Raw genomic sequence first — 137,623 nt, 5'->3', positions numbered from 1 at the left:
GTCTCGTCAGAGAAGAGAATGGATCAAATATGACAAAACGAAAATTGGTTAATCGGTCTGATTCGGTTTGTTAAAATTTTCACCGAATTAGATCGATTTGGTTTGGTTTATAGAGAACAAATTTCGGTTAGATTCAAGATGGTGCCGAATTGGAACCAAAAACCAAATTCGGTTTGGTTTATTATCAACTTTTTCAATAATTTCTCTTAAATTTTGTACTCTTCTTCGGTTCATTTCAGTACATTTTGGTAATTCCCAATAAATTCAGATAGACTTAAGTTAAAATTTTGGTTATCTCGATTTAATTTTGGATATAAAAATTTAGTAATTTCGGTTTGTTTGTTCCTAACCAAACCGGTTACCGAATTTCATCCAATCATTTGTATTATACATCACACAGTAATGTTTACAAAATGCAATTCACACGAATATTGTTTGCTTTGTTTACTATACACATCACAAAGCAGAAGAGGAATTTGAATCTTCCTTCTTTCTTTTGGGTTTTGCAGAATCTCTCCTATACAACAAAACTCAATCTTCTCAGCAAACGTTTTCAGATCTTTCTGCGTCTTATAAACCGACTAAGACCTGCAACAAAATCACTACCTAAACCTCATCATCTAAAACACACGGGTTTGTTATATATCACTCTTATTTTCCGCAACCGAGGAAAGACAGCGACGGGATCTTCCTGATAAGAGTTTGGACTACTTGAGAAGCAGAGGGTCTCAGCGATGGAGGGCTGCGAAGACAGAAAGCAGCCACACCTAGCATTGTCTTAACCTCTTCTATATCAAGACTACTGTCCCTGGACAACCTTGGATCCAAGAACTGTCTCGCTTTCTCTTCTGCGATATCTCCATTCGAATCAAGAATATCGTGGATCAATGGAGCTGTTGTATGCACCAGCATCTCGCCTCTCTCACCGCTAACTGCTTCTTTACCCGAAACCAACTCAAGAACCACCACTCCAAACCCATACATATCCATCTTCTTGGAAGCAATACCTGTTCTCAAGTAATGAGGATCAGTGTACCCTGGAGAACCAATCATCATCACTTGCTTAGATCGTGGTGACATAGTTGACGTCGTCTTAGAAGGCTGAACCATAGACGAGAACCCGACCTTAGCTGATCCAAAATCACAAAGCTTGGAGTTGAAATGTTTGTCAAGAAGTATGTTGGAAGATTTGATGTCACCGTGCACAATCTGAGGACTACATTTCTCATGAATATGTTCAATCGCTTGCGCAACCTGAAACGCTATAGCGGTACGGTTTCTCCATGGTAACACTTGTTTGCTATTGCGGTTAAGCTTCTCTTGGAGATTACCTTGAGGAAGGTATTCTAGTAATAGTGCACCACTTTCCTCTGAAAGATAGACAACAACAACAACAACATTAGATTCACACTAACAATCCACTCAAAAGACACATAATTTACAACAATGAAAAGCTAATCAATTAAGGTAAAAGTGAAAACCCCTAAATTGGATAAAGAAACGAATCTACAAAAAGAATTGTGATGAGTACAAGACAAGAATAAAGCTTAAAGCTTTGTTCTTTAAAGTATTTGACTTTCATGGATGGTAACAATTCCTAGGACCAGTTCTTGATTATTAAGGAATTTCAAGAATCTATAGTTGAATTTAAAACGGATAAAGAGAGAAAGGAACCTGAATCGTCAAAGTAACCAAGAAGCTTAACAATGTGAGGATGTTGAAGACGAAGCAAAATCTCAAGCTCAGACCTAAACACTTGATAAAGACGATGACTACTGACATGAACCTTGAGAGCAGCGTTGTTAGAGCCAGACAAACGAGCCAAGTAGATACTACTGTAGCCACCAGTACCAATAAGTCTAGAGAAATTGGAAGTGAGAGACTCAACATCATCCCAAGTATAACAAGTAACACCGGAGACAGAACCAGATTCTGTAATCGTGGGTTTGTTGTTGTCGGTGGTATCAAAACGGACACAGCTTAAGAAACAAGACATTTTGAGAAAGTGTGAGAATTTTGAGTGAGGATGATTGTGATTAAGAAGGAGATAGATAAGTGGGTTTCTGGGAAAATGAAGAGGGTTTTTGTAACAACAGACAAAGAAGGAACAAGAGAATCGGACAATGAAGATCTGGTTTTAGGAATGTGTGTGTTTGGTGGGTTTATGAATAAAGAAGAAGAAGATGAGAAAAATGTTTTTTTTTTTTTTTTTTGGGTTAAGCGAAGAGAGAGGCAGAGTTTGACCAGTTTGTGATTAAGAGGAAGAGGAAGAAGCTGCACTGACGTTATAACCACTACGATTCAGTCTCTTAATAACACATTTTTTTTTGTTTGGCCGTTTTGTTTTTTTATATTATCAAATTTATTAATAATACACATTATTTATTTATGGGTGTTCTGTGGTTACGTATATTAATTTTGTTTTGTATTGTTTTTCTAGAAAGGTGATTGAAAGTGTACGAATTTTTGAAGAGAATAGTGAGATTTATTATATGGTAGTGACTAGTGAATGCACTAGGTCTTCTTATGGTTAGTATTTCGAAGTTGTCACGCCACCGTCAAATGCGAAATTTAATTTTGGGAAGTTTCAAGTTGGGGACCATAATATATGTTGGATTGTTTTGTAAATCATCTCTCACGTGTTAGGAAATTTCTCTATTCGATTTGTTTGTTTGACAAATATGCATTTTATTTATCAATTAAGAAAAATACTTGGTTCCGTAAATAAAAAGAAAAAAAAAATTATCTAGTATTTCTTGCTAATAAATCAATTTTAACGTCGTTGTATTTGAGAACAAAATATATGACGTAAATATATGGAAGACTTCTAAATTTGAAACCATGTTGATTAGTCAGTAAAATTTATCACAAGTAACATATCATGGTTTAAAGAGAACCCTCCGTTTTATATTAAGTGTAGTTTTGGATTTATTTTGTTTTAAAATAAGTGTCATTTCAATGTATATGTTTGTTAAAAATTTTAGTTTTATCCCTACTAATTTAATATATTGACCAATAAAAAATAATATAATATATAAATAAAGGGTAAAATAGATAATGTAATTGTTTTCTTAATACGTGTGTAAAAACTTTAAACAACATTTATTATGAAACTGATGGAGTAGTAAGTAAATAGAGTTAGTGGGGATGATGAATTATCCCTTCAAAACAAAAACATATATGCTGTTGACCAGAAACCACTCTCTAATTCTCTCAAAGTGATAGCAAGAATATCTATTGGTGATTTTAACAAAAAAAAAAAAAAGAATATCTATTGGTGATCGCTTGATTATGTAGAAAATTTTGTTCTTCCTTATTTTTTCATATGATGTTTTGCTAATTTGACATAAAAATTATAATTGTGTACTCTAAATTCTAATTGGAATGGTGAGATAAAACATCAAATATTTTTAAAGATAAAAGAACTCTATTGTTAAAAAAATTAGATTGTTTTAAAAGATAATAGTAAAAAATGATATATACATATATAATTTGTAAAAAATTTGTCCCATTTTATTGTAAAAAATAGAATAAATGTTTTTGTCCCGCATTATCTTACCGTTTTGTCAACTGTTCACAATAAAACGGTATATCTCTTTCTGCATCGATAAAAAGTTATCAATCACACTAAATAATTTTTTTTTTTTTAACATCTGCATTTTATTAGATTAAATGAACAGAGTCATTCTGAAGTAATGTGGCAATTACAAAAGGAACAAACGAATAAAAATGGTAATAAGAATCCAAAGGAACTCGCTCCTTGGCTAATGTATCCGCAGCCTTGTTACACTCTCTGTTCGTCCATACAAAGCAGCAAACTTCAAACCTGTTCTTCCAAGCTCGGATTTCTCGTATGTAGTTAAAAGCTGCAAAGTTAGCTTTCTTGCCATTGAGAATATCTGCAACTTCTTTATTATCCCCCTCAAAATACATTCTCTTAAAGCCTTTACTCCAACAACATTGCATTGCTATAATGAGGGCTTGAAGTTCGCTTTCAAGTGAGTTGTTTGTTAGTTTTCCTATTGCTTGTCCCGCTCCAAGAAAAGTCCCTTGATCGTTCCGAAAAACCCATCCAGCATGTGAGGCTTGATCTCTGATAAAAGTGCCATCGTAGTTGCATTTAATTATTCCCGGAGGCGGTTTGGTCCATCGCTGAACATGTGATCTGGTGCCTTGCGAAAGCAGAGAAGATTGTTGGTGATGGCCTATTGCAGAGTGAGCATAGTTGTCAGCCTCATGCCATTCTTTGGCATCTCTTTGAGCGTAACTTAAATTAGTTCTCCAGTGTATATGCTTCTGTTGAAAAACAAGAGAGTTGCGACTTTTCCAAATTCGCCAAAGAATCCAGAAGGGTAATTGACTCAGGTGAGGTGTTTGTGTTGAGGTATTGAGTTGAAAAATGGCTCGGATCTTATTCTCCTAGGATGCCGATGAGTCGGTAAGGACTGGATTTGGAATACCCGAACCTCTCCAAATCGCTTGCGCATACTCGCAACCAAAAAATAGATGATTGGTAGTCTCGTCCTCCCTGCAACATCTCCTGCATTTAGCATAGTTCGAAATGTGTCTGTACCTTAGATTTTCACCAGTCGGAAGAGCATTGGATATAAGTCTCCAACAGAAATGTTGAAGTTTTGGAGCAGTTTTGGTTTTCCAGAGCAATTGTTTCAGCTCTACGTTCCCTGGCGGCGGATAGACCCTTTGATTATCAATAGGATGAGTAGCAAACCAATAGGCGGATTTGACGGTGTAGAGACCGTCCTTTGTATAATGCCATCCTAACATATCTTGATCAGCATTTGAACAGATTTTTATTTTCTGAATCAATGGTATATCCTCCGGAGCAACCCAATCATTTAGCTTTACGACATCCTAATCTGTTCTAGTCTCATTCATCATGTCTTTGACAAAAATCTGTTGTGAAACTCCTTCCCTCTTACTTGGTGGACGAGGTGGGTGAGTAGGTAACAATGGGTCTAGCCAAGCATGAACCATGCTTCCATTTCCAATACAGAATCTAAGACCTTTTTTCAGAAGATCCCGACCTTGTAAAATTGATTTCCAGATGAAAGAGGCTTTTTTACCTTGAACTGCATTTAGGATATTTGTCTCATGAAAATAACGCCCTTTTAGCATCTTGGCCATGAGACAGTTCGGGTGATGCAGGATGCGCCAAGTTTGTTTACCAAGCAGAGCCAAATTGAAACTTTCAAGCTCCCTAAATCCAAGCCCTCCTTCCTTCTTAGGTAGACTTATACGATTCCATGCAAACCAATGTATCCCACTTCTCTCATTCCCCGAGCCCCACCAGAATTTAGCTAAAATGCGATCAATCTCTTCACAGATTTCTTTTGTTAATTTGAACACATTCATAGAGTAAACTGGCATTGCTAGAGCCACTCCCTTAAGCAAGACTTCTTTACCTCCCTGTGAAAGATATTTTTTGCTCCATCCTTGAGTTTTCTCCTTAACCTTTTCTACTATGTATCGGAACAATTCTGATTTCTTTTTGTCGAATTGTCGAATTATAATTTTTTTTATTCCAAATACATTTATTCCACCATCAATATATTAGCTGTCAAATTGTAAAAACAAAACTTTCATCCATAATCTACCATAAAAATTTCTGATATCCAAAAAAGGAAATTTCTTTTATTCATCACAAGCTAACAATTAAATTCTATAGTGAACTACTAGCAAGCAAGAAATATCATAACCATGGCTATATATTAGCAACGAAATCTGGTCAACCAATTCGGTAAAGTTTACACAAGATTTGCTAATAGATTTTAACAGCAAATTATGACAGTGTTTCAATCTGTCGGTAATTACTAATTAATTGCTTTCGAAAAAACATTGTTTGCTTTTTTCTTTTTAACAAAAAGACGTAAATTTCTCTTGACTTAAATCCAATCATAACTAAAGCAACTTTTTGTCATGATTTTCAAAGAGAACAAAACACATGCTCTTTTGTGTCGAACCGCATCATATCACTTATGTAAACAACATTCCCCAAAAATGACTCTTTTGAGCATCTATTTTATTTAAGCTGTTGACAAAAAAAAAAAAAAAAAAAAAAAACATGCTCTCGCCAAAAATGTAAATAGGCACCACCACCAACCAGACTGACAGAAGATTGCACGAGTACATGCATACGAGTATCTTATTCTTCACTCTCCAACCTAAAATTTAAACAATTCAAACTGTGTAATAATAAATGATGTATATACATAAATTCAACGGCAAAGGAACGGTGGGAGAATCATTGTCCCAAGTATTAAAATACTCTTAAGTTTTCTAAGTTTTAATTAATTTTGAATCCAAAGATGTCGTCAAGTAAAGATGTTAGATGTAATGTCGTTTTCTTTCATTTTCTATATACAAAAAAACGTGTAAGGTGGTCTTGTTCTATGCCTTGAGTATTGTACATTTGTGTACATACACAAATTTCTCTTGAAATTGACCCCAATAGACCCAACCACTCACCGACACATTTTTCATGCTTCTTTTAATTTAATGTGATCTTAACTATCCAGTGATATGATTTTCCATTTATCATTGTTTACATACATTGTATTTCTCTTCGTGATTGGTGCTGGTCGATCTTTTTTATGAGTTGCGAGAAATAAATCATGAAGACAGCAACGAGTAGGTGAGCAGAGTTATTTCTTCGGAAATACCGATGTATTGTTTATTGCGGGGAATTAACTCATTGAATTCTAAATCAAGAAGTAGACAAATCTATTTTTTATCTGAAAAAACATCCGTCACTAGGGTTTTTTTTCGAAGTCAGCCAAGAGCATAAGTAACATAAACTAAGGATTCAACCCCAAAATTTTATATGTTGTTGAAAGTTAGAATTTTTTTTTTTGTTTTTAGTTCTGATATTTTTTTTTTTGACTAAAAAGGATGAGACTATTTGGACCTAAAAGTTTACTTTAATTGTTTGGTGTTGACGATTAATATTTTTCTTTGTCGTTACCATTAAAGTTCTCTTGTTTTTCTTGTTTATAAATTTATAACGTTCAAAAATAATAACAAATTTTTTTTATTCTGAATAGATCCCTCGATATTGTTAGACCGACTTTGGTTTTATATATCATAGGTTAATAGATATATCATGTTACATTATGTTGTTCGATAAATTTACTACCCCTAGTGATATAAACTTGATGAATAGTCCGATTTATAGAGCTCAACCAACTTTGATATAATTTTATATTGGGCTAAAAACCATCCATTGAATGGTGGCGACTGATTTGTGGCAAACGAACCTCTATATCGGGGTTACATGATAGAGGGGGAGGAGGATGGGTAAACAAACAGTAAATGGTGGCGACTGATTTGTAGTACTATGTGTACAAATGAGCATTACAATTCACGAAAAAATGTTCACGAACGCGAGTTAAAAACATTTTGTTTATGTATACTTGTTTTCAATTTCCTATAACTTTCTAAACGTTTTGTTTTCGTGTATCCGCTCAAAATTATATGTTAACCTAAATTCAAATAGTTATAACACAAATTTGATAGATTCGAATCAGTGCCGGTCCAATGTTTGGGAAGACCCTAAGCAAGATAAATCTTTTTTTTCCTTTTTAAAATGCTCCTTAAATTCATACGTAATACAATATTTTTTTTCAACTTTAAACGAACGAATCAGAAGTCAAAACATAAAGCATCAAAACCAAGCCAAAATATAAACCAAGAGATAGAAGAGATGATACATAAGTCTCAACCAGAAACTAAACAAAATTTAAATAAAATTTTACTTATTAGTAAATATGATCCTTCTTGAATTTTTTCCTGCAAAATCATCCATCAAAGTCGCATAGTCTATCTTTTCAAGCATTGCTCTCTTGATTGATAATATAGCTAATTCATTCAATCTATTTTGTGACATCGTAGACCTCAAATAATTCTTGATCAACTTCAGTTTAGAAAAACTTCTTTCGGCTGAAGCAACAGACACTTGAATGGTCAATAATATCCAAAAAAAAATCCAAGTGTTTGGATAACAATCCCTCATTCATAAAGTCGAGAAGATCAATAGTTTTTAAGTTGATTTATTTAGTAATTAAAACAAAAATTAATCTCCATGGGCTATAGAAAATTTGGGCCGTAAGCGATGGCTTCTTACGTCGTAGGCCGGCGCTGATTCGAATACTCTGAAATTGTAGGTTTTTTAAAATGTGTTCATCAAAATGAAAAATGTTACAATTTAGAAATAAAAAAGAGTCTTGAAAGAAAAGTAGATCTTTTAAAATTAAATAAAACACAAAAAGGATAATAAAGATGAAAAGAAGAAGATGGGATAACGAATCTGATTTCTGACATGACAGTGACGGTTGTTGGGCTTTCCGATTGTACAACCAAAATGGGGTCACCGGACTGTGACGTTATCGATAATCTTTTCTACCATAATGGGCCCATATTAGGCCCATATAAGCCCATTTTAAATTAAACCAGACGAAAACTTTTCTTACCAAAATCCGCCCTTAATTTTTGAAAATCAAAATCCAACCCCCAAAAGTCGAAGCGACGACGGCCAAAGGAAGAAGAGAGAGAAAAAACGAGAAGACGGTGGCGATCGAAACCCTGTGCCCTAATTTAAACGGGAACTTGGTTCGCCGCCGTTCTGCGTCGCCCGGCGGCGGAAATGTGCGCTTGGGGCGATGCGTTTAATCCTCACCGTAATGTTCTCATTCATTCCTTACCTTTATTCTTCTTCTCCTCACCGTCCTTGCTCTTCCCCAATCTCTCGTCCTCCTCGAATCCGTCGTTGCCGTCTCAGTCGTTTCGCCACCGCATTAGTCGCTACCTCCGCTCTTCTTCTCGCTTCCGTCGCTTGGCTCTCTCTCGTCTTCTCTCCAACCACTTCTCGTTGCTGGCATCTCCTTAAAGATTGGGAAGACAATCATCTCTGGAACAAACGGTACCATCATCCAATTGAAACTCCTCCTCCGCCACCGCCGTCGTCGCCGTCTCTTCCAGCTCTTCCTTTATTCGATCATGAATTTAGAAACCGTAGTCTCTCGGAGATTGATAGACTTGATCTGTTGTCTCTGAATCACTTGATGTTTGGTATTGCTGGATCTTCACAGCTTTGGGAACGTCGTAAAGAACTTGTGAGGCTATGGTGGAAACCTTCTCAGATGCGTGGTCACGTTTGGCTTGAAGAGCAAGTTTCTCCTGAGGAAGGTGATGATTCACTTCCTCCAATCATTGTCTCTGAAGACAGCTCTCGTTTTCGTTATACTAATCCCACTGGTCATCCTTCTGGACTTCGAATCTCCCGCATTGCTATGGAGTCTTTTCGTCTCTCTCTCCCTAATGTTCGGTGGTTTGTTCTTGGAGATGATGATACTATCTTCAATGTTCACAATCTACTTGCCGTCTTGAGCAAGTACGATCCTTTGGAGATGGTTTATGTAGGAAACCCCTCGGAGAGTCACTCTGCTAACTCTTACTTCAGTCATAATATGGCTTTTGGAGGCGGTGGCATTGCCATTAGCTACCCTTTAGCTGAAGCTCTCTCTCGGATTCATGACGATTGTCTCGATAGATACCCGAAGCTATACGGTAGTGATGATCGCCTCCACGCCTGCATCACTGAACTCGGAGTTCCTTTGTCTAGAGAGCCTGGCTTTCACCAGGTATGTCTTATCATTTCCATGATCTCTTGGATCTTCAATATTATAATGCTAATGTCTTGATTTTGTGACAGTGGGATATTAAGGGAAATGCTCATGGTCTCTTGTCCTCTCATCCCATTGCACCTTTTGTCTCAATTCATCATGTTGAAGCTGTTAATCCTCTCTATCCGGGATTATCGACATTAGATAGTTTGAAACTCTTGACAAGAGCTATGAGTTTGGACCCCAGGAGTGTTTTGCAGCGATCGATCTGCTACGATCATACTCATAGACTAACATTTGCGATATCTCTTGGTTATGTTGTACAAGTTTTCCCGAGTATTCTCCTACCACGGGATCTTGAGCGAGCAGAACTTTCCTTCTCTGCTTGGAACGGGATAAGTCATCCGGCTGAGTTTGATCTTGACATAAAGCTTCCAATTTCATCTCTCTGTAAGAAGCCTATCTTCTTCTTCTTGAAAGAGGTAGGACAAGAAGGCAACGCTACACTCGGAACGTACTCGAGATCCTTAGTAAAGGATGATTTGAAGACGAAGCTTCTATGTTTTCCACGCTCTCTTCCTCTGCACAAGGTGGAAAAGATCCAAGTCTCAGGGTTTCCTCTGAGTAAAAATTGGCATTTGGTGAGGTTTTATTGTTTATCTTTTGATCACCTAATGTTTCTGTCTTTTTCTGTATGATTTTGCCAATTGATGATTCTTCCACTCTTTTTACGTATAGGCGCCGAGACGGTTGTGTTGCAGAGCAACCCCAACTACTACTAATGAGCCTCTCAGATTAACAGTTGGGCAGTGTGGTAAGATAATTTTGGGTTCCACGATTAGTTCTCAATGAACACTTATGGTGAATACTGGATCTCTCTAAGCATGTTGTTTCAGCTCTATCCTGTGCTTGTACATAGGTAAGATCCATGACCTTAAACTGTTGTCTGACCTAGAATGCTAATATGCCCAAAATTGAATTTGTCACACTCTTTTGTTTATTCCATTTCCACTTTCATTTTTTGTACATCTGAGATTCCAAGACTTCAACCTTTCCTGTCGAGAAACGAGTGTAATGTGTACAACGACAAATCTTTACCACTGAACCATATCCATCTCTGTGTTAAGAACGGTTTTGTTTTGTTTTTTCCCTATCTACTACATTGCCAATCTTGATAGAGCCACATAAATATTTGTGGGTTTACTATGTTTAATATTATTAAAGAAGAATATATCCACTAGTAAGGGTGAGGTAAGTGGTCCATAGGTTTATGGATTTAGTGCGGATTTAAGGAAAGGTCTTTGGTTGGATAGATTTTTAAGATGTGTGTGTGTGTTCTAAAACTATGGGTTTAAATCAAGAGTGTTGGTGTAAGTTGACTTGTCATGAACTCTCTGACACACTGGCAAAGTGAGCCCAGGTTTTGCTAGTTGTTTTGTCGTAAACCTTGAAATTGACATTATGACGAGAGAGCAGTTGCATCATGGCTTCTATTTAAAGGGGTCGTATAGTTAATGCAATGATCAAAATAGCCCAAAGTTAGATTTTGGTGAGTTAGTGTAAGTAAATTCTTTGGCTTTTGACTTTGTGAGGTACTTATTTATTGGAATAATTGGGGAACTAGTACGTTTATGAAAGATAATAGGGAAACTAGTACGGGTACTGTTTATAATTGGAACAAACACCCAGTTTGCACTGTAGCGACTTTTGCCCTGACCCATATACCATCCAAATATCATCTATTTACCATCTAATGCCATTACAGTCTTTGTTGAAAAGATTAAAAAAAAAAATTGTTCTCTCTCTTCTTCTCTTCGTCTTCTCCGACGACTCCACAGCCATGAATTGTTCTCTATCTTCTTCTCTTCGTCTTCTTCGTCTCTCTCTTTGTTCCCTTGTTTCTACTCTCCGATGGCTCCAACTTGTCGACAGATCAGCGAAAGATCTCCGTTGGTGAACCAGCAGCGTCAAATCACCTCCTTCTTTGGGAAATATGCTTCCTTTTCTTCTCCATCTCCATCACCTTCACCACCTCTGTCCAATAAGAAAACCCCCAAATCTATCAACCCTAACCCTAATTCTCCGTTTCCGTCACCATCTCGTGCAGCGGAGGCTCTAGTCGGTAAGTTTTGTGTGTGGCTTAGATAGGTTACAGAACAAGTTTGGATTTTTACCTGGTTTTGCTTTGGTTTCTCTGTTTAGGGTTTAAGGGTTCTGCTTAGTCTCTCTGGTAATTACTGATTAAGTGGTTAGATAGGAAATTGGATATGAAAGTTGTGAACTTTATGCTATTCGATGGCAAATGGGTGACTGAGAAGAAGAGCAAGGAAAGAGGATGTTAGACTTTTTGTTAATTGCATTTTACAATTTTGCAGGAACTTAGAGTTGGATGTGAAGTCAAGTGAAGGTGCAAGGAGGTCTACAAGACTGAGACTTCAGCCTTTGCGAAAGCCAAAGTCAAGCCCGAAGAAGAAGAAACCCGTTAAACTCCATTCAAAGATGCCCAAGAAACCTCCCACTGCTTTCTTCTTTTTCTTGTAGGTACTCTCCCTCATATGAATCCAAATTGTTATCTATATATTTAAGCTTAGCTGGACTTCCTTGCAGTCCTCTCTTAAGGAAAATTTTGTGTGGATTTTGCCATTGGACTTTAGGATGAAATTATTTATGTTGTTATGTGTTCTGGTTACTTTAGAAAACATACAACGAAACACCTGTTGTATATGCATTTTCCTCTTGCCTCATATTGCCTTATCTTTTTGGTTCCAAAGGGAGGATTTCCGGAAACAATATCAAGAGGAGAATCCGGAGGTCAAGTCCATGCGTGAGGTTGTAGAGAATTAGTTTGTGGTATATGAATTTAAAACATGATGGCTAATTGGAGGCAACGGTATACCAGTTTCGCCGGAAGTGGCTAACGGTTTGAAGAATGATGAAGCTTACGGTGTCGTTTTGATGAGAGTGGTGATTTTAGGGAGGCTCCGATGGAAAGCTGGTGCGATTAAGACTGGACGGTATGGATTTTATGCAAGGTGTGATGTGTGGTTGAGATTTAATCCATCTCCTAATGGACAAGTTCCTCTTCTCGCTCCGTCAACTTGTAAAGTTGATGTCTAGTCTTTTTTTTTTTTTCTTCTTTTCTTTTTATTGATGTCTAGTCTTAATTTTGTTTTGTAATGTTTTTTTTTTTTTAAATCTTTGTGTTTTTAAAAAGTTTGAAAATGGAAATTAGAATTGTAATTTTTTTTTTGTAATCATGTTAGTGTTGAGTTTCGTCGAGTCTAGTGTAATAAATGATTAAGAGCATAAGCCAAAAATTATAAGTACAAGTATTTCTAATTTACATTCTACTTATGATATTTATTTTATTTTTCGGTTGTTGGATCTGTGGATGTTAGTTAATGAAATTTGACTATACAAATATGTTGTCTGTAATAGCGAATATTGGCATATGGTGAGTTCATCGACACAACATCTCATTGTGTTGGTCTGACATATGGCATCTTCATGCAAATCTCATTTGGTTTGATCATATCGTTTTTTTTCCATAATTACGGAACTATTTTCTTATGATAATAATGATAGACTTAGAATTCGTATTATGCTTTGCAGTTTTCCGATTTAGTGACTTTTCTTGTAAATTTGTTTCGGTTGTTCCGATTCTTCTGAAAATTTGTTACATTTTTAGTAGTTGTGCTTCACAAGTCAATGTTTTGAATGAAGCGTTCTTTTTAAATAAGTGGATAGTATTTTATTTCTTCGAATCTTTTTTAAGTTATCGTGAGTCATAGTCATCACGTTAAATGGAAAGTGTAAAATCGAAATCATATTTTTAGTCCGATTTTAGAGATGAACGAAGGAGTATGGTTTTGATATCACAACATTCTCTTTTTAAAATGTTCATATAGAATTCTCTGTGTTTTCTAATTTATTTAGCCTTTTAACTTTTCTCTACAATTGATCGGATCCTCTAACAAAAATGGTGTTGCCACCAATTTTGTACAGTACAAACTGATTAATTCTCCAATTTTGAATAGTAAATTAGAGCAGTCGTTCAAGATTTATGACCGATTTAGTGCACACATATCAATATGACGTAGACGCATCCGAAATTAGAAACCTCTAGCTTTATTTCAGATTCAGTTCTCTAATTTTTCTTGGCTATGTTTGTGTTTACGACAAAGCTCTTTTTTTTTTTAGAAGAATGATTTTTAGAGAAAGAGAAGAGAAGAAGAAAGGAAAACAAATGAGGAGAAAGAGGAAGATGTACAGTTTCGAAGGAGAAGAGAGAAGGAAAAGATATATGCTGCAAAGAGAAGGTAGGGAAAAACTATTCGGACATGGGTTCTCCAGCAAATTAGTTCATATGTGAATGGCTTCTGTACAGATTACATATCGTACATCCAGGTTGATGTACAAATAGTATTCTGTTCACATCTATGGTGGCTGTACAGTTGTCCTCTGCTGTACAGTTGTCCTCTGCTGTACAGTTGTCCTCTGCTGTACAGTGGTCTACATCTGTACATGCATTCTGCTGTACAGTTGTCTTCTGCTGTACAGTTGTCCTCTGCTGTACAGTGGTCTAAATCTGTACAGGCATTCTGCTGTACAGTTGTCTTCAGCAGAATGACTGTACAGTTGTCTTCTGCTGTACAGTCATTCTGCTGTACAGTCATTCTGCTGTACAGTCATTCTGCTGTACAGTTGTCTTCTGCTGTACAGTGGTCTACATCTGTACAGTCATTCTGCTGTACAGTTGTTTTATGTACAGTGGTCTACATCTGTACAATGATATATCTTTTTATATATTATTTGTACAGTGTTTGTTAATATAAAATTTAAAATTTATAAAACAAAATGCATATCAAATGATAGAGAAAAAAACATAGATTTTTATGTATATAATCAATTTTAGAAAAATAAAATTTACAAATGAGCATTTTAGTTATTAAACTATGAGGGAATGAAATATAATAAAGAAAAAAAAAGAAATTTAAAAAAATAAAATTCTGACCACACTCTCTCACACTCTCGCACACACTTTTTTTTCAAGAAAAAAGAAATTAAAAAAAAAAATTACACTCTCACTGACACTTTCTCTCTCACACTCTATCTCTCACACTCACACCATCTCTCACACTCTTTCTCTCTCACACTCTTTCTCTCACGAACAATTGTAAATAGTACCCGTATTAGTTTGCCTATTATGTTTCTAAAACGTACTATATTCCCTAGAAACCCTTATTTATTTGGCTGCCACTAAAATTGTAGATATGTTGTGAGAGGAGGAATATGGATTTTCGTGGGTGTGAAAATTCATGGAATTACAAAAATATCGCCGGACCATTTTTAACTAAAATTAGTTTTTATGACCCGTCAAAATGATGTTGACTCGTTATCTTTTGGTAAGTCCTCGTATGACACAAGTTGGGAAAGTAATGAGTTTGACAACTTGTGTCCTAATGAGATCAGATTTATTGGTAGAGAGAGACGTTTTTTCTGGGGTTTAATCAAAGAGTCTCTCTTAATCAAATACCCTAAGATCTAGATCTCTTATGTAAAAAGAGAGATTCATTTAGAAATCAAGGAAGGAAACTCCGTGAGCATGTTCTTACCACCTCGTCTGATTATTATTTTTCTTATACTTTGTACTTATATTAAAGTTTTATAATTAGGTGTTATACAAAATGAAGAAAAATAAAATTGTAAAAAGGAACATATCACATGTAATAAGTAATAAATAAGTGAAAAAGGAGAGGCATGTGAAAGTGGGGGAAGAAGAAGAGAATACAGCTGTGTTTCCGCCGCTCTCTCTCTTTCTTTCTCCTTCAAGAAAGTTCTCCACTTCCACCGCCCACCTTCTTCTTCTTCTTCTCCACCTTCTTCTCTAACCATTATAATTAATTAGCATCTTCTTCTTTAATTTTTTAGATTCATTTTGTTATAAGAAATAGTTTGTTATCCTTTTTTGTATATAACTAGAAATGAGCGGTGTGTTTTTGTGTAGTGTGTGATTTGGTAATGAAAATGAAATGTGGAAGAAAAAAAATTGTGTGTAGGTGAGAGGTATTAAAGAGTTGTATAATGTGATAGTGTGAGTGTCTGCATCCATGTCTTGAGTTTGCAACTAATTTTAGATATGAGGCTATTCAATTTCTGATAGATCATTCATGTCTATCTTCACCACAGCTTTACTATCTCAAAATGTACTTATTTCACCTAATTGTTATAAGGTTTCTTTATTAGATTGTTATCTCTTGTACTTTTTTTTTGTCGAAAAATTCTGGTTACCGATACATAAATCATCGTCAAGACTTTTCTTTTGATTTACTAGTTAGCGATACATATGTAGACGCTGAATTAGACCCCAACATTTAACTAAACGAATGTCTTTTATTTTTCGGAGAACAAAAGAAATATCAAAGATCACTTGACGTTGCGTTTGTTTATATTTGGGATTGTGTAGACCATGCATGTTCTTGATTCCAAAATATGCCAACATCTAAGAATCACTTGTAAAATTGTGGCGTCAAGATGAGTCTAGCAACTTTCTTATCGTGACCAAGCCATCATATCAATTCATGTATGATAAATCCGCTGCAAAATCAGAATTAGTTTAAAATGACATAATAAACGAAAACTGTGGTAGTGTTGGTAGTTGGTTTGGCTTCACCATTGGCTTTTATCAATTTTTTTTTTTTCATGTTTCAACAAGTCGTAAGAATCTCTGTTTTTAGGTATAACCGGAAGAAACTAATGCATGGATCCAAGATAGTTCGGATTTTAAATTACACGGGTATATATGCACTATTTATAATTCATAAAATAAATTTACTGGCTTTGATTGGATTAACTATTTTTTTTGTTTTCTTGACATCACTACAATACTATTGTTTGATATGTTTCTATAAATGTATATTACACAATAAAAAATAGATTAAAAAAAAAAAAAAAGAGAGAAAGAAACTGTTGAATTGGAGAGGAAAGAGAGTGGGGGAAAGATGTCAAGGCTGGTCCAGCTCAAATCGGGTAAAAACTATTAACAAATTCCAATTCTGTCCCTCCCTTTCCCCAAAAATCTGATTGTCACATACCCTACCAATTAGACAACGCCACGTGGACACCTTAGACATGATGGTGGGAGAGGACAACAACATGGGAGGCACATGATTTTGTGTTTATTATATTTCTCCAAAAAAAAAAATTTACCAAAAAAGAAAAAAAATTAATCGGATCACTGAGCAATGAGATGTTTGCGGATCCAAATTTAACTTTTAAAGCCTTCTTTCCTCTTTGCTTTATAATAACAATAATAATACACATAAAATTGGATTTAATTAAATAGATGTGGACCTTTTTTTTCTAATAATAATATAAAAGAAAAAATAAATAAATAAAGAAAAAGAGAGAGTGAAGAAAAGTGGGTTTAACAATAATTTGCTGCAAAGTTAGAAGAGGCTTCAGCTTTATTAACTTCTTCTTTGCTTTCATTCTCTTTCTCTCTATCTATCATCATCATCCTCGTAATCCTCATCATCTCTCCCCTTTCTCCTTCATATCCCTAGTTGCAGTTAAACAAAACAAAAGGCTGCTTCTCTTTCTTATTTCTCATCAATGGTTTTATGAGATTATCAAAAACATTGAGCTAGAGAGAAAGAGAGAGAGAGTGTGTGTGTGTTGAAAAAGATTGAAAATCATCAAGATTGATGGAGCAAGGAGGTGGAGGTGGTGGTGGTAATGAAGTGGTGGAGGAAGCTTCACCTATTAGTTCAAGACCTCCTGCTAACAACTTAGAAGAGCTTATGAGATTCTCAGCCGCCGCGGATGACGGTGGAGGTGGAGGTGGAGGAGGAGGAGGAAGTGCGTCTTCTTCATCGGGAAATCGATGGCCGAGAGAAGAAACACTAGCTCTTCTTCGGATCCGATCCGATATGGATTCGACTTTTCGTGATGCTACTCTCAAAGCTCCTCTTTGGGAACATGTTTCCAGGTCTCTCTCTCTTTCTCTCTTCCATTACATTTCTTCTTCTTCACCAATGGTGTTTCTTGATAGAGATCCATTTGCATGTGTTTTTTTTTTTTTTTTTTTGTGTTTGGTATATAAAAATAGTAATATATTCGAGATCAAAGCATCTTCACCATCCCCAAGAAAATTAAAAGAACTGTTTGTTTATTACAGAGTTGGTTCATGAGTTTCTGGGACGTTTTCGATTTTGTAAATCCCAAGATTCCTTAAAAAAAAAAAAATCGATCAAACAGTAACCATAAATTTTTCCAGCTAATAACGACAATAAAAAAAAATATTACAGAACTGAATTTTTTCATGTTTTGGAACAGGAAGCTATTGGAGTTAGGTTACAAACGAAGTTCAAAGAAATGCAAAGAGAAATTCGAAAACGTTCAGAAATATTACAAACGCACTAAAGAAACTCGTGGTGGTCGTCATGATGGTAAAGCTTACAAGTTCTTCTCTCAGCTTGAAGCTCTCAACACTACTCCTCCTTCATCTTCCCTCGACGTCACTCCTCTCTCCGTCGCTAATCCCATTCTCATGCCTACTTCTTCTTCTTCTCCATTTCCCGTCTTCTCTCAACCGCAACCGCAACCGCAACCGCTTCAAACGCATAATGTCTCTTTTACTCCTACTCCACCACCTCCTCCACTTCCTTCAATGGTTCCGACCTTTCCTGGTGTTACCTTCTCGTCTCATAGCTCATCGACGGCTTCAGGAATGGGTTCTGATGATGACGACGACGAGATGGACGTGGATCAAGCTAACATTGCGGGTTCCAGTAGCCGAAAACGCAAACGTGGAAACCGCGGTGGAGGTGGTAAAATGATGAAATTATTTGAAGGTTTGGTTAGACAAGTAATGCAAAAGCAAGCGGCGATGCAAAGGAGTTTCTTGGAGGCGCTTGAGAAGAGAGAGCAAGAACGTCTTGATCGAGAAGAAGCTTGGAAACGTCAAGAAATGGCTCGGTTAGCTCGAGAACACGAGGTCATGTCTCAAGAACGAGCCGCCTCTGCTTCTCGTGACGCCGCAATCATTTCATTGATTCAAAAAATTACTGGCCACACCATTCAGTTACCTCCTTCTTTATCATCACAACCGCCTCAACCGCCTCCTCCACCGTATCAACCGCCACCCGCGGTTGCTAAACGTGTGGCGGAACCACCATTATCAACAGCTCAATCTCAATTACAACAACCAATAATGGCGATTCCACAACAACAAATTCTTCCTCCTCCTCCTCCTCCTCCTCCTCATCTTCCTCATCAACCAGAACAGAAACAACAACAACAACAACAACCGCAACAACAAGAGATGGTCATGAGCTCGGAACAATCATCATTACCATCATCATCAAGATGGCCAAAGGCGGAGATTCTAGCGCTTATAAACCTTAGAAGCGGAATGGAACCAAGATACCAAGATAATGTCCCTAAAGGACTTCTATGGGAAGAGATCTCAACGTCAATGAAGAGAATGGGATACAACAGAAACGCTAAGAGATGTAAAGAGAAATGGGAAAACATAAACAAGTACTACAAGAAAGTTAAAGAAAGCAACAAGAAACGTCCTCAAGATGCTAAGACTTGTCCTTACTTTCACCGTCTTGATCTTCTTTACCGCAACAAAGTACTTGGTAGTGGTGGCGGTTCTAGCACTTCTGGTCTACCTCAAGACCAAAAGCAGAGTCCAGTCCCTGCGATGAAACTGCCACAAGAAGGACTTGTTAATGTTCAACAACCTCATGGGTCAGCTTCAAGTGAGGAAGAGGAGCCTATAGAGGAAAGTCCACAAGGAACCGAAAAGGTACAAACTTTGCTTTTCGTTCTCAAAATGTGATTGGTTTATGTTCTTTGATAACTGAAATATGATTTGTTGGAATTGAAGCCAGAAGACCTTGTGATGAGAGAGCTGATGCAACAACAACAAGAATCAATGATCGGTGAGTATGAAAAGATTGAAGAGTCTCACAATTATAATAACATGGAGGAAGAGGAAGAGGAGATGGATGAAGAAGAACTAGACGAGGATGAGAAATCCGCGGCTTTCGAGATTGCGTTTCAAAGCCCTGCAAACAGAGGAGGCAATGGCCACACGGAACCACCTTTCTTGACAATGGTTCAGTAAAAAATCATTGATTCAAGAAAATGTACTTATGTGTGCATAGTTTCTAAACAAACACCCAAAAACACAAAACACAAACACACACACACACATCTGACACCACAAACTGAAAAATCAAGATCATCATCGATCTTCGATTTTTCAGTGAATACAATTCTTTTTCACATTCTTTCCCTTTTGTTCTTTTATTTCTCACTGTCTCTTGTTTGTTTCTTCTTCTGTTCATTGTTTTCTTCTTCAACACCACCCACATGAACAAAAACTCTAGCTAAAGGTCTTTTAGATTATTTGGAGTTGTAATTCATCAGCAAGTCTCACACTTTTTTCTTTTTTTCCTTAAAAACATTTGTTGATTGGTTAATTGGGGAATAAATAGTCTTTTTTTTTTTTTTTTATCAGTCAAAGATAAACATATATGAATGATTAACTACTATTTGAATTGTTGATATAATGAAAAAAAAGATTAGCTTATTATTCACTTTGCTTTTTTGACTGAGACTCAAAGCCATAAGTATTGAGAGGAGAAGAAGAAGAGAGAATCTCTCTCTGTGTTTTTATGTTTAATCCTTTTTGCGGCGCCCACAAAAACAATCCGATAAGCCATTATTCATTTTGGTGTCACAATCAATTAAACAGGGTCGCTCAAAGTTTTGTTCTTTTGTTTCAACTTTTTATTTTAATTTTTTTTCTCTTACAATCAAAAGCATGTGCAGGCTTTTGTACTTACAACGACAAGACTCGTGCCACTCTCATGTTAACTCATTGTTCATCTCTCTGTTCTTCTTCTATTTTTTTTCTTTAATTAATAACCTTCAAAAGTAAAAATATCACTTGTATAAAAATCACTTGGTTCCGGTTCGGTTCCAGTTTTTTCGGTTCTAGAGTTTAGGATCCATATAGGAACCAAACAATTTCGGTTCGGTTCCAGTTCCGGTTCCGGTTCTTTCGATATTTTTAGGTATTTTGGATATTTTTGGGTATTTTCAGATATTTTTGAGTATTTTTGTATATTTTAAGTATTTTTTTATATATTTTCCAAATATTTGTTGGTATTTCGGATATTTTTGGTGATTCGATATAAAAATAACTAGCATTTTTAGATATAAACTCATATTTCGTGTATTTTCGGGTACCCGAAATATTTCAGTTTGGTTTGGTTCCGATTCTTTCAGTTCTAAAATTTAGGATCCATTTGAGTATTTTAAAATTTTGGTTCGATTCCGGTTTGGTTCTTATAGTTCGGTTATTTTGTCCATGCCTAGTTAATATTTTGAATAGAGAGAATATAAAAACATGGATTGAGACAGCATGATCACACCAAAAAAAATAAAAAGATTAAAAACCAAAAACAAAGAAAAAGAAAAGATTCTGTATCTTTTTTGATAGAGAGAGTAATAATGGAGGAAATGGGTACAGGTAAGAAAGAGTAAGTACCACTTTGATTGCCAACTTGCTTTCACCTCTTTGTGTCTTAACACAGCTGCCCCAACGTGCAATCATATTTTTATATAATATATATGTATCTAATTAATAATTATACAGAGATATTACAATGTATTTCTTGTGTATAAAATACAACAATGAGCCTGTCCTACCCCCTGTTCTAAAAATCCCCGCCTAGTTCCGATTACTCCCCGCTTAATCGCTAGGCCCACCCTCTCCGCCTCGATTAATGACTAATCCCCTAAAAAATCAGTAACCCGATTATTCTCCGCCTAATCCGATTATTTTCCGCCTAATCCGATTATTTTCCGCCTAATCTTACATATCCGAATATTTTTTAGATTGCAAGTATAAAAAAAACATTTTATTTTTGTTATTCAATCATTTGAATTGGGAGTTTGTGATGTTTTACATAACTTGTGTTCAAATTTTAATAAAAATCATAAAAATTTGTTTTTACTGTAATTTTGAAAACAATATTGAATTAATATATTTTAAAAATATTAAAATAACCCTAAAACTAATCCCCGATTAATCCCCGATTTTAATCCGATTTTCCGATTAATCGCTAGGCCCATGCCGAACGCCCGACTAGCGCCTAGCGATTTTTCAAACAAGGGTCCTACCCATGTGCATTTGTTTTGTTTTCTTTTATTAATTACACTTTCTTCTACTCTCTTTTTATATATTGTTTTGATTACGTATATTGAGAGTAACCTATAAAAGCCAACATGTGATCTCACCATTAACTCAAAGATTAAGATCTGTGATCACATGTAGTTTCGTTTTTGATTAGGCTTTGCCCTTTCTTTTCTTGTCTACAAAACCTTAATGTTCTCTATTATATCTCCATTAACTACCCGGTGTACTAGTTGACCATCCAAAAGGTTAAATAAATGTTGTTGTATTCATTGTCACGGGTTCGAATATCAACAATGTATAGACCCGTTTTTTGGTTAAAAACCTTTAGTATTGTCATCCCTTTGAGGTTGTTTGTTGTTTGGTTCCTTGACGAGGAAGGTATCTTTTTTTAAAAAGTAATGTCAAGTTCCAAGCACTAAGACAATTAGACAAAGATACAAATCTAATTTCAACACTATCTTTTGAGAATTCGATCATTGGAAACCCAACAAATGTTAGTTGAAAAGTTTACAAAACACAGTTTAATCAATCAAATTATCAAATCCCAACTTCCATTTACACAAAGAAAGGGCACTCCCTGTTTTTTTTCTTTTTCAGATTTTTAGGTCACTTTTGCCCCAAGAAAACAAAATTTATCAAGTAAAGCAAATAATGTGGAGAAAGATCCACAGTTGGAAACTATGAAGCTGTAGTTATATAAGTTAGGAAGTTTAATCAAGTTCTGCTCTGCTTTTACTTCTCTTCATCTTCGCCTTGAATCTCGACTTCACCATCAATGTCTCGACTGTGTTTATGAAGTTTCCAATGGCCATCACAACCAGAAGAATGCCACAAACCAATACCTATACGCAGCATTCACGTTATCATAAGAAAACCATTCTGATAAACAGTATGATACTATGATGCGAATTTAAGATAAGTTACTTGTTTGGATATGAGAAACAGCACCAACAAGAGACTGAGTTTTCGATATTCACAACTTTCCAAAATCAATTATTATATCTATTCAGCTATTGTCTACATTAATATGTTATGTTTTTTTTGTCATACTGGTGCGTGAATAAACCAGTGAGCATAATGCGCAAATGCTGCCAGAAGAGAAATTTATACCTGCCATTCAGCAACTACACCCGTCAACACTGTCCTAAGCAACTGCAGTCCCACATATGCTTCAAAGCCCTGAGTTTCCAAAGTAGAATATAAACATGTTTAACTACAATATGATGAATAGGCTTATGAACTTAGTATAAGTCTTAAGTTTCCTTTTACAAGTTTGAGAGTACATCATGAAGTTAGGTTTACTTAGTAAATATCTTCAAACAGATATTTGAGTTCCAAGTATATTCTTATGGAAGCCATGCATACAAATAATAGCTACAAATCAGCAGCTAACTATACAAGCCGGGTCTTATGGTAAAGGAAATATGAAGCTTCAAGATGCTTTGGTGTAACCTTCTGTGAAATTAATTGTGTGCAACAAAAGTAGAATTGTTACCTGTAAAGTGAACAAAATAGGAAATAATAGCAATAGTTGCCCATCTACTCCAGCCGTTTCTCCCCATACGACGTCCATCCTTTTAGCCTGAAAATGACCACAATGCACTTTTTTACAGCCATTTCACAGTGACAGATATGATTTGGACCAGAGAAAAATGCAAATAGTATGGCACCTTTCCTAGTGCAATACGAGTGTATAATCTTTGGCGCTGATATCTATTTTGTAGAAGCATCGCAACACCTTGCATCATAGCCCATTGGAGGAAAAGACGCACTCCTTTCTGCAAAACATTTAGAATGATCTATAACATTTGTTGGCTAGATTTGACTCTGCATATATGATACTAAGTTAATATCCACTACCTGCTTCTGAACACAGTTTGGTTGACCTTTGATTTCCCAAGTGAGACTGACAAGGGACATAGCCATGGCAAAATAATGATGATAAATCCACCTACAAAAGCATATCAATCCAGAGGTTTAAGTCATCTCCAAACCACGGGAGGATATATATGAAGATAACTGGAGTCACACAATAAAATCAGTCTAAAATAACATGATTCACTTCAGATCAAAATCATCAACCCACTAAGGCCGGCTAAAAAGTTTCTCATTATTCAGTAAATGATATAAAGATCCAATTTCTAACTGTCAACAAAAATAAGCTACCTCTCTAACAGCACTCCCATATTTCTATTCGATACAAAACAAGAGACATTTTATAGGAAAGTCACTGTGTGGAACCTTCTGCATTACATTGCCTATAGAAATTCCTATAATCTACTCAACTCTAACGCCCCTCATTCAGCAGTGCGATCAGTATAGGCTTGGAGAGGTACCAAAAACAGATCAAAACACAACGGGGTAGCAAAACATTGACCAGTGAGGTAGTGACAAATGATTTGATGAGTTTCTTGCAGTCAAACTAAACAACCTAAAGTAAATAGTAATTTTTCATGGGCAGTCATAAAAGAGCAAATAGACAAAGAAGAAGAGTCGGCAGCACACAGGATCTAACTAACGGAAAGAGAGATGATCCAAAAGAAAATGATCCATGCTTTCAAAGGAAGGCTTAACCTAATGAATTTGGAAACCTAAAATCAGTGTAGCCTAACACAACCTAATGATCCACTTTACCAAACTTTATATCATGTGACTTTCAGCAATAGCATAACAACTGCATCAACAATAGCCAACCACAAGCACAACTTAAGGGATCAATACAACTACAATCAACTGAGTGGGTAATAGGATAAGAGTACCATGAACGGATATCACTCCCATTGGCTCTCAAAATGTTCTCTCGCATAACCAAACCAGCATAAAGGAACAGAAGCCAAGCCTGATCAAAGGAAGTTGTACATATTAATACAAAACCTTTACACATAACTCAAATCGAACACGAATTCAACCCTAGTTATAATATACCTGGTAGAGCTGAACAGGGAATGCAGGCAAACATCCATCCCACACATAAGATCTTAGTGTCAAAAGTATTGCAGGGAAAACAAGAAAAAGAAGAGCTGTTCTATCCTGTTTCCATGGAAAAAGAAAAATCATTTAAGAGATTCATTCGACATTGAAGCAAGATCCAACCAAACAAAGCAAACACTAACTCTGTAGCTATTGTATTCTTCTTTAACTTTAAGCTGTATATCTTTTCGTGAAGCTCGAACATTCACAGGTCCTAAAAACATTCTCACAAAGCGTCCTGCTTCCAATCACAACAAACGCATAAAAAAAAACTCAAAGTCTATTCCTTTCACAATGGATCAAATCAGAAATTGAATCTGAGATTTGAAACCTTGAGGTTTAGAGGGAAGAAACGATGAAGTGTCACCATCTGCAAGCATGCATTTAGCTCGTTGTAGATCCTCTTCAAGCTGTAACAATAAACAAATTTAAGAATCGGAGAAATCGAGAAAGAGACATAGAGATAGGTTTAAAAGATTAACCTTTTCGAAAAGCTTGGGATCGAGATGTTTGTCGGAGGCAAGAGTAGAAAGAAGACGACGGATTGATGAGTCAACGACGGAGGCTCTGTTACGGAGAGAGAGCTCTTCTTGAGAAGAAGAAGAAACGAATGATGTGGAAGAGTCGTGAAGCTCTTTAACTTGTTCGATGATTCGTTTTACTTCTTCTTCAACCTCTTCCATGGTTTTTGGATCGGGAGATGAGATCGGACTTGTGGGTTCGAATGAGAGATGAAGATTGGAGAAAACCCAGAAAAAAAGGAAGGATTTTTAGAGACGAGAGGAAGAAGAAGAAGAAGTATTTGGTGTTGTGTCTGAAATTGAAGAGGTGGCTTAGTCGTAAATAAAGGGATCTCAATGGCATGGATCTTTTGTCATGCTTCCAAAACCCTCACCGAGTCCCTACCACATCGCAATCTAACCATCACTTTCCTTTTTTTATTTTATATAAAGTTTTTTTTTTAATACTTAATGTAGAATTGTTTTTTTTTTTCGTGTCGGCAATTTTAAAAACAGGCCTTTTTAATATGAAAAAGTTGTGTTTTTTGCGTAGCTTTAAAAACCTAAACGCAAAAATGGAGAAGACAATGGATTCAAAATGAAGGAGTTTCAAGAAAATATAGGATTGTTTATAACAAGCAATGCTAAACATGGTAGTTTGGAATCAAAGTTAATTGGTTGGTATGTGAAAACATGTTGCAATGAAGGGAGGAATTGTCTTGTTGAAATCCATAGTAATGGCAAAATGGCAATGCATGTCTATGTGATGTCTTGTTTTAAACTCTTTAAGAGATTTGTATAACAACACTACAAGAATATTAAGTTTTAATAGTATTATAAGATAGCGTTTATGTGTGTTTTGTTATTGTTGACTTATTCGTAATTTTTCTATAGCGTTTATAAATAGACAAACGCTATAATATATTGGGTTTGTGAAAATATTGTGCTTCCGCTTATTTTTTTAATTCTTTAGGTTTTTAACATCGTCTGTATTGTAATAGCATGGTGCTGTTCGTTTCTCCATTCAGATGGATCATCCGAATGGAGATGAGTTATGATGTTCGTTTATAACAATTTTACAGAGCAGTGAGATGAACCAGTTGGATGATTTTTTATCAAACTCATCCAAAAAATGATCATTTTCCGACTGAGTCTGATCGGAGCAGTTGACTGGAACTGACTCAGTCTAAAATACAAAATGACCTAAATACCCCTATCTAATTTGGAAAATTACACCAAAAAACCTAAACCTACTTCTCATCATTCATTCCACGACAGAGACTCAGAGAGCCATCCTTCGACAGCGTGAGAAGAGAAACGAGATCCTTCGCACCGAAGCTGGATCTCTCTGCCGGATCTCTCGCCGGAATCCACTCCTCTTTGATCTTCTCACTCCACTCCACTCCTCTCTGATCTCTCCGCCGGCTGTCTTCTTCTCTCTCGTGCGTGGGTTTAGGTGTTACGATTGAATTAGCTGCGACCATTGTTTGAGAGGTAAGACTCATGGGTTTGATTATTGGATTTGATTTCTCCTTTAGCCATTGAAATCTCGAAGTGGGTTTCAGGTGTTACGGATTGAAATCGCTGCAACCACTGTTTGAGAGGTATGATATATCTCTAATTCATGATTTTGTATTGAGTTTATGTGTACCAGTGGAGACGAGTGTTGTGGCTTTGTTTGATTTCGTGTTTCTAATGCTTATAGGCTATTATCGTTTTTGATGTTTGATTTTGTATTGAGTTGATTTGTTTCACCATCTAAAGCTGCCATTGTTTGATGTTTGATCTGTTTCACCATTTAAAGCTGCCATTGTGTGTTTAGTTCTGTGGCTTCTTCGTTAGTGTTCTGGGATTTCAAGTAGACATGAATCTTGAGCTCTAAGCGGCTAATGCACCAACTTAACTTGCAAAAAAAAACATAGTTGTTCACTAGAGATCTCTTAAAATTTTCAAAATCTCTAAGATAATGAGAACTTGATCATCTCCTTAACCACAAGATTTCAAGTGAGGTTTTAACCACAAGATCATCCACTTTGTTCACTAGCTTTTTAAGTGTGTTCTGGAAATCTGAGAGTTCCTTCCTTTAATGAAACCCCTGTTATATGACTTTTTTGAGTTTGATTTGTCTGCAACGAAGCATGTAAATCCAGGAACAGCTTTGCTTCTGTTTGTGAATATCTTTCTCTCTTTTTTGTTCTATAAATTTGAGTCTGTTTTGGCCTCATTTCTTTTACTGAATAATTTGATTGAGTCAGCTAAAATTAGTCTGAATTTCTTACGCAGCTTTGCTTGTAATGTCTGTTCGAGTTTGGTTGACTCCACCATGGTTTATGGTACATTATCATCATGTGCATGTTGCATTATCATTCAAGATAGTGTCTTGTGAACTCTAGTGTCTAGTGTCTTGTGTCTTTCATGTTTCTTGGGAACTCTAGTGTCTAGTTGTAAATTTGACGTTTACACAATTTGATTAAATAATCTCTTCTGGTTCAACGTAGAGAAGACTGATTGTTGTTATTAAGATTTTTGGAGTTTATGTTTGGTAATGATGTTGGATCCTTAATTGTCATAACATATGCTTTGGTTCTTATAAAAAAAATTAATTTCATGAAAATGAAAATTTATAAATGTCAAATATAATAATTTGAAATTTCTTTGGTTATAAATATATATTTGATCAATAATTAAAATTAATATGGTTAAGATTAAGGATTAAAATAATTTGAAATTTCTTTGGTTATAAATATATATTTGATCAATAATTAAAATTAATATGGTTAACATGGGCATTTTAGTAATTTTCTTCTAAAAAACATCTAGATGAGAATGGTTGTCAACCAAACAAACAAAGTTTTAAGCAAAAACATTTAGATGGACCATTCAGATGAACTACCAAAAATAGAAACGAACATCATTCAGATGGATTAGTCAGATGGAGCATTTGGATGGATCATTTGGATGCATATCCCAAATGAGCAAACGAACAGCACCCATATACAATTTTTAAAACGTTATCATAGAGTTAACCCTAAAAATTATTTAGTACCCGCCTCTATTTTTCATGGCCGCCAATTTTTTGTTATTTTATCTGTGAACTAAAAGAATTTCGGTGGCTGCTCCTTAACTAGGTGAAAAAGAGAGAATCAACTGAGAGAACGTATGAAAAACTAGATGTTAACCCGCGGTACACCGCGGGCCTATATTTTTACTAAATAAAAAAATTAAAATTTTTAAGATAATCTATAGATATATAGTATACCGCATAACGATATTTTACAACTAAAAATCAAAATTTTAAGTTATATTTGTTTTGTTTAGTGTTTAAGATTGTATAATTATAGTTTGATTATTAATTCTAGGATTTTACCCGTAGTATACCATCCCGTATTAATATTGATCCAAATCCGTCCCACCATATAATCTCATCCCGTGAAATTAAACATCATTTTGTAATTTTCTTTTTAATAATAATTTTATTAAAACATTTCCTAAAGTATTATTTGGCTTTTATATGACTAAATATTTATACGAATAAGATACATGTTATTAAATTACTATCCCAAAGTTTAAAACTAAGTAAGTTTTATTAGTGGGATAAAATTTATACTCATTACCTATATAATTTATTATTTAATCTGAATATAATAAAGTTTTCTTTATTATATAATTGTTTGATAATGCTATATAGTGTTATATATGTGCGTTATAAATGTGTTAAAATAAACCAAAAAGACAAAATTTCGAAAGACAAATTAAATTACTCTAATTGTATAAAAAATAGTCAAATAATGTCTCATGCTTTACCTAAGAAAACAGAAAAAAAAAAAAAAAATCTAAAAAAGAAAACTAATTTATGTTAAAGACGTGTAATTATGTATTGGGCCTTAATTAGGCTTCACTTGTCTTTTCTGTATTTTACCCTTTGGACTTTTAATTGAAATATCTATGAAAAAAACAGAAAATGTTGCATTATAAAATAAAATAAAAATCTCTTTTGAGAACCTTCTCGTCTTCTTCAACCGTTCTTATACGTTTCTGATTTTGGAGTTTTTATGTAATCAAGCTACTTTCACACCCAAGAAATGTAAGCTCAATATGATTATTATTGGTTTGAATACAATAAAAAAGCAAACATGAATTTTGTCAAATCAAGTATAATATATGAAAACAGATGGATGATACCTTGTTCACTGTGTCTATTGCTTTTAGTAAAATGGTGCATTCACTTAATGCACCTTAGGCTAAGCTCTACTAAATAGTCAAACATAAGATCATTAGCCAAAGTGAAAGTGAAAATATAATAAACGTATATAAAACAAAACATATAAATTTTTTGAGTCAGAAATTTTAATAAAGTACTCCAGCAATGGCTTTAGCTGAAGAATCTGCCTATACAAATCAGCAGCTCTACTAAATAGTCACATATAAGGTCGTTAGCAAATTGAAAGAATAATAAACGTACATATAACACAACCAGAGTTAGTCAAATGAGTAATTGCCTGTTTTTGATACAAATTGGTGTCTCTATGTTGGTCTTCATCTTTTGCAGATATTTTATACTCTTAATGGCTACAGTCACAAATATAAAAAGAGAAAAAGATGTCAAATATACTTCTTTTGTATAGCTTAGATATACACTTTGAAACATAAATAGTTTTTCAACTCACAAAATCTGACATTCCAAATCTGTAAGTGGAAAATCCATATTATATAGAAATTAACTTGTTACCAAAGCATCTAGCATTGAGAGTAGTCGTAACTCATCACCAACATGATCGACCACAAAGAATCTGCACACGAACAAAAAAAAAGTTAATAATATCCAAAGACTCTAGCGATGTATATGAACAAATGAATTGATGAATATAAAAAAAGAATTGTATCTTTTTCCTCAAATTTCATAAAATGATTGACGTAGAAAATTCAAAATAGATTTATTTCTAAACCTATAAACAAAAATTCAAAGTTTAATCGAATCCAATTTCAAGAAATTAAATCAAACAACACATTAAGATTAGAAATTGGAAAGTTAAAGAATGCAACTGGTGTTTTGTGTGTTCAGAAGTAGTAGAAACAATCAAGTATTTATAGAGTTATGATAGGTTAGTAGGGTTTTGTGTTAGAGAATATCCAAAATCTTGATTAGCAAGGCGTTGATATATTCGAAAATCTTTAAATTATCACAAATCTAGAATATGCTACATATATTCCTAACCATTTTAGGATAATATCTTTAAATATCGTTTATCATGAGAAAATTTCCTAAATCTTTTAGGTGGATTGAATACGGAATTAATATAGTTCATTTTATTTAGGCAAGAAATGTGAATTGCAATTATTATATACGGTTAAAATCTGCATATTTATTCAGAGCATTAATATGAAAGATTTTTGCAATTAAAATCGGCTATTTATTAGGAGTATTAATATCAAAGATTTTCCTTTAAATTCATATTCTCGTAATAATGCATTAATGTTTTACAATATATTATAGGAATATAATTTTGATAAACCGTTCAAATAAAGAAAGGATCCAAATCTAATTATTTCGAAATATATATAGAGTAATTAGTTTCTTTAAAATCGAGATTTAAGCAATATTTTAGGAACAATAGTTGAGATAAAGTATGTTATAGTAATTAATTTAGATTGTGAAAATATTCGAAATCAATTTAATTTTTGGAATGATAAGCATTTAAGATAATTTCGAAAATATATGTATAATTAAAGAATTAATTTCGTTATGGTACTCGAATATATTAGGAATATTCGTATTGTTAGTTTATTTAATTCATAAATTATAATTTGCAGATTTAAATGAAGATCTTCTCGAGATTTTTAGGAATATAATCAAGATTTTAGTAACAAATGTGATCACATTAAATTTTTGAAAGATTTGAAAGATTTGTGTCCAAATTGTTAGAAACAAATTAGGATAGATAATTTTTGGATAGTATTTTTTTTAATATTTTCAAATCTTTAGAATTAAACCCATTGACATTATATTGTTGAATTTATTTTTTAAAAATTACGTAATATTAAATAAAAAATTAAATAACTAACTATTTTCATTTGATGGTGTAGACAAATTATTATTATTATTTATGTAATTTAATTACAAATAACAAATATTAATTTTTATAACAAAATAAATTATTTTTGTATGAACAATTTTTTCCCAAATAAATATTTTACAAAATATTTATTTTAATCACATATTCTTTCTATATAGAAATAAATAGTTAAATAATTATGGTTAGAAGTAGTTAAGGTAAATAACAAATATGGTTGGTTTAGATATATTATATATATTTCTAATTTAGGTGTTAATTAAGAATTAATGTGGTTTTAAGACAACATTCCTAAAATTCCTTATCCAAGATCCGGATAGAGTTAAACCCGGGTAAAACTCGGATCCAAATGAATTAATGCAAAAAAACCCTGTAAAAATGTATACGTAGATTGATTATCTTCTACTTGAGCGAAAATCAATTGAGTGAATCAATTTCTCGTTTGCCCATCCATTGAAAAAATAAGCTAATCAGTCGAGGGAAACTTCCGGTTAATCTACCACTTCCCCATCTTTTTCTTTCACCAAATCCTCAAACCCTAGTTCCAGATTTGCCTATTTAGGATCCACCATTTTAGATCCTGCATCGTCCGCTACTTCACTAGCCTCTTAACCTGCGCTTCAATCGACTGTTACAGCATCATCTCTGTTCGGAGCCTCTTCTTCCTCAAATCCACCTTCATCTCCCTTCGGAGCAGCGCCAACGAGTGCTTTCAAGTCTTCGATGTAAGTTTCTCCTTTCATTCCCTCTCGTCGTCTCTCTCTTTTCCTCTCTTCTTTCGATCTTCCTCTTACTCTCAGATCTGAAATACTAATCCATCTCATATCTATACAATCGTTGATGATACTAATCTCATTTCTATACTAACGATGAACTATAAACAAACCCAAATCGGACATGAAATCAAACTCAATAGGCTCGTTTCCCAAAGCCGCCGCTCCGATCTACTTTTCTTCGTCCGGTCATCGCCTCTCCTTCCTTTTTTTACGTCTCCCTCCGCGGTTCCTCCCCTGCTCGGTGTGCGTCGCGCCTTTCTCCGGTTTTTGGCCGTGAGAGAAGGCCTACGGAAGCTTCCTTGTAGCCGCTGTTTTTCTCTTGCTCTCCGTCGATTCTCTTCAGAAGTTTGTGTCCGTATTTGCGTCTCCTCAGTCCCGTGTTTGAAGATCCAGGAGCTCGCCTCCGTCTTGTTCTTCGCCATGGCAGTCATCGTTGCCACCACCACCGCTGAAGCTCTTCCGCCGGACCAACCAGAGCCACCAGATCGCCTCCTCTCCGTTGGCTCTCCTGTCTTGCTCTTCTCTACCGGTTCTGGCCTCTCGTCGCCGGCGAGTCTTCCTCTCCTCCTTGCAAGGTCGTTCATTACTGTTGTAGCTCAGTTTCCCGGTGGTTCTCCTTTTGCAGATTGGGTTGGAGATCTTGAAGCTCGCCCTTGTCCAACCATGGCCATGACCACCTCATTCAGAGTTGCGTGTTTCTTCTCTGACACTTCCACCTCTCCTCCTATCACGTTTTCCCAGGTTTACTCTCCCTCTTCACCTTCTGATTCCTCTACCTTGGAAAGTCATCAGATTGTTGTGGATTTTGAGGTTCTGGTTTTATGGAATACGGGCTTAGATCTCTTGTTGGTTCTTGTTGCCTTTGGTTCTACTTTTGTGCTCTCTTGTGGCACCCATATCGCTTTCATGCGATCCTTTACTGCAGTATGCAGTTTCTTATCCGATTTCACTATGTCAATGTTTGATTCGGTGGAGTTCTCTTTCCTGTGTTGGAGGCTTAGACAAGGAACTCTCTTTATTGGCAACTCTCTAGTGAATCTGGTTCAATTGGACTTTCATAGTCATCACTTCTCTTTGAAAGAGTTCATTATCCTACCAAATACTTCACTCGTGTTTAGTGATGTTGTTATTGGAGGCATTGTGTTGAAGGCCGTTTTGTTTGGAGCAGAAGTAAGGATGACTATCCTTTCTCATTTGGTCTCAACAAGTTTAACTATTAAAGTTGGCTTGCTCTTGGATTCGGTGTTGACCCTCTTGGACCACCTTATTGGTGACTCCTTTTTACCTTGTATTGAGGTCTCTGTTAGACTAGCTCTAATATGGTATGTTACTAAGGGCTTTGTCCCAATCTTTTGCATTGGCATCTCTGTTTTTGCCGATGTAATTTGGGAAGTACAGTCTCTGTTTAGGGCTATGCTTCCTCATCTTGGCATTCATTGCCTCTTTGTCTTCCCAAAAGTCCCTCTTGTTTGGAGTGGTTTGGATGATCAAGCGTCACCGGTATTGCAAGGACCTTCCTCCCGGTTAGCTTTCTCTGCCCTTGTTGCGGAGCTTGTAACCCTTCGGGTTGCACTGGATGCAGTCTCTTATGAAGTTTTTGGGATCGTGTTGTTTCGGTCTCACTGGACTTCCTTCGTAAAACTGTATCTTGCATTTATCTCTAGTTTATCTTCCTTTGAAGTATTTTTAGGCACTTCTTGCCTTGTTATCTTGTATTCCCCCTTCATTTGGGTTGTAATTCCTCCTCCTTTGAGTGAGTTTGAGATTTAATTTCAATGAAAATTATGAGTTTGACCAAAAAAAAAAAAAAAAAAACCCAAATCGAATCCGAACCCACAAGTGATAAGAGAGAAGTAGTAAGTACCTGAATATAAGGAGTGAGAAGAGAAAGTTGCAATGCCCAAACGTAACTAAGCAACAGTCACACGACTCGTCCTCGTAGACATCAATCTCACCGGTTCAATCTCACCACTAACCTCACTCACTTCCCTCACGAACCTCATTCACTTTCCTCACGAACCTCAAGTTTTCCGACGAACCCAGAAAAAAGTCGTGAATTTGGGAGAAGGGCAACGACAATTGAAGAAAATTGAGAAGAAGCTATGAGAGCTATTTCAATTTCTGATTATCAAAAACACACTCTCGTTGAGATCTTGGAGAGAGACGATCTAGTGAAACCCTAAACTAAAATGACGTAGCTTCATTTAGTTCCACTAAACGGGCTACCCATTTAAATTTTTCTTAAACCCGTTTCTTATCTTAAATTTTTCTACCCATTTAGGGAGAATGCAGTCTTGTAGCTATTAACGTAAATATATAAAAAGATATAACATTTTGAAATCTCAAAAGAATCTTCAGACATTCACCAAATGATGCAAAAGTGAGGGTCTCTCTTGAGCAATTGTGCTCAGTACACACTTCACTTTCTCTGTTCCAAGCTTCTCCTCAACCATTCTCCACAATTCTGGTATTTTCTGCTCATAAACGAATGCATATCAGAAAATCAAAGTCCACCATATTTCCATCATTCTGCTATACGGAAAACTCCCAATCTATTTTTCTGCACTTGTGAGGTTGACAATAGTGGCAATTTTTTTTTATGACTTTATTTTGACAAGAAGAGAACACTGTTACCTTTGTCAGCCATAGCATGTAGACACCAGCATGCAATGCTTGAGCTTGGAAATCTTCAAATTTGGTATCCGGAACGATCATAGAAGATTCTAGAAGATGGATCTCGTTATCAATGAAGATGGCAATTTCTTCATTCATAATGATACTCTCTCCGGGTTCAGGTGAAACATCTAAATCATTGCAAGCGAAATATATTATCCAATTAAGAGAGAGGAACCGCCGGTGAAGCCATAGGGCCTGAAAGAGAAAGTGTAACAACTCAAATAAGTCCCTAATTCGATCATCTCCATAGTAGCACGACAACAAACTGTTTACAAAACTATCTTTGTCATCCAAACCACTGTCGCGATGATAGCTTAGCGCTAGAGAAATTATGCGTTGACAAAATCCAACTTGGTTGTTTTTTTAATAACAGATGTATGATAGGAGCTAGATCTTCATACCCTGGCCATCTCTACACTAATTAATTTTTGAAAATCAAAGATATCATACCTCTCGTCCCACGTAACGTTCTACCAATTCTTTGTTCCAATCCAGCTCTTCCTGTCATATAATCGTAGATTAGTTTTAGGAGACATCCTCATTTTCAGCACAAATGTAAAAATAAGATTACTGTGGGAAAAAATAACGGTACCATAACAGGGATGGGTTAGCAAGGAAGACAAAGCGTACCTTCCAGATTTTACGTGCCTCAGATTTATCATAAGCATTGCCTCCTTTCACATAAAGTGACTCCAAAATCTTGAGCATCAACCGCTGGACATTAATGAAAACAAAACAGTTGAGCTGCATGGAACACTTCATCAAAACGAAGAATGATAGTTGTACTTTTTACTTCCAAGACCTAACATAAGTTGGGGTAAGTTAGATTGATGTATACTCTAGATTTTTAGCAATCATATAAACTGAATATACGGTTCTTACTCTACGATAATGGAAGCAAGAACTATCGGCTACATGAAGCCCGGCCCACCTTTTAGATTTGTTCAACTCTTGTATCACCTAGAATAGACAACATATATCTATGTAATCGGAATCACATATAATAGAAAACTTATGGTGTATCTTAGACAATATGAAACTTTCACAAGTTCAGCTAACAAAAGGAACCAAATTAATGAAGTCAGAGAAACATTGCAAAGTTAAGTATATCTGACCATACAAAAAGGTTACAAGTTCAGACCATATGTTCAAAAGATCAGGAATGATATCTGAAGAAATGTAGAAAATGATTTACCTGCTCAATTGCCATGTAGGAAACCAACCAGCAACGGTGATACCATGCACGATAGTTCATCTTTGATCTCTGCAAAAGGCATGTATTTTGATTAGGAGCTAGAGATTTTTTTAGGAACAAAGTAAGTGGTTGTGTCATATAAGTAGGAATGGTAAGAGTGACCGACCATTCAATATATACATGATAGCCAACTTGTGAAGACTAGGAGAAACCAATATTTATTTCATTAGATATATGATGAACTTTCATTAATTAAAGCATCAAATCTGGAACTATACCTCGCCTATTGATTCCACTAACTCAGATTCTTTGGTTATAATCACTTGTGGTGTAGAAAATCTCTGAGAAATCATCTTAATTATCCACCTTCTGTTGAAATAAAAACCAAATATTACGAGGAAAGTAAATGGACAAGAACAAGTAGGAACTATTCAGGCTTTAACAGAAAAATGCACTTAAGATCAGAAAATGGGTTTGCATTACTAAAGCATAACAGTGACCGGAAACATTGATTCTAATGAATACAATGAATCATAAAGACCGACCTATGGCTCCATGTTGACTCACTCTTAGGAGAATTTGAAAGAATGAGCTCAGAGAGACGAAGTTCTTTCGTGAATGCCGAAAGTTGATCCTTTTTTGATAATATCAACTTTCTATCTCCAGAACACACATACAAGACGAGGTTAAACACTAGGAAACATATTAAATCAATTATTACTTATATGAGTACCTAGCATTCCATGCAGTTCCAAAGTCTGAACTTAACAGCAAAACAGCTTGGCTATGCCTCATAACTTCAATCTCAGGAGTACCGGGGGAACAAGAGAAATTCTCAATTTGAGATTCATTACAAGCGTTTCCATGACGTTTGTACTCCTCAAACGCAAGCAGAAACACATGTTTGGCATCTTTACATAATTGAACAAGTATATCAGTTGATATTCCCAATTTGTGATCTTGATTCCAGAATTTTCTTGAGGTTTCATTGTTAGGCTGGAGTTCATTTTGATAGACACTGGAGGAACCTGCTTCTTCATCCAGCAGGTTGAACTGTGAGGGGTGAATAAAACCTACTTCATTACTGAATTCAGAGAGACTAAATAAAGTAAGAGGAAGCATTAACTAAGGAGTGAGGACTATGGTAAGAGAACAGGAAGAAACCAAATTCAATTCAAACTCAAACCAATTATTGAGAACATTAGACTCACATAAGAGGGTCAGATTCAAGAACATGCTCGAACAGCTTCAACACGGTAAAGCAACCTTCTTCAGAACATGGTCCTTGTCTCATTTCCTCTAGCCTTTTCAAAAACCCCGCACTTTCGATATCTGCTCTCCTTTCGCTTATAATTTCTCACTATCTTCGAGTTCTGAATCTTCGTCTCTCGTGGCGAAATTTGCCTAGCAGGATATCTGCAGACGGAATCAGAATTCGAAATTAGGGATTTAGCCAGAGAAAATGGTTTAGGCCGGAGAGATTTCAGCTGTTCTCCGACCGCGCTGGTGAAAAATCACAAAATGGTCCTATTTACCCTTTTTAATCAAATTTGTCCAATCATCGATATTTATTTCCTTACAAGATTTTCCTGTTTATTGCAAGGAAAAAAAAAAGTCACATATTATCCAATTAAGAGAGAGGAACCGCCGGTGAAGCCATAGGGCTTGAAAGAGAAAGTGTAACAACTCAAATAAGTCCCTAATTCGATCATCTCCATCGTAGCACGACAACAAACTGTTTACAAAACTATCTTTGTCATCCAAACCACTGTCGCGATGATAGCTTAGCGCTAGAGAAATTATGCGTTGACAAAATCCAACTTGGTTGTTTTTTTAATAACAGATGTATGATAGGAGCTAGATCTTCATACCATGGCTATCTCTACACTAATTAATTTTCGAAAATTAATGTTTTTGTATGTTTAAAACTTACTCAAATCGTCGTTTTGAAGGAGTACTGTATGTTTTTGTTAGCATAATAAGTGACTTTTTTTTTTCCTTGCAGTAAACAGGAAAATCTTGTAAGGAATTAAATATCGATGATTGGACAAATTTGAGTAAAAAGGGTAAATAGGACCATTTTGTGATTTTTCACTAGCGCGGTCGGAGAACAGCAGAAATCTCTCCGGCTTGAACCATTTTCTCCGGCTAAATCCCTAATTTCGAATTCTGATTCCGTCTGCAGATATCCTGCTAGGCAAATTTCGCCACGAGAGACGAAGATTCAGAACTCGAAGATAGTGAGAAATTATAAGCGAAAGAAGGAGAACAGATATCGAAAGTGCGGGGTTTTTGAAAAGGCTAGAGGAAATGAGACAAGGATCATGTTCTGAAGAAGGTTGCTTTACCTTGTTGAAGCTGTTCGAGCATGTTCTTGAATCTGACCCTCTTATGTGAGTCTAATGTTCTCAATAATTGGTTTGAGTTTGAATTGAATTTGGTTTCTTCCTATTCTCTTACCATAGTCCTCACTCCTTAGTTAATGCTTCCTCTTACTTTATTTAGTCTCTCTGAATTCAGTGATGAAGTAGGTTTTATTCACCCCTCACAATTCAACATGCTGGATGAAGAAGCAGGTTCCTCCAGTGTCTATCAAAATGAACACCAGCCTAACAATGAAACCTCAAGAAAATTCTGGAATCAAGATCACAAATTGGGAATATCAACTGATATACTTGTTCAATTATGTAAAGATGCCAAACATGTGTTTCTGCTTGCGTTTGAGGAGTACAAACGCCATGGAAACGCTTGTAATGAGTCTCAAATTGAGAATTTCTCTTGTTCCCCCGGTACTCCCGAGATTGAAGTTATGAGGCATAGCCAAGCTGTTTTGCTGTTAAGTTCAGACTTTGGAACTGCATGGAATGCTAGGTACTCATATAAGTAATAATTGATTTAATATGTTTCCTAGTGTTTAACCTCGTCTTGTATGTGTGTTCTGGAGATAGAAAGTTGATATTATCAAAAAAGGATCAACTTTCGGCATTCACGGAAGAACTTCGTCTCGCTGGGCTCATTCTTTCAAATTCTCCTAAGAGTGAGTCAACATGGAGCCATAGGTCGGTCTTTATGATTCATTGTATTCATTAGAATCAATGTTTCCGGTCACTGTTATGCTTTAGTAATGCAAACCCATTTTCTGATCTTAAGTGCATTTTTCTGTCAAAGCCTGAATAGTTCCTACTTGTTCTTGTCCATTTACTTTCCTCGTAATATTTGGTTTTTATTTCAACAGAAGGTGGATAATTAAGATGATTTCTCAGAGATTTTCTACACCACAAGTGATTATAACCAAAGAATCTGAGTTAGTGGAATCAATAGGCGAGGTATAGTTCCAGATTTGATGCTTTAATTAATGAAAGTTCATCATATATCTAATGAAATAAATATTGGTTTCTCCTAGTCTTCACAAGTTGGCTATCATGTATATATTGAATGGTCGGTCACTCTCACCATTCCTACTTATATGACACAACCGCTTACTTTGTTCCTAAAAAAATCTCTAGCTCCTAATCAAAATACATGCCTTTTGCAGAGATCAAAGATGAACTATCGTGCATGGTATCACCGTTGCTGGTTGGTTTCCTACATGGCAATTGAGCAGGTAAATCATTTTCTACATTTCTTCAGATATCATTCCTGATCTTTTGAACATATGGTCTGAACTTGTAACCTTTTTGTATGGTCAGATATACTTAACTTTGCAACGTTTCTCTGACTTCATTAATTTGGTTCCTTTTGTTAGCTGAACTTGTGAAAGTTTCATATTGTCTAAGATACACCATAAGTTTTCTATTATATGTGATTCCGATTACATAGATATATGTTGTCTATTCTAGGTGATACAAGAGTTGAACAAATCTAAAAGGTGGGCCGGGCTTCATGTAGCCGATAGTTCTTGCTTCCATTATCGTAGAGTAAGAACCGTATATTCAGTTTATATGATTGCTAAAAATCTAGAGTATACATCAGTCTAACTTACCCCAACTTATGTTAGGTCTTGGAAGTAAAAAGTACAACTATCATTCTTCGTTTTGATGAAGTGTTCCATGCAGCTCAACTGTTTTGTTTTCATTAATGTCCAGCGGTTGATGCTCAAGATTTTGGAGTCACTTTATGTGAAAGGAGGCAATGCTTATGATAAATCTGAGGCACGTAAAATCTGGAAGGTACGCTTTGTCTTCCTTGCTAACCCATCCCTGTTATGGTACCGTTATTTTTTCCCACAGTAATCTTATTTTTACATTTGTGCTGAAAATGAGGATGTCTCCTAAAACTAATCTACGATTATATGACAGGAAGAGCTGGATTGGAACAAAGAATTGGTAGAACGTTACGTGGGACGAGAGGTATGATATCTTTGATTTTCAAAAATTAATTAGTGTAGAGATGGCCAGGGTATGAAGATCTAGCTCCTATCATACATCTGTTATTAAAAAAACAACCAAGTTGGATTTTGTCAACGCATAATTTCTTTAGCGCTAAGCTATCATCGCGACAGTGGTTTGGATGACAAAGATAGTTTTGTAAACAGTTTGTTGTCGTGCTACTATGGAGATGATCGAATTAGGGACTTATTTGAGTTGTTACACTTTCTCTTTCAGGCCCTATGGCTTCACCGGCGGTTCCTCTCTCTTAATTGGATAATATATTTCGCTTGCAATGATTCAGATGTTTCACCTGAACCCGGAGAGAGTATCATTATGAATGAAGAAATTGCCATCTTCATTGATAACGAGATCCATCTTCTAGAATCTTCTATGATCGTTCCGGATACCAAATTTGAAGATTTCCAAGCTCAAGCATTGCATGCTGGTGTCTACATGCTATGGCTAACAAAGGTAACAGTGTTCTCTTCTTGTCAAAATAAAGTCATCAAAAAAAATTGCCACTATTGTCAACCACACAAGTGCAGAAAAATAGATTGGGAGTTTTCCGTATAGCAGAATGATGGAAATATGGTGGACTTTGATTTTCTGATATGCATTCGTTTATGAGCAGAAAATGCCAGAATTGTGGAGAATGGTTGAGGAGAAGCTTGGAACAGAGAAAGTGAAGTGTGTACTGAGCACAATTGCTCAAGAGAGACCCTCACTTTTGCATCATTTGGTGAATGTCTGAAGATTCTTTTGAGATTTCAAAATGTTATATCTTTTTATATATTTACGTTAATAGCTACAAGACTGCATTCTCCATAAATTGTTGTCAAACCATGTCTCAGAATCTCTGTTTGACATTTTTCATTTGCCGACAGAGCTTAATAAGTTGATTAATGAAGAAGTGTTGTTGTTACACGAGTCTTTGTAGCTCAATTTTTTTTTTTAAAAAAAGGGGTTAAAGCTCAATCATGAGCATGCCGTTTATAAAGTGCCATATCAGCAAACCGGTAATATGCATACCGCATAAAATAAAGAAGGTAGAGAATCCAGTTAATATATACAATCAGGGATGTTAAAACGGGCCTGAAGCCCGCGGGCCTAAACGGGTATTGCATAATATTGTTTAGCCCGAACCCGTTTATTTAATTTATTTTTACACGGGCTTTAAAAGTACAGGCCCATTTATGTAAGATAAGAAACGGGTTTAAGAAAAATTTAAATGGGTAGCCCGTTTAGTGGAACTAAATGAAGCTACGTCGTTTTAGTTTAGGGTTTCACTAGGTCGTCTCTCTCCAAGATCTCAACGAGAGTGTGTTTTTGATAATCTGAAATTGAAATAGCTCTCATAGCTTCTTCTCAATTTTCTTCAATTGTCGTTACCCTTCTCCCAAATTCACGACTTTTTTCTGGGTTCGTCGGAAAACTTGAGGTTCGTGAGGAAAGTGAGGGAAGTGAGTGAGGTTAGTGGTGAGATTGAACCGGTGAGATTGATGTCTACGAGGACGAGTCGTGTGACTGTTGCTTAGTTACGTTTGGGCATTGTAACTTTCTCTTCTCACTCCTTATATTCAGGTACTTACTACTTATCACTTGTGGGTTCGGATTCAATTTGGGTTTGTTTATAGTTCATCGTTAGTATAGAAATGAGATTAGTATCATCAACGTTTGTATAGATATGAGATGGATTAGTCTTTCAACGTTAGTGTAGTTATTCAGAACGGTGCTTTCTCAACGTTAGTGTAGATATGTCAGCTTTCAAGTACTTTCTCCATTTTTTTTTTTTTAGTGTAAATAAGGAAAAACTTACAGTGAACATTGTTGAATTGACGAGCCGACGATAGATGTGTAGGAGCTGTTAGTTGGACGAGCTGACAGTTAATGAGCAAGAACTGTCAGACGGACGAGCTGATAGTTGACGAGCAAGAACTGTCAGACGGACGAGCTGACAGTTGGCGAGCAAGAAAGTTGACGAGCAGGAACTGTCAGAGGGACGAGCAGGAATTTTCAAACGGACGAGCTGACAATTGACGAGCTGACAGTTGACGAGCAAAAACTGTCAAACGGATGAGCTGACAATTGACGAGCTGACAGTTGACGAGCAAAAACTGTCAAACGGATGAGCTGACAGTTGACGAGCAGGAACTGTCAGACGGACGAGCTGAGAGTTGACGAGCAGGAACTATCAGATCGACGAGCAGACAGTTGACGGAGAAGAAACTGTCTGACAGACGAGCTGAGCGTTGGCGAGCAGCAACTGTCAGACGAACGAACTGACAGTTGACGAGCAGCAAATATCAGATTGACGAACTTAGCGAGAGCTGAAAACTTCCTAATCTCGACCTTCTTGGCTGGAGAATTTATTTATTGCCCCTACCTGGCGCGCCAACTGTTGGTGCACAAATTTCAACAAAGTAATTTGTAAGTTCTTTGATAAGGGAAAAACATTCTCATTGCGTGGAAGGTCGGGAGTTAGGTTGTTCTTGGCGATAAACATAGAGTTTATTAGTTTTATAGCTGCGTCTTGTGAAAGACTGCCTACGTACCCTTAGAAAGGGATCAAGCCATTCGTAGTTTATATTAAAACAAGTGGGAGCTAGGCCATATTTGCAGCTAGGCGATCTGTTGACGTGCTGGATAGCTTGGGAACGATTTGGACGAGCCGAGCTGTTAACTGAGAAGCTGGACGAGCTGAGCAGTCAGCAGAGAAGCTGGACGAGCTGAGCAGTCAGCAGAGAAGCTGGACGAGCTGAGCAGTCAGCAGAGAAGCTGGACGAGCTGAGCTGTTAACTGAGAAGTTGAGCTGAGCAGTCAGCAGAGAAGCTGGACGAGCTGAGCAGTCAGCAGGGAAGCTGGACGAGCTGAGCAGTCAGCAGAGAAGCTGGACGAGCTGAGCTGTTAACTGAGAAGCTGGACGAGCTGAGCAGTTAGCAGAGAAGCTGGACGAGCTGAGCTGTTAACTGAGAAGCTGGACGAGCTGAGCAGTCAGCAGGGAAGCTGGACGAGCTGAGCAGTCAGCAGAGAAGCTGGACGAGCTGAGCTGTTAACTGAGAAGCTTGACGAGCTGAGCAGTCAGCAGAGAAGCTGGACGAGCTGAGCAGTCAGCAGAGAAGCTGGACGAGCTGAGCAGTCAGCAGAGAAGCTGGACGAGCTGAGCTGTTAACTGAGAAGTTGAGCTGAGCAGTCAGCAGAGAAGCTGGACGAGCTGAGCAGTCAGCAGGGAAGCTGGACGAGCTGAGCAGTCAGCAGAGAAGCTTGACGAGCTGAGCTGTTAACTGAGAAGCTGGACGAGCTGAGCAGCCAGCAGAGAAGCTAGACGAGCCAAGCTGTTAACTGGGAAGTTGGACGAGCTAAGAGACGAGATGGACGATCAGGACAATAAGGCGAGCAGTTGGACGGTCGGCTGAGGAGCTGGATGTACTAGACGACGAGATGGATGATCTGGGCAGTTAGGCGAGCTTAGGAGCATGAAGACGAGCTGAAGAGCTTGAAGACGAGCTGAAGAGCTTGAAGATGAGCTGAAGAGCTAAAGAGCTTGATGACGAGCTGAAGAGCTTGAAGACGAGCTGAATTGCTTGCAGACGAGCTGAAGAGCTTGAAGACGAGCTGAAGAGCTTGATGACGAGCTGAAGAGCTTGAAGACGTTTTTAGTATGGATTTCTTCTCCTTTTTTTCCTCTCCTTTCTTCAATGTGATGCTTCTCTATTTATAGGAAAACTAAGTTGGTGAGAGAATCATGGACCAACTTTTATGGGCTTTTTTGGGCTTGATGTTGATTAAGTTATTCTTGATTTGGGCCGAGCTAAAATAAGGGGTGCAATCCAGCCCCCAACAATGTAGAATTGTTTTTTTTTTTCGTGTCGGCAATTTTAAAAACAGGCCTTTTTAATATGAAAAAGTTGTGTTTTTTGCGTAGCTTTAAAAACCTAAACGCAAAAATGGAGAAGACAATGGATTCAAAATGAAGGAGTTTCAAGAAAATATAGGATTGTTTATAACAAGCAATGCTAAACATGGTAGTTTGGAATCAAAGTTAATTGGTTGGTATGTGAAAACATGTTGCAATGAAGGGAGGAATTGTCTTGTTGAAATCCATAGTAATGGCAAAATGGCAATGCATGTCTATGTGATGTCTTGTTTTAAACTCTTTAAGAGATTTGTATAACAACACTACAAGAATATTGAGTTTTAATAGCATTATAAGATAGCGTTTATGTGTGTTTTGCTATTGTTGACTTATTCGTAATTTTTCTATAGCGTTTATAAATAGACAAACGCTATAATATATTGGGTTTGTGAAAATATTGTGCTTCCGCTTATTTTTTTAATTCTTTAGGTTTTTAACATCGTCTGTATTGTAATAGCATATACAATTTTTAAAACGTTATCATAGAGTTAACTAAAACGCATCTATTTTTCATGGCCGCCAATTTTTTGTTGTAAAACTTTTTGACTTATTTTATCTGTGAACTAAAAAAATTTCGGTGGCTGCTCCTTTAACTAGGTGAAAAAGAGAGAATCAACTGAGAGAGCGTATGAAAAATTGATTATCTTCTACTTGAGCGAAAATCAATTGAGTGAATCAATTTCTCGTTTGCCCATCCATTGAAAAAATTAGCTAATCAGTCGAGGGAAACTTCCGGTTCATCTACCACTTCCCCATCTTTTTCTTTCACCAAATCCTCAAACCCTAGTTCCAGATTTGCCTATTTAGGATCCACCATTTCAGATCCTGCATCGTCCGCAACTTCACTAGCCTCTTAACCTGCGCTTCAATTGACTGTTACAGCATCATCTCTGTTCGGAGCCTCTTCTTCCTCAAATCCACCTTCATCTCCCTTCGGAGCAGCGCCAACGAGTGCTTTCAAGTCTTCGATGTAAGTTTCTCCTTTCATTCCCTCTCGTCGTCTCTCTCTTTTCCTCTCCTCTTTCGATCTTCCTCTCACTCTCAGATCTGGTTGTTAATGAAGAAACAGTTCAGATGAGAGTTCTTAAGGTTGCTCCTTCTTCTCATATGGTTTATGCAGATTCAATTTTGGGCGCTATAGATGGCGGTGGTTGTTAGTCTCAGTTTTGGAGAATCATTTCAACTAGAGAATTGATTAGGTTTCTTCCTCATACTCAGTTCCTCAAGGTTTAATTTTTTCAGTTTTGTTATAAGCTATGTTGATTTATTGAATTGAGCTGATGTGATTTTTTCACTCAATAGATCCGTTCTACTCATGCCGACAAAGCTATGATTTTAAAGCAATTTGTGTTTGTGTTTTTGGATTTGAATATGGACTTTGTTTTCTCTATGAAATTGCCACTTCCTAGATTCTTTTCACACAAAGTTTGAGTTTTTACATTTCTTTATTGGTCTTGTTTTGTTGCTTAGCTCTTGGCAAAGGAGGAAGCTAATATTGTTGATGATTACGGAGAAGAAGTTTCAAAGATGGAGGTCCAAGAGGTCCAAGGGTGTGAAGTATTCACAAGTTAAAAACAAGAGTTGTATGAAATTTATTTTTTATTTTGTCCTTTTACTTTGTAATATAGGTCTTTTGTATATGGTTTTCATATAAATGTAATAAAATATGACATTTTTCTTTTTTAATTTGTCAAATAATCCAAAAAATCAAAATAGAAAACCTAGAGAACAATTACAAAAATGGTTACATATATAAAATGCTATGAATATAACAATTCGTAACAAAGTATAATTGCTATTGTAAAATATACAATTACATAAAAGAAAACGTTATATTTGACTAAGATACGATAGCAGTGCTAAAAAACGTTATCGAAAGTGGCATACCTATTATGACGGGCGCAGATATAGCGCTTGTCAAAACGCTATAGAATAGTTAGATAGCGTTATTCGGATGCTACGAAAAGCCATTTTTCTTGTAGTGCTATTGTAGAATGTCTTGCAAGTGCTATTGTGGATTGTCAATGTGGAGTAAAAACACAAATTCATTGGATTGACAAGGAGCATTGTGTAAATACATTAGTACGAGATGACATTATACGATTTTGGCCTTATTGTAGTGGTGTTCGATGTTGGAATAATGATTAATAGGGACATTTATTAGTGGTCATACATTTGAAAGTTAGAAGTGAAATTTTTGGATTTATTGATATATCATGGATTTTACCGTTTTTAGCCATGATATATGTGTCAGTTTTAATGTCTTTTTGTTATTTCTAAAGTCTTTTCTAGTCTTTTTCAAGTTTTATGCACATTTGAGACTAATTTGGAGATTATAGATCATTCTAGAGCAAAACCGAGAAGTTATGCTACGAGAGCAATCCGGAGACCAAAATTCGTGCAAGTGTCGATCGACACCACCCCTGGATTGTCTAGTTGTCTATGTGATTTCTTGTTTTAAACTCTTTAAAAGATTTTGTATAACAAGTGCTATTGTGGATTGTCAATGTGGAGTAAAAACACAAAGATTCATTGGATTGACAAGGAGCATTGTGTAAATACATAGCACGAGATGACATTATACGATTTTGGTCTTATTGTAGTGGTGTTCGATGTTGGAATAATGATTAATAGGGACATTTATGTGAGTCGTCATACATTTGAAAGTTACAAGTGAAATTTTTGGATTTATAAAAGACGAATAACTTCGAAAATATTTGCCAAAGATGTTTTAGCTAAATCAAAAAACAAAACGGGGGCTCAACTATAAACGATGCTGACAGATCAACTGATGTTGTTTTCTAACACTATGATAATTAAAACTTTTGGTTCTGATTTCTTAGGGAAGTATAGTCATGTATAGTTCCCATGAAAAGTTTTTTTTTTTCGGCCATGCCATGCGCATAGCTGCCGGATATCAACACAAAAAATGTCAAACACATGCAACCTTTGCGGCCCAGCTTTGGTGTATGCGGATGAGAACATTCCATTGAATAGCTACCCTTTTTAAATATGATTTTTCTATAATAGTTAAATGTAATCACAGTTGTATTTTGCTCAACTTGAACGTAACCTTGAATTTTAATAGCGAAAACATGAAACCAAAACAAAAATAGATCATGAAAGTACTAAGGATTGCTAAAATGCTTTAGTGGTTCAAAACAAGCAATGTTGATCTGCATTCACAATAATTTGAACTGTAATGCCCAGACCACCACCGTCTGTAGATCCTACGCTCTTTCTCGGTCTATGATCCTACATTTGTCCGAATATCGATGCGTTACTCCGTAAGGTTCGAAAGACTTGTTTACCAATCTAACAAACCACCACTAGATTTTTTCACATGTTTTGTTCTCACTCACACATACTCGAAAATCACTTTCCAGTAGGTCATCCATCTTTCAATCGCTCCAGCTCAACTACGCTTAACTCAAGAGTTCTGTTAGGATGATTTAATTTACGAAAAAGACAACTACATTTTGGTGACATATGTAGCCAAAATCATTTATCATAAAATTGCATGCACCATCAAAATGTTACAATGACCTCCCACTCACATAACACAATGTCCTCGTTGCGAACCATATCGTTATTCTGACGGGGTAAGCTCACATGATTTCACATGGAAAAATGAGAGAGGAAATAGGTTATTTTTTTTGGGAATTAGAGGAAGAAGAATGATTGACGAATTCAAAAATTGATTTTGATTCAAAAGAATGAAAGAATAGGAAAAACGGATTAAGATGGGTAAAGCCAGATCCTCAAATCATATATTTCATATATTGTGTTTAATCATTTCCAAATTTATTGTCAAACAACCACATTGTCGATTTTTTTTGAACTATTGATTTATTTTTAGAAAATTTAGGTAAGTATTGTTGTTTATAAATTTTAAATTAATAATTTATTTTAAAACAATTAAATTTCAAATATATACTTTATATTCGTAGTTAACTTAAAAATAAATATAGTGTATGTAAATATATATATTTTAAAAAATCTTGACTAAATGAAAAAATGAAAACATATTATTTTTTGTTTATATATTTTGAATTCGATATAAATATAAAATCACATCTTTTCTAAAATATTGAATAAAAATCTGAAAAGTTTAATTGTAATTGTTGATTATAATTTGTAAAAGTCAAATAAACAAATTATTTTATTTTCGTTTTGTGTAATTTTTAGTTACTAAAGAATAAATGTCATTTAAAATATATTTATATTGGAAATGTAATTCTATACAAATGCACACACAAATGGATGCGAAACAACTTGCGTACTTTTGTGTCAGATGAAGGAATACATTTACTAAACGGGAAAAATGTCATTTAAATAATAAGTTTACCATTTTAGTTGGTTTAAAGCATGAACTCTAGATCTGGTGATTTAAATCCTCAATTTTATGTGGACCTAATGATTTAAATCCTCAATTTATGTTGGTTTTCACTTTAATCACGAATTCTCATTGACTTAGCGAATTGAGGTACATCGTTAACTGACTAAACGGAGTAATCAGACGATGTCATCACATAGTTTTTGAAGAAGAAGATGAAAACTCAGTTGGTGTAATAGAAAAATTATGCGATGGTTTCGACGTGCCAGTTATACGATGACATCGTCTTATTGATCCGTTTAGCCATTTAGCAATGTACCTCAATTGGCTTTGTCAACGAGAATTCATGATTAAAAAAAAAATTAACAGAAAACTAAGGATTTAAATCACCAGGTCTAGAGTTCATGCTTTAAACTAACGAAAATAGTAAAGTGATGATTTAATGACATTTTTCTCTTTACTAAACCAGAGAAAGTAGTTTAAACTACCAAATTCAGATTTATTACAAAGTCAACCAAGCTCCCTACCAGATCTCATCACTTCCACATAAGCCAATAGCTTAGTATGTGTTAATTTTACTTAGTTCACTAACAACTAGTGAATCGGGAAAGTCTAAGCAACTTTCACACTTAAAATAGCTTGTAGATGGGTTTCATATCACTAGGATTGTACAACCCAAAATTCTGTTCAGTCCCTGCCGGCTTTTGATTTTCGTTGAACGTTGCGAATAGAAACCCATCCATTCCATTGTTGGGTCGCTTAGGCGTTCCTTTTCCGCTTAGTACATGCTTCACAAAATTTCTATGGTAGGTACCCGCGATATCCGGTGTGGTTAAGTTCCCATTTCCGGCAGATGGCCATCCCGTCTCGGACACTACCAAAGGTAAATCTTTCACGCCTTCCTTCTCCATGGCCCACACAAATGCGTCAAAGATTGCATCAAACATGTTTGAATAGCCCAATGGTCCATCTTGGACCACGACGACCTCAGTGTTGAAGGTAGCATAGTCGAGAGGGATGTTCGTTGGGTCAGACGCGTAAGGGAAGTAAGGGTAAATATTGACGAGAATAGGCGTACTTGTTTGAGACAATAGTTTAAGCACGGGGACAAGTTGTTCTCGCGCTTGGGACGTGAACTTTCCAGCGGAAGGTGGGTATGATTGCTTAAGATTTGACATAGCCACCACGGTGCTTACCGCGATCGGAAGATTCCTCGACTTGACGAGGTTGGTGAGAGACTGCATGACCGGAAGCACTTGAGGACCGATTGGTCCGGGGATGACTTCATTACCAACAGTAATGAACGAAATGTTGACGTCGGCTAAGTAAGGCTCGATGTTGGTTGCAACCCAGTCCTTAGCAGCTTCTTCGCTAGCTGCAAGAGCAGCCAAGTCCTGGTCCCTCACGCCAACCGTGACTTCAATATTGTTGTGGCCGCGTAAGGCGTTAAGAACCTCTGTGTTCGGGTCGAAGATTCGGATTTTTGTAATGCCTATGGACTTGTAAAGGTTGAGTACATTGGACGGTGCTGGGAGGTTATCTCCAAGGAGGCCATAGTTCAAGCCAATGCTATTTGCTGTGGTTACGATGCCACTAGTGTTGTAGTTGAAAATCAGCATAATGCACGAGAGGAAGAACAGCTTCTTAGAGGAATATACCATTATAAAACTTTTGTCTGCAAAATGTAGAGATAGCAAAAGATCGTACTTGCCTGTAGAAGAGGAAGGAACAAAATTTTGTTTCTTTATTTGTTTTGTTACGTTGAAAAATATAGATTGCACATGTGTGCATATTTATAGCCTACATATCTGAGATTTATTTCCAGTCTTATTGTATCAATATAATAGTAAATTTCTTTTATTTTGGTTCTATGTTAATCTTAGCCGTCGATCGATTTAATTACAAATTTGGTGTTTTCTTTTTTTACTAGTTATATTTTATCTATTCTTTAAATTTTGTTTAACTGAATCTTACTATTTCGTAAGAAACTGAAATTCAATCCAATTGAATTATGTTGTCTAGAAGAAACTTATCAAAAGTACATGAATTTGAGTAAACTGAATATACGTAATTAATAAATCCATGTATTTTTGATATTTTTGTATAAGTAACAAACTAAACTTAAAGATACATGAATTTGACTACCAATGTACATTAATCATTAAACTGATTAATTAATTTCCACAAGGTGAATGAATCTTCTTTTTCGACCTATAACAAATTGGAAACTCATAACAAAAAAGCAAAGTATCTACTCATGGTCATGCTCCATATATTACCAAGAAAACTCGAAAATGAACTTTTACGAAATCGTGATTTGAGATTTTGAATAGATAAGATTCAGATCTTCTTCAAATATGATTTTGTGTGTTTTAATGCTGAAATCGAGTTCAGTTTTTTAATAACTTGTTCATCTAACAAATAATCTTGTTGGTTGATATCATAAAACCTAATTATACATTCAACAAAACCAATTAATTGTGCATTCAACGAAGATCCACTTGCAAGTTGCAACTATTGATAGGGTTATGTGGGTAATCCAGTGTAAGCATAGGAAAAAAATACTTCATGTCATTAAACTTAGCTTTAAAAGTCAAAATAAAAACATTAAGTCAACTTAATAGTTATCACATCTTAACTCGTGACATGTTACCAATCAAACCTATAATTTTTTAAAAAATAAAACGTTCTATAGACGATAATAAAACGTGTAGTTCATTTTACACTTTTGTGTTGTGTAAAAAAATAATATAAAATTTTCTTTTGTGTAATTTTAAATTGAACACTTTTATCTTCTCAGTAGTAAGAAAGTTTTAACCCAAATTATAAAAAGCAAAGAAGAACATATAATTTTCGAGAAAATAACATGATTCAAGGTTTGTAGGATCCAGTGAAGCAATGCACTATGAAGCATATTCAAGATTTTTCCAAACAAGAACAAATATTTCAGTGTTGAATACGCTATCACCAATTAATAAAAAGTTAAATATCTCAAAAAGGAGGTTGATGACCGACAATTAGGTTTTTATTAATTAGATATCTTAAAGTCAATTAAATGTTTATTTGGATAGTCAACTACTCCCTTTGTTTCCAAATACTCTCTCCGTTTCATAATATAAGGCGTTTTGGATAATGTTTGTTGTTTCACAATATAAGTCGTTTTCGAGTTTCAATGCATATTATATACTCCCTCCGTTTCGTTTTACGTGTCGTTTTAGAGTTAAAATTTTGTTTCATAATAATTGTCGTTTTAGGTTTTTGATACAAATTTTTTGTAAATATTCCAGTTTTATCCCTACTGTTTTAATGTTTCGGCCAATGAATTTTTTTATAAAATATATTAATAAAGTGTAAAACAGAAAATTTAATGCTTTTCTTAATTTATGTGAGAAAACCTTAAACGACAACAAAAACGAAACGGAGGGAGTATTACTTTAATATTTTATGATTATTTATATTATGCAGTCTCTTTTATGATTGGTTAAAACTTTTAAAAAATAGATCTTCTTAATCGACGTGCTTTTACTTAAAACGACTTATATTATGAAACGGAGGGAGTAATAGATTTTTTTCGATTTTCTATGCAATATTTATTAGTTATTATTGATGAATTGTAAACTTCAAGAAAAATAATTGAATATCATTGGTTTAGGATTATAGAAAATTGTAAATCACTAAAAATTATACATTTATTATCAACTTTTAATTGGTTTTCTTAATACGTGAGAAAACTCTAAAAAATCAATGATTTAGAAATAGAGGGAGTATTATTTTAGATAATTAATATAGACTAAAATTTCGAATAGTGACAGCGGATTGGATGGTGGAGAATAAGCAGTTTAAGTGGTGCGATGAAAAATTTCAGAATTTTTGGAACAATAAAAAAATTAAAATTAAATAGTTTCACACAAATGAGAGTAACCTTTTTAGTAATCTTTAAACAAGTATGTAACATGTAAACTCATTCTTTAAATGATTATTCATTCAAACAAATAGTTTTCCATAACAATATAAAATTGAAAAATATAATAACAATAAAAAGGAAAAAAAATCATTCACATTTTAAGAAAAATAATGGTCCACAGTCCACACTTTTCACAAATATTTTGACCATTTTTTTAGTTTATTGCATTAATATAAAAGTATCTAATGGTAATTTGCCATTATTTTACTTTGACCATTTGTTTTTAATTTATTGTCATTATTATTATATAATATATTTTGGGGCAGAAGAAAGAGATCATGCATGTTTATTTCATGGTAAATCCCTTAATGATTTAGCTATAAACCTTTTCCTGAAACTGTTTTCATAAGTTTTCCAACGGATTTTCGTGGGCAAACTGTCTATTCGAGATTCGTTTTTAACGAATTCTGGCGCGAAACCGTCTACTCAATTATTCCTTGTTTTGTTGCAGTTTTCTTGAAATGGTATAATCAGTATTGTTTTTTGTATTTTAAATCCTTTGTGTTTACAGCATATTCAATTTTAGAAGCATCATTTTCTTAGAATCTAGATGAAAATTGTTTTAATAACCCCAATTTGTTTTCACAACTTTTCTAGTTTCTTGTATTTCAACAAATTTTGGCCATCAAATTATATATATATATATATATATATATATAATTTATTTAGATTAAATTTTTGCAACAACTTTTCGCACCCAAACCACCAATATATTATTACAGTGTTTTTAGATTTGGCATGTATTTCTTTTAAATGTTTTGATGGATTATTTCTCAAGCATGCATATAATTTAGAGGAGAAATATCTTTGGCTGTCAATCCTTTACCAATTTAGCTTATCAAACAAATGATGATAAGAATTTTCTATTTTACCAATTTCATTAAATTGACAAAAGCTTTTTTTTCTTGAGTAAAGTTGACTGAGAAATATTTGATGAAGGGATTAAATGCTCGATTTCCCATGGTGAAACCTTATCAGATCTTTAATTATTTTATGATAAGGTTTCACCATGGAATATCAAACATTTAAAGATTTCATAAATTATTAAATGCGTCAAAGATTGCATCAAACATGTTTGAATAGCCCAATGGTCCATCTTGGACCACGACCACGACGGCCTCAGTGTTGAAGGTAGCATAGTCGAGAGGGATGTTCGTTGGGTCAGACGCGTAAGGGTAAATATTGACAAGAATAGGCGTACTTGTTTGAGACAATAGTTTAAGCACGGGGACAAGTTGTTCTCGCGCTTGGGACGTGAACTTTCCAGCGGAAGGTGGGTATGATTGCTTAAGATTTGACATAGCCACCACGGTGCTTACCGCGATCGGAAGATTCCTCGACTTGACGAGGTTGGTGAGAGACTGCATGACCGGAAGCACTTGAGGACCGATTGGTCCGGGGATGACTTCATTACCAACAGTAATGAACGAAATGTTGACGTCGGCTAAGTAAGGCTCGATGTTGGTTGCAACCCAGTCCTTAGCAGCTTCTTCGCTAGCTGCAAGAGCAGCCAAGTCCTGGTCCCTCACGCCAACAGTGACTTCAATATTGTTGTGGCCGCGTAAGGCGTTAAGAACCTCTATGTTCGGGAGATTCGGATTTTTGTAATGCCATGGACTTGTAAAGGTTGAGAACATTGGACGGTGCTGGGAGGTTATCTCCGAGGAGGCCATAGTTCAAGCCAATGCTATTTGCTGCGGCTACGAAGCCACTAGTGTTGTAGTTGAAAATCAGCATAATGCATGAGAGGAAGAACAAGAGCAACTTCTTAGAGGAATAGACCATTATAAAACTATTGTCTGCAAAATGTAGAGATAGCAAAAGATCGTGCTTGCCTGCAGAAGAGGAAGGAACAAAATTTTGTTTCTTTATTTGTTTTGTTACGTTGCACATGTGTGTATAGGTAACAAACTAAACTTAAATTAAAGATCCATGAATTTGACTACCAATATACATAAATCATTAAACTGATTAATAAATCTTACCACAAGGTGAATGAATCTTCTTTTTGGTCCTATAGCAAATTGGAAACTCATAACAAAGAAGCAAAGTATCTACTCGTGGTCATGCTACATATATTACCAAGAAATCTCGAAAATGAACTCTTACGAAATCGTTATTTGAGATTTTGAATAGATAAGTTTCAAATATTCGTCGAATATGATTTTTGTATTTTAATGCTGAAATCGAGTTCATGTTTTTAAAAAGATATAGTTATATGTTTTTGTAAAAGTCATATATCTTATCATAGGCCAACATTTGTTTTCTTAGCACCTATGCGGTCTCGATTAAGGGAGATGTGTACGAGCCTAAACCTAGACATGTAACTTTGAAATTTTAAAAAAAAAGATTAACTGTTAATTAAGATACTTTATCTTGATTAATAAACCAAATAACCTAAATTATAGTATCAATTTACAGTCGATTATGAAGTACCGACAAACAAAAAACTGACAAACAGAGTAGCTTAGAAAGTAATATGTCGAATAACGCGTTCATCTAACAAATAATCTTGTTGGTTGATATCATAAAACCTAATTATACATTCAACAAAACCAATTAATTGTGCATTCAACGAAGATCCACTTGCAAGTTGCAACTATTGATAGGGTTATGTGGGTAATCCAGTGTAAGCATAGGAAAAAAATACTTCATGTCATTAAACTTAGCTTTAAAAGTCAAAATAAAAACATTAAGTCAACTTAATAGTTATCACATCTTAACTCGTGACATGTTACCAATCAAACCTATAATTTTTTAAAAAAATAAAACGTTCTATAGACGATAATAAAACGTGTAGTTCATTTTACACTTTTGTGCTGTGTAAAAAAATAAAATAAAATTTTCTTTTGTGTAATTCTAAATTGAACACTTTTATCTTCTCATGAGTAAGAAAGTTTTAACCCAAATTATAAAAAGCAAAGAAGAACATATAATTTTCGAGAAAATAACATGATTCAAGGTTTGTAGGATCTAGTGAAGCAATGCACTATGAAGCATATTCAAGATTTTTCCAAACAAGAACAAATATTTCAGTGTTGAATACGCTATCACCAATTAATAAAAAGTTAATTATCTCAAAAAGGAGGTTGATGACCGACAATTAGCTTTTTATTAATTGGATATCTTAAAGTCAGTTAAGTGTTTATTTGGATAGTGTAAAGATTAAAATAGAACGGCTTGTCTTTATTAGATAAATAAGACAATATATATATACAAGCGTGAGAACCTTAGGTTATGAGACACATAAGGAAAGCTAATAAGTATGATATATTTACAAATCCACCCCATAATACTTCCTCTCAAGTTGGCGTATGAAGGTCGCAAATGATCATCTTGATACGAAGAAACTCGAACGCTTGTGATCCAAAAGCTTTAGTGAATATGTCTGCGAGTTGGTGATCGGAGGGTATGTATGCAGTTTTGAGAAACCCATTTTGAATCTCGTCTCGTATGTAATGACAATCACGCTCAATGTATTTGGTCCTCTCGTAAAATACCGGATTAGCAGCGATGTGCAAAGCTGCCTTTTTATCACAATACAACGTGATAGGTTCTGCCGACGTGACGCCAAAGTCAGACAGAAGATTATAAATCCACCTGAGCTATGATGTGGTAAAAGACATAGCTCTATACTCCGCTTCCATGGACGATTTAGAGACAATCCCCTGTTTCTTGGTCTTCCAAACAATAGGTGAACCCCCTAGCAAGACTGCAAAACCCGTGAGAGAACGACGAGACATTGGACAAATAGACCAATCAGAATCACAATACCTTGAGATGGTTAAATCATTATCAGCTGTGAGTAAAATCCCTTGTTTCGGGCTGTTCTTGAGGTAACGAACGACCCGCAATGCTACCCACCAATGTTTGAGCCGAGGTTGATGCAAAAATTGAGCTAGAACATGTACAACGTACGTGAGCTCCGGTCTGCAAACATTCGAAGACTTCATGTTTTTCAAGTAATAAATATATCCATACTACTCTCGAATAATCATCTACGATAGTTAGATAATATATTGCCCCCGATGTAGATGGAGTATGATAAGCTTTCCTAATATCATAATGAATTAAATCAAAAACACCATTCGCTTTATTATAACTTTCAGAAAAGAATCCCAAGTTTGTTTAGCTCGATAACAAATTTCACAGCCTTCGCCTGTTTCAACAGATTTCCCAACAACAGCCTTGGAAGATCTTGCCACTTCAATTCCCAAAAAATATTTGAGAGACCCCAAATTTTTCATATGAATACATTGATTCAAATACTCCTTGAATCAAAATTTTCTTCTTCATCATTCCCGCCAATGAGCAAGTCGTTAACATAGACTACACGTAGAAACACATTTTTCCACGAATCAAAGCAAACAAAGAATAGTCCTCGTAAGACTAAGCAAACCCATACTCGAGAAGAGCATTTCTGAGCTTCGAGAATCAACACCTCGGTGCTTGTATCAAACCATATAAAGATGGAAGTTTGTTAGGACCCGAAACTTTGAACCCCGGTGGAAGTTTCATGTATACTTCTTCTACTAAATCTCCATGAAGGAAAGAGTTGTGAACATCCATCTGATTTACAATCCAATTTTTCATAGTCGCTACCTTGAGAAATATATGAACCGTCGTTAATTTCACTAGTAGAGCAAATGTTTTGTTATAATCTTTTCCCTCCTTTTGTCAATTATTCATGACCACCAAACGAGCTTTATGGCGCTCAATCGTACCACCCGAGTTATACTTTATCTTGAAAACAAACGACATCCAATGGCAGTTTTCCCTGGTGGCAAATCTTCAATATCCCATGTGTGTTGTTCTTCTAATGCATCAACCTAAAAGGACACTGCATCTCGCCACACTTGAAGTTTCATTGCTTCATTATACGATTCTAGTTCACTTTCTGCAGTAATGGCAGCAAGAAAGGCTGCATGTTTAACAGAAAAATGTTCATTTGTTACATAATTAGCAATTGGATATGTGACAATACCTGAGTTTGAAGACGTGACTGGTTCGGAAGAGGGCGACGGATCTAGTTCCCTTTTCTGCGGTGGATGCGATACCACACAGTTCTGTAACCATAATGACATAATCTTCTTTCTATGGCCACGTCCAAGCTGTTCTAGGACGGTTGTTTAATTTGGTCTTGGGTCGAAGATGGAGAAATCTCATCACTTTCTACTAGTGTGTCCCTTACTTCTATTATTTCATGAGATTGCTGCTCTCCTTGTTCCACAGAGCGAGACAGAGTGACTACAATATTATCGTCTAAACTCCCTCGCACGTCCATCATCTCTTGTAATTCCAGAAAATCATGATCATAAAATAAACCCAAATCACGAGAAGAATCAACTACGTCTCGCATTTCGACATGTGGTGTTGCAAACGGGAACATCTTCTAATGAAATTGAACATCTCTTGTGACAAAGAAATCACTTTTCTCCAAATCATACATCATCCAACCTTTTTTCCATACGGGTATCCATAATAATACATTTTCGACTTCGTTATCCAAATTTATCTTTATTCCGAGAAATCTTGCGAGCATATCCCAAGCATCAAAAAACTTTCATTCTATCAAACAAAGGCTGCTTCCCATACAACAATTCATATGGAGTATTACCTTGTAACAATGGTGTAGGTATTCGGTTTATAAGGTAGCATGCTGCTAGAACGTATTCTCCCCAAAATCTTACTGGCAACGACGCTTGAAACATCAAAGACCGAGCTACATTAAGAATGTGTCTATGCTTGCGGTCCACACATCCGTTCTGTTGCGAAGTGTACACATAGGAGGTCTGATACAGTACCCTCTTCTTCAAAATATCTTCTCATACATGTGAATTCAGTACCATTATTAGAACGGACCGATCATTCTTTCTTATCAAACTGACGTGTAACCATGGCACAAAATTTCTGCAAACATTCGAAGACTTCATGTTTTTCAAGTAATAAATATATCCATACTACTCTCGAATAATCATCTACGATAGTTAGATAATATATTGCTCCCGATGTAGATGGAGTACGATAAGCTTTCCAAATATCACAATGAATTAAATCAAAAACACCATTCGCTTTATTATAACTTTCAGAAAAGAATCCCAAGTTTGTTTAGCTCGATAACAAATTTCACAGCCTTCGCCTGTTTCAACAGATTTCCCAACATAAAAAATACTAGATAAATAAGATAAAACTCGACCCGAGGGTACCCCAAACGTTTGTGCCACAAATCACTCAGTTCAATCCTACCCGTCGCTTTATTTGCTTGACCTCCAAAAGTACCCATGAACTTGTAGACCCCATCGCACTCTTAACCACCAATCATCATATTCGAGGTATGATCCTGCAAGACACACACATCCTCAGTAAATGTAAGTCTCCTTTTAGTTGTTTTCAATAGTTTTGCCACAGAAATTAAAGAACACGTCAAATCTGGAGAATATAAGACATCATTTAGCCATATTTCTCCACCCAAACACATTCGTCCCTGTTTCTCCGCCAAGGCACAATCTCCATCAGGTAATCGAACAGAACATGGTTCTACAGACGTGACATCACTAAAAGAATCAATAATCAAAGTCATGTGATGCGACGCACCCGAATCTATTATCATTTTTGTCTTACCAGAAAGTTTTGCTTCGGATTTCGCTGTTTTCTGACTAGTCAGAAGCTCAATCAAAGCTGTCTTTTGATCATCACTCAATAGAGGCAGAGAGAGTCGATCATATCCTTCATCACGACGTGTTGTTGAAGCTGAATTCGCGACAGGTTGTGCCAACACGGAAAGCGCAGATCCGAGCGCATCCGGAAGAGTTTGAGCAACATTAGCGCGAGCAAGTGAACTTTTCCCCTTGCCATAACCACCAACAGCTCCTCCACCTATGCCAAAACGTCCTCTACCACCTCTGTTTCTATCCCTCACTTCTCCAAAATTTCTTCTTCTTTCACGCCACCAATCCGGGTAACCTTTAATCTGGAAACAATCAGAAATCTCATGACCATACTTCCCACAATAAGTATACGTGGTATCTTTCTCTCTATATTGAAACGTCCCTGGCTTGCTCCCTTGATGTTGTTGTTGACGCCTAACTTAGTGATGTTAACTTGGGCATGGAACCCCATTTAATAAATGAGTATGTATAAGAAAAATAAACTCATTTAAACCCATTTAAGGGAAAATATTAAATGGAGTTAAATGGGTTACCCCAATTAAACCTATTTATTAAATGGGATATCTCACAAATAAATAGGTACCCATTTAAACCTATTTATATTAGTTATTTTTATTAAAAAATGTTAATCCCTTAATAACTAAAATAAAAGAGCAATATATTAAATACATTAAAACTAAATTATTTTACTTAAATTCAAATTTTGACTTAAATTTTTTTTTTTAAATATGTAAAACTGCGTTTTTCTGTCATGCCTAAATCTTAAAACCGTATTTTCCCGTAAAAATCGAAAAAATAAGTTTTATCACCAAAAAATAGCGTTTTTCCGCCAAAACCGTAAATTAGTTGCCGCCGGAAACTTCACATGTCGTTCCTCATTTCACCACCATTAAATAGTTGGAATTTAAGCAACTCTAAATGGTGGTGAAATGAGGAACGACATGTGAAGTTTCCGGCAAGACCGTGGCAGTAAGGGAGGAGCATCATCTCTGAAGCTTAGTCGAGTTACAGATTCGCGGGCGACGGATAAACTTGAGTCAAACAGAGAGCAAAATCTGACTTTTGAAGCGGATATGATCTGGTTGTTCAGATGGAAGATGATGAAACGTCATGGAAGTTGGCTTCTCGGAGGAACAGGGAAGAGACGCAAGAGACGCGGCGGTGAACTCCGGTGAGAGATGGGAAATCAAAACGTGGTATAAGAATGAGATGGGAGCATAAATTCATCGATTTTATGTGTTTGATTTACGCCTTATTGGTTGATTTGATTTTAGAATGGGTGATGAAGCAGATTCTCTCTCTCAATTTGATATATCGAAGGAGGTACATATTTCAATTAGGGAATCTTGATTTCGATATGTAAATGGAGGATTTGATTTAAATTGTCAGGAACAAATTAGCTAGTTTCAGAAGTGATTAGATTCATACTTTTCAATCAAACTCTGAAGATAAGGGATTCAAAGAGAAAGAAGAAAAAAACCAGAAGAGGGACAAAGACGAAGAGAAGAAATCGGGTGTAGAAGAAAGTTAGGTTAAGTGGATTAACCCGGGTCGGGTTAAATTAGTAGTAATTGGATTGAAATTGGTTTAGTCTCAGTTTAATATTGTTTTTAATTGGTTAAGATTTGCTTGGTAAACAATAAACCGAACAAAACCAATATCTATGGGTAATTAGGTGAAAACTATGGATTCTTGGAGTTATAGGTTTTGAACTTTAGATTCATGGAGATATAGATTGAGAAATATATTTTTAGGGACATCTAGCACGAAGTCATAGATTGGTGTGGATCTGGTATGATGTGTTACTTCTCGTGGGGAAATCTATATATATATTTTTGGATCACAATTAGCAAATAAATCCTGAAGTTGAATTATTTACAATGACATGCCACTAGTATTAATTATTTAGATTTGTTTTATTTAAGTAAAGATTTTTAATTGAAATTCATTTCTCATATATTTAGCAAAAGTCTCTACAAAATCTTTCCTTATCTATTTAAGTAAAGATTCTGAAATCAAATATGTTCTCAACAATTTACCAAAAATCTCTACACAATCTTTTTAAAAATCTCGACTTAGTTAACTTCTGATTTTTATCTGCAAAAAAAAAATTAATTGTAACAGTTCTCAGAATTTGCAATAAATAATAAATCCAGATGACAAAAAAAAAAAAAAGTGATGTAAATATCGGAAATGTTGATACTACAATTTCTTCTATTTCTTTTTTTCATATAATGAAAATTATTTTTTAGGGATATTTAATATTTTCTTAAAACCTCTAAACAAAACAAAGGGTTTCAAAAGATAGAAAGTTATTATTGGTTTAAGAAATTGAGCTGTATTATTTAAAATGTTTTGATTTAATAAATGAGTATGTATAAGAAAAATAAACTCATTTAAACCCATTTAAGGGAAAATATTAAATGGAGTTAAATGGGTTACCCCAATTAAACCTATTTATTAAATGGGATATCTCACAAATAAATAGGTACCCATTTAAAAATATTTATATTAGTTATTTTTATTAAAAAATGTTAATCCCTTAATAACTAAAATAAAAGAGCAATATATTAAATACATTAAAACTAAATTATTTTACTTAAATTCAAATTTTGACTTAAATTTTTTTTTTTAAATATGTAAAACTGCGTGGATCTGGTATAAATTTTTTTAGATTCATGGAGATATAGATTGAGAAATATATTTTTATGGACATCTAGCACGAAGTCATAGATTAGTGTGGATCTGGTATGATGTAAATACTTCTTATGGGGAAATGGATCGTTTTAAAATGATATATTTAGAAATCTATCCCATAATAGATAGTCAACTTTCATTTAGATAATTAATCAACATATAAAATAAAATAAAAACAATCTACGTAAAATTGGAGAGTTAATTTCACTGCAAGAAATCAAACTGTTACCATTGAAAATTTATGATGGAAATGTTTTTCATCGTAGACTTACGTTCATTTTATAAGGTATTTACAACCATTATAAGATACAATGGTAAGTCGTCGTAAATTTGAGATGAAATATTTCAACGTAAATTCGTCGTAAGTTACTGTAGAATTAAAGACGAATATACTACTTCAATTTTCTTCATTGTAAAGTTGACAAAAATGGACGAAGAATATACGAGGTTTCATTTTTGATGGAAAATAACGACTATATAACGAAGAAAAATAAGTTGAGTAACACGGTGGATTTAAAGCTAATATGTTTTAAAATGATTCATAGGAGTTTGTAGTAATCGACGATGAACTTGATTAGTTAGATGACTATTAAGAAAAATAGGTTGAGTCAACACGGTTTATACTTTATATTGAAATGTATGTTATTTATATGGATATTAAGAATAAAATTCAAGTACGATTTAATTAGTCTTAGAACGGGGTCTTTTAGTAACACACAAGTAGTCATATCCATGGCTGAAGAAGAGAGTTTAACTATATCTTCAGAATTTTAAAAATCTAATGTAAGTGACCATGAATTTTTTTACAATATACATATAAGGGTTATATTCCGTATTATTTTTGATTTTGTAGGATTATTTGGAGGTGAATGGTAAAGTTGCAAAAATTAGTGAGTTGGAGATTTTTTTTGCACAAAACAAATTATAGGAAACATGAGAGTAACTTCTTTTTTTTTTTGGTAAATGAGAGTAACTTCTTTTTTTTTTTTTTTTTTTGGTAAATGAGAGTAACTTCTTTTTCATCTTTAAACAAGTATGTAACGTTTAAACTTATTCTTTAAATGATTATTCATTCAAAAAAATTGTTTTCCATAATAATATAAGGTAGAAAATATAATAACAATAAAAATATAGCTAAAAAAGGAACAAATTATTCACATTTTACAATTGTCCAGAGTCCACACTAATTTACACTGAGATTTATTTTACTTTGACCATTTTTTAATTTATTGCATTAATAGACGAGTATCTAATGGCAATAAAGATTCACATATACTAATTAATAGTAACCGAAAAAAGAAAAAAAAAAGAAAAAAAATTATAATATCATTCAATTCATGTAGTTTGTATAAAAACCAATAGATTTAGAGAGATTTCAGTTGAGTTCTTGATTTTTGGTTGAGAAATATTTTTTCGGGGACATCTAACACGGGGTCATAGATTAGTGTGGATCTGGTATGATGTAAATACTTCTTATGGGGAAATAGATCGTTTTAAAATGATATATTTAGAAATCTATCCCATAATAGATAGTCAACTTTCATTTAGATAATTAATCAACATATAAAATAAAATAAAAACAATCTACGTAAAATTGGAGAGTTAATTTCACTGCAAGAAATCAAACTGTTACTATTGAAAATTTATGATGGAAATGTTTTTCATCGTAGACTTACGTTCATTTTATAAGGTATTTACAACCATTATAAGATACAATGGTAATTCGTCGTAAATTTGAGATGAAATATTTCAACGTAAATTCGTCGTAAGTTACTGTAGAATTAAAGATGAATATACTACTTCAATTTTCTTCATTGTAAAGTTGACAAAAATTGCCGAAGAATATACGAGGTTTTATTTTTGATGGAAAATAACGGCTATATAACGAAGAAAAATAAGTTGAGTCAACACGGTTTATTTAAAGCTAATATGTTTTAAAATGATTCATAGGAGTTTGAAGAAATTGACGATGAACTTGATTAGTTAGATGACTATTAAGAAAAATAGGTTGAGTCAACACGGTTTATACTTTATATTGAAATGTATGTTATTTATATGGATATTAAGAATAAAATTCAAGTACGATTTAATTAGTCTTAGAACGGGGTCTTTTAGTAACACACAAGTAGTCATATCCATGGCTGAAGAAGAGAGTTTAACTATATCTTCAGAATTTTAAAAATCTAATGTAAGTGACCATGAATTTTTTTACAATATACATATAAGGGTTATATTCCGTATTATTTTTGATTTTGTAGGATTATTTGGAGGTGAATGGTAAAGTTGCAAAAATTAGTGAGTTGGAGATTTTTTTTGCACAAAACAAATTATAGGAAACATGAGAGTAACTTCTTTTTTTTTTTGGTAAATGAGAGTAACTTCTTTTTTTTTTTTTTTTTTTGGTAAATGAGAGTAACTTCTTTTTCATCTTTAAACAAGTATGTAACGTTTAAACTTATTCTTTAAATGATTATTCATTCAAAAAAATAGTTTTCCATAATAATATAAGGTAGAAAATATAATAACAATAAAAATATAGCTAAAAAAGGAACAAATTATTCACATTTTACAATTGTTCAGAGTCCACACTAATTTACACTGAGATTTATTTTACTTTGACCATTTTTTAATTTATTGCATTAATAGAAGAGTATCTAATGGCAATAAAGATTCACATATACTAATTAATAGTAACCGAAAAAAGAAAAAAAAAAGAAAAAAAATTATAATTATCATTCAATTCATGTAGTTTGTATAAAAACCAATAGATTTAGAGAGATTTCAGTTGAGTTCTTGATTTTTGGTTGAGAAATATTTTTTCGGGGACATCTAACACGAGGTCATAGATTAGTGTGGATCTGGTATGATGTAAATACTTCTTATGAGAAAATAGATCGTTTTAAAATGATATATTTAGAAATCTATCCCATAATAGATAGTCAACTTTCATTTAGATAATTAATCAACATATAAAATAAAATAAAAACAATCTACGTAAAATTGAAGAGTTAATTTCACTGCAAGAAATCAAACTGTTACCATTGAAAATTTATGATGGAAAAGTTTTTCATCGTAGACTTACGTTCATTTTATAAGGTATTTACAACGATTATAAAATACAACGGTAATTCGTCGTAAATTTGAGATGAAATATTTCAACGTAAATTCGTCGTAAGTTACTGTAGAATTAAAGACGAATATACTACTTCAATTTTCTTCATTGTAAAGTTGACAAAAATTGCCGAAGAATATACGAGGTTTTATTTTTGATGGAAAATAACAACTATATAACGAAGAAAAATAAGTTGAGTCAACACGGTTTATTTAAAGCTAATATGTTTTAAAATGATTCATAGGAGTTTGAAGAAATTGACGATGAACTTGATTAGTTAGATGACTATTAAGAAAAATAGGTTGAGTCAACACGGTTTATACTTTATATTGAAATGTATGTTATTTATATGGATATTAAGAATAAAATTCAAGTACGATTTAATTAGTCTTAGAACGGGGTCTTCTAGTAACACACAAGTAGTCATATCCATGGCTGAAGAAGAGAGTTTAACTATATCTTCAGAATTTTAAAAATCTAATGTAAGTGACCATGAAATTTTTTACAATATACATATAAGGGTTATATTCCGTATTATTTTTGATTTTGTAGGATTATTTGGAGGTGAATGGTAAAGTTGCAAAAATTAGTGAGTTGGAGATTTTTTTTGCACAAAACAAATTATAGGAAACATGAGAGTAACTTCTTTTTTTTTTTTTTTTTTTTGGTAAATGAGAGTAACTTCTTTTTTTTTTTTTTTTTTTTGGGAAATGAGAGTAACTTCTTTTTCATCTTTAAACAAGTATGTAACGTTTAAACTTATTCTTTAAATGATTATTCATTCAAAAAAATAGTTTTCCATAATAATATAAGGTAGAAAATATAATAACAATAAAAATATAGCTAAAAAAGGAACAAATTATTCACATTTTACAATTGTTCAGAGTCCACACTAATTTACACTGAGATTTATTTTACTTTGACCATTTTTTAATTTATTGCATTAATAGAAGAGTATCTAATGGCAATAAAGATTCACATATACTAATTAATAGTAACCGAAAAAAGAAAAAAAAAAGAAAAAAAATTATAATTATCATTCAATTCATGTAGTTTGTATAAAAACCAATAGATTTAGAGAGATTTCAGTTGAGTTCTTGATTTTTGATTGAGAAATATTTTTTCGGGGACATCTAACACGAGGTCATAGATTAGTGTGGATCTGGTATGATGTAAATACTTCTTATGGGGAAATAGATCGTTTTAAAATGATATATTTAGAAATCTATCCCATAATAGATAGTCAACTTTCATTTAGATAATTAATCAACATATAAAATAAAATAAAAACAATCTACGTAAAATTGGAGAGTTAATTTCACTGCAAGAAATCAAACTGTTACTACTGAAAATTTATGATGGAAATGTTTTTCATCGTAGACTTACGTTCATTTTATAAGGTATTTACAACGATTATAAAATACAACGGTAATTCGTCGTAAAGTTGAGATCAAATATTTCAACGTAAATTCGTCGTAAGTTACTGTAGAATTAAAGACGAATATACTACTTCAATTTTCTTCATTGTAAAGTCGACAAAAAATGCCGAAGAATATACGAGGTTTTATTTTGGGTTTTGTGCAAAAAAACCCTCCAACTCGCCCATTTTTGCAACTTTACCCTTCATCTCCGAAAAATGCAGATTAATACTACGAAGTCTCAAATAATGTTTAATATAACAAAACTGAATCTTAAAATATTTGTATTTAGTTTTCTTACGAAATTTTAAATTTAATCTTAAAGTCCTCCATTGATAAATCTTTTAAACGATAGTGTTTTTAATTTTGAATTAAAATGATATTATTTTTCTTTTTATTTTTGATATAGAATAGTCTATTAAATTTTGTTTTATTTTTGAATTAAAATCTTAGTTGGATATCAAATCTTAGTTTTTCAATTCCTATTGGTTAACAATTTTTTAAAAATTACTTTCAAATTTTCGTTTATAATTAATAAGAGAGAGAAAATTAGTTTATTTTTTGGAAATTAATAATTATTTAAAAGAATTAAACAATTTTTTATTTAAATATATTAATTTTGTGATTACTATTGTACCCTTAATGAAGTTATTTAAAAACACTAAAAACCAATGGCATTTTTTGTAATATTTTACTCTTCATAAGGTTATTTAATATTTAGTGATTCCCAATTAATAATATAGATAGTAACCGAAAAAAGAAAAAAAAATCAAACAAAATTATAATTATCATTCAATTTATGTAGTTTGTATAAAAACCAATAGATTTAGAGAGATTTCAGTTGAGTTCTTGATTTTTGGTTGATCATTGGTATATAATATATTTTGGAGGAGAAGAAAGAGATCATGCATGTTTAATTCATGGTAAATCTCTTAATGATTATGATATAGCTACAAATGTTTTCCTGAATTTTTTTTTATAAGTTTTCCAACGGATTTTCGCAGGGAAACTGTCTATGCTAGATTAATTTTTAACGAATTATGGCGCGAAACCGTCTAACCAATTATTTCTTGTTTTGTTGCAGTTTTCTCGAATTGGTATAATCAGTATTGTTTTTTTTTTTACTTTTATATATTTTGAATTCTTTTTGTTTATGTTTATAACTATATTCAATTTTAGAACCAGCATTTTCTTAGAATCTAGATGAAATTGTTTTTTAAACCCATATTCTTTTCATAGGTTTCTAGTTTCTTGTATCTCAACAAATTTTGGCCATCAATAATCTACATTTTTAATTATGTAATGAGTTTTTGTGCCTCAAAGCTGTTTAGATTAAATGTTTGCAACAACTTTTCGCATCAAAACATCAAATATATATATATATTACAGTTTTCTTAGATTTGGCATGTATTCCTTATTAAAGTTTTGATTAATTATTTCTTATAATAATTTAGAGGAACAATATCTTTGGATCTTAACAAACTTTGGCTGTCAATCCATCAATTCAAATATTTCTTTATCTTGATTTAAAATTATTTTCTTCATTAAAATTTATAGATATCATCTTTTCAAATATCTTTTTACAAAATTTTAAATTGATGTCTATATGAGATTTGGGGATAAATCATTGAGGTTTTTAATTTGGACAAAAACTTGCTCAAAATCTGTTTCCAGCATTGTTCAAGAATTTAAGATAATATTTGGAAATTCGTTAAGCAGTTTTTGATGTGTTATAGTATTGTTTAATTTGTTTCTTAATCAATATTTTTCTATACCTTGTAGAGTATAAGTAAAAGACATGAAAAAACTTTATGGCATAATTTTACGAAGAATTGATGCAAATCGACGGATCCAAAGCGGAAAGCATCATAAAGGAACCTATAAAGAGCAGAAACAATCGATGTGGAGAAATATGAGGCAAAGAAGATATCGGAGAATGCATTGAACAATCAACCTACATGCATCCCTTACAATGCTTATATCTTCCTTGCTTAAACGACATATCTCTGGTTAGTTTTTAAATAAAGTTTTGCTTCAAAATTTAGATTGAATTATATTGGGTTTACATCAACATAGCAACGAAAATCAATTCGTCGTAAATTGATCTAAGTAAATATACCTTCGACGTAAATACATCATATTGTTGTCAAATAGTTAAATTTATCGTTAATTCATTGTAAATATTTCGTAAATAAACCGATAGTAAGACTTTCCAATGAAACAACGAAGGTATATTACTCAGTAAAATGATTGTAATTTATCTCTAATTTTCGTCAAAATAACCATGAATTTAAGATTATAATTGAGGTTTTAGGAAAAAATAAGAACGATCCCAGGCTCTAATATCGAGAAAGCTACCCTAGCCTTGATTTCCGACGCCGGTGAAGCTTCGGCTCATCGGCGTTGGAACTTGTCTCTTTCTGCTCGTAAATTCTGCAATCGCTTTATCGCTTTAGTCTCGTTCCGGTCTCTATCTCCATCATTTCGATCTTTTGTTCTCCTGGCAAGCTTCGAATATGGCTCAAATGATAGTGATATAGGGCAAAGGAGAGGTCCAACAACTCCCTTCTATTTTCTTCCCTGCTCGCACCCTCCTGGCGAAGCTCTTACCACCAAATTTGTCTCAATTCTTCCAATCATGATCAAATCTGATCTCTGTAGAAGCTTACCTCCATTGGACTTTGTCGATGGTAAGAGTCTATACTCTTGGATTGACAGTTTCACCATGTCCGGCGGAGTCATCGACGGTGCACTGTGCTGCCTTATTATGAGTGCTAGGGTCATATATGACATGATGGTTGTTACGAGTAAAATCAACCAATAAAATTTTTAGCCTTAATAATAACCGCACAGGCAAGCGCAATATTATCTAGAGATCGAATCCACAGAGACCAAAGAAACATACAAAAGATTTGCAAAGATTTAAACTAAGCTAGAACAACAGAACAACATGAGTTACAAGAACTCAGGTAAAATTTCAGAGATAAATAATTACAATAAATAAATAAATATAATATATATATATATAAATAGATACATAATATAAGAAATAGAGAATCATGAATTTATCAGAGAATATATAAAACCATGTAAGTTTTATTATGACTCTAAAGATTCTTGAAATCAGATTTATATTGTGAACTACCCTTATGGTTTATTAGTGATAGTTCCTATGAAAGGACATAGAAGCTTTTGGTAACGCTTGTTCTTACTTCTTAGCAATCAAATCAAACATTAAGAATATAATTTAATAAATTCACAAAACGCAATAACATCAACTTGTGGTTTGGTTGGTTAAAGAAGTTTTGCCTATCTTTAATTTAATAGATCCATCAATTCAACACCACCTATTGGTGGCTTGAGGAATTAGAACATGGACAATAGGTGAATTGGCCTAATTCATCTAAGGCTTTAAGAACAATTAAAAACACAAAACAATCAATTAAAATCATAATAGAGAAATACACATAAAATTTTACATATAAAACTTCTCTTTGAAGGTGAATTTATTATAGTCAAAAACACAAAAAAATAGTTACGCAACAGTTTTCTTTTTTTTTTTTCTCACAACCAAGTTAAATCCTTTTATGAAACCCAACGTCATATAGAATCATGTAAAAACAAAGCCATTTGATGCATCTCTCATAGCCAAAATATACGCGTACAAGATGAAATTTGATATTCGATTTCGTCTAATATGGTGAATATCTAATCAGTATATCACAATAGTTGATTAATTTTTTTGTAGCAATCATAAAACCTAAATTGAAAATTTTGGAACTTTATTCGAAGATTTAAGAAGCTATATCTACCTTGATGAATTAACAGAACTCCTCAAATGATGAATTTGTATATCTCTTCGGCTAGTTATGAGTGACTGAATATTCTTTGAAACAATTAACCATATATAAAAAAAAACAAAAACAATATATATTAATTATAGACGGTTATAAAAGTATTTAAATATAATTTTATTATGTACGTGTAGGTTAATAAATGAAACATAAAATATCTATAACATTATATTTTTATTTTTCATTTATTAACCTACACGTAGATAATGAAATTAGATTTAAATACTTTTATAACCGTCTATAATTAATATATATTATTTTTGTTGTGTATATATGGTTAATGGTTTCAGACAATACTCAATCACTCATAAATAGCATAGGTTTGAGATATATACAGATTCATCTTATGAAGAGTTCTTTGAATTCATTAAGGTAAATATAGCTTCTTAAATCTTCGACTAAAGTTTCAAATCTTTTCAATTTAGATTTTATGATTGCTACAAAAAAATTTAATCAACTTTTGTGATATATACTGATTAGATATTCGCCTTATTAGGCGAAATCGAATATCAAATTTCATATTGTACGCTTATATTTTGGCTGTGAGAGATACTTCAAATGGCTATGTTTTTACATGTTTCGAGATTACGTTGGGTTTCAGTTAAAGATTTAATTTGGTTGTGAGAAAACGAAAGAAGGAAAAATTGTTGTTTAACTATTTTTTTATGTTCTTTTGTGTTTAACATATAGATCCCAACCGATCGGTGAAGGTGCTATACCGATCGGTACCAATCGATGAGGTGCAATATCGATCGGTAAAACTCCTCGATGAGACTACTCACACATGATCTAAGTACACGTGATTATTGTAGAAGAAGGATCAAGAGTTTAGAAGAGATATACCAAAGATTTTAGAAATATTAAAAGCATAATAATAAAGAAAATGAAGAAGAAAATAACCCCTTAATAAAAGTATAAAAATCGTAAAAGAATGTATGCCTTAAGTCTACAAAAATAAAGGGTTTATATAGGAATTGGGACACATCCCTAAAAATAAGAAAAACGAAGATTTACAGAAGCCCAACCGATTGGTAGGCGGTGTCTTTGAAACCGATCCGTTTGATTTCTCAACTGATCGGCCCTCTTAATGAATCATCTCTTTTTTTGATACGTTTTGACCCATTTCTTCATCTAAAAAGCTTGTTTCTGCTCTGCATGTCCATAAACATGAAAGCACTAAAAGACATCGAAAATGATTTGTTCTCGATTTAAAGACTCAATAAAATAAATAAAAGAAACCTATAAATGTGTTAAAAAATATTACTTACAAAGGTATATAATTTGTTTGTATAGTTAACTATATTATTGTTTGTTTGTATAATATAAAACGTTTTATATTATTGTTTTAGATATGAATTTGATTTAAGAAAATTAGAAATATAAAAACAAATTTGAAACTTGCTTCACACCTCATAGATACACACGCATGCTATGCTGTGAAGAGGGTGAGGAAGGTGTCTTTGGTGACAGTGGCTGATTTTAGCCAGTTGATACCGGATTCCCATTGAGAAGGCGCGACCAATGGCGTGAAAATACCGGATTCCAAATACATGTAGAATATGAACATTGAAAGAAAAGGTGGTCCCTTGATTCCTCTTCTTCACCACGCAAGAGAGACATGATTTTCCACATTGCATCCCCATCGAACTATCCTGTCTAACATGGGGTTATGATGTAGAATAAACAACCAAACCGTTAAAACATGCTTTGAGATTCTAGCCTTATGCCAAACCAACTAATACCAAGGGACATGAGGTTGGGGTCCCTAATCTAGTTCCATACATTCCAATAACAAATGATCTCTGAATAACTTCATCGATCATCCATACTGCTTTATCATTAGAAAGAGAGACAATAATGGCTGTGATATATCCGTATAGAAGTATTTGTTTCTCCGATCTGGCCGGTGAGAGATTCTCCATCCCGTAAGAGTAGTCTGCTCCTTTACAGTAGAGTAGAGAGGTATCCCAAGGAGTGTTGGGCCATTAGTACCAAAGAAGTTAATCAAAGGACCAAAATGTGTCCATATATGGATCCCACCAAAAGAATGTATAATCCCCATTCCCATATTTTATCATGAGAAAATAGCAGGCTTTTGTTCGTAGCTTCAAAAGTTTCCTTAGCATCCAAGAAAACCGGTAGTTTTTTTCTTCCATTTCGTGCCCAAAAAGTTGAATGAGACAAGTATTTTTTTCTCATCCATGCCAAATAGACCCAGCTATGAAATACAATTATCCTTGATATCACCCGAGAAGATAAGTGTATATCTACCTGCGAGACTCAGATGTCTATGTGACAAACTATTAACTTTTTTGTGAATCTACGATACTAGAGGATCACAGTCTGCAACTGAAAATTTCCTTGAACACAACGACAAACCAAGGTAATGGGTTAGAAGGGTTCCCGGAGAGAGAGTGAACTTGTTCAGGACTTGCTGCAATATACTATGTTTTGCTAGATAAACCGAGAGGCCGAAGATCTGTTCAAACTTGGAGAGCACTGTAAAAACACCAACTAGTGACTCAAAAGATCCATCAAAAAAGATAAGGAGGTCATCTCGAAATGATAAGTGAGTCAACTACAACTCTTCACAACCTGGATGATTCTTGAAAGAACCTTCAGATGCTGCTTGATTAAGCATTAGAGACAGTACATTCATTACCAAAACAAAAAGATATGGCGAGAGCGGGTCACCTTGTCTCAACCTCAATTTGCCTTTAAAAAATATCGATGATGTACCATTGATACTGACTGAGAAGGAAGGAGAGCAAATACACGCTCTAATGCATTCCATAAACTCTGGTTGAAAGTTTTATACCTGAAGTAAGCTCAGTAAAAAGTTCCATCTCACCAAATTGAAGGCGCTTTAGATATGTCGATTTTATATAAGAGTGATTCGGCTGGAGAGAAAAGATTTATGACAACCATTCAAAACCTCATATGCAAGTAAAATGTTCTCCATAAACAAAATGTCCTTAACAAATGCATTTTGATTAGGAACCACAATATCAAAGAGTTACAGACTGTATTTAGACACGAGTTAGGTGTGCACTTGAGGAAAAGTTGTCATGTGGGTCTAGGCCAATAATCAATTCTCCTCAAGTGCGAAATTTACTAAATCACTCTATTTGGCCAGTCGAAATGATGTCATATGCTAGTCGAAATGATGTCATATTTTTGGCCTACTAAAAATCTGGTAAATAGATTACTCAGACGTCTATGCCCGGATCACCCCCATGGTTAACAAAAAAAATTATAGTGTCACCAAAATCACGCGAAACGTCAGAGGAAAATAACATTGGTTTTTAAAAAGATATATAAGAGCCTATTAGACAATATACCAACTTTATGGCTAAAACAGCCTAATTATTGGTTTATCGCCAATATTGTTCGATCACAAGTTTTTCGGTTCCATATATAAAACATGCTCCCTTTTCCATGTAAGGGGGAAAAAAAATCTATGAAATTCTCCCTGTATTTTCTTATATAATCATAGAAATCTTTTTAAACAAACAGTCAAAAAAAAAAAAGGACTAAGATGAGGCACACAAGATAAAGAAGATTAGAGTAAAGAGTTCCAAGAAAGCTGGAACTAGCTAAGAAGAAGGACCGGTCCAGTAGGATTTTACAGCGAGAAGGATCTTCTCAGGATTAAAAGGACCTTTCTCATGATCCAAAATCCGACTCTTCCACCTCATTCCATTGGTTATGCTTTGTATCTTCGTCAACATTTCCACAGTGTCTCTAAACACCACGGTTCCTTCTGGTCTCAAAATTCTATCCATCTCAAGTAGTAACAATGTCACATCACACCTTTCATCATCAACAACAATAACATCAGATTTCAAGTTTGTGAGAACGCAAACACAAATGCAAATGCACAATTTCTGGCTGGTTATAGAATTTTAAGAAGGAAAAAAACATTACAAATATTCTTTTCTTTCTAAAAAATATTTGAACAAAGATAGTCCATATTTTCGAGCCCAAGTTACCGAAAATCTACATGTTTTTTTTTATCATATAGTTTAAATGATATATTTTAAACACATATATACATATAAATTAATTATAGCCTTGTAAATTATTGGACACACAAATTTTGCTTAAAATGCTTAAGAGTATAGATTTATCCACTAAATGTAAACGTAAAGGCAATTAAAATTTAGTCATTGGTGTTTACCTGTTCTCATAAATGCTGAACAATCCACCAGCATGAATCAAATCATAAGTTCTTGGATACGTAGAGAATCCTTCACACCAATCTTGATAAGTCCCTATAAATCCTCGTTCAAAAATAACCCCTAACGTTTGCTTCTCGGCATCCACAGGAACCACATTCATAACCCAAGATGGATATTTCATCATTGCCGCAGCAAATCCTCCGAGGTAAGCATTCATGTCCATTATGTTCCTGAATCTTCCCTTTGAAAGCTCAGGCATTATCTGTTTGTAATATGCTATTCTCTCCTTCCACACTTCATTGTCTTCTCTGAATTTCTCAGCATTGGTGTCCGGTATAGTTCCCCGGATTATCCTAGGTGGGACCGCGAAAGCTCGGTCAGGCCAATCCTCCAATGCACCGCCTGCGAATTCGTCTGGACTGTTTGCTTCTGGCAATGGTGTTACACAAGATTCCAAGTCTTTGTACCTATGTCAAAAAATTCACCATCAAGTTTCTGAAAATATATACATTTTCCGTTTAGTGTAAGATGCTTCAGCAATTTATTTCTGATTTTTTTTTTTGCCAATATTCCATAGAAAACTGACACAAAAGGCAGAAACAAATTGCTAAAACATCTTATTCTAAACGGATGTATCAAAACTTTCGGTGCAAAATTCAAGTTTAATCGCATAAATGTTTTATATGAATGCGTATAAATCACGAAATTTAGATATTAACTCTAAATTTTGTTTTAAGAATTTTTTTTTTTACAAATACTCTACATTTAAAAATGTTTTTAAACAAAATTTAAGGTTAATATATGAATTTCTTGATTTATGCGCATTGATATAAAACATCTAATAATACAAAACAAATGGAGTATATATATGAAGCTTTTAGGAGGGGTTGAGATTGTTACCAAGCAAAATCGGGTAGATCTGATTTACTGCATAGAGGAGGAGATTTGTGAACTCGTTTGAGTTTGTTACACTCAATGTGATTTATGGGCTTTTGCCAAATTGATAAATCACCTTTTTCTGTAACTTTCTTCCAACAAAGACTTCTTGCTGCATCTTCTATAGAATCTTGCTCTTGCTTTAAATCCTCTTGTGATCTTTCCCAGCCTTTCCAGTATTTCTTCCAGTTGATCGGTGGACCCGAAAGGATCCAATAACCGCCCGGTCTTAAAACCCGGTCTACTTCGGTCAAGTACAAACCATCTACACACATCCAATTCTTTTTTTGGTTATTTACTACAACAATCAAGAAACCTTATGAAAAAAAAAAATCAAGAAAATTTTATTTACCGTTCTGAAACCAAGGAATCAAACAACGAGAACAGTGAGCAAGATCAAAAGCTCTAGCTGGATAAGGAAGCCTTCTTGATCCCATAATACCGATAATCGCAGGAACTCCACGTTCCAACGCAAATTGAACTTGAGCTTCATGAGTGTCTCTTGGAGCAAATGACATAGCCACAATATCCCTCTTCAACAAGTAAGCACCAAAACTCGCCACCTAAACAACCAAATAATACCGAATTTATTAAACTCTTATCATTCCAATTGGTAAGTAATCAAGAAGTCGTATTTTAATATAATGATTGGTTGTTATAAAAAAAAAAAAAAAAAAAAAACTAATAAAACCATTTTGATCAAAAAAAAGTCAAAGATAGATACATCAAAAAGTAGTAATAAGAAATTGATAAACTTACACCACATCCAGTATCAATAGCTGTTCTAATGGCTCCATCAGTAAGAGGAATGAGTCTAGCAATATCATCAATGTAAGCATCAGCTCCACGTGGAAACATTGTGCCACCACCAGGGAATCTAAATCTTTCACCTTCGACTTGAATCCAATTCTGAATAGCTTTCTCAATACTTAGCTCTTTGTGTGGGATGTTGTCATACCAAGCATAGTCTCTACTTTGAGGCCATTTGAATGGAATCTTGTAGTTTGGTGGAGGAGGAATCAAACAATAAAGAAGCTCATCTTTAGAAGGACAATGTCTCTCTCTGTATTTCATCATGTTCCTATCAAATCTTCTTCCTCTCTCTCGATCTTCACAAGGAGTGTACTCACTCAAAGACATGTCACATGGCTCGAAATACTTTACCGTTTGATTCGTAATCTTCAGCTCGAGTTTGTGATGGCTTTCGAAGTCTAACTCAACTGGTTCTGAAGAGGACAAAGACGAGAGATTATCATCAGAAGAAGGATTTGTTTGAGTCTGAGTAGTCCGAGCCCGAGTCGTTGTAGTTGTTTCATCACATCCCATTCTTGAGTAAGCCTCAGAGGAAGAAGTTGGGACAGTGTTGTTTTGCCAAGATCCAAGAACATAAGACAATATGCAAAGTCCACTTACACAAAGAATCCAAGTGAGTCTCTTTCTCTTTGCTTCCGCAAGGTGATGACTACTGTTCTCTTTCGCCATTTTCTGCATAGAGATGAAGCAAAAGAGTACTTGCAACTTTTTTTTCTGATTATAGTAACACAGAAAGCTAAAATCTTTTGTAAGGTGGTGGAAATTTTATAAAAAAAATCAACGTAAAAAATGTTTTAAAAAATGTAAAAAAAGGTTATTGGAGCTCGAAGCACGAGAAAAAGGGATCCACCATCACAAGAAATCAAATTTGTCCGAATTTATTGTAATAAAAAAGGACAATTGGTGTCTGTTCTTTAGCAAAAAGCCAAGAACCACACTTATTATTTAGAAGTGGTCTTAAAGAGAGGGAAAATATATAAATTTTGAGATAAAGTTGGAGGCTGAATAGCCTCATTTTTCGTTTTGCCATGTCTCCATGACCATGTAGCTGAAATTATAAAAATTGGAATCTTTACAGGTAAAAAAGGTCAAGATAAGAAAGAAAAATTCGTAAAATAATTCACGTGGTACCCATAACTTTGGACTCAAAGAATTAATTATTAAGCTCTTGTTCTATTCAATTTCTGTAATTGATACAGTACTATACAAAAGGATAATAAATGGGGCATAGTATTCTAGACAAGTCGAGCATAATGTCAGGGTTTTCATGTCCCACAAGACCAATGCTAGATTTGTCGACTGGCTACAAGAATTCTTCACACGTGACATACATATATTCATGTATACAGAGATATTTTTATCTAAACATAGATGAATATCTAGAGAGATGGTTCATGGGTGTTTTGATAAGCATCAAAATCTTTGATAGATGAAGAACTCAAGACCAGAATTTTAAATTAATAACTAATTAGCCAGTTTTGTTATTTGAAGGACTTGGAAAACTCAAACTCAAGATTTAACACAATCAATAGAACCAGAAGAACATTTGGATATACAAGTTACACACCCATTTCCACTTTTCTCAAACATTAAGGAACAAAACTTAAAACAAGTCAAGACCAAAGATATTCATCTTAAGCCAATTTCATCAATCAACAATCCAAAAACCGCAATGTTACCATCTATCTGCCCATCCGATCAGCAATTCCTGGAAGCATGGTTTGTCCACCATTGAGCACAATGTTACCATCAAGTCCTTTCTGATGTCGACATCACATTTCATGATAGAGTTATAAGTTGTCTCATGAATCCCCAGTGCTTTCATTACGACAAACGATGGTTACAAGAGGACTTCTGGCCAGCGGAATCGTGATCACTTGACCATCAGGCATCTCATAGCTTTTCTCAAATTGCAGAGCTCGATTTCGCTGTCTCAAGCTCCTGCTCATAAACCAACGCCAAATAAGAAAGATTCTCCTTAATGTCTCTTAAGATTTCTCTCTCAGCATTTTTGGGGAATGTGTACCCTCTCTATATCAAGATCTTCATCAAAGCATCGGTAAGATCTCTTCCAGCTAAGTCAAGCCTGAGAATAGCATAAGGAAGTGCATAGCCTTCGTGGCCTCGTTGTGCTTCATTAGCTTTCTGGACAATTTATTCAAACTCTGGTTTAAGCTTGTTAACAGCATTACGAGATACTTGACTAGAGATCTGTGACTGGAGCACCAATTTTTAAAACACAGCCGACATTTCCAAATTCAGAACAATCGCAAACTAACATGATTTAATTAGGTAAATGAGAATATGAAAACTTGTCTCCAAAACTTGTGCATAAGTAAATAAAATCTCAAACAAAAAAAGGAACAAGGGATAGCCAGAGTTTTGCAACACCGGTAAATTTGGTCCATAAACCGAAACTATCATTCAAAAAACAAGAAATAGGAGCTAAGATGAGGATATGAGCATTCATTCTTCCTCTACGATCTTGCTTTTCTCGCTAACATAGATACCGTCAAGGAACTTCCTGATATCCTTCTTCTTCACGTGACATTTCTGCAGAATCACAAAAAAAGATTACAACAAGGCATCAATCACTGAAACGATCCTTTTGGTTTCACTACGCTAAAATGTAATACAAAACTCAAACATCAACCAAAAATCCTTTCAAACACAATGCTAAAAGGCTTAAGACCCCAAATAATATGAAAATATGGCCAAGTTCTCTCAATAAGTACTCCATTAGATAATGTAAATAGATTTTCACTTCATAGATGAATCAAGGCAATTTTACTATGCAAAATGTGATACCAAATTCAAACAATAAACAAAACACTGAACCATAACTCCTATCTAACAATCTCTCAACCATTTTAGTCTCAAGAAAATGCAAACTTGGCTAAGTAACTTCTTAATCGCTTTGGTTTCTGCTAGTTAGAGAGAGTACCTGGTTGATCAGAGCGCATGACCTTGAAACAAGCTCGATATCGTTACCATCAAGAACAATCTCATCCTTGACCTTCTCAGATCGAACAATGGTTACACCATCCAACATCTCTACCTTCCTCACCTATTATTCCAATAACCACATTTCTAAATAAGTTCAGTATTCGCAAACTCAGAAACCAATCATCATCTTCCAACATTTCAGATCTACACGAAGCTGAGAGAATCAAATCAGTGATGAAGAAAAGAACCAAACCTTCTTCTCGCCAAGGAAATTACGGATCTCAATGGACTTGCCATCACCACCAATGGAGGCGTTGATGGGAAAATGAGCGTACACGAACCTCATCTTGTATCGGAAACCTCTGGTAACACCGGAGATAAGATTATCAACGTGACTAAGAGCGGTTCTGATGGAGGCGCTGGTTTTGCGTGATCCAAACCACGAATCGATCTTAAGCATCTTCTTCCCAGTCTCAGGGTCCTTGATCAGCTGGAAATCGAGGTTGAGATGCTTGAAATCGCGAACAAGCTTCCCGCGAGGTCCTTCGACTTCGATCACTTTAGCGTGAACCTTGATGGTAACGCTGTCGGGGATATCCATCGTCTCAGAAGAAAGAATCGTCTTCATCTTTTCCAATCTTTTGTTTTGCTCTCTCTCTCGCCGGCGGCTTTTAGAGAAAGAAAGGATAGAAGAAACCCTAGGGTTTCCTATATGTAAATGAGTTAGTCTGTGGGCTGGCCCGGTCCATTTGGAAGCAGTCCGTTTTCGGCACGACCCAATAATAATTTTTTTTTGCTTTAAAGACAAAAAAAAAATTCAACCTAATAATATTAGATTAAATTATGAGTATATAATACTTTATAATCTTATTAGATAAAGTTTGATTTTCAAAGTTAGTAGTTACATTATATATTTCAATTTTTTGTTGATTTAAAATAATTTTTTTATATTTTTGAATTTTCTTTTATAGTTAGTAGGTAAGATCAATATATGCTATTTATTTTCCTAATATTTATAATTTAATGGTTGAATTTTAGATTGTTTATTTTAATTTATATTTCTATCTTTGAATTATCTAAGACTCATATATTATCGTGTTTATAGTTTTCTGTTCTTTTTAGTTATGTCAAATTAATTTCTTTTAATTTCTCAACTTTTAGTTTATTGGTTGGTCATAAACGCATTCTAATCAAGTAGTTTTTATTTATTTTAATTTTTATAACTACATCATAAATTATTGCTATATGATATAATTTTTTATTCAAAATATTCTTTAAGTCAAAAAATTTAGTGGTTAAAGAAACCATGCAAAAGTAAAAATGAAGAGACATATAGTTGGACATAAAAAATAAGACATATAATTGGATTAATGTGTTCATAGATACATTTTGTAGGTGGTGATAGAAAACATATTTCAATAGTAAAATATGATTGGATTGAAATGGATAGGCTTAATGTGTTCATAGATACATTTTTTAGTTGTAATGTAGATAGTAGATTTGTAAATAGATTGAAATAAGCTTACCGATGATTTGCATGTAAAACAGTTTCTCAAGTAGTAGAATCATTTACGCGAAATTGCTAAACTACGTTCTCGAGATTTGACAATAAAAATAATGATGAATATATGGCAAAAGATTTGAAGATTGGTAATTTAAATGTACTAGTTTATTGTAATAAATCTTACAATAAATTTAAAATATAAAGTTGCAAATAAGTTAAAGCAAAACGAACATATAAATAACATTTTTTTGAATTGAAGAATATATATATATATATATATATGTATATATATATATAATTATCTTCTCTAACTTAAAGATTATATATATATATATATATATATATATATATATATATTTTCAAAGAATGTAATTAAATAAATTTAAAACCCACACATCACACGGTCCTAATCTACTTTAATATAATTTTTAGTTAAATAATTTAACAACAAGATCCATCATTGTGATTTGTGAATCATTTTTTGTCAATATAAATAAATTGATTAAAAGTAAACATGAGGTACAATGTTTACATAATTAATTACATATAGATCAAAATTTGCACATCATGTCTATTTTTTTTCAGCGCATATCATGTCTCTCTCTCCACATCGATATCAGTTTCCATAGCATCTCTTATTCTTATATCTTTTCTCTCTCTCATCCCGAATTTTTTTCTTCTCAACTCACATAGTTAGATACTAGATCATGACCCGCACGTACGTGCGGGGTTTCATATTTTAAAAAATTTCTAACAAATTTTAATTCAGTATAGATTATTTTGTTGTTTTTAACTTTTTATGATATATATTTTAGTATATTAGATCTGAATCCACATACGTGTAGAGATATTTTTATAGAAATCGTTATATAGATTTTAAAAATATAAAATATTTTGTTGTGTTAGTGAACTTCGTAATAGTATAAATATTATAAAAGTGGTTTGAAAGCAATGCATCCCAAAACACTTGCCATCGTCTCCATAGAGGGCGCCTCCGTCACGGTAAACTTTAGCAGCTAACAAACCGAAAGAAAAAGATCCAAGAGGAATACTCATAATTTTTTTTTTGCTTTAAAGACAAAAAAAAAAAGAGAATTCAACCTAAAAATATTAGATTAAATTATGAGTATATAATACTTTATAATCTTATTAGATAAAGTTTGATTTTCAAAGTTAGTAGTTACATTATATATTTTAATTTTTTGTTGATTTAAAATAATTTTTTTATATTTTTGAATTTTCTTTTATAGTTAGTAGGTAAGATCAATATATGCTATTTATTTTCCTAATATTTATAATTTAATGGTTGAATTTTTAGATTGTTTATTTTAATTTATATTTCTATCTTTGAATTATCTAAGACTCATATATTATCGTGTTTATAGTTTTCTATTCTTTTTAGTTACGTCAAATTAATTTCTTTTAATTTCTCAACTTTTAGTTTATTGGTTGGTCATAAACGCATTCTAATCAAGTAGTTTTTATTTATTTTAATTTTTTATAAATACATCATAAATTATTGCTATATGATATAATTTTTTATTCAAAATATTCTTTAAGTCAAAAAATTTAGTGGTTAAAGAAACCATGCAAAAGTAAAAATGAAGAGACATATAGTTGGACATAAAAAAATAAGACATATAATTGGATTAATATGTTCATAGATACATTTTGTAGGTGGTGATAGAAAACATATTTCAATAGTAAAATATGATTGGATTGAAATGGATAGGCTTAATGTGTTCATAGATACATTTTTTAGTTGTAATGTAGATAGTAGATTTGTAAATGGATTGAAATAAGCTTACCGATGATTTGCATGTAAAACAGTTTTTCAAGTAGTAGAATCATTTACGCGAAATTGCTAAACTACGTTCTCGAGATTTGACAATAAAAATAATGATGAATATATGGCAAAAGATTTGAAGATTGGTAATTTAAATGTACTAGTTTATTGTAATAAATCTTACAATAAATTTAAAATATAAAGTTGCAAATAAGTTAAAGCAAAACGAACATATAAATAACATTTTTTTTGAATTGAAGAATATATATATATATATATATATATGTATGTATATATATATAATTATCTTCTCTAACTTAAAGATTATATATATATATATATATATATATATATATATTTTCAAAGAATGTAATTAAAAAAATTTAAAACCCACACATCACACGGTCCTAATCTACTTTAATATAATTTTTAGTTAAATAATTTAACAACAAGATCCATCATTGTGCTTTCCGAATCATTTTTTGTCAATATAAATAAATTGATTAAAAGTAAACATGAGGTACAATGTTTACATAATTAATTACATATAGATCAAAATTTGCACATCATGTCTATTTTTTTTCAGCGCATATCATGTCTCTCTCTCCACATCGATATTAGTTTCCATAGCATCTCTTATTCTTATATCTTTTCTCTCTCTCATCCCGAATTTTTTTCTTCTCAACTCACATAGATAGATACTAGATCATGACCCGCACGTACGTGCGGGGTTTCATATTTTAAAAAATTTCTAACAAATTTTAATTCAGTATAGATTATTTTGTTGTTTTTAACTTTTTATGATATATATTTTAGTATATTAGATCTGAATCCACATACGTGTAGAGATATTTTTATAGAAATCGTTATATAGATTTTAAAAATATAAAATATTTTGTTGTGTTAGTGAACTTCGTAATAGTATAAATATTATAAAAGTGGTTTGAAAGCAATGCATCCCAAAACACTTGCCATCGTCTCCATAGAGGGCGCCTCCGTCACGGTAAACTTTAGCAGCTAACAAACCGAAAGAAAAAGATCCAAGAGGAATACTCATAATTTTTTTTTTGCTTTAAAGACAAAAAAAAAAGAGAATTCAACCTAAAAATATTAGATTAAATTATGAGTATATAATACTTTATAATCTTATTAGATAAAGTTTGATTTTCAAAGTTAGTAGTTACATTATATATTTCAATTTTTTGTTGATTTAAAATAATTTTTTTATATTTTTGAATTTTCTTTTATAGTTAGTAGGTAAGATCAATATATGCTATTTATTTTCCTAATATTTATAATTTAATGGTTGAATTTTTAGATTGTTTATTTTAATTTATATTTCTATCTTTGAATTATCTAAGACTCATATATTATCGTGTTTATAGTTTTCTATTCTTTTTAGTTATGTCAAATTAATTTCTTTTAATTTCTCAACTTTTAGTTTATTGGTTGGTCATAAACGCATTCTAATCAAATAGTTTTTATTTATTTTAATTTTTTATAAATACATCATAAATTATTGCTATATGATATAATTTTTTATTCAAAATATTCTTTAACTCAAAAAATTTAGTGGTTAAAGAAACCATGCAAAAGTACAAATGAAGAGACATATAGTTGGACATAAAAAAATAAGACATATAATTGGATTAATGTGTTCATAGATACATTTTGTAGGTGGTGATAGAAAACATATTTCAATAGTAAAATATGATTGGATTGAAATGGATAGGCTTAATGTGTTCATAGATACATTTTTTAGTTGTAATGTAGATAGTAGATTTGTAAATGGATTGAAATAAGCTTACCGATGATTTGCATGTAAAACAGTTTCTCAAGTAGTAGAATCATTTACGCGAAATTGCTAAACTACGTTCTCGAGATTTGACAATAAAAATAATGATGAATATATGGCAAAAGATTTGAAGATTGGTAATTTAAATGTAATAGTTTATTGTAATAAATCTTACAATAAATTTAAAATATAAAGTTGCAAATAAGTTAAAGCAAAACGAACATATAAATAACATTTTTTTTGAATTGAAGAATATATATATATATATATATATATATATATATATATATATATATGTATGTATATATATATAATTATCTTCTCTAACTTAAAGATTATATATATATATATATATATATTTTCAAAGAATGTAATTAAAAAAATTTAAAACCCACACATCAGACGGTCCTAATCTACTTTAATATAATTTTTAGTTAAATAATTTAACAACAAGATCCATCATTGTGATTTGTGAATCATTTTTTGTCAATATAAATAAATTGATTAAAAGTAAACATGAGGTACAATGTTTACATAATTAATTACATATATATCAAAATTTGCACATCATGTCTATTTTTTTTTAGCGCATATCATGTCTCTCTCTCCACATCGATATCATTTTCCATAGCATCTCTTATTCTTATATCTTTTCTCTCTCTCATCCCAAATTTTTTTCTTCTCAACTCACATAGATAGATACTAGATCATGACCCGCACGTACGTGCGGGGTTTCATATTTTAAAAAATTTCTAACAAATTTTAATTCAGTATAGATTATTTTGTTGTTTTTAACTTTTTATGATATATATTTTAGTATATTACATCTGAATCCACATACGTGTAGAGATATTTTTATAGAAATCGTTATATAGATTTTAAAAATATAAAATATTTTGTTGTGTTAGTGAACTTCGTAATAGTATAAATATTATAAAGTTAGAGTAATGAACAAAATTCAGTTGCGTTAATGCATAATTATATTTTAAGATCCAGATTAATTTAGTTGCAAAAGTTAAATGGTGTTACATTTTTATTTTCTTAACTAATCTAAACAGTCCTAACAGTTTGATTACATATGTTAAATAGGATATGAATTTGATTTTAGTTTGGGTTATTTCATGTATATTAGCTAGGCGTAACTATTTTGGAACATAAAAATATACCGTCTGGTATCTGTCATAAATTCTTTGTCCCATAACCTGTCACGTATACGTAAAATAAAAATATTATGGTCTCATATCTGTCATAAATAGAGTATGTGTACCTGAAAACGTATGTGTGTAAACAAATTTATTTTATATAGTGCTCATAACCCGAACTCATGCCAGTTGGGTATTTAGTTTGATTTTTAATATATGTTTTCCTCCCATCTCGTCTAGTAATTTATATTTTCATTTTATTCCATTAAAATCATATTCCAAATTCTTGTTTGCTTACCTTTAATTACCATACAATATTACAATATATGTTGTGAATTTTGCGGATTAATATGTATGCTGTTAAAGTTACAAATATATTTTAACAAACTTATTAATGATTCTAGCTAAATTTTGTATATTTTTCTTTTCATTGTTTAATCATAATTAATTCAATTTTTGGGACTAAAATTAAAACTTGAGATACTCTATAAAAATGATATGTTATTGCTGCATAATTTGTTTTGAATGCAAAATATATAATTAGTTCACATTATTTCGAAAACTGTGTGCAATATATTATGGATTTGTTCAAGGAAGATCCGGTTGAGAAGAAAAAAAAAACACAAAATATTTCGAAATTAATATGTACAATCTTTTGTTTAGATATTTCCGAAACCTTCTCTAAACGAATGCCATAATGATAATTACTTTAAATTTATCATTTTTGAATTTATTTCATAGTAAATATAAATATTTGTTAATATCTAATATCGTTTTTTAGAAATTTCGAAATAAAATTTTGTTTTATATTTCAAAATTTGTGAAAATATTATAACAAAATTGAGTCTTAAATATTTGTATTTAATATTTTTACGAAATTTCAAATTCAATCTTAAAATCCTCCATTGATAAAACTTTTTAAACGATAGTGTTTTTAATTTTGAATTATAATGTTATTATTTTTCTTTTTATTTTTGATATGGAATAGTTTATTAGGATTGGTTTAGATAAAATTTTAGTTAGATATTAAATCTTAGTTTTTTAATTCTCATTGGTTAACAACTTTTTAGAAGAAAAAATTAAATTTTTGTCCATAATTAATATGAGAGAGAAAGTGAGTTTAATTTTTTGGAAACTAATAATTATTTTAAAGAATTTTACTATTTTTTATTTAAATATATTATTTTGTGATTATTATTGTATCTTTAATGAATTTATTTAAAAACAAAAACTAATGGCATTTTTGTAATACTTTACACTTTATAAGGTTATTTATGTTTGAGTGCTTCCCAATTAATAGTATAGATGTTTCTCTCTTTCGTTGCTTTTTCTAATACTCCCTCTCAACTTTTTTTTTAAGTTTTTTTTTTTGAATTTTGTGTAATTTTATTTCATGCAACAATGTTTTTACTTTTAACATGCTATTTTTTTGCTTAACACACTATCTTTCAATATATCACACTATGTTTTAAAAAAACACATTAGTTTTTTTATATAACACACGTAATTATGTTAGATGCCTTGTAAATTGTATATATTCCATGATATTTCAGCAATTCTAGTCTATTTTCTATTACTGAAACTCACAATTGAAGACGGGCGACTACGCTATGTCATGGTTAACATGTATTTTTGTTTTAAACATTGTATTTTTTAAAATAACATTGTATTTATTATAGATGACCTGCTTTTAAGAAAAACAATTCATGTTATTTTTCAAAATTACATACTTTCTCTATCATTTATCTACGGATCTTTGATTTGCATCTCTGTATCTATAGTCGCCGTTACATAAACAATTCACCGGATCTCTTCTCTGTCTCTTTCTCTGCATACCAGTACTAGATGACTTTTATTTTTGTTTTATCTCTCTCCCTCTTGCCGGAAACTGGATCTATGCCAAAACTATAGTGTATTAATTTTCGCCGAATTCATGCCGGAATTTTAATCGGAAAATTTTTTCTGATTATATCATCGTGATTCTCATCTTTTCGTAATAAATGGTTCATTGTAAAAACACATAAATAAAAATATATTTTTGTATTTATTACACTCCAGAAAAGGTTAGGTACCCACAAAATCTGACACAGTTATTTCTTTTTTTTTTTCCTCCCACAAAGTTATTTCTTTAATTCTTTTCTTGTTACCAATTTAAACCAATGAAAAAATTGTATTTATTTAACAAATTTTAAAAAAGGCGAGAATTTTTATTCAATCTTCAAATATAAATATTTTTTTCTTTTGTTCAGCGATTCTTGTTTATTCAAGATAATGATTTATAATGGTCTGAAATTGAAAGACACAACCCATTCTTCCGAATTAAAAAAAATTCATCCGAGAAATATAATTTGGCAAATGAATGAAAATGTGGATAAAATTATCTCCAAAAACTTGTTGCATAAGTTCATAAATTCTCGAACAAAAGAAGGCCAAGTTTTACATCACCGGTGGATTTGGTCCATAAAACAAAACTAACATTCAAAAGATAAGAAAGAGGAGCTAAGAGGAGGATATGAGTATTCATTCTTCCTCTACGATCTTGCTTTTCTCGCTAACATAGATACCGTCAAGAAACTTCCTGATATCCTTCTTCTTCACATGACATTTCTGCACAATCACAAAAACCATAGCAGTTAAATAAGACAGTACAACATAAAGAATCAAGCCAGTCTAACTATGCTATATGTAACAACAAATTCAGACTTTCAACCAAGAATTCTTATAATCACAATTGCTCATGCTTTCCTTCACACAACAATATGCAAAAATCGAACCAAGTTAGCTAATGAAAGGATTTACATGCTCATGCTTTATCAGACTCTATCGGCGGTGATGGAAAGATAAACACAAATTTGATACCTACTAGTTAAAGAGTAGGAGTACCTGGTTGATCAGAGCACAAGACCTAGAGACGAGCTCGATATCGTTACCATCAAGAACGATCTCATCCTTGACCTTCTCAGATCGAACAATGGTTACACCATCCAACATCTCTACCTTCCTCACCTAATGATCCAATAAACACATTTCTAAGTAAGTTCAATGTTCGCAAACTCAGAAATCAATCATAATCCAAGTATCAGAGCTAACATTATCGAATTTAACAACAACAAAGCTGAATCTAGAGGCAAACTATTTCATTCCGGGATCTACAGATTCAAAAACCAGCTCAACAAAACAGAAATGAAGAAGCCAAACCTTCTTCTCGCCAAGGAAGTTACGGATCTCGATAGACTTGCCATCACCGCCGATGGAGGCGTTAATGGGAAAATGAGCGTACACGAACCTCATCTTGTAACGGAAACCTCTGGTAACACCGGAGATAAGGTTATCAACGTGACTAAGAGCGGTTCTGATGGAGGCGCTGGTTTTGCGTGATCCAAACCACGAATCGATCTTAAGCATCTTCTTCCCAGTCTCAGGGTCCTTGATCAGCTGGAAATCGAGGTTGAGATGCTTGAAATCGCGAACAAGCTTCCCGCGAGGTCCTTCGACTTCGATCACTTTAGCGTGAACCTTGATGGTAACGCTGTCGGGGATATCCATCGTCTCAGAAGAAAGAATCGTCTTCATCTTTTCCAATCTTTTGTTTTGCTCTCTCTCTCGCCGGCGGCTTTTAGAGAAAGAAAGGATAGAAGAAACCCTAGGGTTTCCTATATGTAAATGAGTTAGTCTGTGGGCTGGCCCGGTCCATTTGGAAGCAGTCCGTTTTCGGCACGACCCAATAATAATTTTTTTTTTGCTTTAAAGACAAAAAAAAAAGAGAATTCAACCTAATAATATTGTTGGTGTCGGATCCCGCACCGGAAATACGAGACCAACCAAAGATTGCCACGTAGTCAAGGTAATGACCCATAAAGGATGAAGCCCATCGGACCCATGAGCCGAAGGAACGGTCGAAGTAGTTGTCACCACTTCGAGAGTCCGAAGTGACTGCATTGTGACATGAGTTCGATGTAGACACGGGTAAGACGGTTCAAGGACACTTGGGCCGGAAAGGCGAGGCCCAAGAAGACCAGAGTCAACTCAAATTCAAACGTTGAGCATTAAAGTCGAAGAATCAAAACGGACGCATTTAAGAAGGAATAATTGTACTTAATTATTCATTTTAATGTCGTTTCTCTATGTATAAATAAAAAGGCCAATGACCATGTAAAAAGGGGATCGGCCTCTTGAGAAAGAAAGAATATAGCGATTTTCGTAGCAATTCATAAGCTTTTTACATATTTATTTTTTGTCCCTCAAGAATAATCTTTTCTACTTAATAAAATACTTGAGTGTGTGAATCCGACATCCACATTTTGGCGCCGCCTGTGGGGAGAGATTAGGATTCTTGAGTGGTCAGATTTTTCCTTTATCACACTTCCGAGATAAGCAACAATGTCTGGAGGAGACACCGTTGAGACATCATTGGCTGAAACCCTCAAAGCTATGCAGCAAACCATGTCGGACATATCGCAAAAGTTCTCGGATGTGGAAAAAGCCGTCGATACGTTGAAAACATCCCAGGTATCTCTTAGTCAAAACGTCAATACTATACAAACTCGTGTTCGCTCTTTAAGTGCAGGAAACCTTGTGGGAATCCGAAGAGGGATATTCAACTCGCCAAGTTCCGCTGCACGAAATGAAACCAGCGAACAAACAACTCCTGGTGCTACTAATAACGTGGCTCAGACGTTGGAAGAAGAGACACAGCTCGGAGATGAAGAACAACTTGCAGCTCAATACGAGCAGGAGAACCTCGACCAGTTTGAGACCATGAGGAAGGTTAGCCAGGAATTAAAAGAAATGAAATCAAAATTTCATCAAGCTACAAGTTCGGAGCCAGACATCAATCGAGTCATTGAAGAGGCTAGGCGAACACCTTTCATCTCGCGAATTGCAAGTTTGAGGATCAAAGATTTCCGGAAACTCAAGTTGGACCCTTACAGCGGATTGGAGGATCCAAAAAGCTATCTCGCAGCTTTTCTGATCGCTGCTGGAAGAGTCGAGTTGGATGAAGCTGATGAGGACGCAGGCTACTGCAAGCTTTTTTCGGAGAATCTATGTGGCCAAGCTCTAATGTGGTTTACCCAATTAGAGCCGGGTTCGATCAGCAATTTCGACGAACTATCAGCCGTATTATTAAAGCAATACTCCATCCTCATGGATAAAAGCGTTTCGGATGCCGATCTTTGGAACTTATCGCAAGGATCTAATGAGTCACTTCGAGTTTTTATCACCAAATTCAAAGGAGTGCTATCAAAGCTCCCAAGAATCTCGCAGCAATCAGCTTTATCTGCTCTACGAAAAGGATTGCGACATGATTCAAGGTTTAAAGAAGACTTAATACTTCATAAACCAGACACAATTCAGGATGCACTCTTCCGCGCGAATAACTGGATGGAGGTAGAGGACGAAAAAGAAAGTTTTGCCAAAAGGAATAAACAAGAAAAGCCGGCAATCACCATCCCTACCAAGAAGTTCGAGTCTAGGGAGAGCAAAGGACCAAGGAAATTTGGGTCGCAACCCTTCAACAGTACCGTCGGAAAGCAATTCCAAGGGAAAGGAAGATCAAACACTTGGGTCCGTGATGAAAGTCTATATTGCGATATTCATAAAGTAACCGGGCATTTAACCAAGGATTGCAGCGTTCTTAAAAAGCACCTCGCAGAGCTTTGGGCCAGTGGAGATCTTTCCAAATTCAATATAAAAGATTTTGTGAAGGAATACCACGAAGCGAAGGAAAACTCCAAAGATCAAGATTCCAAAAGACCAAGGTTATCCAACGAGGAAGAACCAAAGAGTTCGAAGGGTAAGATCAATGTGATTCTAGGAGGTTCCAAGTTTTGCGGAGATTCGATAAGTTCCATCAAGAAACATAGACGAAATATCCTACTCAAAGCAAGCTTAAGCGAGGAAGTAGATTTTCAAGGTACATCAATATCATTTAATGAAGAAGAAACGCGGTACCTCAAAAGGCCGCATGATGAAGCTCTAGTCATTACCCTTGACGTGGCTAACTTCGAAGTATCAAGGATCCTTATAGATACAGGCAGTTCGGTGGATTTGATCTTTTTAAGTACTCTAGAAAGAATGGGAATCAGCCGAGGAGACATAGTAGGACCCCCATCTCCGTTAGTTGCGTTCACAAGCGAGTCAGCCATGTCTCTCGGAACAATCAAGCTACCGGTCCTTGCCAAGAAGGTATCGAAGATCGTGGACTTCGTTGTCTTCGACAAACCTGCAGCTTACAACATCATCCTTGGGACTCCCTGGATTTATCGAATGAAAGCAGTCCCCTCTACATACCATCAATGTATCAAATTTCCAACATCAAATGGGGTGGAAACAATTCGGGGAGATCAAGAAGCTTCACGGACGTGTTACCTAGCTAGCCACCGTATGAAGATTCAATAGCAACTAACGAAGCCCGTAAAAGAGGGACTAAGAACAAAATTTCCTAGCGGGCAGAAGAAAGATGATGTAGTAATCGAAGTGGTTTTGGAAGAAGACAAGCCTGACCGGAAAATTCGAATTGGAGCAACTCTGACTGGCCAAATAAAAGAAGCTTTGATCGAACTTTTAAAGATAAATAAAACATCGTTTGCATGGTCAGCAGCAGACATGCCTGGTATAGATCCAAGTATAATTTGTCACGAGCTAAACGTAGATCCGAGCTTCAAGCCGGTAAAACAGAAAAGAAGAAAGCTCGGAGTGGAGCGAGCCAAAATAGTAAATGACGAAGTAGATAAACTTTTAAAGATAGGATCCATAAGAGAAGTGCAATACCCGGAATGGATAGCAAACACTGTCGTCGTCAAAAAGAAGAACGTGAAAGATAAGGTTTGCATCGATTTCACAGACCTAAATAAAGCATGTCCCAAAGATAGTTTCCCGCTCCCACATATAGATCGACTTGTAGAGTCCACCGCTGGGAACGAGTTGTTAACATTCATGGACGCCTTCTCGGGTTATAATCAAATAATGATGAACCCCGAAGATCAAGAAAAGACGTCATTCATTACTGATAGAGGTATCTATTGTTACAAGGTAATGCCTTTTGGTTTGAAAAATGCAGGAGCAACTTACCAACGGTTGGTTAACAAGATGTTCCATAATCATCTCGGGAAAACAATGGAAGTCTACATAGATGATATGTTGGTTAAGTCGTTAAAGAAAGAGGATCACGTTAAGCATTTAGAGGAATGTTTTGATATTCTCAATAAATATCAAATGAAGCTGAACCCGGCGAAGTGCACATTTGGAGTCCCGTCCGGAGAATTTCTTGGTTATATCGTGACAGAAAGAGGAATCGAAGCCAATCCAAATCAAATCAACGCCTTTCTGAACATGCCCTCTCCAAGAAACTTCAAAGAAGTACAACGGTTGACTGGGCGGATTGCGGCTCTGAATCGTTTTATCTCGAGATCAACAGATAAGTCGTTGCCTTTCTACCAAATTCTAAAAGGGAACAAAGGATTCCTTTGGGACGAGAAGTGTGAAGAAGCTTTTGGGCAGCTTAAAGCATACTTAACCACTCCGCCTATATTGTCCAAACCAGAAGTGGATGAAAAACTTTATTTGTACGTGTCGGTTTCAAACCACGCAGTTAGTGGAGTCTTGGTTCGGGAAGACAGTGGGGAGCAGAAACCAATTTACTATGTGAGCAAGTCAATGACGGATCCAGAAACCAGATACACAATGATGGAAAAACTCGCACTCGCAGTGGTGATATCGGCTCGAAAGCTACGCCCGTACTTTCAATCCCATCCGGTTGAGGTATTAACCAACCAGCCACTCCGAACAATACTTCATAGTCCAAGCCAGTCCGGACGATTGGCGAAATGGGCGGTGGAATTAAGCGAGTACGACATAGAGTTCAAAAGCCGGATCAGTATGAAGGCTCAGGTCTTAGCAGATTTCCTGACCGAACTACCAATACCTGGAAGGATAGAACAACCGGAGAACCAAACTTCGAAATTACACGTAGATGGGTCTTCAACAAAACAAGGATCCGGAGTGGGAATCAAGTTGGAGTCTCCGACGTCAGAAATTCTAGAACAATCATTCCGGTTGTTATTCAATGCCTCCAACAACGAGGCAGAATACGAAGCCCTGATTGCCGGACTTCGATTAGCACAAGGAGTTGGAGCTAAGGAAATATTGGCTTATTGCGATTTATAATTAGTAGTTAACCAATTTAATGGAGATTATGAAGCCAAAGATTCAAGAATGGAAGCGTACCTCGAAGTGGTAAAGGATTTATCTAAAAATTTCTCGAAATTTGAAATAATCCGCATACCTCGAGGAGAGAATACAACTGCGGACGCGCTTGCCGCATTGGCATCAACATCAGATCCTGAGTTGAAAAGAGTTATTCCAGTGGAATGCATTTCGGAGCGAAGCATTCAAGACAACAAAGAAACCCTCGTCATTACAAGGTCTCGAGCGGCGGCACACGACCGTGGCAAACCAGAGATCGAACCGCCACCCAACAAACGGAGAAAGTCAAGAGGATCAAATACATCTAACAAGGGACCCGTTGTCTTAGCTGAAGATGTGAGTTCAGAAACAGTATTAGAAACCGAATCGTTAATCGAGGAGGATGCTCTCGAACCAAACGAACATCCCGAGCCAGAGCCACGAGTATTTCACAAGGTTGACCAAATTCCGGCTAAAGACTGGGGGGCTGACTGGAGGGAGCCAATAAAGCACTACATCATGACAGGTGAGCTCCCAAAGAATAAATGGCAGGCCAGGAAAATGAAAGTCGTTAGCGCGAAATTTTGTCTGTCAAAGGATGCGTTATATAGACGAGGTGTCAGTGACCCTTACCTATTATGCATTTTTGGGCCCGAAGTCGAAATCGTCATGAGCGAGGTGCATGAAGGATTATGTGGGAGTCATTCATCAGGAAGAGCTATGGCTTTTAAAGTTAAAAGAATGGGGTATTTTTGGCCCACTATGATCACAGATTGTGTTAAGTTCGCCCAAAGATGCAAGCGCTGTCAACTCCATGCACCATTGATCCATCAACCGTCGGAATTATTCTCCTCCATTTCCGCCCCATACCCGTTTATGAGGTGGTCAATGGACATCATTGGACCATTACACAAATCAACTCGAGGTGTACAATACCTTTTAGTCCTTACGGACTACTTTTCAAAATGGATTGAAGCAGAGGCGTATGTTAGTATCAAGGATTCGGCGGTGAAGACCTTTATTTGGAAAAACATTATATGTCGACATGGAGTTCCATACGAAATAGTCACTGATAATGGACCACAATTCATTTCACACAAATTTGATGCCTTTTGTGCGGACTGGGGAATCAAAGTTAGTTATTCTACTCCACGATATCCGCAAGGAAACGGTCAAGCTGAAGCCGCAAACAAGACAATATTAAGCAATCTCAAGAAACGCTTAAGTCATCTAAAGGGGGGATGGTATGAAGAACTCCAACCCGTCCTGTGGGCCTATCGTACAACCCCTCGGTGGCCTACTGGAGAAACTCCATTTTCTTTGGTTTACGGCATGGAGGCGGTAGTACCAGCTGAACTCAATGTGCCCGGACTTCGTCGAACAGAAGCACCGTTAAATGAAGAAGGAAATTCAGCAATGTTTAACGATTCACTAGATACCATAAATGAAAAGCGTGATCAAGCTCTAATTCGGATTCAGAATTACCAACAGGCAGCAGCTCGGTATTACAACTCTAAGGTTAAAAGTAGGCCGTTCTTCGTGGGAGATTATGTATTAAGGCGCGTCTTTGACAATAAGAAAGAAGAAGGCGCCGGCAAACTCGGTATTAATTGGGAAGGACCTTACATTATTACCGAAGTGGTTCGGAACGGTGTTTATAGATTGAAAGACTTAGAAGACAATCCAGTCAAGCGACCTTGGAATGTGATCAACCTGAAGAAGTTTTATGTTTAGAGCTACATACATTGTTTATGTACATGAACTACGGTGTGGCTTGATCCCGAGATGGGTACGTAGGCAGCTCGAAAACGAGTTCAGCTATTAATAAAAATTTGTTTTATTTCTTTATTAAAGGAAAAAGGTTCGATTGTCCGAACAAGTGAAGCAAATAAAGGTTCGAACTATGCGAACATACAAGAGATGGGAAATAGAGCGTTATTTAAAAAAAAAAATGGAATGTCCCTTATCGTACACTTCGGACTACGAAAACCTTGTTGACGAGCAGAACACTTCAAATCCTTGACCAGCAATATCGAGGATTGGCATCATGCAGTCCGGAATTCGAGCAAAGTCAGAGATTCCAAGCTCAATCCACTCTCCGGGGTGAGATTCAAGGATGTGAAGATTTCTTGACACCGTAGTAAGCCTGAGTTGCATCCGGTTAATCCTCTTCCGGAGTCTCCTCTTTTCCGACATAAGCTTCTGGTGTTGAAGCTCGAGTGCCTCTATGAACGCCGTCGCTGTTCCTCGGTCTCTGATTGGGAGATTCCTGATCAAAGCACATGGGGCTCGGATCTGAGATCTCAAGAAGCCGCGAAGTGGAGGAGGCTGCCTGTTTGGCTCATTTGGAACATCTTCGCTCATCATTCCGATTCTGGAGAAGTCGGGCATAGATTCTGAACAGCGAAGATTGAACTCCGTACCTACCAAAATGAAAAGAATGGTGAGAAGTAAAGAGAAATTAAGACTATAATTTATAGGAACGTCATATCCCTAACAAACTGCGGATTCTATCCAAGGAATGGAGTGATTCACGGAGAGATTTATGCCCTCGAACAGATCCTGCATTAAAAGGCGCATCTCCGAGAATATTTGAAAAGAAAGGAAAGTTGCAAATATTTCCATAAATAAAAAAGGGGCCGAAGCCCATTACGAGTTTAAAAAAAAAAAAAAAAAAAAAGAGAAAAGAAAGCAGAGTTAGGGAACATTTAAGGAAGAGGCTCGGGAACAGGCTCCTTCATTGCCGGTTTAACTTTTGAAGTGGACGCCTTGTCCTTGATGTCCACTTCGGAACGATCCCAAACGCGTTTCCAACCGGTGCTAGCCTCTTCCTCCAAATCGTCTTCCTCTTAGCTGTCAGATGGAACGGCGCAGACGGGGGCGTTCACGGGACCCGGGACTCCTCTAGCGCGGAGATACATCCGAAACATCTTCGGGATCTCAGCGACGGAGTCGAAGTTCCGCCACTCCCATTGAAAGGGATCACTCTCCAAGGCCCGTATCTTCCTTTCCACCCGAGCAATGCGAGCCTCGAGTGTTTGCCTTTTGAGGCCCAGCCGCTACCTCTCTTCACACAAGCGACGGTGCTTGTCGGCGACCTAGCATAGAGATGAGTGAATAAGATGAAACAAAAAGTTTTTTCAAAAACTTTAAATATTTACCTTGTCGATAAAGTCGCAAGCCTCTTTCTTCTCCTTTGAAGGAAAGTGAAAGACGGCGTGAGGGAAGAGAACGCCGGCCGGTTCAAAGCCGTCGCCAGACAAGAAAAGTGGGCTGCCGGGATCGATGGGGGCTACTGTTTCGTTTTCCATTCTCGAAATATTTCTCAAGTAAGATTCTAAAATCATGTTTAAATAAAGCTTGGAGGTAGGTAAGCCTTTATTTATAATGATTTAGGGTTTGTCTTGGAACCATAAATCCATTAATGGTAGAGTGTCCGAGTGGTTTAAACCATTTTTGGAAAAACGAGAAAAGGCAATTATTGCATTAAAAGACGAGCCGTTTTCCTTGAGAAGGGAAAGAGCAACCGTCGCATTAACTACAAAAGTTTCTAAGGCCCAAGCCCAATAAATTTATCGAGTTGACTAAACCCGAAATGGGGAACTCGCTTTAAGCCGAGCTCAGCTCTCGCGTTCTTAAGAGAAAGGTCTGATCAGCCTAAAAATCTCGAAAGCATAACCACAAGGTCACAAAAGGTTAAAAGCGGACTTTGCAAACCCGCGTTCAAATTTTAACCAAACCCCCTTGGGTCATAACCTAGAAAGGTTTAAAAGCCTCCTCAGGCAAATATCTTGTTCAAAAGAAAATAATAAAGCCTTCTTAGGCAAAGACAAGTTCGAAATTAAGTTTTAAAATAAATGGGACAATTCCCAATTTAAAGTGGACGCAGCCACTACGGAGTAATATCCACCTCGGACCCCGGCTCAGCAACCGAAGTTTCGTTCACCTCTTTAGCTGGTGCTTGGTCGGATGGAGCTCTTGGTCCGCCCTCTACATTACAACCTTCCTCCGGAGTGACCGCCGGTGTCGCGGGTACTTCGGGTGGGACAACATCCTCCGTCTCACTTGAACCTGGGAAGGACAGACCCAGTCAACTTGTATTTTGCCCCATACATAAGGTGAGGAAAAGGTAGTAAATGTCAGGAACCAAGCATTACCTGCCCAGTCTAGACCTGATTCACTTATAGGAGGTGATTCAGTGAAGAATTCATCGAAGTCCCGAGGGTTGAAGATCGAAGTAGGAAGAGCTGCCAAGCGACTCCGCTTTTCAGAAAGATTAGCCGACAGTTCGGTCCTTTCTTGCTCCTCGGAGAAATCTGTATCATGGATTTGATCCAGCAGGATCAGGTTGCTCTCGTGCTCCTTGATGTCTGATTCCAAATCAGACCTAGCCTTCTCAGTCTGCATGAATCGGATGGCCCCTTGGATCAACTCCATCCCGCGTCCCTTAACCTCCTTTCTGGCTTTTGATGCCGACCTCGCCAACTCGGAGTCACGCAATTTGGTAATCGCCTTGTACTTCGCGTTAAGCTCGATAAGTTGGTTGTTCAGGGAATCAGCGTTTGATTCGGATTCTTGAAGCCTACCCTGAACACCAGAAAACTCTTCCTGGAGCTTGAAGTTCTGGTCGTACTGGCCCTGCAGCTCCCCCTTAATCTTCGCCAGTTCGGATGTTAGATTGTCGACCTTGTCTTCCAGTTCGTGTTTGGAGCCGGTAGAAGAGCTTAACTCAGCCTCAAGAGCATAAAGCTTTTTCTTCCACGCGTCAATCTCCTTTTCCCGACCAAGGACCAGCCCTTCATAGTGTTCGATCATGTCGTTAAGTTCGCCGTGAGCCTGGTATTATACATAAACCCGGGATGGCGAGTCAGTTCGCTGAATAGCAATGCAATAAAAAGTATATGTATAAATTAAAACTAAACTAACCCGGGATGAATGATGAGCATGAAGCAAATAGCGTTCACGGATCGCAGGGCGCCACTTGTTAAAGTCTGGCAAGATCGAACCCGATCGGGTCTTGAAGCACCAGAAAACGTTGCCTTCCTTCTCCATAGCTGCGATGGAAGAAGAGTTGTAAAAATCGGAATCTTAATGGAAATAAAACGTCGAAGACTGTATGAATCACCAAACCTGAAAGCGATTTGACTTGAGGAACAAGAGAAGGTTTTAACCCCGAGGAAGCATCTCGAGATTCAGAATCTCCCTTTTTTGGAGATGCGCTCCGGGCAGTCTTTCCACTATCAGACTGGGAAGAGGAAGACATATCAACCGGTCGTGGAGGACCCATTGGTTCAGTAGGAGGAGATGATCGAGGTGAACTATCAGTCCGGGCCCTTGACTTTTCCCTTCGCGGGGAAGAATCACTGCGAGAGGACTTGTCTCTCTTCCGGCGAACCAAGTTCTTAATTGGTTCATTGCTGAAATCATCTCGGGGAGGACGAGGTAAATCACGGCAAGGAGATCGGTCCCTCCGAGGAGAATGTGAATCATGACGATCGCGACGAGGAGTTAATCTGAAAGAAGCGACGGATCTGGCCCCTTCGGTGCTGCCATCATCAACCAGCAGGGTCCTACTGTAGTCCTTCTTGTCTATAGAAGTCGCGAGAAACTTTTTCTTCTCCTCGCAAGCCTCAGCCATCGGCTTGGAGAGCATCTTACGCTTGGCCGCAAGAGCCCGAGATGACATCCCCTGAATTGAGGGAGGAGGCGGAATTTGGTGAAGATGACCAGGTGGACTCATCTTGAGTCTGTGGTTAGCTTCTAGGAATCGTTCAAGAGTGAAAGAATTCCAAAGGGTTTCCCCTTCAAGAATTATTTTGAAGAATTCGATGAACTCTTCAGATGGGAGAGTGGAAGCGACGAAAGCTGCGAAATGAAACAACGATGTTAGTCAATAAAGATAAAGAAACAACTGGGAAAGATACGGGTGACCTAATCTCTACCGGGTTTCGCGGACCACTTCGAAGGGAGAAAATCTGCAAGATTTCCAATCGAAGCGGGAGTTTTCTTAATCAGAAACCAAGGATGATGCCAATTTTCATCCTTGTTCGGAAGATGCGAAATGATGTTCCTGTTGGCATTAGGATATGCTGAGAAATATCCCGTTTTCTTCGATGAACTTCTCACGCTTAGAAGCTCATTTAGTTCAGTAACTCCGACAACGTAACCGGCCTCCGCCGCGATTGTTATAATTCCAAGAATAGTACGGAGAAGGTTGGGGGTTAATTGAGGAAGAGCGATTTCAAGAGCCGCTAGGTATAGAACTAGGGCTTCGGGAAGAGGAAAGGTCAGCCCGCAACCCTTAAAATAGATCTCGTATACACAGAAATAGCCGTCGCGATGGTTTTCTGGGGACTCCGTAGGATCAGCTATCTGCGCCTCTGCCATAATTTCCGGTGGGATTCGGCAGAGCTCTTTCAATCGTTCAAGGGACTGAAGGGTGCAGGTGGATCTATAGTGCGGACCGGCAATATCGTTAGGGCGGGTGCACTCGTCATTGCTAGAACGCCTCTCATCAAAAGACGGAGATTCGGGTCTGTCGGAATCGGAAGTCATTGGGAAGAAAGGAAAATTCAAGATCCGGCGAAGAGAGGTTTTGTGAAGGAAAGTAGAGAGAGTTTTTGATTAAAGCACAAAAGTAAAAGAAGAGAGTAATGGTGAAAAGAAGTTACCTCAAGCTAATGATGAAACCGCCTCGGAAGTCGTGTGGGAAGTGGGAAGGTTTTTTCCGTTTTAATAGTAATTAATCAATATACGGTCATAATGATGACAGATGTCACTTGGTTAAAAATGGCTAGTGCCGAAATTAAAGGAGTGATGTGATTTTCGGCGGGAAATCAGAAAGATTCTCGAGCGCAATCTTTGGCCACTTAAGCATTTAAAGTCCTCCGAATTGGAATAGCACTTCGAAGAACTTGGGGGGCTAATTGTTGGTGTCGGATCCCGCACCGGAAATACGAGACCAACCAAAGATTGCCACGTAGTCAAGGTAATGACCCATAAAGGATGAAGCCCATCGGACCCATGAGCCGAAGGAACGGTCGAAGTGGTTGTCACCACTTCGAGAGTCCGAAGTGACTACATTGTGACATGAGTTCGATGTAGACACGGGTAAGACGGTTCAAGGACACTTGGGCCGGAAAGGCGAGGCCCAAGAAGACCAGAGTCAACTCAAATTCAAACGTTGAGCATTAAAGTCGAAGAATCAAAACGGACGCATTTAAGAAGGAATAATTGTACTTAATTATTCATTTTAATGTCGTTTCTCTATGTATAAATAAAAGGCCAATGACCATGTAAAAAGGGGATCGGCCTCTTGAGAAAGAAAGAATATAGCGATTTTCGTAGCAACTCATAAGCTTTTTACATATTTATTTTTTGTCCCTCAAGAATAATCTTTCCTACTTAATAAAATACTTGAGTGTGTGAATCCGACATCCACAAATATTAGATTAAATTATGAGTATATAATACTTTATAATCTTATTAGATAAAGTTTGATTTTCAAAGTTAGTAGTTACATTATATATTTCAATTTTTTGTTGATTTAAAATAATTTTTTTATATTTTTGAATTTTCTTTTATAGTTAGTAGGTAAGATCAATATATGCTATTTATTTTCCTAATATTTATAATTTAATGGTTGAATTTTTAGATTGTTTATTTTAATTTATATTTCTATCTTTGAATTATCTAAGACTCATATATTATCGTGTTTATAGTTTTCTATTCTTTTTAGTTACGTCAAATTAATTTCTTTTAATTTCTCAACTTTTAGTTTATTGGTTGGTCATAAACGCATTCTAATCAAGTAGTTTTTATTTATTTTAATTTTTATAAATACATCATAAATTATTGCTATATAATATAATTTTTTATTCAAAATATTCTTTAAGTCAAAAAATTTAGTGGTTAAAGAAACCATGCAAAAGTAAAAATGAAGAGACATATAGTTGGACATAAAAAAAAATAAGACATATAATTGGATTAATGTGTTCATAGATACATTTTGTAGGTGGTGATAGAAATCATATTTCAATAGTAAAATATGATTGGATTGAAATGGATAGGCTTAATGTGTTCATAGATACATTTTTTAGTTGTAATGTAGATAGTAGATTTGTAAATGGATTGAAATAAGCTTACCGATGATTTGCATGTAAAGCAGTTTCTCAAGTAGTAGAATCATTTACGCGAAATTGCTAAACTACGTTCTCGAGATTTGACGATAAAAATAATGATGAATATATGGCAAAAGTTTTGAAGATTGGTAATTTAAATGTACTAGTTTATTGTAATAAATCTTACAATAAATTTAAAATATAAAGATGCAAATAAGTTAAAGCAAAACGAACATATAAATAACTTTTTTTTTAATTGAAGAAAAAAAATATATATATATATATATATATATAATTATCTTCTCTAACTTAAAGATTATATATATATTTTCAAAGAATGTAATTAAAAAATTTTAAAACCCACACATCAGACGGTCCTAATCTATTTTAATATAATTTTTAGTTAAATAATTTAAAAACAAGATCTATCATTGTGATTTGTGAATCATTTTTTGTCAATATAAATAAATTGATTAAAAGTAAACATGAGGTACAAAGTTTACATAATTAATTACATATAGATCAAAATTTGCACGTCATGTCTATTTTTTTCAGCGCATATCATGTCTCTCTCCACATCGATATCAGTTTCCATAGCATCTCTTATTCTTATATCTTCTCTCTCTCTTCATCTTCTCCGACCTTTGATTTGCTCTCTCTGACGGCTCTCACTGTCGATCAAAGGCACAAACCCTAGTAAAAGTTTTTTCAGCGGCGTTTTAAAGATTAAAGAAACACAGAAACCCTAAAACAATGCTCATGTGGGCTTACCAAAATTCAGCCCACTAAAATCGTGCCCAGAACAAAAATCAAAAAATAAGAAATAAGCCCATGGCCCGTTAAAAAAATACTTATTGGGTTGGAACGACGGAAGTGGCGCGAAAATTTTACATAGTTATCTCCCGAATGAGAAATATCATTTTCACAAATCATTTATTATAAAAAAAAAAGTTATTCCAATTTGTGAAAATGATATTTCCTTTCACCTAAATATATATATATATATATATATATATATATATATATATATATATATATATATTTTTTTTATAAACCCAAAATAATTTTGTGTTTGATGAATCATAGTAGATAAATGTAACACCAGCTAGAGCTAGTGTTAATCCAAAAAATTTGGATCTCTTTTTTTGTTTTTGGTTAAACATTAGGATCTTATTACATGTTAGCTGCGAGGACATCAAATCGACTCAAACTTGTCATATTCTTTGTCTTCACAACCATCGAACAGAGCCTATAAAGTTACATTTATCTTTTGAGAATAAAATGTGACGGTGATGCTTATGACAATTTCCATATATCAAAATTAATTTATTCCTCTGATGATACTTGGTTTACGTCTCTAGATTCGGGTACAACCCACCGGTTTAAACGTCTCAACGACGTAGACACCTAAAACATTTGGCAACAAACTGTTTAAGCACCAAAAACATAGCTTGCTTGAACACACTAATTTTTTCATTCAAAAAAATATCTAACCTGTTGATCCCAATCTGTTCTCAGAGTCATGACGGTAAGCACACAAGTCTGAACGAAAATTCCAAAGAGCATTCCGATCCATACACCCTAAAATTTAGAGAAAATAATTTATTTTGTTAGTTTCAATTGTTAATTCTATTATTACAAATATTTGTTTCAAAGACCTTGTATTAATAAAGAAGGAGAAAAATAGTAAAAATTTGTAAAGGAAATAAAACTTACTTTCACTTGCAAACCAACAACGTAACCAAGGATAATACCAATAGGGATTCCAACAAGGTAATAGCAAGCAAGGTTAACGAAAGTAACATATCCTTGCCATCCCGCTCCGACCGCAACTCCTGTTAAGGTTTAAACCGATTCAAGACACATTAATATTTCAAATATCGGTTCGGGTTCGATACTATAATAACGATAACGCGTCAACTAGCTAAATTATGTACCAGAGAGAACGGGTTGAACACTATTCATGAGGATGGAAAAGGCTAAAAGTGGCGAAAGATCGGCAACTTCGGCTGCGACAGCTTCACTTGTAGTGAAAATGTAGGAAACTCTTCCTCTTAGAAACAAGAAGACGAAGAATAGAACTATTCCTATGGATAGTGATGTGAAAACCGCGGTCAATGTTGCAAACTTGGCTCCTTTGGGGTTTCCACTACCGAGCTCGTTGGACACTCTTACACTAAAGAAAAAAAAGAAGAAGAAAACGGATACATAAATAGTATCAGAAAAGTGAAGTGTTATCTGTGTGAATTAATATATGTATGCACCTTGCAGCTGCCAAAAACCCAAGTGCTATCATCATCTCCAATCCATTTATGTTGAGGCTACAAAAAAATGGAAAAGAAGAGTCGATTTACGCGTACCCTATTTTAAAAGAATCAAGTAAATAACATGTATAGATGTGTATTGGTTATGGAGACCAGAAGAGATAGAGATGGTGAATTCTTTTTAGTTTACCAGATTGCTAGTGCATCAAGAGCCACTTCTGCGTTTTTCAAATTTCCAGTGAGCAGTACCAAGATCGAGTTGTACCATAGTTCCAAGCTGTCCAAAATAACGGCCACAAAGTGATAATTATTATTGCGATATTATAAAGTTCTCAATATGCGTACATGTAAATATAGGTTAGAGACTTAAAAGCATGAAGTTTTGACTTTACTAATATAGAAACTTCATATCACCTACATGCACTACAAGAAATTTGGCCATTGGTAGCAAACCATTGTAGCACTAATTCACTAACTGCTACTAAAAGTGTCAAAATTGGATGTGAACTCTATTGTAGCATTAAATTAGTGTTGGAAAAGAATTTCAATAAGCGGGAACCCAAAAATCACTACTATAGCTAGAAAATCATTTTGGAGGCAAAACAGTGAACCAAAACTTAGGTTTTTCCGCCACTCTCACTCTTGCCAAAACTCTTAGACAAAAGCAAACACTTATTAGATCATTTTTCTCTGAAAATCTAAACCTATGTCGCCACCACGATTCCCTTTTCCGGTCACCAAAAAACCCATTTCCTCTCATTCCTCAACCTCCGTCGCCTCGATTTCCGTCGATTTCAGTCATTTCTCAACCTAGCTCTGTCGCCTCGATCTACCTCTGCGTTCGAAAAGGAATCAGCCCTCCTCTTGCCTGAGCTGGTGTTCTCTCCATCGCTCTAGTCCACCCTGAAGATTTCGAATAAGAAACCCATGAAAGGTTTAATCGTCATTCTCAGTTTCTTTGAGATATCTTTGAACTCTAGATTTAAACCCATGAACTCTAGATTTAATCGTCATTCTCAGTGTCTTTGATTTCTCTAATTACTTTCCATTAACTCTCATTGTAGCAAGAATCGAAGCCCTAGAGATATCTTTGAGGACCTAATACGAACATAAGCAAGAGAATCAATCTGCTTTACAATCTTCAGGTTATCGACTTTCTTCGAGCTATGGTTCTTATATTGTTTGTAATCTGTTTTTGTTTTTTTGTTTATTACAATAGAAATCGAGACATTCATGCTATTAGTTTGCAGGTTGGATCTTGTTGCTATTAGTTTGTTGGATCTCGTTTCTTTTTGGGGTGAAGACAACTTTAATTCACAAAGCCAATCTTCACAAGCTTATGGCGGTTAGTCGACCTCCAAATATGAGTTTTTAATTGGTTTATTATGTGTCTTATTTGTGGGTTTCATTGTTTCTGACTTTAAGTTCTTGATTGGTTTATTACATGACTATTTAATCTTGTTAATGTGAATGTCAATGTGTTTTTTTGGTGTTTGAGTTATTCTTATGGGTTTGTTATGTTTTGCTCATGGGTAAGATACTATAATGGTCGAAAAGTCATGAGTTCATCTTAACAGGTATGTGAAAACAATATATAGTTGAGGGTTTAATGAGGGATTAAGAGAGTTTAACATTTCTCATTAAGAGAATTTGGTTTCTCTATGAGATCCATTTTTTGTTTGTTTTGTGTAATGAAAGGGACAGAGACACCAATTGTGTTCTTCTGTTTAGAGATTTATGTTTTCAGACAAAATTTTTGGTTTGGCCCATTGAAGAACTAGCTTTAAATCACGAGCCAACTTTTTTATTCATCAATATGTCAAATCAATCCTTTAATCCAATTTTTTTTTCGAGTCATCTGCAATTTTGCATTATCATCTTTTGATATTGACTGATGAATAAAGAAGTTTATATAATTTGATCATTATAGTAACATTCACTACATCAAATCTTTTACAAACCTTTTAAACATGAACATTCAGTATAGAATTGTCATTTCTGTTCATGAACAAGAGTTTTCCAAATATGAGTTTTTTATCGGTTTACTATGCGTCTTAACAGGTATGTGAAAACAATATATAGTTAAAAGTTTAATGAGGGATTAAGAGAGTTTAACGTTTCTCATTATTTTTTTGCTTTCATCTCACTTTACTAAAGAGCTGATCTTGGTTATGAGAGAGGTACTTGGAATTTTGTGCGGTATGTGGCTGCAGCTTAAGGAGAAATAAAGATGATTATTTGCCCTTGCATTGACTGTTGCAACGTGGTACCGGTAATGGTGAGCTTTGTAGTTATTAATTTGCTCGTACTTTGATTTTACATAAGTGGGAAAATATGTCATACTAAGCTAAGATATTTTTGTTTTCAGGAGTGAAGTCAATTGCTTATTCTGAATTGATGGATGAAGTATGTTTATTGCTTTTAAGTTTAGCCGGCTATGTTTGAGAACTTGATCTGTTTAAGACATGACTTTGTGTTTTGTTTATGACTTGGTTTGATGGTTACATGTTCTCTTTTAGAGTTCATGATTTTAATCAGTTCACTTTGTATGCTTTGGATTTTTAATGGAAAAGCATTGATATTTTATGAATTTTTGTTTCTTGTCAAAGTATCACAATAGATTTTATGAATCCCAAAATTGATTATCGTGAATAGGTGCACAATTTTGACGAAACAATATTCAACGGCATTTTATCTATGTCATTATAAAATATTTTACGGCACTAAAACAAAGCCATGAAAGAGTACATAATAGCACGAAACAAGTGCTAAGAAAATATATCCTATAACAAACGATTATCGCTATAATAGGTTCATCTAGCGTAGCATTCAAAAACATGCTATCATATGGGGTGAGGCTATTATAGCTCCTCATGTCATAGCGTTCATGAAAACGCTACCAAATTGATATAGTAGCGTTTTCAATGTGCTACCAATGGCTAAATTTCTTGTAGTGATGTAAAGCTATTCATATGAACTTTCTTTTGTAACAAAAACTTAAGGATCAAATCCTAGACTCGTTGATAACTATATGGTTTGCTGCTTAAAAGATATAGGAAACCTTACCAAAGCATTCCACCGGAAGACATAGATAGTTTGAAGACAGGCCATAAATCTTTGAAGGCCAACATAGTGAATCCTCTCCATGTGTCCTTACACCCACCGCACGTGACAAACAAGAGTTGCGCAATGTTAGGCAACCAGAACGCAACTAGAGTAGAGGTCATAGCACCAGTGATCCCGAAATTGAAATGAACCATAAGTAGCCACGACAAGAAGACATGGACCGCTAACGAGACAGCAGCCACGTAGGCAATGATCTTGTTCTTGCTCTGCGCTTGGAGGAACATTTGGCAAGTGAAGGAAGGCACAAAAGAGAAGTTGATGCCTATGACCCATAGGGCTATGATCCGAGCCACGCGGACAATGCGTTCCTCTTGACCTAAGGCTAAGAGGATAGGGCCTGAAAAGATATAGACGGGCGTGAGGCAAATGGTACAACCTGTGAGGACGATCCATGATCTTTGGAGGTAGATCCCGAGCATATGATTTTGTTTAGCTCCGTAGGCTTGACCACATAGTGTTTCCAATGCACTGGCCATACCTAACTGCAAACAAAACAAAAGTCAGTAAACATGTTAATTAATCTCGTCCCTACCTTAGGTTGCTAAAAAAAGAAAACATTTTTCTCATATTGCTAAATTATATGTACAATTATCAGGATCTCAAACATTATTAAATTTAGTCTAGTGATTTGACGTTAATCAAAAGATATAGCCTCATATTATCAGTGAGTTCAACATTTAGATTCTCTTTTTTGGCTCTTTATGGCGTCCAGTTTATGGCTAAAAAGCTCGGACAAAATTTGATATGATGGTATTTTTGGATTTGTATACTGAAGTGAAAACATGTAAAATATGAAACAACTTTTGATTTTCAGTGTGGAGAGTGGTTAGGCCTCCGAAGTGGACTGCCAATGAAAAATCTTGTCAAACTTGTCGACGTACAAAACTTATCTAGCAGCAACTAAATTACTTTTCCTACACCTTAATACAGTACAAAAGAAAGCAGCATACACATTTTAAATTACGAATAAGAATACTTTCGTCTTATTTTATCCCCCACACGATCATCCAAATTTCTATAGCTAATTTTAACGTACTTATATAAGAAATTATATATTGTAACCTTTTGATGCAAAAGTTGAATTTGTTAGGCTACGGATGATATATGTGGTTATAGATATATGTGGTTCGCAAGAAACCACATGATACGGCAATCAGTGTCGACTGTCAGCATTCACATGATATACCTTATTTCAATTATTCCTCAAAAAGAAATTTATAATCAGTAGTCTTTTTTATTTTCTTTAAATTCTGACGAACCGAAAACATGTTTTAGTTTATTATTGAGTAATGTACTATTTAATAAAACGTAGACCAGAATTTTGGAAGAATTATATTTCTAATAATTTTCTCATTTGTTAGTCCATAATATTTAATGTGCAACAAAAGGAATTGTTGAACAAAATAAAAAGGAATTATTCTTTACCCAAAAAGACTTATCATAATCATCATTTTTCTATAAGTTTGTTTTGTTTCTATTTTCAGTAAGGTTCCACAATTCCTTACTGAATAGCTCTACATTTGTAAGCCAATCACTGATTCACCGGTAAAGAAACAATGAAAAGTTATTTCTAAATGACAAATGAAAAACGCGTTTAATTTATTAATTGTCAGTAATAACTAATAAATGTTGTGTTTTGAAAGAAATGATTTAACTGTTTAATTAATTAATCCATACAAACTAATTAGATTAAAAAAAATTGAGATTAAGAAGTACTAACCAAGATACCATTACTAAACCGGAGGAGAACGGTGAAGGTGATAGAGTAAGCGGCCAACTCTATAGGACCAAGATGGCCGATGAAAGATTGACTTATTATTGAAACTCCGAACGTTGAGAATCTCGTGAAGATCGCCGGCGCCGCCACAACCCATAGCTTCTTTGATTCAATCCAAACCCTTTGCTTCAACCCTAACTCATCCTCTTCTTCTCCGCCGTTCGCCGCCGTCTTTTTCAGCAAAGCCGCCGTGAGCTCCCCTCCTCCTCCAGCCATCTTGGATGGAGTCTCTGTTTGTATCTGATGGACCAGAGGGAAGGAGGAAATAAATAGAAGAGAGAAGGCAGAGACAGAGAGAGAGGAGAGTGTTTGTGTATGAATTGGTTTTTATGAGAACAACTTTGTGTTGTTGTCTTTATAAATTATTGTTTTTTTGTTTGTTTAAATCATATTTATTGGGAAACGAAACGCCGTCTACGTCTCTTGTAGCAGCAAGTAGCAGTGGGTAGTAAAATATTGCATTCTATTGACCATTTATTTTTGACTAAACCTGTCTATAGTAAAAGAATTAATGGTCTATAAAATGAAAGATCTTGGCTCCGAATAGAGAAAATGTATCGGGTGGACTGGATCAAGCGGTTCAAGCGTATCAAGCAGAACAAAAGCGGATCAAACAGATATGCCGTTACAAGTGCGGATCAAGCAGTTCGAACGCTTCAAAACATATGTTGAATGGTGAAAGCGGATCAGAAAATGCGGATGAAATATTTATATTATGAAAACATTAATTTTAAATAAAATATTTTACATAAACTATACATATTCAAAATTATATTAAAATAAATTATTAATATTGGTTTACATATTCTTAAACATGTATTTAAACAAAATGCACAATATCTATAAATTAATTCAAGTATTATTATAATAAAAAGGGATGAGATCTTAGATTATAATACAAGTAAAAATATATAATATACATAATTCTAGTAATTTAAATTATTACTCCAATTTTTGTTAGAATAAGTTAAGATTTGGTTCATCTGTAATTTCAAAATTAAATATTACAATGTTCTATTCTCTTTTCTTTGTTTAGTTTGGTTTAGTTCATCGGTTATGGTTATTTTAAATATGTAGTTTTTTCAGTTAAGTGTGAAAATATTTATATGGGTTACCAAAATTAACATTTGTGATTTTGTTATAGTTTTTCAATATTAAAATATCAATAATAAAATAAGCATATTTGTGGCACACAAAACACATCAAATTGGAAGCGTTTCTAATATATATAACCGTGCAAACGTTTACAATATACATATAAAAGTTATATTGTGTATTATTTTTTTATTCGTAGGATTAATCTGTATTGCGTATTAGCGAGTTTGATGATTTTTTTTGCACAAGCCCTTAATTATATTAACTAAAAAATTTAAAATTGTTTTACATCTTTTTGACATGTAATTTTCAGATACCAAAAACCTAATCTATTATCCAAATAATATGTGTTGTATTACTTCAACCATATCTGTTACATCTTCTTTTAAATATTTTTAACATTATTAAAAGAAAACAGGAGAACCGCTATAAAACCAGAGAACCGCTGTGTAATTCATGCGTTCCCACTGTTCATAGTGGATCTCAAATTTTGCTTCATGAAAATGAACCACATGCGGTTCAACAATTGTTTATTATTAAAAAAAATAAACGCTTCTATTTGATAACAAATGTCATGAATGGAAGATAATGATGTGGTCCATCCGTACCGTCATTGAACCGCATCTCCTCCGCCCTTCCATTCAAGAATTTAGCTAAAAGTATATATAGTAAAAAATTATTATTTAATATTTGATTCAACTACTTAAAAAATTAGAAAATAGCTGTAAATTTAAATATACATTAAAATTTGTAAAATATCGTATATAGTAAAATTTAAAAAAATAACAATTATTTAGCTCACATTTATATTTCTTGGTACACATATGTGTTGACTATTTGTTGCATCATAAACCCATAGAAAACAAGAATCAAGAATCGAACTATTATGTCACATTCTAGTGCTAACAAGATTGGGAGAAAGACGTAAGCAATTACATTATTTTTAGTGGATTAAGATTGTTATAACCATTAGAGAATTCCCATAACCAATGTTATTGTTCTTTTTTGAAGTCTCGTTTAATCTTCTACATTCTGGTTCAACCCAACGGTTCGATATCCCAACATTTTTCTGACCCAACAAGGGCATGTTTTTTCTTTAAGAACCAAATTCGTCCAAATCACTCACATTTTCAAATCTGATGGTTGGCCCCTTCCCGATCGGTAAAGGGGATGCTTCCCTTTTAAAAAGTTTTATCGCGGGTTTGAGGATTTTAAAAATGTTAGAGGAGGATAGAATTCTAAAGAGTATATGTGTTAACATATTATTAGTTTGTTTATATATAATTTATATTTCCTCGCATTTCATTTATATAAATATTATATTTTAGATTACCATAAGAATTATTATTATTCAGATTTTAAAAATAAGTTTTGTTTATTTATTTTTATTTTTTTTTGTCAACCACACATTAATTAATAAGAAACTCCTTGATTGGTTGCCCAATTAGGAGGAGAAGAGTCTACAAAAGAAATTTCAGAAAATAAAAGTCTAGAAGAACGGGCTAAGCAGTCCGCTTTAGTTTTGTTTATTTACTTAGTAAATTTGATTTTTAGTGAAATACTTTCCATGGTTGATACCAATTTGGCTTTTAAATTTTTAATTAAATAATTGACCAAAAAATAGGTATAAATTGCAAATGACATTTAAAGATAAAAAGAAATGTATGCATATAGGAAAATTTACTAAAGTGACCCATAATTTGTGTTTAATTACTAGAATGGCATACCAAAAATATGGGTTATATGGGTAATACTTATGACTAAAATGTCTCTGTTTTGCTTTGTAGAGAAAAACATATTACAGGAATGCCATTAATATTTCATTCCAGCATGGCAAAAAAATACAATTTATTTACGATACTGCCACTCCGTCTTTTTGCTCGGTTTTGTTAAATCTGTGGCTCTTGTTGCGACAGATTTATTTAGTACGACAAACTATTTGATCCACCACAGACTTTCTTCCATAGACTTTTTTTGTACTAGAGACTTTGTTTGATTTAGTAATGACAGATACTCCCTCTGTTTTTTAAAAGTTGTCATTTTAACTGTATTTGGACAAATTAAGAAAAGGTATACAATGACTATATTAACCTCATAAAAATGACAAGTAATTATTTACAAATAATTTGTGTTCAATAAAATGAGGGTAATTTGGGTAGTTATTGGCATAAATTACATTATTACCTTAAAACGACAACTAATTTAAAACAAAAAAAAAGCTCTAAAACGACAACTATTTGAAAACGGAGGGAGTATATATCTTTTCGCAGATTTTTTTTTCGTGACAAATTTGTTGTATGTTGTATCCACAGATTTTTCTAAAATTTTAAGATTTTGAATGGTTATAAAACAAATCTGCCACAGATTTGTTTTCCAACCGCAGACTTTTCTTTGTTTTCGCAACATATTTTATGATTTTTTAAAAAAACTGTCGTTTTATAACAGATTTTTTAACACAAAAATTGTTATATAATGATGACAGAGTTGTTTTTTGTATTCGCATATTTTCTTTATTTGTTGACAAATCTGGGGTTTTATAGCAGGTTTTTTGAAAAAATATAAATACTAAACAGTCGCATAGTGATAACAGATTTGTTTTTAGTTATGACAGTTATGTTTTTTAGACCCTAAGCATAACAGATTTTCTCATGTCATGTTATGGCCGATTTGTTTCTAACTAGAATAACCTTTTTAGTGTTGACAAACTTTTGGTTGGCAGATTTGTTTTTGAAATTTCAAAAAATCGTGTTACATGAGATTTAATATCTAGCCTCAAATTCAACAGAACTTCAAATCTTGCCGGTTTGCTTGTATGTTTAAACCGGTTTGATTGCGTTTAGTTACGACAGACTTTTATTATCTCTGACAGATTTATACAAATTATTGCCATAGTTGACGTTTAATGCATTAAATTCCTAATAATTAGAGAAGGAATATTCTTCTAGGGTTTTTGCTCCAAAAACGGTTTTCGTTTTTGTCTTCTTCTTTTACGCTTACCCACTATCTCACGATTTCATCCTTTATTTTTCTTCCTTTTCGGGATCAAATTTGCTTCAATTGTTTATGTTCTCCTTTTGATCTTCACTTTGCTTCCCTCTCCTGCTATTTGAGTGTCGTTCCATATTTTTTTTGTTTTTCTTCCTTTTGATTGCTGTGAGATCGAAGTCCAAGGAATTGGGCATGGATCAGGTGATTCTCGTGTGTGGATAATGGATCTTTGAGAAAACAAAGTGGCTTTTTGTCGTTGATAATAGTAAAGGTTGTCGCGTACTAGAAGGTAACAGTCAAACTAGTTATGATGATTTCATTCCAATGGTGTATGAGGACTACGGCTTGGATAACAGGGTAGTCGAAGTTGTTTTGAGTTACAAGATCTCAAATTCGAAGAAATTACCAGCAGATATACCACCCGTAATTATTGGTAACAATAGACAGTTTCAGTCTTTTTTGGGCCAAACGAAAAAAAGTCTCTCGGAGCTGAAACAACCAACATATAGACAAAGCTTCAAAAAAAGCAAAAGTCTGAAATAACAGACATACAAAAGTCTGAGATAACCTAAATAAAAAAGGCTAAGATAACAAAAACAAAGCTTCTAGGAATCATCGAGCTGAGGTATAGGGAAGTCCTTGCGACGAATATCAGAGTTAAGTGTTCCGGCATACTCTCCTAATTCGTCAAACATCTTCGCAGCAAGTTTAGTCCTGAGGGCCTGCATGTTCTTGTCACACAAGCCATCGAATGACTGCCTAAGCGCCAAACATTCGATGTACTTTATCGAGTAGATAGCACAATCGCCTGCATCGTCATTCTCAGGGACGTTTGAAATTCTCTTAACTCCCAACCTTGCATAGCTCTTCTTACGCACCTGTACAGGAACAAATGCACTCAACATAGCAGAAATAAAAAATAGAATAAATCTGTCATTACAGTCCGATCAAATCAAAAACAAAATATACAAAGGCGGGAATTTTTTTGCTAAATTATTTCCGACGAAATTGGCCAATAAACTTACCGGAATAATTAACGGTTAAGCCGCATATGCAACAGAGGATAGAGATCTGCAACATTGACAATTTTTGATTATCAAAATTCGATTTCAAAAACTTCACTCTAATTTTGACAAAAGCATTGTCTTTGTACTCAGGAAAGGGATGCTTTATCTTACAACTAATCTGATGAAATTGCCCTAATTTCTTGTTCCAATAACGAACTAACAATCGCTGGAAGGATAAAGATCTACAACAAAAAACAAATCCGATTTAAGAAACATGAGTACAAGACAAGAGAAGAACACGGTTTTCAAAATCATCAATCGGATTTCAGAATCATCAATCGGAAAAGGGAAATAATGAAACATGAGAAGAACACGGTTTAAGAGTTTACATACCTAGAACGAAGCCAAATGAAACCAACGACGAATCGACACAGATCTCTAACGCCGGTCACTCAAACAACAGAATCAAGTACGATTGACGGAGACTCGACGGCGAGGCCAGATTTTGACATGCATCCGGTAAACGAGACAAAGAGATTCGATGGCGACTGAAAAAGAAAGGTAGAGTTTTTTGTGTTTTTGGAATCGTCTGCGACGATGAAGAAGAATAAAGGGAATGTCGATATGTTTTTTTTATTTTTAGAAAATGTAATAATGCTTCTTTATTTGGTTAATTGTTTTATTTTTGCTTTTTGATTTATTTAAATAATGAATGGCATGATGGTGAATTTTGTTACCCAAAAAGGTTTTTCAGACTTTTTAACAAAAATATGAGTTATTCTAGTAAACCAAATCAACCGGGTGTTATTTGAGTTATTTTAGTAAAGATTAGAGTCATTCTAGGCAAATCTCTTTTTTATTTGGAATTTAGTCATATCTACCATTTTTTCTCAAAAGCTTTTCATTTCTACCATTTCTGATTATTTCTTTTCGTATATGCCACATTTGTGTGGTATAATAAAACTTTTTTTTCCTTAATTGTTGCGTCATATGTGTGTTAGGAAAAGGATAGTAGAAACTGATGGAGGGAAAATGGGGAGCATCGACATTTAATGGAGACAATGAATTAACTGATTAAAAAAATGTAAAGCATTAAGTTAATAGAGTAAGTTTAGGCCATTAATTATTAAAGACGTGACTAGAGGTTGTGCAAATTCATATCTGAAAATTGGAGAATTTATTTAAACTTTAAGAGTGTTTATGCAAGACAAAATTGAAGTGTGGTGGTTGCGAGAGGGACATTAGACGAAATGAGGTAACGATTTTTAAAAACCGTTATGTTGGTTGAGTGTTATAAATGCAACAATACGATTTGTAAATGGTACGGAAAATTTAAACTAATGCTTGCTTGTCGTTTGCGTGGACATGTTTCAATGGACGAATATGTTATGGTACTGGTCGGTGAATGGGAATGTAAAGAGGGTGGTATTTGGCGTTTTCAGGTGTCGGACATGAAATATGCAAAGTGTGTGGATCTAGAAGAAGAAGACAAGTTTATAGATTTGGAAAAGAAAATCGCGAAAGTGTTTGGGATTGACACGAAGAGAACGAAAATTGAGCTCAGTTTTTGGTACGAAGGGGGAGAAACGGTGTTTACGTATTAAAAGATGCCATCTGTTTCGGTGGATAGCGAGATTGCATTGTCAAAATTCAAAAATATAAGGTTAGAGGGGGATGAACATGTATTTAATTTTAGCAGAAGACAAGGAAGAATTGCTTGTGGCGGTAAGACCAGGCGGAAGCTGTAGTTTTGATCAGAACGTTGTAAGAGCTGTAGCGATAGTGGATGCGGAACAAAAGGCAACTAACCAGATGGTTCGGGGAAAAAGGATGGTAATGAGTGTCTCCCATTGACGTATGAGGAGGTGGGATTTTTGGAAGAAGTAGATGAGATAGATGATGTTTACAGGAAGAAGGACATTGTAACGAGAACTACTAACCGAAAACGTGAAAGAGATGATTCCGAATTAGTGGAGGTGTGTTGGAGGCTACTAGAGATGATTCCGAAGAAACGGTGGTGAGTGATGAAAAGTCAGAAGATTATGATTTTGACAACATGAGAAAATTGATTGAAAAAGAGTATCTAGTTGGTCTACTGATGAAGATGGATGAGAAGATGATATAGAGGACGATGGCGGTAACTATGGACATGAGCAGGTTATGCGTAACACAACAGTCGGATTAGGAGGCATATTGTCCTCGATAAGACGAAACAATGCAGCAGATGTTGGTGAATGGGTGGGGGGCAGTGGACCAGACTTTGGGACAATGACCATCCATATGGGTCGAGGAAGTATGTCTTTCGTGTGTTTTAAGCAATGGAGATGAACATGACAAGAGTAACATCGTTCAGAGTATAAAGCAAGTTATCCCCGATAGGACGAACCAATGCAACATATAATGGTGAAAGGGTGCATGGAGTTGGTGAATGGGGACCAAAAGATGCACCAATGTCCATACAGTTGGGTCAAAGAAGTTTGTCCCTAAAAAGGTTAGCTATGGACATGAACATGATAAGGTCCCGAGTAACACACATTTGGAAGTGGGTAGGAGGTTATCTCCGGCAGGACGAAACAATGCAGTAGAAGAAATCGGAATGGCTTATCGGCGAAAACAAACCAAAGTTTGTGTTTTACCGTGTGTAGAGGTGCAACACCCCGATTTGAGGAATATGGTGGTGCATGCAGAGATGTTTAAAAAGAATTGATTTGGCGATCTATGTTACCAAAGTGCACTTATCTTTTCGGTCAATTGTCCTGAGAGAACTCCACAGTTAAGCGTGCTTGAGCTGGAGCAATTTCAGGACGGGTGAGTGATTGTCGGAACTATGTGAGTGAGGACAAAACACAGGGAAAGATCATGTGGTGATTTATAAGGTCGGTAAACAAGTCTTTAAAACCTCCCGGACGTAACGGACCGTCCGTCAAACAGGTGTGGGACCCATGGGCCTGAGAGAGGATATGGGGCCCACTGGTAAGGACGGTCGGGGCGTTACAAGTGGTATCAGAGCCGAACCTAGACGTGTGTGGAGTCAAGAGGGCTCACACCGTCGGGAGTGACGGTCTTGGTGCGCAACGAGGACGTTGCGATCTGTTAGTGGGGGTGAATTGTAACACCCCGATTTGAGGAATATGGTGGTGTATGTGGAGAGGTTTAAAAAAAATTGATTTGGCCACCTATGTCACCAAAGTGCACTTATCTTTTTGGTCAACTGTCCTGAGAGAACTCCACAATTAAGCATGCTTGAGCTGGAACAATTTCAGGATGGGTGACCTTCCGGGAAGTGATTATCGAAACTATATGAGTGAGGACAAAACACAGGGAAAGATCATGTGGTGATTTGTAGGGTCGGTAAACAAGTCTTTAAAGCCTCCCGGACGTAGCGGACCGGCCGTCGGACAGGCGTAGGACCCATGGGCCCGAGAGAGGATGTGGGGCCCACTGGTAGGGACAGTAGAGGTGTTACAAGAGGTCTCTAAACAACATCTGGTGGACAAGTTTGCCAGAAAGCGAGCATTTAAGAACATGAAGCTACAAAAGGGAGCCGAAACATGACGCCTAGAGGTAATTGAATTCTCTAATGCTTCTAAGAGATCAAGCAAATATTCGGGCTTTGAGTAATAATTGATACATCCCTTAGGCGGTAGTAATCGGTGGCTTAAAGCTGTTTGGAAAGACGATCTGGGTTAAATACGTTGACAACTGGATCTCTTGGTTGTCGAGATACAAATGGTGTGGTTTTACCAGACGAAGATCTAAATTTACTCTTGGTGGGCTTCATTTAATCTTCCTGTGAAAATCAAACAAAAGAAAATAAAGTAAAATCCCAGTAGATGAGGACATAATTCAAGAAAAATTAGAAATTAAACTAATTTACAACAACATCAATTGTGTGGACCAAAGTCGATGCCGAAAAATCAAAAAACAAAAATTATGAAACGTGAACAACTCGGGGACAAGATTTAGGAGTAACAGGTAATCGAGAAAGATGGAGGTGGATAAACATAAATTGGGGACTAAATTCGTTGAATGATGATTCAAATTCAGGGACTATATTAGAAGAAATGAACATGCAGACAAACAAAACAAAACGAGAATTTAAAGCGTTTGCTTTACTTGTCGTCTTTTCGAATTGTGGAAGATGAAGAAGAAATAGAGCGGAAGTTATTAAAGACAGGGAAAGTAATTAACTCTTATTTAATCGATGAAAACGGAAAAAAATTATTCTCAAAATCGTTTAAAAACACAATTAATGATGAAGATAAAGAAATGGGAAAGTGACCAAGTGCACAAGTCAAATCCGAGATAGATTTGGGTACCAACTACTGCGCCAAATGCATGCAATTTGGTTATTCCATAACTCAAATATGGTAGATCTGAAAAGTATAGAACAGAAGTAATAGAAATGAAATTAAATATGAAAATTGTAGTAGATTTGTTAGTTTTCTCTTTTTATTTCATAAAATGATATAAAAAGGTTTTGTGGTTGTGAATTAGGATTTGTAATATATATATATATATATAAGTATTTGTAAATAAGAAACCAAAACAAAGCTACGACAAATATATATATAAAAGTATTTGTAGAGAAGAAACCAAAACAAAGCTACGACAAACGGGGGCAACAAGTCTACGTAAGCAGTTACGTCACTGTGATATTAAATGGTAACCGAAGAATCTCGTTGAATCCGGTTGAATATATTTGTGTTTTTTTATGGAATCTGGCTGAATAATTTAAAGTTCAAATGGTAACCGTTGAATCTGACTGAATTTTTTTAACTAATCAAATAATCTTCTAAAACTATGAACTAGAGAAATGTTTCGCCGAAGGCAAACCGATACTGACAAGAAACCAAATAGATCTTAAGCTTTATTACCGAAGAACCGGAACCAAAATATTTTGGATACCTGAATGAAACCGAAATACAATTATATATCTAAAATATTAGGTAGTTTTATACCGAATAATAAAAGATCCAAATAACCAAAAAATACAATACAATAAAAGTATTTGAAAATTTCCCGAAAATATTTGAAATGTTATTTGGGTAAAACCGGAATTGAATTTTGTTTTTGAATGCTAATCAGTTTTTGATTCAAAAAATCAGAAATGCTCAGAAATACTTGGAACCGAACCGAGTTTTAACCAAAATTCTAAAATAACCCAGTGTATACTAAACTCGAGAAGCGAGATATCCAAAACCAAAAATTACAGAATTAAAATTACATGTTTACTAATGAAATGCATCACATGTTTGTTGTTTGATTCTCTCTCATTGTTTGCTTGTGTTCTATTTGTTGAAGGTTTGATTAATTCAATAAATCAAAGAATGAAGTGGGACTACTACAACAAAGGATCAAAAATTCCACAACAATTCTACGGTTACAAATGATGTAACATGTATTTTTTTCACATGAATTCTTCGACTTCGACAATTCCACAAATACATGTTACCATTTACTGCCACAATCTATCAATCATCATCACGAACATGAAAACATTTTTATTTTAGGGAAAGTCACAAAACAAATCCAGAAAAATGTAGTACCAACTGGAGAAAATTATATATATATATATATATATATATATATATATATATATATATATATGGGAGACTCACAAAAATGCTCCTTTTTCAATACCCTTTTCAAAAATTCATCTTTGGCTGTCCATTTTTAAAAATACCTTTTTTATGTACAAAATGACTAAATTACCCTTCTTTTAATAAAAGATATCACAAATATATAAGGAAAACATGAGAATGTGCACACATCAAAATTACAAATTTGATTTTGTAAAAACTTGTAAAACCTTTAAAATACCTTGTAAAATTTTTCCGTAAAAATTTTTCCCGCCAAAAAAAGTTTTTTGCGGGAAAAGTGATTCTGCAATTTTTTTGGCGTTAAATTTTTGGCGGGAAAAATTTACAAGGTATTTTAAAGGTTTTTTACAGGATATTTATAAGGTTTTACAATGTATTTTAAAAGGTTTTACAACGTATTTATAAGATATTTATAAGATATTATAAGCTTTTACAAGCTATTTTATAAGGTTTTACAAGTTTTTTATAAGGTTTTACAAGTTATAAATACCTTATAAAACCTTATAAGTACCTTGTAAAACCTTTTAAAATACATTGTAAAACCTTACAAAACACTTGTAAATACTCTGTAAAATCTTTAAAATACCTTGTAAATTTTTCCCGCCAAAAAAATTTGCGGAATCACTTTTCCCGCAAAAAAAAAAATTTTTGGAGGGAAAATTTTTTGGCGGAAAAAATTTTTACGGGAAAATTTTACAAGGTATTTTAAAGTTTTTACAAGTGTTTTGGCGGGAAAATTGCGGGATCACTTTTCCCACCAAAAAATATTTTGTATTTTGTGGACCTAATTTTGTTTCAAATAAAGGTAAAATGGTCATTAAAAATTAAAAGAGGGCAAACTTAAAAATAAACACTCAAAAAGGGCATTTTTGAAAAGAGGTATTGAAAAAGTGGCATTTTTAATAATTTCTATATATATATATGCAGGAGAAAAAACACAAATTTACTTATCTTATTAGTACTAACAATATTTTGGCTATGTTTACAGGTAAAGGAGACGATTTTAGTTCTATACACATAATACAATAGAACAACAGAGAGAAAAGGAGTTAGTACTAACAATATATAACTCAAATTCGACCCTAAGCTGATTAAACTCGTGAGCTTATATTCAGATAAAATCTCTAAGCTAAAATTACATTCTATATAGAAATTACTAGCATGTCATTGCAAAAAAAAAAATGGACAAATTTAAGACATATCAACAAAAACAGATGTGTATTCATCAAAAAAACAAAAACAAATTTATATTCTACTTAAACAAAAGAAAGCAAAAACAAATAACTAGCTATACCCCAAAAGAATATCATCATAATCTTTAAATACATCATATGTTAATTATTCCTCTGATGAAATTTGGTTTGCATCTCTAGATTCTGGTACAACCCACCGGTTTATATTTCTCAACGACGTAGATACCTAAAAAGAGTGGCAACAAACAGTATAAGCTACACTTTCGTTTTTCTCTTCTTTAACATATTAATCGAGGGAAAATATTATATACTAATCAATTTCTAACCTGTTGATCCCAATCTGTTCTGAGAGTCATGATGCTAAGCACACAAGTCTGAACAAATATTCCAAAAAGCATTCCGATCCATACACCCTTCAAATATATAAAGAAAATAAAGTTTTATGTTGTTTTGACTCGTTAATTTTATTACTTTTATACATTATGAAGAAAAGATATATAAAAAGAAAAACTTACTTTGACTTGCAAACCAACAACGTAACCAAGGATCACACCAACAGGAATTCCGAGAAAGTAATAGCAAGCAAGGTTAACGTAAGCCACATATCCTTGCCATCCCGCTCCGACTGCCACTCCTGTTAAGGTTTGAAACCAGTTCAAGACACATACTACTTCAAATATCGGTTCGAATTCGATATTATAATAACTATCATGTGTCAACTATCTAAAATATGTACCAGAGAGAACGGGTTGAATACTATTCAGGAGGATGGAAAATGCTAAGAGTGGAGAAAGATCGGCAACTTCGGCTGCGACGGCTTCACTTGTAGTGAAAATGTAGGAAATTCTTCCCCTTAGAAACAAGAAGACAAAGAACAGAACTATTCCTATAGAGAGTGACGTGAAAACCGCTATCAATGTTGCAAATTTGGCTCCTTTGGGGTTTCCCATACCGAGCTCGTTGGACACTCTTACACTATATATAGAGATAATTAATTACAAAGAAGATGATGATATATAAATAAAAGATGATACCAACAAAAAAGATAATATATAAATAGTATCATTAAAGTGACGTGTGTAATATATATGAATCTATATATGTATCAATGCACCTTACTGCTGCCAAAAACCCAAGTGATATCATCATCTGCAGTGCATTTACGTTGATGCTGCAATAAAGAAATGGAAAAGATTAGTCGATTTCCAAAATATTATTTATATGTTACTATCTGTTTATTATACTCATACCGTATTTTAACTTAAGAGTCAAGTTAGTACTAAAGATAATGTATATACATTGTATGGAAACCAGAAGAGATAGATGATAGAAGGTGGATTCTTGTTGATTTACCAGATTGCTAGTGCATCAAGAGCCACCTCTGCGTTTTTCATATTTCCAGTGAGCAATACTAATATCGAGTTGTACCATAACTCCAAGCTGTCCAAAGATAACGACCACAAAAGTAATAATCATTAACTAACAAAAGAAAAAGTAAATTAACATGAAAAAATCAAACAAATAACAAAAGAATTATATTGATAATTGTAACGGTCGGATCAAATCCTACACTAATTGATAATTATATTGTTTGCAGAGCCAGAAAACTAATGCATTGACCAAGTAAATGCATAAAGTGGTGGCCGTGGCAATGGTGGTTGCTGTGGCAGTGCCAATTACGATAATGGTAGCGGTAACTGTCGTTTACTCGACGAATCATTGTAATTTTTTTGTTTGTTTTATAAATCTTTGTAACATTTAATTTATTTGACGAAACCGTTTCAAATCTGTTTTTGTTTTTCATTATAAAAATTTATCATGTAACTTATCACACTCATATATTTCAAAACCTCTTTATTGTTAATTTTCTAAAAATCTTAACCATTTTAAAAAAATCTTAGAAAGTGTTTCAGAGAGTTACATTTCTTAGCAATTTTTGAAAAAGTGCTTATAACCATTATCAAAAAATTTTAAAGTGTTTCAGAGAATCACATTTTTGTACTGTTATTAATTATAAATATTTTCATGTAGCTTATAACTATCACCATTTGCTTTTACTCCCGCTGTTTCACAAAGAGTATCATTTTAGAGTTTTGCACACAGATTAAGAAAACATTAAATTTTTTGTTTTTTCTAAACAAAAACATCATTAACTATATACCTAAACATAATCTGCCCAATAGTAAAACAATCTGCAGAATACTAATAGTCATAAAATATAAAAAATCATTAAATTTTGCATTGAAAAACTAAAACGACACTCTTTGTGAAACAAAAATAAAACCTTAAAACGACACTCTTTATGAAACGGAGGGAGTATTTACACTCATATATTTCCGAACCTATTTTTTTCTATTTTCTAAAAATAATATTTGAATTTATACATACTAATTGTGAATAACCAACAATGGATAAACCAACTCAAACCAATCAATAATTCAATGAGTTTAGGCTTAAATAGTTTATGAATTGATCCAACTCATTTGTTAACTGGGTTGAGTCAATCCATTAACCCAATTATTTGATAACAGGTTTTAATAGTTAAATGAGTGGATCCATGAAAATTAAATTAATTAATAATTATAATCATTAAAGCCACTCATTCAATCTATGAATTGGATTGGTTTTGGTTAATCCATTAAATTTTCTCTATTTTGACGCCTCAAGATTTATTGATTAAACCAAAGATTTATTGAATTTTCTTCAAAATATAGTTATAAATTTTATTACTTTCTAAAAAACAAATTGGACGTTCACATCTCTTTATTATAACTACTAGATGAATATCCACGCTACATTTTATTGTTTTGTTTTGAAAATTGTTAAGAAAAAATTATGTTTATTGTTTTTGTTTCTAATTTATGTTTATTATTTTTGTTTGTTACTGTATAATTAATAAAATTAGATCCGTCTTATGTAGTTATAATTTTTATGGTTAAATTCATTTTTGCGTCGAAATATCAATTTATAAATTTTTATGTATAAATCTGATTATTTATATATATATATATATATATATATCTAAGATTCTAGTTTTTTTCACTATCATGAATACATACAACAACAATATAGGATATTTTGATATAATTATATGTAATTATATTACTTGTGTGATTTGAAACTTGTCTGACTTGATCATAATTAAACATGTTACTTGTGTGATTTGAAACTTGTCTGACTTGATCATAATTAAACAATTTCTTGTTTTATGTACTCTCATGATCTAGTACTCCACCTACATCGTGATAGGGTCATAATTAATTACTGGATTGGCATAAATTGAACAAGATCTCAAGAGATTTCATATAAAAAGAAGAAAAAGACAAAAATTAAAGTGTCATTTTAAGTCAACACTTTTAAATCTTCTACCATTGCATAATATACGAGAAATTGTCGTGTCTTGAATTTCTTGGTATACCTAACGTCTCAAAGACCCATTACTTAAAAAACTTGCATGTCAATATGACCAAATTACCATAAGGCTCAAAAATAAAAAGGGAGAATATTATATGAAAAGTCGTATATGAACCACAAAACTTAATAATGAGAACATAGTCAAGGTAAAATTACTAAACTAATAAAATGTTATGTAGCAAATAACTAAACTACAACACAAATAAATTTTCAGTCATTATCGAATAGTGGCTATTGATAAAAAAAAAAAAAAGTAATATAAGATGAGAAGAATGAAGTAGTGCTTGATTTATTAACATAATTTTATATTTTTTTTTAATTTTAAAGAAATAAGTTAAGAGTATGATTGATGGAGGATTTAATGCAATGAAGAACTATTAATTTTTTCTTATTTAATTTGGCTAATTTTTTTATTTAAATAATGTAAAATGACACATGTTAATTTTTTGCGTGATGATGTGACACTCATACGAAGAGAGTTGACCAACTTTCATATATATGATTCGTTCTGTATTTGTCATTTACAAATGATTTTAGCTTGTTAAACAATGTTTCAAAAGATTGTGTGTTTTAATTATAATTTTTTATTACATTTTTATTTATAAACGATTATAAAAATCTCTGAAATCTAAATAATATTTACGATATAACGTAAAAATTTAGAATTAACATAATTTTTCAAACATTTAAATTTATTATCACAAAATTAATATGTACATGTATCTAAAAAATTTGTAATGATATATTTTGTTAAAAATGAGTTCTCCCGCAATATCGCGAGGGACACATAATCCAGTAAGGATAGTAAAAGTTTTGTTTAAAAGAGAAAAAAAAAGTTGAAACAAATTGTGGGTGCTACCTAAACACAAAAAACTATCATATGTAGAGGATTTTAGGTTATAGATGCAAATTTCTCTTTTAATAATTAGGAAACCTTACCAAACCATTCCACCGGAAGACAAAGATAGTTTGAAGACGGGCCATAAATCTTTGAAGACCAACATAGTGAATCCTTTCCATGTGTCCTTACACCCACCGCACGTGACGAATAAGAGCTGCACAATGTTAGGCAACCAGAACGCAACTAGCGTAGAGGTCATAGCACCAGTGATCCCGAAATTGAAATGAACCACTAGGAGCCACGAGAAGAAAACATGGAGCCCTAAGGTGACAGCAGACACATAGGCGATGATCTTGTTCTTGCTCTGAGATTGGAGGAATATTTGGCAAGTGAAGGCGGGTACGAAGGTGAAGTTGATGCCTATGAGCCATAGGGCTATGACCCGAGCCACACGAACAATGCGTTCCTCTTGACCTAAGACTAAGAGGATAGGGCCTGAGAAGATGAAGACGGGCATGATGCAAATGGTACAACCTGTGAGGACGATCCATGACCTTTGGAGGTAGATCCCGAGCATATGGTATTGTTTGGCTCCGTAGGCTTGACCACATAATGTTCCTAGTGCACTGGCCATACCTAACTGCATTAGAACAATAGTTATAACCAGGCCCGGCTCTATACATGTGTCATTGGTGCTCATGCACAGGGTCCTTGTAATTTTGTGTCTTTTATCATAACTAAATTTACTAAAATTAGGGTCCAAAATTTTTTTTTTTTGAAAAGCATGAGAAATAAGGACTAATTTTTTTTTCAGCTCAGGGTCCTTAAATTTTTTGAGCCGGCCCTTATAACCAATGTTGAGACGGTTGCATTGTAGTTTCATGAAATAACATATATTCCAGATATATTCCAAAACCATATATTATAAACTGAACTAAATTTAAATTGAGTTGGTTAAACGTTTTTTAGTCTGATGGGTTTAATTCCTAAAAGCAATTTCGGTTCAAATTTGGTTCTCTATATATATATTTTAAGCGGTCTAATTAAATAGTTGAAATATTTAAAATTAATAGGAGCAATATAATTTCTCCCAAAACTAACTAGTTGATCACAGGCTCACAGCAAAATTAAACAACTCAAGTGTATTTTTTCACAAAACCACCTAAACTGAACATAATTAATTATTTTCAGTGTATTAAATCAAGCAAAACTAAGTCAAACATGCTAAAGCTCTTTCCTAATCCATAATATTCTAGGATTATATATCCTCTATATATTAAAAAACGAAACATTGGTGTTGAAAATTAATTAAAATTTTTTTTTAATTATTCAACAATCCAAATTTACAAAACTGTAAATCTATATAGTACTAAAACAAAAAACGCCAATTTAGTATTCTTCAAACTTATTAAAAATTCATAATACATTAATCAAATGTACATATTACTAAAATTTTAAATAACATAGTAATCAAGGGATTAATTAGATTGAATAAAAATGGAAAATTGTTCTAAATGAAGTATACCATTACCAAGATCGTTATAGGAAACTCACCAAGATACCATTACTGAAACGGAGGAGAACGGTGAAGGTGATAGAGTAAGCGGCCAACTCGGTTGGGCCAAGATGGCCAACGAAACCTTGAGTTACCAATGAGACTCCGTACGTAGAGAATTTTGTGAAGATCGATGGGGCCGCCACAACCCATAGCTTCTTTGATTCTATCCAAACCTTTTCCTTCAACCCTAACTCATCCTTTTCTTCTCCGCCGTTCTCAAACGTCTTTTTCAACAAAGCCGCCGTGAGCTCTCCTCCTCCTCCGGCCATCGTGGAGTCTATGTTTGTATTTGATGGACTAGTTAGTTTTGTGAGAAGTAGTCATCAAATAGAAGAGAGAAGGCAGAGAAAGAGAGAGCAGAGAGTTTGTGTTTTAGAAGCAATCTTTATAATTAATGTTTTATTTTTTGTTTAGTCGTCAATGCCTCGTGTTGCAGTGAGTGGTTAAAATACTCTAAGAAATAGATGCATTTTAAGATCACCTAAGATCGTGCATTCGTCGATCGTGACTATTTCTTGCACCGTAGACCAAGAATCAAGTCACGAGCATATCAAACTAAAATAGTCATATTCTTGTGCTAAAAAGATTGGGCGATCAACTTACGCAATTACGTTTTTTTTGTGAACTAATATTATTATATTTCCCGAATCAAATATTTATTATTGTTTTTGTGAAATCTGGTTCAAGCCAACAAACGTTTTAGCCACGACGTTACCTGAAAACATTTAATAATAATTACCAATATAATTCAAACACAAGTTAGTCCTTTTGTTATAATAAGAGCATCTCCAACCCACCTCTATATTTGCCTCTAAACTCTATTTTAGAGGCAAATTTGCTCCAACCCACCTCTATTCTCACCTCTAAAATAGAGATCTCTATTTTTTTCTCTATATATAGAGGTGAGAATAGAGAATCTCTATTTTTTTCTTCTATAAATAGAGTTAAACTTTTTAGAGGAAAAAATAGAGGAATACATTGGAGTAAAAATAGAGAAAACTTACCTCTATTATAGAGATAGAGCTAAAAATAGGGAAATACTTTGGAGATGGTCTAAACGATTAAGAATTTCGTAGTTTTAAAAAGGTAATCAATTTATAACTAATGTTTTATTTTATCTGTTTTAGAGACATCATAGTAAGCACACAAGTTTGCACGAAAATTCCAAAAAGCATTCTTGACCAGACATTTTGAAATTGAAAGAAAAATAGTTATTTTACTTTATAGTACTAGACAAATTATAAAGTAAATTAAAAATCCGGTAGAACTTGTTACAATTTAAAAATCATAATAATGTAAAAATAATTCTACCTTACTAGACTTTGATGAAATAGCTAGGGAGACTTTGCTGCGCTTTTTTTTTGTGGTCAGAAAACCCGAACACAACTACGGGGCAAAAGTCTCGTGGAATGATATTTACAAACCAAAGGCAGAGGGGGGTTTGGGCTTGCGAAGACTAAGAGATGTTTCTCGGGTTTTTGTTTTACAAATTAGTTTGGAGATTATTTTCACTTTCAGGCTTCCTTTGGGTGGCTTGGACAAAGCAGAATCTGATGAGGAAAGGTTTATACTAGACAGCTCCTAATACAAATTTAGGCTCCTGGATTTGGCAAAAATTGTTGAAGCTTCGGGAACACATAATTGCAAAGCTTTAATAGTTATCAATTACAAAAACAATTATAATTAACAGTATAAAAAAAACGATAGTCTTTTATTTTTTGTTGTACTGTTATTTCTTGCTTCATTTAACTATATTAGTATTGTTTACTGTTTTTTTAACTAAAACTTTTTTCTCTAAGAATGTGCGATAATTGGTTTGCCACTTGAAAGCTCATAAAATTGTTGTTGTTGATGCTCAAGTTCAATAAAATTTCACGAACTAAATTCCTAGTGTACTAGGTGAAAAATTATCACTGATTTAAGGACCGCTACTTTAGTGGTTTGCATACGCAACTGTGTACATTCCAGAGTGAAAGAGATTTAAAATTCGATTACAAACTCAAGTTTTACTTAAATCTTCACAATCATTCGTTTTGTAAAGTTTGATTTCGACTTGGGGATTCTGGTTCAACCCAACGGTTCAAACGTTTCAGCGACGAAGACACCTGCAATGTTTCTAACAATAAGTAACATATACAAGTCAGTTCTCTTATAACAGAAAAAGTTAGAATTTTCTACTAAAAATCCAATAATATTCAATCTACAAACCTGTTGATCCCAGTCTGTCCTCATAGTCATTACGGTAAGCACGCAAGTCTGAACGAAGATTCCGAAAATCAATCCTAACCAAACACCCTAAATTTTTATATTACAAAACAAAACACTATATTATCTTGTATGCAGAATTAAAAAAGACAACTAAAAAGAGAACATAGATAATAAAAATTGAGACTTACTTTGACTTGTAAACCAACGACATAGCCAAGAAAAACACCGGAAGGAATTCCAACAAGGTAATAGCAAGCAAGGTTAACGTACGTAACGTATTTTTGCCATCCCGCTCCAACAGCAACTCCTGCATTTTGAATATATATAGTGATGATTGAAAAATGAATCCTTAAAACGTTACATGGATTGAATATGTGGTAAACGATATAGGAAGAAGGAAAGGGGAACATACATACCAGAGAGAACTGGCTGAACACTGTTCAAGAGAATGGAGAAGGCCAAGAGTGGAGAAAGATCGGCTACTTGTGCGGCAACAGCTTCACTTGTTGTAAAAATGTATGAAACCCTTCCTCTTAAAAACAGGAAGACAAAGAAGATGATGATTCCTATTGAAAGTGATGTCGAAACTACTATTATTGTCGCAAATTTGGCTCCTTTAGAGTTTCCACTCCCGATCTCGTTTGAAACTCTTACACTATAACAAAATAAAATAAAGAAGATATATAAATGAAGCATGTATAATCATATTTTAGGATTATTTTAATCAAGAAGAATATAACCATATATATGATATTATATCTAGTATTTATAATATGTATGCACACCTTGCTGCTGCCATGAAGCCGAAGGCTACCATCATCTCCAGTGCATTTATATTGATGCTGTGAAAATTAAAACATATAACATTTAATCTAAGTAAGAATAAATTCTATTTGAATAAATGCATAAAATGGTGGAATTACTTTGATTTTGGTCCTTAAATTTACTGAAGCTAAATACAATCACAATTCCGTAAGCTTATATGACCAGTAAAATCATGCTCAATCGCAAAAGCATTAATACTGCTACTCGACCACGGTTACCAATTAGCTAGAGAGCTAGCCTAAGTACAATTAGTAACCTAAACCTATCATTTCGTCTGGCATCAATGTATAGCCTAAACCTATTACAAAAAATGTTCGATTTCCTACGGCCTAAAACATAAGATAATGGTAGGAAAGAGCCAGTTTCTTCAAGTTTTCCTACAAAAAATGTTAGTCAGTAATATTTCGTAGGAAATCTAGAATTGTAAAAAACTCGTCGGAAATTTTCTACCAATTCTTTCGGTAGAAAATTTCATCGGAAACGTATTAGCATTCAGACGAATAATCTAAAGATAAATTAATGTACAAATGTATGAATATAACTTCAAAAACAAAAGACATAAAACTAGCTTACCAGATTGCAAGTGCGTTAAGGGCCACCTCAGCGTTTTTTAAGTTTCCCGTGAGCAGAATCAAGATCGAGTTGTACCATAGCTCCAAGCTGCCCAAATATTAATATCAAAAAGGAATTGCTATTATATATCATAATAATATTATTATTCTACAAATATGCATAACTATAAAAATTTATGTATAACATTTATTCAACATATCTCAATCTTTGACAAAGTGAATGAATGTACTTAGGAAGCCGTTCAATCAACGTGGCAGTTTTATTAAATTACAACCACATGCATGTTCTAAAAAAGTATTTGTATGACTAATAAATATTTATTATGTAGATGATGGCATAGGTGTTAATACTTTTACCAGTTGAGAAGATTAGAAAATCATACCAAATCATGCCACCGGAAGATACTGATAGTTTAAAAACGGGCCAAAGATCCTTGAAAGCCAACCAAGAGAATCCTTTCCACGTGTCCTTACATCCACCGCACGTGACAAACAAGAGCTGCGCAATGTTAGGCAACCAATGCGCTATGAGCGATGAAGTCATGGCACCAGCGATCCCGAAATCAAAATGAACCACTAAGAGCCACGACAACAAGACATGGACCCCTAACGAGACAGCAGCCACGTAGGCGATGATCTTGTTCTTACTCTGAGCTTGGAGGAACATTTGGCAAGTGAAGGAAGGCACGAAGGAGATGTTAATGCCTATGACCCATAGAGCTATGATCCGAGCCACACGGACTAGGCGTTCCTCTTGACCTAAGGCCAAGAGGATAGGGCCCGAAAAGATGTATATGGGCATGAGGCAAATGGTACAGCCTGTGAGGACGATCCATGACCTTTGGAGGTAGATCCCAAGCATATGATATTGTTTTGCTCCGTAGGCTTGACCACATAGTGTTTCTAGGGCACTAGCCATGCCTAACTGCATATATCATGTCATTGACGGTTCATTATTACACGATAAAAAACCATTTCATAGTTAGATATCAAAAATATAAAACAAGAAAGTAGGTTTGATAAACGGTTATAAGCTTTAACTTATATACACAACGTACTACGATATTAAACTTTAATTTAGACTTGAATATATATATATATATATATATATATATATATATATATATCATCTTAATAGAAATTAATCGTATGACCATTCAATTCCTTTATTTTGGGCAGGGCCGGTCCTGAGAAAATGGGGCCAAATACAAAACAAAAATAGGAGCCCTTTAATATAATTATATATTTAATATTTTCTATTATTATATTATTTTATATTAATTTTAATTATTTTAGGTAATAAAATAGGGGCCGGCCCTGATTTTGGGTCATATCTTACAATGTTTTTCAAATTTTTTACAGAATCAATATATTCACCAACTTTTTTGTTAAAGGTGTTTCTCATATTCTCCAACTTTTCTAAATTTATTCTAGTTTACCCACTGAATTCTACTTAACAATGAAATGTTTTTGCTGCATTTCGAACGATTAAAAACAATTGTATTAATAAAAAAGGAAAAAACCAATTGATGTAATAATCAAAACTAATGGCGTTTAATATTCGTTGAGAGTCTTGAGACTTATTTATGTGAAAAAAAAAAAGAAGGTAACTACACTAAACAATAAACGAACACTCAACGAAGTGTACGACCAACAATGCCTTCCAAAACAGTTAATATATATAGAGAGAATTAGAAAACAACCAAAAGAAGTTCTGACAAGAAGTCTATCTAAATAGTACTACCATTTAGATCATTCAAACTAATCAGAACATCTAAACATAAGTACTTTAACCGTTATTTGGAACATAATTTTTTTTTTTTTGAGACGAGTTTTCAGTGAAGTGTTTGTGGAAGAACTGATCTAATCGCTATAGTAAACTCACCAAGATACCATTACTAAAACGGAGGAGAACGGTGAGAGTGATGGAGTAAGCGGCCAACTCGGTTGAGCCAAGGTGGCCAATGAAAGCTTGAGTTATTAAAGATAGTCCGGACGTAGAGAATCTCGTAAAGATCGCCGGTCCAGCCACAACCCATAGCTTCTTAGATTCCCTCCAAACCTTCTCCTTCATCCCCAATCCATCCTCTTCTCGGCCATCCTCCGCCGTCTTTTTCAGCAGAGTCTCCGTCACCTCTCCTCCTCCTCCGTCCATGGCTTAGGAGAGAGTAGAGAAGCTGAGAAGGAGTGGAGAGAGGAGAGAGTTTTGTTTGGTGGTTTGTTTATTTACGAAGGAAATTAAAAGCCGGCCTACACCTTTTTTTAAGATTCTTTGCCAAATTGTTAATATGCAAAATGAATAAATTTCATAAATCAATTTTAAAATTTCTTTAAAATACCTTTACATATATACTAGAGGCCACAAAAAAGTCCAATCAAGAGAAGCTCATTAGCTAACAAACTTTTCTCCATTGTTAACAAACTCAAGCTAAAGCAGAGAAAAGAAGAGTCAACGATAAAATCAGAATTTCTCATTTATTAACTTTACAGTATTGTTCTGTTTATATACAAGTCTAAACTTATGCTAACATACACTTATATCTCATTATTAACATAAGCTGTACACTAACATAAGCCAGTGATAATATACTCATGATACGCCCCCGCAAGCCTTAGAAGCTGAATCTGGTGAAGCTGTATAAAGGCTTGACAATGACATACGACGGAGAAGTGAATGAAACGGTCCAAAATGCAAAGGTTTCGTCAAAATGTCAGCTAGTTGATCCTCACTGGAAACATGTAAAGTCTTCAGATTTCCAAGCTTTATCTGATCTCTCACTGTATGAGCATCAATCTCCACATGTTTGACACGTTCATGAAAAACTGGATTCTGAGCAATGTGAATAGCTGATTTGTTATCACAAAACAGTTTGGCAGTATGGTCAACAGTGATCCTAAAATCAGCCAGTAATTGTTGAATCCATAAGAGTTCACGAGTAACATCACCCATACTCCTGTATTCAGCCTCAGTGCTACTGCGGCTTACTACCTGTTGCTTTCTTGACTTCCAGCAGATAAGTGATGTTCCCAAAAACACACAATAACCTGTTGTAGATCGTCTAGTATCCAAACAAGTACCCCAATTGGCATCTGCAAATGCATTGAGACATACAGCAGGATCAACAGAGTAGAAAATCCCTAAACCAGGATTACCCTTAAGATATTTCAGGATCTTGTGAGCAGCTTGCAGGTGAATATCCGTGGGAAACTGCAGAAATTGGCTCAACTTGTGAACTGCGAAGGTAATGTCTGGTCTTGTTATAGTTAAGTAGAGAAGCCTTCCAATAAGTTCTCTATACGGTGTCGCCACTACCAAAGGAGTACCAGTATCTTTGGTAAGATTCACATAAGGATCCATAGGAACAGAGCTTGGTTTGCAGGCCAACAATCCTGTGTTTTCCAATAAATCCAAAGTATACTTTCTCTGACACACTGAAATCCCCTTAGCTGATCGAGCAATCTCTAAGCCAAGAAAAAATCTCAGAGGGCCTAAGTCCTTAATCTTGAAAGCAGTGGCTAACACTCTCTTTAAAGCAGCTAAATCATCTGCATTATTACTAGCTATAGCGATGTCATCAACATAGACTAGCAGGGCAATGAAACCAGTAGGAGTGAACTTTAGGAATAAGGTAGTATCAGATTGAGACTGAATAAAACCATCTTTCAGAAGAACAGAGGTGAATAGACGATTCCATTGTCTTGAGGCCTGCTTAAGGCCATATATGGATTTATGCAATCTACAGACAGGATTTGGAGGAAGAGGATCATTGGTACCTGGAGTATACCCTTGAGGAAGACTCATATATATTTCTTCATCCAATTCACTGTGTAGAAAGGCATTAGAGACGTCCATTTGTGTTAACTCCCATCCTTTCTTAGCAGCTAAACTCAACATCAATTTAACACTTGTTAGTTTAGCTACTGGTGAGAAAGTTTCATTAAAATCAATACCCTCCTGTTGAGTAAAGCCCTTAGCAACCAAACGTGCCTTATACCTTTCAATGGTGCCATCTGAGTTATACTTTATTGTAAAAACCCATTTGCAGCCTACCACATTCTTCCCTGGTGGTAATGAAGTAATACTCCATGTTCTGTTTGCCTCCATAGCCTGAAGCTCTTCTCCAAGAGCATTTTTCCATACATCAGATCCCATAGCTTGCTTAAACGTCTTTGGTTCAGTTTCCATAGAATAGGATAAGATATAGGAACAATATGTGGGTTGAAAACGATGATAAGATAATACTGAAGATAAGGGATAAGGGGTAGTATGTTTAGGTAGTAAAGAAGTGAAAGATTGAGCAAGAGCACAGTGATACTCAGATAGGTAACCAGGTGCCTTAGTCTGTCGTTTTGGTCTCTCACTAGGCAAGGAAATCAAAGCAGTATCTGAAACTACAGGTTGTTTATCTCTAGACTTCCCAGTCAATGCAACAGATGATGATGATGAATGATTCTCAGTGTTAACAGCTTGAGATGATGATTCAGATATATTCACAGGAGAATCATGAGAAGAACTAACAGGTGTATGCATTGCAGGGTGAGAAATAGTTTCAGATGATGCAGGGGAATTCGATGATGATGCAATATCAATTGATTCAGGATGATATGGTATTGAAAGAGGTAAAATAACATGTGAAAAGAAATCCGGATTTAAGTTCTTTTTATCAGCAAATGGGAAAATATCCTCATGAAACACAATGTTTCTAGTTATAGAAATTGAATTAGAATCTAGATGAAGAACCTTATATCCCTTGTATCCGGATGGATATCCTAAAAATACACAAGAATAAGCTCTAGCACTAAATTTATTTCGATCTTTCTGTAAAGAACTAACATAGCACAAGCATCCAAATGACTTAAGAGCATGATAATCCGGTGTCTTTCCTAACAGTTTTTCATATGGTGAGACATCTTTCAATAAAGGTGAAGGTATTCTATTGATCAAGAAAACAGCAGTAAGAATGCAATCACTCCAGTAAATCAATGGTATGTTGGATTGAAATAATAATGCTCTAGCTACATTTAACAAATGCTGGTGCTTTCGCTCAACTACTGAGTTTTGTTGAGGAGTATAAGGACAAGAAAAGAAGTGAAACATACCATGTTCTTTGATTAAATCTGTGAAAGCCAATTCTGAAGCATTATCTGTTCTAATTGCTTTTATTTTCTTTTTATATTGAGTAGATACAAGTTTAATAAAAGTAGGAAAAACAACAGACACTTCACTTTTTGTTTTTAACATATAGACCCATGTTACCCTAGTACAATCATCAACTATAGTAAGAAAATACTTATATCCTTCAATAGACTCAACAGAAAAAGGCCCCCATATATCTAAATGAACCAAATCAAAAGGATTAGGACTCATATTATTTTTAAAAGGGAATGAAACACGTTTTTGTTTTGCTTTTGGACAAACAGGACAATGAATACAATCTGAAAAACTAGACTTAGGAAGAGAAAGAGTACCAGACATTACTTGTAACTTGGCAGTTGAGGGATGTCCTAGGCGTTGATGCCATAGATTCCCATCAGCTGTCAAGGATCCACAAAAGTTTATGGCAAGAGTAGATGATGCTGATGATGCAAGAGACTGTAGGTCAAGTATGTAAAGATTATTTAGCAGGTTACACCTCCCAATCATCAAGTCCTGAGTAGACTCCTGAATGAAACATGAAGTTGGATAAAAATGAGCTGAACAGTTTGAATCATTTAGCATGCTACTAACACTTATGAGATTAAAATGAAAAGAAGGAACATGCAGAACATTATAAAGAATCAATGAATCAGACAAATGTATAGTGCCTGTATGATGAATGGGAAGTCTAGTGCCATTTGGCAAAGCCACTGTAATACCAGATACTAAAAAGATTTCTTTGAATTTTGAGAGATCACAACAAACGTGACTAGTAGCACCACTGTCTACTATCCAAGAACCATGTGGAAGTGATTTTTGTAAAGAGGAAAAACAATGGTGTTGAAATGTGAGAGAGTGATTTTCATATCGAATATTAGAAGAGATAGTGAAAACTTTACCAGAAGACGATTCTGCAGCCATGAAACCATGTTCAGTAATAGAAGAATGATGAATTGGAGCTAGAGGCTCTGGAGAACTAACACTGACATGAGCCAACATCTGTGGTTCTGAGACTTTGACATGAGCATTCAACTGTTGAATAAGAGTTTGTGCCTGTTCTGTAGTCATCTGACTAACATTCAAACTCACTGGAGTAGCAGCTGGAGGTGGATAATATGGCATTGATTCAGAAAAACCATTAGTAACATTAGCAACAGTCCTCTGATGTTGAGTATTAGTATCAGTAGGACGAAACTGTGGTCTTGGAAATGCAGTGTTGGGTGCTCTTGGTATGAATGTAGCTCTGGCATTGACATTATTCTGAGTAGGAACAGGAAAGCCAGGCGGATAACCATGAACACGATAACACTTTTGTACAGTATGCCCCATCTTTCCACAATAAGTACACATAGGCCGATTGCTGCGTGGTCTATATGTGTTATAAGCTGCTACATACTCATTGGATTCAGCACCAAATGAGTTGTATCCTTCATTATAAGATCCTGTGGTCTGAAAAGCAACATTTTCAGACTTGATTACAGGCTTCACTAGTCTCTGTCTTTCATCTTGAGCTACAATATTGAATGCTTCTTCAATATTAGGAATCGGCTTTAACATAAGGATATGTCTCCTTGTTTGCTCATAAACTTCATTCAACCCCATCAAGAATTTAGTAACTCTGCCTCTTTGTTGCAGTTTCTCCCACAACATGGCTGCATTGCACTCACATTTTCCACAAGAACATACAGGAAGTTCAATATAGTTTTTATATTCCTCCCACAAAGTCACTAATTCTGTGTAATAAGCACTAACATCCATAGAACCTTGTTGAATAGTACTAAGACGTTGTTCTATTTCATATACACGCGGAGCATCATCTTGCTTAAAGCGAGTCATCAAATTGTTCCAAATTGATTCAGCCGTAGACATATACAATAAACTCTGTCCTATCTTCTTAGATACTGAATTCATCAACCAAGTAGTGACCATATCGTTGCATCGTGACCATGATCCAGCATCACGAGAATCAATAGAAGGTTTAGATATAGTACCGTCGATAAATCCCAGCTTGTTACGCACATTTAACGCCATCCGTATCGATCGTCTCCAAGAATGAAATTCAGCTCCAGTCGTTAAGCGATCCGTCACCAATTGCAATCCAGCATGATCGGTGTTATGGAGGTAGTACGGATTCTCATACTGATCAACATTTTGACGATTCTCAGTCATCGGAGGACGAAAAGTAGTTGTTGTATCACCGATTGGTGGAATATACGAGTTCGATCCCATT

General features: G+C 34.4%; 16 protein-coding genes, 3 long non-coding RNA genes and 1 pseudogene across 28 annotated transcripts in view; 5 read left to right on the top strand and 15 right to left on the bottom strand.

The window, feature by feature from the left end:
- The window catches only part of LOC9327099 (protein FATTY ACID EXPORT 4, chloroplastic), a 1,631-nt gene extending 1,586 nt beyond the window's left edge, over positions 1-45 (bottom strand). The window contains exon 1 of the mRNA XM_021012299.1: positions 1-45. This exon is cut by the window's left edge and continues 250 nt beyond it. The gene's annotated coding sequence lies outside the window, so the exon portion shown is untranslated.
- Positions 46-358: 313 nt separating this feature from the next.
- Positions 359-2,282, bottom strand: LOC110224843 (probable receptor-like protein kinase At1g33260). The gene is made up of 2 exons (XM_021012298.1): positions 1,675-2,282; positions 359-1,370 (listed from the first exon to the last, which is right to left on the bottom strand). Exons 1-2 carry the CDS (start codon positions 1,994-1,996, stop codon positions 652-654), a joined length of 1,041 nt encoding a protein of 346 aa, XP_020867957.1. The 5' UTR covers positions 1,997-2,282; the 3' UTR covers positions 359-651.
- A 6,211-nt stretch (positions 2,283-8,493) lies between these two features.
- Positions 8,494-10,767, top strand: LOC9329820. The gene is made up of 3 exons (XM_002893713.2): positions 8,494-9,656; positions 9,728-10,279; positions 10,377-10,767. The coding sequence occupies exons 1-3, from the start codon at positions 8,676-8,678 to the stop codon at positions 10,488-10,490; spliced, it is 1,647 nt and encodes a 548-aa protein (XP_002893759.1). The 5' UTR covers positions 8,494-8,675; the 3' UTR covers positions 10,491-10,767.
- A 949-nt stretch (positions 10,768-11,716) lies between these two features.
- LOC9329819 (high mobility group B protein 14) lies at positions 11,717-12,694 on the top strand (the record flags this gene model as incomplete). The annotated part of the gene is made up of 3 exons (XM_021010450.1): positions 11,717-11,760; positions 12,014-12,175; positions 12,410-12,694. Coding segments are annotated over 3 exons (279 nt in total), but the record flags the coding sequence as incomplete, so codon positions are not given.
- Positions 12,695-16,929: 4,235 nt separating this feature from the next.
- LOC9327098 (trihelix transcription factor GTL1) lies at positions 16,930-20,163 on the top strand. Of its 2 annotated transcripts, none has more exons than XM_021012491.1 (3): positions 16,930-17,628; positions 17,976-19,455; positions 19,537-20,163. In XM_021012491.1, the coding sequence occupies exons 1-3, from the start codon at positions 17,345-17,347 to the stop codon at positions 19,774-19,776; spliced, it is 2,004 nt and encodes a 667-aa protein (XP_020868150.1). In that variant the 5' UTR covers positions 16,930-17,344; the 3' UTR covers positions 19,777-20,163. The 2 variants fall into 2 exon arrangements, with proteins under 2 accessions (XP_020868150.1, XP_020868151.1); XM_021012492.1 differs by having other exon boundaries at positions 19,541-19,649.
- Positions 20,164-22,301: 2,138 nt separating this feature from the next.
- Positions 22,302-25,724, bottom strand: LOC9327097 (transmembrane protein 120 homolog). The gene is made up of 10 exons (XM_021014068.1): positions 25,311-25,724; positions 25,160-25,238; positions 24,972-25,066; positions 24,784-24,888; positions 24,618-24,697; positions 23,719-23,809; positions 23,529-23,636; positions 23,354-23,440; positions 22,969-23,037; positions 22,302-22,700 (listed from the first exon to the last, which is right to left on the bottom strand). Exons 1-10 carry the CDS (start codon positions 25,509-25,511, stop codon positions 22,569-22,571), a joined length of 1,047 nt encoding a protein of 348 aa, XP_020869727.1. The 5' UTR covers positions 25,512-25,724; the 3' UTR covers positions 22,302-22,568.
- A 772-nt stretch (positions 25,725-26,496) lies between these two features.
- On the top strand, positions 26,497-41,340 carry LOC9329817. 5 transcript variants are annotated; one of them, XM_021011429.1, is made up of 13 exons: positions 26,497-26,822; positions 26,894-26,932; positions 38,052-38,112; positions 38,232-38,439; positions 38,552-38,917; positions 38,995-39,105; positions 39,282-39,372; positions 39,582-39,650; positions 39,886-39,963; positions 40,132-40,215; positions 40,345-40,395; positions 40,651-40,887; positions 41,048-41,340. In XM_021011429.1, the coding sequence occupies exons 4-13, from the start codon at positions 38,357-38,359 to the stop codon at positions 41,165-41,167; spliced, it is 1,290 nt and encodes a 429-aa protein (XP_020867088.1). In that variant the 5' UTR covers positions 26,497-26,822; positions 26,894-26,932; positions 38,052-38,112; positions 38,232-38,356; the 3' UTR covers positions 41,168-41,340. The 5 variants fall into 5 exon arrangements, with proteins under 5 accessions (XP_020867088.1, XP_020867089.1, XP_020867091.1 ...); XM_002893710.2 differs by having other exon boundaries at positions 26,498-26,822; positions 38,567-38,917; XM_021011430.1 differs by lacking the exon at positions 38,052-38,112.
- Positions 34,479-37,676, bottom strand: LOC9329818. 3 transcript variants are annotated; one of them, XM_021011433.1, is made up of 11 exons: positions 37,582-37,673; positions 37,258-37,462; positions 36,780-37,130; positions 36,592-36,702; positions 36,325-36,415; positions 36,047-36,115; positions 35,734-35,811; positions 35,482-35,565; positions 35,302-35,352; positions 34,810-35,046; positions 34,479-34,649 (listed from the first exon to the last, which is right to left on the bottom strand). In XM_021011433.1, the coding sequence occupies exons 2-11, from the start codon at positions 37,338-37,340 to the stop codon at positions 34,530-34,532; spliced, it is 1,275 nt and encodes a 424-aa protein (XP_020867092.1). In that variant the 5' UTR covers positions 37,341-37,462; positions 37,582-37,673; the 3' UTR covers positions 34,479-34,529. The 3 variants fall into 3 exon arrangements, with proteins under 3 accessions (XP_020867092.1, XP_020867094.1, XP_020867093.1); XM_021011435.1 differs by lacking the exon at positions 35,734-35,811 and having other exon boundaries at positions 37,582-37,676; XM_021011434.1 differs by lacking the exon at positions 37,582-37,673 and having other exon boundaries at positions 37,258-37,565.
- A 7,703-nt stretch (positions 41,341-49,043) lies between the features above and the next one.
- LOC9329816 (probable glucan endo-1,3-beta-glucosidase BG4) lies at positions 49,044-50,492 on the bottom strand. Its single transcript, XM_021014225.1, has one exon. The coding sequence runs from the start codon at positions 50,324-50,326 to the stop codon at positions 49,295-49,297; it is 1,032 nt and encodes a 343-aa protein (XP_020869884.1). The 5' UTR covers positions 50,327-50,492; the 3' UTR covers positions 49,044-49,294.
- A 3,171-nt stretch (positions 50,493-53,663) lies between these two features.
- On the bottom strand, positions 53,664-54,461 carry LOC110224402 (annotated as a pseudogene).
- A 2,238-nt stretch (positions 54,462-56,699) lies between these two features.
- LOC110224672 lies at positions 56,700-58,633 on the bottom strand. 2 transcript variants are annotated; one of them, XR_002329170.1, is made up of 2 exons: positions 57,614-58,633; positions 56,700-57,526 (listed from the first exon to the last, which is right to left on the bottom strand). It is a non-coding gene; the product is annotated as an uncharacterized LOC110224672 (long non-coding RNA). The 2 variants fall into 2 exon arrangements; XR_002329171.1 differs by having other exon boundaries at positions 56,700-57,458.
- Positions 58,634-73,716: 15,083 nt separating this feature from the next.
- LOC9327094 (probable methyltransferase PMT18) lies at positions 73,717-77,234 on the bottom strand. The gene is made up of 5 exons (XM_002890986.2): positions 76,255-77,234; positions 75,848-76,058; positions 75,460-75,760; positions 74,559-75,026; positions 73,717-74,191 (listed from the first exon to the last, which is right to left on the bottom strand). Exons 1-5 carry the CDS (start codon positions 76,984-76,986, stop codon positions 73,975-73,977), a joined length of 1,929 nt encoding a protein of 642 aa, XP_002891032.2. The 5' UTR covers positions 76,987-77,234; the 3' UTR covers positions 73,717-73,974.
- Positions 77,235-78,565: 1,331 nt separating this feature from the next.
- LOC9327093 (60S ribosomal protein L9-1) lies at positions 78,566-79,945 on the bottom strand. Its single transcript, XM_021011601.1, has 3 exons — positions 79,508-79,945; positions 79,253-79,375; positions 78,566-78,861 (listed from the first exon to the last, which is right to left on the bottom strand). Exons 1-3 carry the CDS (start codon positions 79,880-79,882, stop codon positions 78,775-78,777), a joined length of 585 nt encoding a protein of 194 aa, XP_020867260.1. The 5' UTR covers positions 79,883-79,945; the 3' UTR covers positions 78,566-78,774.
- Positions 79,946-87,837: 7,892 nt separating this feature from the next.
- LOC110224739 (60S ribosomal protein L9-1) lies at positions 87,838-89,116 on the bottom strand. The gene is made up of 3 exons (XM_021011599.1): positions 88,680-89,116; positions 88,365-88,487; positions 87,838-88,088 (listed from the first exon to the last, which is right to left on the bottom strand). The coding sequence occupies exons 1-3, from the start codon at positions 89,052-89,054 to the stop codon at positions 88,002-88,004; spliced, it is 585 nt and encodes a 194-aa protein (XP_020867258.1). The 5' UTR covers positions 89,055-89,116; the 3' UTR covers positions 87,838-88,001.
- An 8,397-nt stretch (positions 89,117-97,513) lies between these two features.
- LOC110224738 (meiosis-specific protein ASY2-like) lies at positions 97,514-100,220 on the bottom strand. The gene is made up of 5 exons (XM_021011598.1): positions 99,608-100,220; positions 98,796-99,530; positions 98,592-98,752; positions 97,823-98,501; positions 97,514-97,736 (listed from the first exon to the last, which is right to left on the bottom strand). Exons 1-5 carry the CDS (start codon positions 100,218-100,220, stop codon positions 97,558-97,560), a joined length of 2,367 nt encoding a protein of 788 aa, XP_020867257.1. The 3' UTR covers positions 97,514-97,557.
- A 2,653-nt stretch (positions 100,221-102,873) lies between these two features.
- LOC9327092 (protein DETOXIFICATION 21) lies at positions 102,874-109,387 on the bottom strand. The gene is made up of 8 exons (XM_002890984.2): positions 108,896-109,387; positions 107,116-107,657; positions 104,240-104,326; positions 104,050-104,106; positions 103,723-103,961; positions 103,502-103,620; positions 103,280-103,366; positions 102,874-103,192 (listed from the first exon to the last, which is right to left on the bottom strand). Exons 1-8 carry the CDS (start codon positions 109,166-109,168, stop codon positions 103,112-103,114), a joined length of 1,485 nt encoding a protein of 494 aa, XP_002891030.1. The 5' UTR covers positions 109,169-109,387; the 3' UTR covers positions 102,874-103,111.
- LOC110224707 lies at positions 105,202-106,666 on the top strand. Its single transcript, XR_002329200.1, has 2 exons — positions 105,202-106,327; positions 106,418-106,666. It is a non-coding gene; the product is annotated as an uncharacterized LOC110224707 (long non-coding RNA).
- Positions 109,388-113,380: 3,993 nt separating the features above from the next.
- Positions 113,381-116,767, bottom strand: LOC110224706. The gene is made up of 4 exons (XR_002329199.1): positions 114,436-116,767; positions 114,214-114,284; positions 114,061-114,106; positions 113,381-113,913 (listed from the first exon to the last, which is right to left on the bottom strand). It is a non-coding gene; the product is annotated as an uncharacterized LOC110224706 (long non-coding RNA).
- Positions 116,768-120,790: 4,023 nt separating this feature from the next.
- On the bottom strand, positions 120,791-127,159 carry LOC9327090 (protein DETOXIFICATION 22). Its single transcript, XM_002890982.2, has 8 exons — positions 126,648-127,159; positions 125,192-125,733; positions 122,192-122,278; positions 121,953-122,009; positions 121,575-121,813; positions 121,354-121,472; positions 121,165-121,251; positions 120,791-121,064 (listed from the first exon to the last, which is right to left on the bottom strand). The coding sequence occupies exons 1-8, from the start codon at positions 126,918-126,920 to the stop codon at positions 120,984-120,986; spliced, it is 1,485 nt and encodes a 494-aa protein (XP_002891028.1). The 5' UTR covers positions 126,921-127,159; the 3' UTR covers positions 120,791-120,983.
- Positions 127,160-128,565: 1,406 nt separating this feature from the next.
- Positions 128,566-132,584, bottom strand: LOC9329815 (protein DETOXIFICATION 23). Of its 2 annotated transcripts, none has more exons than XM_021011399.1 (8): positions 132,142-132,584; positions 130,640-131,181; positions 130,258-130,344; positions 129,645-129,701; positions 129,276-129,514; positions 129,048-129,166; positions 128,860-128,946; positions 128,566-128,767 (listed from the first exon to the last, which is right to left on the bottom strand). In XM_021011399.1, the coding sequence occupies exons 1-8, from the start codon at positions 132,409-132,411 to the stop codon at positions 128,741-128,743; spliced, it is 1,428 nt and encodes a 475-aa protein (XP_020867058.1). In that variant the 5' UTR covers positions 132,412-132,584; the 3' UTR covers positions 128,566-128,740. The 2 variants fall into 2 exon arrangements, with proteins under 2 accessions (XP_020867058.1, XP_002891027.1); XM_002890981.2 differs by having other exon boundaries at positions 128,566-128,756; positions 132,142-132,582.
- Positions 132,585-137,623: the final 5,039 nt, after the last annotated feature.

This window comes from Arabidopsis lyrata, assembly GCF_000004255.2.
Source record: "Arabidopsis lyrata subsp. lyrata unplaced genomic scaffold ARALYscaffold_1, whole genome shotgun sequence".
NCBI lineage: Eukaryota > Viridiplantae > Streptophyta > Magnoliopsida > Brassicales > Brassicaceae > Arabidopsis > Arabidopsis lyrata.
The sequence above is the reverse complement of the archived record's forward strand: the minus strand, read 5'-3'. Positions and strand labels throughout refer to the sequence as shown.

What these genes read in the sequence shown, in the direction of transcription:
- LOC110224843 (XM_021012298.1), bottom strand. Translation starts at nt 1,996, where the DNA reads ATGTCTTGTTTCTTAAGCTGTGTCCGTTTTGATACCACCGACAACAAC. An exon ending in TGGTTACTTTGACGATTCAG is followed by an intron (nt 1,371 to 1,674) that starts GTTCCTTTCTCT and finishes TCTATCTTTCAG; the next exon opens with AGGAAAGTGGTGCACTATTA.
- LOC9329820 (XM_002893713.2), top strand. Translation starts at nt 8,676, where the DNA reads ATGCGTTTAATCCTCACCGTAATGTTCTCATTCATTCCTTACCTTTAT. An exon ending in GAGAGCCTGGCTTTCACCAG is followed by an intron (nt 9,657 to 9,727) that starts GTATGTCTTATC and finishes ATTTTGTGACAG; the next exon opens with TGGGATATTAAGGGAAATGC. An exon ending in TGAGTAAAAATTGGCATTTG is followed by an intron (nt 10,280 to 10,376) that starts GTGAGGTTTTAT and finishes TTTTACGTATAG; the next exon opens with GCGCCGAGACGGTTGTGTTG.
- LOC9327098 (XM_021012491.1), top strand. Translation starts at nt 17,345, where the DNA reads ATGGAGCAAGGAGGTGGAGGTGGTGGTGGTAATGAAGTGGTGGAGGAA. An exon ending in CTTTGGGAACATGTTTCCAG is followed by an intron (nt 17,629 to 17,975) that starts GTCTCTCTCTCT and finishes GTTTTGGAACAG; the next exon opens with GAAGCTATTGGAGTTAGGTT. An exon ending in GTCCACAAGGAACCGAAAAG is followed by an intron (nt 19,456 to 19,536) that starts GTACAAACTTTG and finishes TTGGAATTGAAG; the next exon opens with CCAGAAGACCTTGTGATGAG.
- LOC9327097 (XM_021014068.1), bottom strand. Translation starts at nt 25,511, where the DNA reads ATGGAAGAGGTTGAAGAAGAAGTAAAACGAATCATCGAACAAGTTAAA. An exon ending in ATCCCAAGCTTTTCGAAAAG is followed by an intron (nt 25,239 to 25,310) that starts GTTAATCTTTTA and finishes TTATTGTTACAG; the next exon opens with CTTGAAGAGGATCTACAACG. An exon ending in GTGTAGTTGCTGAATGGCAG is followed by an intron (nt 22,701 to 22,968) that starts GTATAAATTTCT and finishes TGCTGCGTATAG; the next exon opens with GTATTGGTTTGTGGCATTCT.
- LOC9329818 (XM_021011433.1), bottom strand. Translation starts at nt 37,340, where the DNA reads ATGAGACAAGGACCATGTTCTGAAGAAGGTTGCTTTACCGTGTTGAAG. An exon ending in GGAACTGCATGGAATGCTAG is followed by an intron (nt 36,703 to 36,779) that starts GTACTCATATAA and finishes TTCTGGAGATAG; the next exon opens with AAAGTTGATATTATCAAAAA. An exon ending in AGGCACGTAAAATCTGGAAG is followed by an intron (nt 35,353 to 35,481) that starts GTACGCTTTGTC and finishes ATTATATGACAG; the next exon opens with GAAGAGCTGGATTGGAACAA.
- LOC9329817 (XM_021011430.1), top strand. Translation starts at nt 38,357, where the DNA reads ATGAGACAAGGATCATGTTCTGAAGAAGGTTGCTTTACCTTGTTGAAG. An exon ending in CTTGAATCTGACCCTCTTAT is followed by an intron (nt 38,440 to 38,551) that starts GTGAGTCTAATG and finishes TACTTTATTTAG; the next exon opens with TCTCTCTGAATTCAGTGATG. An exon ending in CTTGCTTCCATTATCGTAGA is followed by an intron (nt 39,964 to 40,131) that starts GTAAGAACCGTA and finishes ATTAATGTCCAG; the next exon opens with CGGTTGATGCTCAAGATTTT.
- LOC9329816 (XM_021014225.1), bottom strand. Translation starts at nt 50,326, where the DNA reads ATGGTATATTCCTCTAAGAAGCTGTTCTTCCTCTCGTGCATTATGCTG.
- LOC9327094 (XM_002890986.2), bottom strand. Translation starts at nt 76,986, where the DNA reads ATGCAGAAAATGGCGAAAGAGAACAGTAGTCATCACCTTGCGGAAGCA. An exon ending in CTATTGATACTGGATGTGGT is followed by an intron (nt 76,059 to 76,254) that starts GTAAGTTTATCA and finishes TTGGTTGTTTAG; the next exon opens with GTGGCGAGTTTTGGTGCTTA. An exon ending in TTCAGCATTTATGAGAACAG is followed by an intron (nt 74,192 to 74,558) that starts GTAAACACCAAT and finishes TGATGATGAAAG; the next exon opens with GTGTGATGTGACATTGTTAC.
- LOC9327093 (XM_021011601.1), bottom strand. Translation starts at nt 79,882, where the DNA reads ATGAAGACGATTCTTTCTTCTGAGACGATGGATATCCCCGACAGCGTT. An exon ending in ATTTCCTTGGCGAGAAGAAG is followed by an intron (nt 79,376 to 79,507) that starts GTTTGGTTCTTT and finishes TTGGAATAATAG; the next exon opens with GTGAGGAAGGTAGAGATGTT. An exon ending in CATGCGCTCTGATCAACCAG is followed by an intron (nt 78,862 to 79,252) that starts GTACTCTCTCTA and finishes GTGATTCTGCAG; the next exon opens with AAATGTCACGTGAAGAAGAA.
- LOC110224739 (XM_021011599.1), bottom strand. Translation starts at nt 89,054, where the DNA reads ATGAAGACGATTCTTTCTTCTGAGACGATGGATATCCCCGACAGCGTT. An exon ending in ACTTCCTTGGCGAGAAGAAG is followed by an intron (nt 88,488 to 88,679) that starts GTTTGGCTTCTT and finishes TTGGATCATTAG; the next exon opens with GTGAGGAAGGTAGAGATGTT. An exon ending in CTTGTGCTCTGATCAACCAG is followed by an intron (nt 88,089 to 88,364) that starts GTACTCCTACTC and finishes GTGATTGTGCAG; the next exon opens with AAATGTCATGTGAAGAAGAA.
- LOC110224738 (XM_021011598.1), bottom strand. Translation starts at nt 100,220, where the DNA reads ATGACTTCCGATTCCGACAGACCCGAATCTCCGTCTTTTGATGAGAGG. An exon ending in GAAGTGGTCCGCGAAACCCG is followed by an intron (nt 99,531 to 99,607) that starts GTAGAGATTAGG and finishes TTCATTTCGCAG; the next exon opens with CTTTCGTCGCTTCCACTCTC. An exon ending in ATCAGGTCTAGACTGGGCAG is followed by an intron (nt 97,737 to 97,822) that starts GTAATGCTTGGT and finishes TGTCCTTCCCAG; the next exon opens with GTTCAAGTGAGACGGAGGAT.
- LOC9327092 (XM_002890984.2), bottom strand. Translation starts at nt 109,168, where the DNA reads ATGGCTGGAGGAGGAGGGGAGCTCACGGCGGCTTTGCTGAAAAAGACG. An exon ending in TGTTCAACCCGTTCTCTCTG is followed by an intron (nt 103,621 to 103,722) that starts GTACATAATTTA and finishes AAACCTTAACAG; the next exon opens with GAGTTGCGGTCGGAGCGGGA. An exon ending in GAACAGATTGGGATCAACAG is followed by an intron (nt 103,193 to 103,279) that starts GTTAGATATTTT and finishes CAAATGTTTTAG; the next exon opens with GTGTCTACGTCGTTGAGACG.
- LOC9327090 (XM_002890982.2), bottom strand. Translation starts at nt 126,920, where the DNA reads ATGGCCGGAGGAGGAGGAGAGCTCACGGCGGCTTTGTTGAAAAAGACG. An exon ending in GTTTCAGTAATGGTATCTTG is followed by an intron (nt 125,734 to 126,647) that starts GTGAGTTTCCTA and finishes GTTCTAATGCAG; the next exon opens with TTAGGTATGGCCAGTGCACT. An exon ending in TCTTCCGGTGGAATGGTTTG is followed by an intron (nt 122,279 to 125,191) that starts GTAAGGTTTCCT and finishes ATCTTTGGACAG; the next exon opens with CTTGGAGTTATGGTACAACT.
- LOC9329815 (XM_002890981.2), bottom strand. Translation starts at nt 132,411, where the DNA reads ATGGACGGAGGAGGAGGAGAGGTGACGGAGACTCTGCTGAAAAAGACG. An exon ending in GTTTTAGTAATGGTATCTTG is followed by an intron (nt 131,182 to 132,141) that starts GTGAGTTTACTA and finishes TGATATATGCAG; the next exon opens with TTAGGCATGGCTAGTGCCCT. An exon ending in TCGTTGGTTTACAAGTCAAA is followed by an intron (nt 128,947 to 129,047) that starts GTAAGTCTCAAT and finishes ATAAAAATTTAG; the next exon opens with GGTGTTTGGTTAGGATTGAT.